Source organism: Telopea speciosissima, chromosome 4 (assembly GCF_018873765.1).
Source record: "Telopea speciosissima isolate NSW1024214 ecotype Mountain lineage chromosome 4, Tspe_v1, whole genome shotgun sequence".
In the NCBI taxonomy this organism is placed as follows: Eukaryota; Viridiplantae; Streptophyta; class Magnoliopsida; order Proteales; family Proteaceae; genus Telopea; species Telopea speciosissima.
Window position 1 is genome coordinate 6,557,459 of NC_057919.1, and position 119,123 is coordinate 6,676,581.

At 38.3% G+C, this 119,123-nt stretch overlaps 10 protein-coding genes across 16 annotated transcripts in view; 6 read left to right on the plus strand and 4 right to left on the minus strand.

Annotated features, from left to right (window-relative positions):
- LOC122658593 (BTB/POZ and TAZ domain-containing protein 4-like) overlaps window positions 1-3,602 on the minus strand; it is a 5,832-nt gene extending 2,230 nt beyond the window's left edge. The window contains exons 1-3 of the mRNA XM_043853616.1: window positions 3,455-3,602; window positions 1,585-1,857; window positions 330-460 (exon numbers count right to left, since the gene is read on the minus strand). Of these exons, the coding sequence (XP_043709551.1) occupies window positions 330-460; window positions 1,585-1,833 (380 nt within the window). The 5' untranslated portion in view covers window positions 1,834-1,857; window positions 3,455-3,602. The remainder of the gene's footprint in view (window positions 1-329; window positions 461-1,584; window positions 1,858-3,454) is intronic.
- A 6,296-nt stretch (window positions 3,603-9,898) lies between these two features.
- LOC122658592 (interferon-related developmental regulator 2-like) lies at window positions 9,899-20,667 on the minus strand. 3 transcript variants are annotated; one of them, XM_043853614.1, is made up of 15 exons: window positions 20,473-20,667; window positions 20,403-20,441; window positions 19,794-19,971; window positions 19,455-19,535; window positions 19,144-19,226; window positions 18,952-19,064; window positions 18,746-18,856; window positions 18,409-18,518; window positions 18,003-18,318; window positions 17,847-17,924; window positions 17,712-17,762; window positions 17,516-17,602; window positions 15,267-15,323; window positions 10,648-10,725; window positions 9,899-10,090 (listed from the first exon to the last, which is right to left on the minus strand). In XM_043853614.1, the coding sequence occupies exons 2-15, from the start codon at window positions 20,410-20,412 to the stop codon at window positions 10,040-10,042; spliced, it is 1,404 nt and encodes a 467-aa protein (XP_043709549.1). In that variant the 5' UTR covers window positions 20,413-20,441; window positions 20,473-20,667; the 3' UTR covers window positions 9,899-10,039. The 3 variants fall into 3 exon arrangements, with proteins under 3 accessions (XP_043709549.1, XP_043709548.1, XP_043709550.1); XM_043853613.1 differs by having other exon boundaries at window positions 20,403-20,666; XM_043853615.1 differs by lacking the exon at window positions 15,267-15,323 and having other exon boundaries at window positions 20,403-20,665.
- A 4,948-nt stretch (window positions 20,668-25,615) lies between these two features.
- On the plus strand, window positions 25,616-33,403 carry LOC122658591 (ruvB-like 2). The gene is made up of 2 exons (XM_043853612.1): window positions 25,616-26,446; window positions 32,438-33,403. Exons 1-2 carry the CDS (start codon window positions 25,698-25,700, stop codon window positions 33,096-33,098), a joined length of 1,410 nt encoding a protein of 469 aa, XP_043709547.1. The 5' UTR covers window positions 25,616-25,697; the 3' UTR covers window positions 33,099-33,403.
- An 8,393-nt stretch (window positions 33,404-41,796) lies between these two features.
- On the plus strand, window positions 41,797-43,838 carry LOC122658594 (cyclin-D5-1-like). 2 transcript variants are annotated; one of them, XM_043853618.1, is made up of 5 exons: window positions 41,797-42,100; window positions 42,194-42,280; window positions 42,364-42,655; window positions 42,760-42,897; window positions 43,030-43,838. In XM_043853618.1, the coding sequence occupies exons 1-5, from the start codon at window positions 41,837-41,839 to the stop codon at window positions 43,260-43,262; spliced, it is 1,014 nt and encodes a 337-aa protein (XP_043709553.1). In that variant the 5' UTR covers window positions 41,797-41,836; the 3' UTR covers window positions 43,263-43,838. The 2 variants fall into 2 exon arrangements, with proteins under 2 accessions (XP_043709553.1, XP_043709554.1); XM_043853619.1 differs by having other exon boundaries at window positions 41,798-42,100; window positions 42,760-42,893; window positions 43,032-43,838.
- Window positions 43,839-47,228: 3,390 nt separating this feature from the next.
- On the plus strand, window positions 47,229-60,286 carry LOC122658588. 2 transcript variants are annotated; one of them, XM_043853610.1, is made up of 6 exons: window positions 47,229-48,379; window positions 50,061-50,525; window positions 50,670-51,607; window positions 51,695-51,746; window positions 58,129-58,285; window positions 59,160-60,286. In XM_043853610.1, exons 1-6 carry the CDS (start codon window positions 47,321-47,323, stop codon window positions 60,125-60,127), a joined length of 3,639 nt encoding a protein of 1,212 aa, XP_043709545.1. In that variant the 5' UTR covers window positions 47,229-47,320; the 3' UTR covers window positions 60,128-60,286. The 2 variants fall into 2 exon arrangements, with proteins under 2 accessions (XP_043709545.1, XP_043709543.1); XM_043853608.1 differs by having other exon boundaries at window positions 50,670-51,746.
- Window positions 60,287-61,783: 1,497 nt separating this feature from the next.
- On the minus strand, window positions 61,784-69,902 carry LOC122658353 (calcium-transporting ATPase 2, plasma membrane-type-like). The gene is made up of 7 exons (XM_043853274.1): window positions 69,691-69,902; window positions 68,182-68,236; window positions 66,144-68,095; window positions 65,880-66,038; window positions 63,418-63,589; window positions 63,023-63,321; window positions 61,784-62,388 (listed from the first exon to the last, which is right to left on the minus strand). The coding sequence occupies exons 1-7, from the start codon at window positions 69,865-69,867 to the stop codon at window positions 62,140-62,142; spliced, it is 3,063 nt and encodes a 1,020-aa protein (XP_043709209.1). The 5' UTR covers window positions 69,868-69,902; the 3' UTR covers window positions 61,784-62,139.
- A 17,337-nt stretch (window positions 69,903-87,239) lies between these two features.
- Window positions 87,240-88,304, plus strand: LOC122657521 (strigolactone esterase D14-like). The gene is made up of 3 exons (XM_043852243.1): window positions 87,240-87,679; window positions 87,771-88,235; window positions 88,286-88,304. Exons 1-2 carry the CDS (start codon window positions 87,309-87,311, stop codon window positions 88,198-88,200), a joined length of 801 nt encoding a protein of 266 aa, XP_043708178.1. The 5' UTR covers window positions 87,240-87,308; the 3' UTR covers window positions 88,201-88,235; window positions 88,286-88,304.
- Window positions 88,305-90,370: 2,066 nt separating this feature from the next.
- Window positions 90,371-99,879, minus strand: LOC122659764 (uncharacterized protein At4g14342-like). Of its 3 annotated transcripts, none has more exons than XM_043854896.1 (4): window positions 99,784-99,879; window positions 93,098-93,183; window positions 92,865-92,988; window positions 90,371-90,629 (listed from the first exon to the last, which is right to left on the minus strand). In XM_043854896.1, exons 1-4 carry the CDS (start codon window positions 99,787-99,789, stop codon window positions 90,582-90,584), a joined length of 264 nt encoding a protein of 87 aa, XP_043710831.1. In that variant the 5' UTR covers window positions 99,790-99,879; the 3' UTR covers window positions 90,371-90,581. The 3 variants fall into 3 exon arrangements, with proteins under 3 accessions (XP_043710831.1, XP_043710832.1, XP_043710833.1); XM_043854898.1 differs by lacking the exon at window positions 90,371-90,629 and adding an exon at window positions 90,868-90,922 and having other exon boundaries at window positions 99,784-99,806; XM_043854897.1 differs by lacking the exon at window positions 99,784-99,879 and having other exon boundaries at window positions 93,098-93,189.
- Window positions 99,880-105,121: 5,242 nt separating this feature from the next.
- LOC122660237 lies at window positions 105,122-105,520 on the plus strand. Its single transcript, XM_043855457.1, has 2 exons — window positions 105,122-105,434; window positions 105,480-105,520. The coding sequence occupies exons 1-2, from the start codon at window positions 105,161-105,163 to the stop codon at window positions 105,518-105,520; spliced, it is 315 nt and encodes a 104-aa protein (XP_043711392.1). The 5' UTR covers window positions 105,122-105,160.
- A 2,340-nt stretch (window positions 105,521-107,860) lies between these two features.
- LOC122660235 (protein LYK5) lies at window positions 107,861-109,931 on the plus strand. Its single transcript, XM_043855455.1, has one exon. The coding sequence runs from the start codon at window positions 107,901-107,903 to the stop codon at window positions 109,890-109,892; it is 1,992 nt and encodes a 663-aa protein (XP_043711390.1). The 5' UTR covers window positions 107,861-107,900; the 3' UTR covers window positions 109,893-109,931.
- The last annotated feature ends 9,192 nt before the right edge of the window (window positions 109,932-119,123 follow it).

Below are 119,123 nucleotides of genomic sequence, written 5' to 3' on the forward strand. Positions count from 1 at the left end.
ATGATCCTAAATATCTGGACCCACTATTTAAACGTATATTTGTCATCTCATCTTCTCAACCTCAATATTTTTTGGGTCATGGGACTCCACCCCCTGAAGATCCTCAACTCTAAAATGTGGTCAAAGAGAATGAACTATACAGTTATATTTTGAAAGCGTTTGGAATCATATAGAAAACTTTTGAAATTAAGGTTGTGTTTGGTATGACTTCTTGGAGCATTATCGACCTAGAATGCATACCAAACGCAGCCTTGAACTATATGAGTCCTATTCACCCAACAGCAAGTTAAAATGAGAAGGAAACTGCAAGAAGAAACAACAAGATTTACCATGAAGAGTACAAAAAGCGAATGAAGACTTGGACTGCCTGATGTGGGACACCCTGGATGGAGATTGATCGCCGTCGACCACGACCTCTTGAGTGCTTCAACATGCACTTCATCACAGGAGAAGCCATGCCCTGTTGGTACACATCCCAATCGGTTAATTTAAGTCTTCTTTTTAACTCCTAAAGAATAATGGAATAGCTTATAGCCCTAGTCCAACACTACTGTTTAACAAGCAAGGGCCAGTGTTAATTATGCTTATCATACTAGACACAAGCAGTCCTTTGGTTGGACACCATGTTGGATAATCCAACCTCAGATGATAGATAGTCTACAGATCCTTCAACGAGGCTGAACTAATAAAATTCCACGATTAATAAGCTTTACTTTGGGGAAGGGACATGTAGAAGTAAAACAACTAAAAGGGGGGCACCCAAAGCCAAGTCTCATCCAAAACTATATAAAGATAACATGAACAATAAAGTCAAAGATTTAAGGCAAACAAGTATGGTAAAATATCTCAGTCAAACAACCCTTTTTTGGGAAGATTGACCTTCATCTCATTAACAGATAGTGAAAGCTAATGGAACGATGAGGGCACTTTGGAGGCAAGATACCTAATATGCCTAACCAGATGCAAGAATCTCAATGGACTGATTACCAGATTATTCATCCAACAAATTTTCTCCTTGCAGATTATAGTATTAAAAAGTGAATTTGCATAAAGCATTAAATACAGGTTCTGTAGTAAATCCAACATCGCTGTTTAAATTCTTCTTTTTTTTTTCATCTCAGTTGTGTCCGGAAATAAAAGGATCATTGAAAATACCTACTGACTCTCTAAAGGCCCTCCTGAACTGAACATAGGGCACTTCATAACTCAACACTCCAAAGCCCTTCAAAAAACCTTTTAGGCAAATCACAAAATAGATTAGAAACAAAATGGATTGTTATGGAAATCTATGGAGAGACAATTCCAAAAGTTTGTTTGCTTCCTGGAAGGGGGTGATCAAGAGGGTTGGCGCTTACTGGCAAATGCTGCAAGTGCAAAAGAAGCCTTTCTTGTAAATTTAGATTGATAGGCTGACAAGTATTCTAGACTACCAAGAAACCCACAATCACTTTTTGTTCTGATTCCATTGAAAAAGGAAACAAAGAGAAGGATCCCAGACTTTAAGGGCTTCAAAATAATTAGTCACTTCTAGTCAGAGAGCATAAAATAGCTCATTATTTTACGATAGAAAGAGGAGGAACTCACAAGAATGCTAGCATGTGCATTAATGACAACACTGTTATCAGTCTGGATAGAAACATCTGCTTTATAACCTTCACTGAAGAGACGTTTCCACAAATCTTGAGTTGCTGCTGGAACGCATGTGTATCCCCTTAATGGTACTCCATTTACCACCAATGTCTTTCGATAATAACCATAAGTCATAAAATTAGGAAATGGAGGTGCCTCGGGGGAATTCTTCTTGTCAGCTTCAGGAGATACTTCACAGTTCATCCCTGCAACCCCTTCTAAGCTCCTGCACATAAAACGATACTGATGATGATGACACTATACCTAATTGTTGAAAAAAACGATTCAGAAAAGAAGGGAAATCACAAACAAACACATAGATTTACGTGGTTCAGCAAGATTGCTTACGTCCACGGTGAGATGAGATCAGTTTCACTATCAACAGAGAATAGGGTTACAACCGCTCGTCCTCACACTTCTCTCAGATTGCGTTACAGAGAAAGAACCCTCACTACATATTTATATCAAAACCCTATAGGCCTATACAGTAATTTTACCAAAATGCCCAGATAGTCCTCAAAAAATCTGATTACAATGGTCAGATCAGCTGTCCACTTAACTCTGATCACATGGTCTCTTTCCTTAGAACTTCTTGGCTTATGTCATCCTGCAGGCAGACCCTGTAATGCAATTGTTTCATACTTGTTTTGGGGACAAAGAAGGAAAACCTTAGGATTCTAAAAACCGCTTTGTTTCTTTCTCTTTTCTTCCTCTACCACCACTGCCCCTCCCTTCCACAACAGTGATAGAGTATCACGGATTGCACACCAGCAGCACAAAAGTAATCCCCAGGCCTCTCTTTCTGAGCAGATGCATGATTAAGGTGAAACTAGAGTTAATTGATTCAATATTTATATCCTTTCTATAGTTGCAATTTCGACAGTTAAAATTAGGAGCATGGTCTTTCTGACGTGCATATATAACTTCCCCAAGGACGAAAACCAAATACGGAGAGTTGCTTACTACCTGCCCTCTAAGACAAACACAGGGTCAGTCAAGAAGAATGATGAAGAGGGGCAAGTACATGAATTTTGTTTACAGATAACATGTTCTGAGTTTGAGTGACAGATAAGCAGCCGATACAATAATTCAATTGTTTTTATAAAATTAGCAATTCTGCTCATTAAAACTTCATTTTTTTTTAAAAAAAAGGGGCTGCTGGAGCCACAAATTTCTCCATCAATTCTCTGTACCTTGTAATTTTTGCTCTATTATTATTTGAGTAGCAAATTTGGTGGTGGGTAATGCAAAATTCGATACATGGAATCTTTGTATCATGCATTCAATTTTATTCCATGAATGCATATGTGGTGCAAGTAATCTGCTTCTGTCGCTCTCCCACAATTAGCTCATAGACAGATACAGATGTCAGCCCAACCCGGTAGAACACCTCGTAAAGCCAAGATTCCATACCATATAATGTGTTGCTACTTTAAAAACCTTTCGCCCAGAAAATTGAAAGTCCAATTTTTCAATGGATAACAAGGATGATCTAATTGAAAATGATTTTTGGCTGAAAAAAGAAAGAAGAATTTGTAAAGGGAGCCAGAGATGGAATGATTGAGAGTCTTCAGACTGGACAACATGCATACCAGTTGTTACTATTATAAATCATTGGGGATCGTCTAAAATTAATTAAACAAGACATGGTTACAAGTCCAAAATATGGAAATGCCAATGGGTATTCAGTCATTGTTCCCCTGGTTCATCCATCATGAAATATAACTACAACTGCATGTGAATTTATTCATAGAAGGCCCAAGCAAGTAATCTAGAATATAAAAAAAAAATTCAAACAGAAAAATCGGAAAGGAGGACGAATACCTATGGAAATCAGAGAAATTCCAAACGAAGCAGTATGGGAATCACTCCCTTCCGAATCCTACAACGATCAAAGAAGCCTCGCCATGGAACGGATCAATTCATTACAGAACCCCTAAAACTGCTAACCGGCCTCGAAACCAGGTAACCCTTCTTTTGCAAAAAGAAAAGAAATGGGATCGGAACGAGGCCGGAAGCAGTTTTAAAGATGCCCATTGGGATCTGCGATCGATTGTGCTTTTATTACAGAATCCCCAGTCCCCGACACTACGGATAACAGCTCTCTCTCTCTCTCTCTTATCCTTCTTCCCGCATCTGAAGCCGAAGAATTGATAAGAACCGCGTCTGGCATTTTGAATAGATTCACGAAGAGATCGATCTGTTCACACGCTTCCCAAACCGCTTAACCGAATTAACCATCGGGGTTGTGAGTTGTTACATCTGTGTTCATGATAATATACGCTTCAATTTTGTTCCATTAATGTACGCCCTTCGTTATATGCCCTTGGATAGTCATCTACCAGATCATGTATAGCTAGCTGTATAGAAACATTCCAATAAAGTGTGACCTTTTGATGAGCTCAAAGGTTTCCATCACCAGGGCACTCATGGTGATTTCACACTGTGATCAGACTCCTGGAATGTCAGAAATACTATGGATTCACAATATTTGTCCGTTAAATTTAGGGTCCCATAGGGCATCATCATATAGGACGGGCAGGGGATCATTTCGAAAGGAGATGAGGTAGACAGGCACAACAAGCGCTAACTTGTGGTATGTGGGCGGTGTGCCCAATTTTTTCTCTTAATTCTATTATCTAAAAATGAAAAAAAAAATAAACTTTACGACAGCATTCCCATGACATCTCTTTTCAATTGTAGAGCAAAAAATCATTTCGTTTTATTTTTAGTCAAATAGTAAAGAAAATTCCATTAGGCTCCGTTTGATTGCAAGGGGAATTCAAGGGAAGGGAAGGAAAAAATTTCAAACTTAAAAAAGAAACTTTTGTAATCATTACCCCATGTAATTGTATAAACTACTTCAATTTCTTATCATATATAGTAAATATACATTGTACATATAATATTTATTTTACATTTTAAACCAAAGGGAAATGAATGCAAAGTAAAATGGAATTTAATAACCAAATATGGAATGATTTGGAATTATTGATATTGTCACATGGTGTCACATGGGATAATGATTATAAAAATTCCTTTTTTAAGTATGAAAATTTTCCTTCCTTTCTCTTTAATTCCCCTTGCAACCAAACGGAGCCTTAGTTATGCCAAAAGGGGTGGAGGGGATTCGTATTTGTTGTTCAGGAATCAGATTTTTCCGCTAAAACTATTGCATGGGCAATCAGGGATATACTTTTTGTTATACTATTTTTTAAAGCGGTCTTCGATGATAGAGTTGTCCCGAAAAAGGGTAGAAGAATGAGACCTATTATGGGACATACAATGCATTACAGGCGTATGATCATTACACTTCAACAGGGATATTCTATTCCACCTCTTAGAAAGAAAAGAACTTAAATCAAAATACTCTTAGTAGGCTTATCTGTTGTTTCATTCGCATTAGATGCATTCTCATCTTTGAGTTTTTGCTTCATAATAAGATAAATACAATTAATCTTCCATGTTGCGCGCTTGAGATATTAGCTCATCGATGTTCAGCAATCGAAAGGACCAGTCAAACTCTTTTAGAGCCTAGTCTCCGATCGATTTCATACCATCATAGTATAGGAAATTTTCTCTTTTCGCTGCTAATTGCAAAGGCACTCGAAGGACTAGGAGAAAAGCACCGATACCTAATAAGATTAAGTGAATACGTGTCATTTTCTTTCTATCTTTCTATGCAGAACCGAAGAATGGAAAGGATTTTTCTTCAGTCTTAAATCCGAGAAGTGCATGACAAATACCGCCAACATCATGGCAAGACAAGCAAATACATGCTAAAAGGCAATAGTCTCTCAAAGAAGTCAGAATCCTCACTAACGGTACTTGGGTCTCATCTCTCTCCTTCCCATATGAAAAGACACATTCGCCCTCTCGTTTTGAGGAGGAGAGAGATAGATACATGGGAGTGCTGGCAAAGGCTACACTCTCGGATAGAAAATTATTTGTCAAACGAAAAATTACGTGTAACTAAGTCATCATCATATGGATATGCTAACATCACATATTGAAATCTTTTTCAATATGCAATGGTATCATACAGTATGTTGTTGATATAGTTATACAATTATTCTTGAGAGTTAATGTAACAACTCCTAATTTTTTTATAAAGGGGGGCAGGCCCCCTTCTCTGCATGAATCGGCTTCAATCTCTTCCTTCAGTCATTGCATCAGTCCTGCGATCGATCAAAACTCTTTCTCTATTGTGAGGCTTGGTTACAATTTTCATTAAAACAGGAGAAAAACATCTCACAAACACAACAAAGTAGGAGCAAGCAACATCAACACAATGTTCTTCCAAGGTTTTGAAACTCGAAATTGGGGATGGGATATCATCAATTCTAATTCGATCTGAGTCGAATCATTAGGAAATTAGACAAGAATCGATCAGAATCAACTAGACTCACCCTTACCTGGTCTAATTCAGCCTAACTCAATACATGCAGAATCGGATTTAATAGGAACCAATCCCAATCGATTCTGAGTCCACTTGGCCGACTCCAACCAAGTTTTAAAACCATGCAGTACCAGGATGAGTACATTGATTAACACAGTGATTTCGAAAGTCTTGAACCAGATTACATTTCGAAAGCACAACATTGCTGCCCGCATCACAGTGAGGTCATGACCCATGATCCCCTCTCGTTTCAGTGGTTTGACATTGCCAGTACATATGATGATCCGTATTTGACATTTATTACTTTCACATCTCTATCGCAATTTGTTCGAAATATGAGCATTACCAAAAATCTATATTTGAACACGTCATTCATTCGAGCCGTGAGCACCTCATTTGATATCACTGTCAAATCTGAAGTTGATATGCAAATTTTGTTTAATTCAATTGGAGACTACAATAATGAATTTGTTTGGTTCCAATTTGACCCCGGTGGACGACAAATATTATTGATCGGGGCAAGAGTTCAAAGACGAACTCTTTTTCAACCTGGAGGGATGATGCAGCCCTGGGCCACGAAGTTGACAAGGTGGAGGTTGCACTCGGTCATCCAAAGGCTCTGCGAAGATCGGCCCGGATCAAAGAGAGGTGTGCTAATCATGGCCAGCCTTCACAAGGATAAATTATCCACATCAACTCTTATCCTATCAGCATTCTAAAGAGATTTGATTGTAACTTAATAAGGGATGATTGGATTTCTAAATAAGCAGTCTTAAATAATCAATAGATTGGAGTAATTAGTGGGGGGATTAGAATCTTTGTCTTCAATCAATTGTCCATGTGATTGAGGGATTTGATTTTCTTTTCCATTTCTGTATGCAATCGTAGCCTATATGTAAGGCTAGGCTATATTTACCCAAAAAAAAGGGTTAGGCTATGAAAGTAAATAGGGGAATTGAAAGATTGGTAAAAGATAGCTCTTTGAGCTTGACTCCATTGGAGTTCTTGTAAGTCATATTCTCTCTTTGTTCGATTGATCAACTCCTGGTCACGTAGGGAACGTGATTAGCACGCCTCTCTTTGATCCGGGCCGACCTTCGCAGAGCCTTTGGATGATCGAGTGCAACCTCCACCTTGTCAACTTCGTGGCCCAGGACTGTATCATTGGCCCTTGCACTAGTGCGGGGGTCAATAAAGGGGCACGCAAGGGCATCCAATAGGAGCGGCACGATGGTCATTTTCCCCCTTGTGTGTGGGCACAAGGGAACATGATTAGACAATGTTTTTTGCCCCATGATTTATTCAAGGGAGAGGGTTCTCCGTGTACCAATATGGGGGGAATCTTTCTTGGCACCCCAATGATAGTGCAAAAAATGATATCATCCACAAAAGCCCACATGATAAGGGTAAAAGAGAAAAAATAAATAAAATTATCTCATTTGAGAACAGAAGGCAATATTGAACGGGAATCTTTTTCCCTTTAATCAATTTTGACTGCTTGTTCATGTGAGAGTAGGTTCTTTTCATTTCATCATCAATCATGAAGTCCTCTAGTAGCCCTAGCAGCCAGTTGCAGCCAGTTGCAGTTGTACTAATAAAGAGAATAACTAGTCCTTCCCAAATTGGGATGACAGCTCATGAATTAGCTCATTTAACTAGAACTAGTCATTTGCATGGAGATGTTATAAATAATATTGTCATCTTTTATCATTCCTAATTTTAATAAATTTCTCTTTCACATTTTATAGAAAAACAAAAAAACTAGTCCTTCTCAAACTGGGTGAGAGTAAGAATGATGCACGGTGATATATTTTTTTTTTGAAAAAAAAATCAATCCTTTAACCTTAACTTTAAGGAAAAGACTTAAATGCAGCTCATATGATGCCTCTTTTATATAAATTGTCTAAATGACACGCTCATAGTTATATTTAGAAGAAGGAAAATTTTCCTCAATCCGTGAAGAAGGGTTCTCTCACCATCTTAGATTATTAATTACTCTCCCTATAATACGGGTCAAAAACACCTTCGGATCACATATGAACATCCTTAATTTATTTAGGCTAGATTTGATATGATTTCTATTTCAATTTTGGATTGATTTCATGAAATAGACAACAAATAGATTTTTGATAAAAAAAAAATTTGAAATTTGTCTGATTGTATTAATATGAAATGTTTCAAGAATAAAAAAATCCATTAACTAGTTCAATTTCTGAAAATAGATTCTCTATATTTCTTTGAGAATGGTGGTGACTGTGGCAATGAGACCATTAGGAGAAGAAGGGTGGTGTTTTATTTTTAAAATAAAATTACTACTTTGCCCATCAAATTAAACATGTGCACATTAAAGAGCAAGAGAATTCTGAAACAGCTCCTCAGCTATTTCAGAATTTCTACTCCACTTGATTTCTATTTCACTGAAATAAGGTGCAAGAAATCAAATCAAACAATTTTCGAAATAGAAATCACCATTGAAATTGAAATGGAAATCATACCAAATCAGGCTCTTAATTTAAGAAAACTTTATCCATTTAATTTAATCCCTTTATTCTCTTTGACAAACCGACAACGTTTTTAGCCTTGAGTCGATATGTAAAATTTGATTATGCCACAAATTCTGCTCAAATAAATGGAAATGCATAATTAAAATTAGAACCATATATTCGACTAAAAAAAATCATTCCAAATCATCTCTTGTCGTCAATTCCAAAGGCAAATTTCTTTTTCAATTGCTTCAAAAACCTTACCAAGCCCCATCGCTTCCTAAAGTAGCAGCAGCACCGCCTCACCACCACCACTGAACACTGCCAATTCTACTGCAACTCCAGCCCTATCTATCTCGTTGCAAAGCCTCTTAAAAGCTGGATTTACAGTGGTTCCAATGAATTTTGGCTCTCCTACAGCTGTGGCGAGAGCTGGAGGATCCAACCCAGCTAAAACAGGGGTGTTTGGGTCATTCCAAAGGCAGACCCTCCCCTATGAAATGACCAAACAACAACACCCCCCCCCCCAACCCACCCCCTGTTTTGGCTGGCCTGGATCCTCGAACTCTTGCCGTGGCTGGAGGAAAACCAGGTCCGTAAGGTTTTAAATTAGGATTCTCGGCTTAAGGTTTAAATCATCCAGTTTCAGATTTCAATGCTTAAGGTTACAGGTTCAAGCAACCTCTTTCATTTCCTTTGTGTTTTCCGGTACCCTCCATTGGATGGAAGGAGAAGAAGGTATTCACCTCTCTTTTTCCAAATCATTGTATGGCCTTGTTCCCGTCCTCCCTCCTTCCCTTTGTTTTTAGGGTTAGGGATACTACTTGTTGCATTTTCTTAGGTGGAAAAATGAGATCTTGCTCCAACTACATGGAATTGTAGCCTCTTCTTCTCTTATCCCTTCATCTCCTCCAACCCATGCTCTAGACTGAAACATAGCACCTCAGAAACCGAAAACAAGATTACAATGTTCATCTCTTGATGGACACTGATCCATCAAGAGAAGACTCATAAACTGCTAAAAATGCACTCTTTGCAATTCCAGTTGACAAGTAGTGTTCGTAAGATGTCTTTGCTTTAAAAATTAAAGCCCACCAAAGATTTGCAGTAGGAATGAATCAAAAAATGGACAAGGAGCCGAGAACATGCTTCAATTGGCAAATAGCCAAAAAGGCTGCAACTATTTCCAAACAACACTGAAAAATAGATCAGTTAACCTTTTGGGATTGGGGTGTGGTTTGTGTGATTACACTTTCATCAAGAAAACATTGAAAAATAGATGTTCTCGTCATCGGTCTTACCACATTGGACACCTTAACCCACATAACTATCAATATAATTGAATAATCTCCTTTTGTTCTCTGAACTAGTCTAATATAATCATCACTATCAATATAATTGAATAATTTCCTTTTGTTCTCTGAACTAGTCTAATACAATCACCAAAAGGGGGAATCATATGACCTATAATAATTCAATTTACAGTCCCTGAAGATAACCATACCCCATGATTTGAGCCAATTGCAATTTAAGCTTCCTCACTCCCAGGACCACATACAAAGTGCCCAGCATTCTTATCCTGCACACAAAATTATCAAAGAATTTAACATGGATTAGTAAGATGGAAATGCCACAATAAATTGAACTCCATAACATATTTACAACTGGCTCTTTGCCACCTGGGTAAGGTCCCTATGACACAATCTATAAATGGAAAAAGTTTCTATCATGCCAGTCACTTCAGTCAAACAGACTGATGATTGTATAGATTTGAGGCCCAATGATAGGCCACCTGTCAAGATTTGACGCCTATATCAACCATGTTTGTGCTTTCCCTCCCCCCCCCCCCGATTTTTCAACGGTTCCTGTTCAGTTCACTTCGTAGCTACAAGACATGTGGTGATGTCGGCTTGGCCAGAACTTTATATCACAGATGGATGACCATGTGGACAATATGTCCACCAACTTTAGATTGGGTACCGTCTGGAACCCTTTTAGCATAATTTTCATACAATCCTCTGCACTAAACCCATCAATTGGATAGTTCAGATCATTGATCTCAACCAAGAATCACAAATCACAATGATTAAGCGTTCTTCATACTACTGGTTCATCATAAGAAATTACCATAATTACCTGAGATAACATACGCTGCTTGTTCAGAAATTGAGTCCTGGCCTTGTTGAGGACAGAATTTGGTGACTTGAACAACCTCTGCAAACAGTGTAAAATATGCAAATATTAGTGTTATCATTTTGAAGGCTCTACTTAAATAAGGGGGAAGAAAGCACATATTTAGTATGATTACCAGAAATATTGATGGTCATAAAAGAAGAGAATCAAGAAAAGAAAACGAAAGAGACAGTGGGCCATGTTTGGGAGCCTTTCAGAGAATACATTCTTAGGGATTTAGGTTTCATTGAAAGGATTCAAGGCTAGAATCCCGTTTGGTAATCTGGTTCAGTTCATTGGTTCCAAAGAATCAGACCAAGTGTAAGAACCTTGTTGATTGAGCATGTGTGCATATTCAGGGGTAAAATAGTATTTTGGTCCAAAAAACAAAATGCTATCAAAATGAAGAGGAGAAGAGCCCACTAGCCCAGCCATTCCTCTCCCCCACCATCATCGCCACGGAGACGAGAGAAAACTGAACAGAGTTTGAGAGCTGTTTGGGAAATTGGGTATTTTCTGGATACAAAGAGAGGAAATTACTTTAGAGAGAGAGAGGGCCAACTGGGGGTATTATATAGGTAAGAATTGGATTGCAAGGAAACACTAGAGATATTTGGGGATTAAGTATTCAGTTAGGTACACCAATTCTAGGAAGGTAGCAACTGCAACTTGCAAGACATCATGTTCTGATTTTGGGTGAGGTAGGGGCTAGGAAGGCACGGTTTTGGAATGTTTGGGGTGTAAGGATTTGATTCAGGTACATAATGTTTTTTGGATTAAGTACATGATGTTTTTCGGATTAAGTACATGATGCTTTGTATTAGGTTGGATGAAGCTCTTATTTAAAATCTTAAGAGTATTTCAATTTGAGATTCAAGGATAGTTGAAAGAGACTAGGTGGCTAAGACAGTTTATATTTAGATTTGTATTTGATAGAGAGGGAAACGGAATGATGGAGATGGTGGTCTTTCTTGCTTTTTCCTATATAATATTTTATATTAACAACAAAGCATGTGCACTCAAATGGGATTCTATTCTAGGGAGGAGGTGTTGCTAGGATATATCACTTCTTTAAATGCAGCTTCTTGAAGGATTGCCATTTGGTTTGCTTCTAATAAAAAAAATCGTCGAAATGAGTAGGAATCCCAAAAATTGAATCTTTTATAGAATCATTCCAATGGAAGAGAATTTTTAGGAAACAAGGCCATAGTCTGTTTTTGTACAACATACTCTGTTAAGGAGACAAATTGTTTCATGGTTCTCCAAAACTTGTGAAAAATAGCATATTTATACATGATACGTTAGAGCTCCCAAGCTAAAGCACCCATGCATGCATGCATGTTTATGGTCATGGATAATTTAATCAGCAGACCACTTCTTTGGTAGGATAGTGCCAACAAATGCACAGGTTGTTCATATCTACTACATGTTGAAGCCAGACCTAAATGGCAGATCAAATATTTTGTCAGCAAGAAGCCAACCTAAATGTAACATTCAAACTTTAATGCAGAATAGTTCAATTAAAGATACCAGAACAGAAACTACACAGAATTACTTTACCATGGAACTATAATGAATAAGAAGTTAAAAAATATAGGTTCCACATGATTTACTTGAGCTATAAGTTTTTACTAGCATGTTCTTAAACTTGGGTCAAATTTTATATGGGCCATCTGAGCCCCCAAATTATAAATTGGGCCGAGCTCAAGCAAGCTACTACCACCTCCCGCAGCACCTATTTAATAGTCAGGAAGGTGGATGCTGACAATATATCCGCTCTCATGGTGTAGTAGTCACTGAATATGCAAAATACAAATCTTATTTCTGCAGTGTTAATCACAAAAAAGAGAAGACGATAGCCAACAACAAACTGGTACAAGAAACCTAAATGCATCAATGTTGTGAGGCCTCTAGGAGTTCTGATGCAGGGGAGTTTATAACATACTCCTGTAAGAAGAATATAGGCAAGGCAAACAAACCTTAGTGGCCTTCATTATATATTTCTGCCGGTTTGGGTCCACAAGCCCATATCGTGGGCTAGTTATTTTAGTTGTTTTTAATTTTGTTTTTACCTATTGTTTTAGAAGTTAAGACACTTTAGTGTTCGAGATTTGACCATTGATGTTGTCATTGTTGTCAACACGGTCAGATAGTCAACACACACACACACAGACGGTGGTTCTGGTGTTGTTGTGCAAGGTCTTTGGTAGATGACAAGTCCTAGGTTGCATGAAGTGACATTTCCAGTGTGAAGGAAAACACAAGCTGCAAGGGAAGTCTGAAAAGCTGGAAACTGCAAGGTTCATGGTGAGGGAAGTGAATTGATTGCATCATATCTTCACACCAGTTCTTTGGATGGTTAAGTAGTAATCATGAGACTTGTAGCATTTTGAGCCAGCCTTAACGTGGCTCAAGTATTCAACAGTTGTTGTACACACCGTTCAGTATACCACTTCTGCACATACAATAACTTCTCAGATTTTTGAGCTGTCCTTTAGTTGGAAACTGTTGGAGCTCAAAACATGGGAAATGAAGATCTCTGAGTTAGCTTTCCATGAAAACTTGAATCAGATCAATCCGATATGGAGTAGAAAGTTATGGCTTGTTCTTCAGGAGGGGTACATATGCTTCAGGAAGCTGTTTCTGCACATGTGTCAGATTGGGGCTCATTTTAGGAATCTGTGCACTGATTTTGGGTTGATAGTTAAAACATGAAAGTTGTAGCTCATTGAGTCAGCTTTCATATGCAACAAGAATCAAGTCAATTGGAGTAAAGATGAATGAGTTATGGCCATTTAAGTGAGCCGAGGTCGGGCTGTCGACCAGATTCAGATCCAGCTATCAGGGTCATACTTCCCAAGAGCACCTTAAGCTCAAGCGGTCAACCGGGAAACACCAAGAAACTTGATTTTGGGGCCTTTAAGTGGCTACTGTGATTGGGGGTTATTAGTATGACCTAAGGCTTCAAGAGAGAATGAATGGGAGATATCCTTGAGCTTGAGAGGAGTGACTTTTTGAGGACAGGAAGCTCCATTGATGTGTAATCCAAGAAATTATGCTCCATTATTGATTCAAGCATTCAAATGAAGATTTGGTGAAGAGCATTCAAGAACATATTCAAGGGTTTGAAGAAAGCTCAAGAATGATTGAGAAAAGAGAGTAGTCTCTCCAAAAAGGAACCCTAGAAGACTACCTTCAAGTTGGCCATCGGTGTTGCACCATTGGAAGGATTCTTCACAAGTATCAAGCATCATCAAAGGTTTAGTTTGAGAGAGGAGATTGAGAATAAGAGAACAAACTTAGGGTTTGTGTGAGGAGAAGGATATGGAAGAAAGAGGAATCACCATTGATTGGAGCCGTCCAGCATCTCTGGAGGTTACCCATCAACTTAAGTTGAACAAATTCCATGTTATTGTATTTCACAGCAGGTTAGATGTTTGGGAAAATGCCTATCACAAACATACCTATGTGAATACCAGTGATGTATTGGGGTGGGATTTGTAGTTGATTGAGATTGTAATTGGGGCAACCAACATTATAAGCCCATTGTTACTTGTGAACACTGGTCAAACCTGACCTTCATCTGTTAAGGTTGACTTTGACCCTACTCCTGAACTAAATTCTGTTTTAGGGTTTGCTCGAGTTCCTGTTATAAGGGGCATCTCCTACCTAACCCCCCCACCCAACCAAGTTCCCACCATGACCTGACAGTATCTTCACCTGCACTAATATGCAGTTTCAAGGATCCAAACCGCCATGGAGTATAGATTCTGCTTTGAATTCAGGATCCAACACAATCCAAATTGGAATCAGGTAGCACTGTTCCAACCATTATCACAATCTGTAGTGTGATAGATAAACTTAGAAATCTTACATAGTGAAGTACCCATTCTTCCATACAAAAATCAAGAAATTAACAGCAAGTGGACAGTGCCAAAAATTTGCTCGAGGGAACCAAAAAATAGCAAAGACAAACAAACTTCTGTATAAAATTACGTATTAGTTGCAAAAAGGGTTATATGGTGTAAAAAGAAAAAATAAAAGGAATTAAATTTCTACTAGAACTACACTGAAATAAGTTTAATATCAAGGAACATATAAAACTTCCCACTCAAAAGAAAAATAAGGGAATCAATGAAACTACATCAACACCTTCAACAAAATAACTGATACAGGCACCATGACTAGGACTACCATTTGTTAAATTTTCAACAGGCCCACCCTTAAGTAATTTAAATCAGTATAACATGGACCTGCCCAAGAACACCTGGCTCCAAAATCACTGAAATATATGCATTAAGTTTAATACTCTGCTGATCTGCTCAAACTGAGATTCATGCATCTTACATCTTTCGTTGCTTTTTGTTTGGGGGGGGGGGGGGGGGGAGGGTACAAACTTTGCAAGAAAAGAGTAAAAACAAAAAGAATACAATCCTCAGTAGGGAACAGAAGATGGGGCAGACCATCCAAGGCTACAAGAAAGAACTAAAATACACCAAAGCCCCAGAAAAAACATGAGATTCATGCACATTAGTTAAAGACACAACTGGCAATGTGACCTTTAAGGAGCTTTGCATATGTACCTGAAAACTAGCTTCATGTTTTACAATGGGTAGATGTATCATGGCTTTTCTGGACAGCTGATAAAAAAATATCAAAGAGAAAGCCAAAAGAGAATGAAATATTCATTAAAAGTGAAAAAAGCACATAAAAATTGTTAAAATGGGAAAGCCCGTGGGTTTTATATACCCTAAGCTGAGGTTGAAAACCTGTCTTCACTATTTCAGAACCAAATCCAGTTTCAGAAAAGTATACATCAAAGAAAAAGAAGCCAGAACGAGACAATACTCTCGATAAAAACAGAAGTTAACAAAATATTCTGTAATGTGCCGTGTGTTCTGATCTGTGACACTGAACTTGCAGTCACATACTCACACACCAAATTATATAAATATATTATACATTATAAATATACCAAGTAAAAGAAGCTACAAGGAAACTAGGGCATCAATCAAATTTCTGATCAAAGACAGTGGTGAGCGGTGATGCAGCATCTAGGCACCAGTAGCAATGCCAGGACAAGAAGAATAGCTCATGGTCTCGGGAATTTCAGAATTCCTGCTTTCTCTAGGTGGGATTCCAGTCGAGGACTAGGAGGAATGCTGAGGTCATATCCTTCTTTTTCTTCTCCTGGCATCGCTTCCAGTGCCTAAAAACTGCATCAAGCAGCCTCACACCAAATAAAAAATATACCAAGTAAAAGAAGCAAGAATATCCCATGAATTGAGGGCTATAAATGAAGAAGTAAGGTTGCCGCTCAACAACCCAAATTTTGAACATTTGAATGGTAGATAATTTTTTTATGAAGCAATTTTAGGACCCGTTCATTGCTTTTTGCCTATTTGCACTCTAAATGAAATCCACAATTATAGAAAATGATCAAGCTTGCAGCTTCATTAGGCATGTAATTCTAAAAGACAATTTGCCACTAGGCAGTTTCAATAAGCAGACAAAAACACCTAGATTAAGGAATTACTGTTTGTTAGATAAGCACTACGCCAAGACAAGAGCTTATCAGTTGAAATAAACAAAACCTAAAACCACCAAAGAAACAATTCCCTCGATAAACACTGGATAAAGGGCTAAGCTCAATTCCCAAGAGAAGCGAGCGTCATACAAAGAATATTTTGAAGGCACGTTTAGATTGTTCAGAAACTATGGAATTTCCTACAAGTAGTTGTGATAAGTAATAAAAGATTACTTATCATTATTCTATCATTCAGTTTATAAGAGAAAAAACACATCTCAGTTGTTATTTTTTGTTTTCTTTGAACATTCTTAGTAAGAATTATGAAACATATCAAAGCCTCACTTCCCCTAAGGTTCATTCATTTTGTTTTATTGTTTCAACATATTACAATCCAAAAAGAAAAATTTACTCGTCATCCATAAATTGTTTAACATGCACCTGAGAAGCTGATACTACTACTTAATAATGACTTTGCCACAAAGTACCGAGTGCCCAGAGCTTTTCATCCCACCAATCACTTATAGATGAATAGAATAATCTATGTCAAGAGAACTCTAAAATATCTATGTGGTTGCTAAAAAAGTTGGACACATATTTTGAATCATCTGTCAAAATTTGCAAATGTTTCTGTTTCCCCAGGGGTCAAAATCACCCACCCAGGCAACATTCCAAATGTCACAGTAGCCAGACATTGTACATAAACCCTGCTAATAATGTTCTACCATTGTCTGGAAACAGCAATAAGCTAGTTTACTATCATCCTTTTTAAGTTTATTAATCAAATCAATCAATTATTTACTTATATGGGTCCATATTAAGTTATGCCATGCAAGTCACTGTTTTAAGTATTGGATTTGATTCACCCACAAGCAGTCATTGAGAAAAATCTGATCGTCATTAACACCTCAAGGAACTATGCATATGCTGGCATGATCAAACACATCATAAAAACGTCAAGCAAAAACATTCAAGATATTAAACACTCAGTATTCCAAGTTCAATCATAGTAATAATCTAAGTAACAATAACAGTGACTTGGGTGTCAGTGTCTGAAGTGGTATCTTCTGAAAATAATTCAAGCATATAAAGGGTCCCATTGTCCAGCACAGACACGGGATTTCTGACACCAAAGAATCTTAAGTAATGAAGCATCTTTATTACATAAGTATCAAAGTCATGAATATCAGCCAAGAAAACCTTAGCCTGGATACTGCAGGAGGTTAAATTAGAGGTTAAATCATGACAGAAAATAACAAAGCCAAATAACAGAAGCAAATAATCATGATATGTAGACAAGCCAACCTTTTGACCGCTAGTCAGAAGTTCACTGCCTAGAGCCTGTCTTTTCTTAGGAGTGAACTCAAAAACATCATGGAGCAGTTCATTTTCCTGTTCAAAACAACGAAACATTTGGAAAGCTACATATCAGATAACAAATGAAAGACTAACAGTTTATATTCAGAAATAAATTGAGACCCAAGGAGTGCTGGATACTCACCTGCATATGCTTGGGAAATCCACCTCCCAGAAAACGCTTCAAAAAGTTCAACTGTCAAAACAGAATCAACAGAAAGCTTAAAAAAGACTCCAGAACTTGCACCCTAGGAGGAATTGCAGACTGCAGAAGCAGTACCTGTATCAATTGTGACCATGTTGATGTGTTTAGTATACCTCCACCGATCTTTATTGAGGTTTGTGGACAATAACCATCCTGGCATTCATTTTGGCTTAAGTTCATTATACTGCCCAAGGTTCATCTTTAATATTTATTTTGAGAATAGAGCAATACCTCCAAAAATTCAACAACATCCCGGAACAAGTTCCTCTGGCTACCAAGATCTTTCTTATTAGTTGAACCTTTACCACCTGCCTCAACAGAAAGGTTTCTCACTTGACTTAGGATTTTCCCCTTCAATCCTTGTATATAAGCATATCTTTCTTGGGAATTATTGCCTTCATGAACTGAGCTATCACTAGAATGCCTGTCTTCACCAGATAACTTATCTAGCTGTCCTATCTCAAAAATAAGAGCTATTGCTTCACCAGCCGCAATGCGGATGGATCGATCATCTTTGTCTAGAAGATTCGAAAAGTAAGAAATTGAGCTGCATCAATAGCAAAACCATGTACATTTCATCTCAAAGGTTCATGTTGAACAAGAAAATAAGGGGAGTCTGTGCTCAAATTCAACTCACTCTTGCCAACTTTTTGAATTTATTTTACATTCATTCACAGTCGTAAGAAGAAACGACCAAGCAGATATTGCAGCGGTTAATACAGCAGGTGCAATTTTACTTGCACTCACCTGTTATGTAAAACAAAATAAAATAAGCATTTCATTGTACGAAGAATGTCAAGGTTTAGGATGCTACTAGTGAAAATCAATACATTAAATAAAATAAGCATTTCATTGTACGAAGAATGTCAAGGTTTAGGATGCTACTAGTGAAAATCAATACATTCAATAACACTAAATAATACTACAGAGGGAATGTTTTATAGCTGTACCAAACATAGGAAATTTATACATACGTTAGGACCCAACTTTGGATGAATAATTTGCCACATAATTTGCATGGATCTTTCAGTTGCATCTGGATCATTTCCACCAACAAAAGAGACAATAGCCAAACATTCCAATACCTACATTAATGCATCGACAATAATCAAAAATCACAAAACTATGCATTGGACTTATTCCCTAGAATCAATCAGTTCACTTCCAATATCATACATACAGATGACATAGTTGATTCTAAACCAGATTTTAGAGCTTGAGAAAGAGGAGGAATTGACTCTTCCAAAATTTCAGCAGCATTGTTCCCGCAACCAACAGTAAGAGCCAGCAATCCTACAAACCCAATACTAAATGAGAATTCTACAATGAACATGATGAAATAAATAGGCTACATTGAAGGGTTAAAACTGACCAATGGCACGTGAAGCTAGAGATTTCTCTTTGCTTGATCCCTTTTTTATGGAATTGAGGCAAGGATGAAGAAGAGTAACACAGCTGCAAGAAACCATCACTACCAGAATTATAAGAGTAAAACAACGTGTGTGGGAGCATGTGCTCACATAAACACATACACATGCATGTGATTATGCGCGATATAGGATATGCTTATGCATGTGTACATGTGAAAGGAGTTATTTGAAGCCCCAAGTGTAAAACTAAGACTAAGTTGAGATGCATATTTAGGAGCAGCCAAAAATTCAACATGAAGTCCAGAGAACTTACTTTTTCTCCACAAATTGATGCTGTAGCTTGTTGGTAAAAGCATCCACAATCGCTGATAAAGCCTTCTCTCTTGTGGATCCCCTTTATCAAAAGTTAAAGCCACATTTGACATTCAAGTTCAGCTCAAGGCGCTAGTTTCACTATTGAGATATAATAAATGCTAAACAATAAAAGCAATTGGGCATGGTCATCCAGCACAGAGACTTGTGCAATGTAGAATATACCAAGCTAATAGCTTGCAGCAAACATGATTCACAAGAAGTATCAAAGCAAAGCTACGTTATATAAAATCAGGAATAAATTATTCGGTTCATGCCCTTCAGAGTAAATATAAAATACCTCTTTTCAAATAAAGCATCCACACATTCATCTAATAATTTGGTGCCAGCACCTTGCAGTTTTACTTGCGAGTCTTCTATCTCCGGAACCGTCCAGTCAGAAATGACCGTTGATGACGAACTAAGAGTATCATCATCATCACTATCCAACATCGATGCATTCTTACGACGACTACTACCTGCATAGAGGAAATTCGTTTTTTTTTTAAAAAAAAAAAACCCATAAATCGAAAATCACCAGAACATAAGGGAAAAACATTCATCATCAACCATTGGAAACCAAACCAACCAAACTGCCAAAAAGGCGGTAATTTGGTTCAAAGTAAACAGCTAAACTGTATTAGGGCTTTCAATGGTTCCCAAAACAACGGGTTGAGAAAGGAAAGTAGGAAATATCAAATCTTCGTACTTTCCTTTGTACTAACGCTTCACCTAAACATCAAATCTACGTACTTTCTACTATAATAACGTTTCACCCTAACTTTAACAAAAGGAACCATGTTTTCACGTAATCCTAACGGATAAAAGCTACCGAAACCCAAAAAAAAATTCAAACAACAATAAAAAACATAATTTGTTGTTAAGAACAGAGGAAAAAAAAAATACTTACGTTTACCCATCTTCGTAAAATCTGTTAGAACCAAGACCGAAAAGATGTAATTGAATTACTGTGAAAAGCGGAAGCTGTGAAGTAGAAATCTCTGGATGACAGAGGAGTTAGATCGGAAACAAATTCATTGAAAATAGCTTGAATAGGCAAATCCATCTGACAGGAAAAAAGGGAAGAAAGAAAAGATTCAAACTTCCACGTTTGAGACTCAGAATTGTGTTTTAAGGGCTTCCTCCGCCTTCCGTCCTCCGTCCTCTGGAACAAATTAGAACATACCAAACCAGCTTCGTGAAAGCTCGCTTTTTCTCATCGTTCGTTTTTTTTCTGTTCTCTTCTTACGTATTTATATTTCTCCAGAGCTTCTATTTTTGTCTCAGGTAAGTCTATGAAGTAAAAACTCGTCAATCTCACAATCCAACCGTCACAAAAAAAAAAAATTGAGTAATCTTTCTAAATTAGAATTTTACCCTAAAAAAAAAAATTCCTAAATTAGAATTAGGGTTAATGTCAAAAAGCAAACCCCGGTAACGACAATTTTAACTGTCTTTTAAGTTGGAAGATTTGTGGGGTATAATTAAACTGACGGTTGAGATCTCGCTGTGACGTCGGTCAAAAATCGATCCATTGATTTGTATGGTTGGTATCATTTCGGTATATTCTTTTTAGCGTTCAACATCTCGTGTCAGCAGACTCAGCATTGCACCATGCAAAAAGCACGGGAAGGGCATACAACTATGAATTTTTTTCCAGTGAGGTTCCTGCTCTATTCGGTTGTTCGGTTCCTCTCATAAGGGACGGAAGTGACAACTGAATCACACTAGGGCAATGTGTTTGGGCGAGGGTTAAGTCATCATTTCTGCTTCCTATGAGAAGAATCGGATAACTTTACCAAGCAAGGAACCTGAGAGGATAATGATCCTAAATCTATAGAATGAAAGATAATTGAGAAGGTTTAGATTTGGAAAAAAAACTTTATCCGGGAGTGTGGCATACGCCAGCACTCTCATGAGTCTATCTCCCTCCCCCACATACTCGTACAGAAAACTGCTTCCCACATTTATATATGGACATGAGTTGAGTTCCTCTACATGTACAGTATGGTGTTAACACTTGCACACTTGTTGCCATTTAGAAAGTATAGAGGAGGGGTATTTATGCACTCAAAAAGACAAGTGTTGGCTACATGCAGGTGCACATAGATAAACATACATTGGATGCCATGTGATTAAATTTAGAGATTGCAATCTAACATGTGGAGAGTGGATATATTTTCTAGAAGGAAAATCTTCTTGTAATCAAAATTGGTGAGAAGGAAATTGTAACCTTATTTTGGTAATTCACTTTCAAATGATCTTGAAAACTATTTTTTTTTTTTTAACCTGACTTGAAGAACTTGTTGGAATATGAATGCAACTGGAGAAGTCTATATCTTCTCAAGTTACCACATTAATTATAGATGCATTATTTTCCAAGGGAGAGGGATGGCTATACTAGCAGTATACTGTAGACTAACACCTGATCTATTTGTCTCTCTCTTTCCACTTGAAATGACTCCCATACCCCTTAAAGGGAGGAAGAGAGGGATAGACACATAGGGTGCTGGTATTCCCAGCCTTTTCCCATTTTCTAAATATTCAATGGTTAAATTTACACATTATCTTTCCACATGTCACAAATAAGTGCATTACGTAAAAAAAAACATTATTCATTCTAACATTCAGATACATGTATTATATATGTATAATATGTGTATTTATTAACTATGTTTTCGGGTGAAGTCAGGGGTTGGAAATGATGACTTTGGCCAATAGGGACAAGCACATTGCTTTGGGTGGGGGTACAATTTTCGATTTTGAACCAGTGTTGTGGGAAGCACATGAGAAACTGGTAAGAAATGAGAATTGAGATGCAAGGGCATCAAAAGTGATTAGGAATTGGAACTGACCGTTACAATCAATTTGAATTAAATCGAAATCAATCGATTTAATTGGCACATCCTAAGGTGACAGATAATTTGTAACTTTATTTTTTTTCTCCTTTTAATATTGTTACCACTATTTTCAATCACGATCCAGATGTTGTATGCGTGAGCATGCCAAAGTCACCAAGACTCGAGATGTGGTTTAATTGAAGATGTTAATCTGACTTTTTTCAAGAATTGTAGATCATCCTCCTGCCTTGGTAGATCCAAGGACTTTTGATAAAGATAAAGAAATGAAAACAAAGATTCTCAAAGGGACAAACAAATGAACCTTTGTCAACTGAAATTGTGATTTAACAAAATCACTTTTTCAAATGATTGAATACATAAAAGTGATCTCTTCAAAAGATTAATAAACTAAAGATCTACAAACTAAGATTACACTAATTTACTCCTACTTCATATATTTACTCCTACTTCATATGATAAAGATAAGTAACTTCTGGTTTTTGATTTGACGAAGAGTTCATTCTTTCATATCCGGCTGGTGTCATATTTTTCAGATAGTGGTTAGAACTTCTCTAATGACTGGAGACAACTGTTTGTTCTTACTTCAGACAAATTGATCATAATTATTTTATCCCTCAACATAATTGATTGTGACCATTGGTTTTAGTTAGGCCTGTAAACGGATCGGATTCGGATCGGATGTAATCGGATTCGAATATTTCCTGGTCGAATATAGATACCTCTAAACGGATTCGGATGTAAATCGAATTCGGATTTTCGACCATCCGTTTACACCTCTACCTTGTGTAACCCAAACCTTCCTCCCCTTAGTAGATACAATTCACTCTCAATCCATAGTTTTAGATCATGATTCTTTTCTCCTCATATTATAGAATCTGTTGAATATTCAAAAACCCTCAAGATCATTATTTACTTAATTTTTTATAATTAAGTATTCGGATTCAGATTTTTATCGGAGTATTCGGATTTTTTTTCGGATATCTCTAATCGAATATGGATGCCCCTAAACGGATATAGATGCGGATCGAATTCAGATTTTCGATTATCCATTTACAGCCCTAGTTTTAATCAACTCCAAGTAAACCGATCTATTTATCCCGGTTCTTTTCTATGCTTGAGTCATCCTATATACAATATGTTGCTATCCATACTTTTAGATAAAAAATAGATACAAACAAGTATAACATATATTTTTTCCCAATGTAGGAAAATCATATCATGTCACAAATGTACTCGAAAAATATGCAAAGGTAGTGCTAACTTTTGATAATGACATTAATAATAAATCAATTTTAAATTATTATGAAAGCCCTATTTTACCCTAGACATAAATAAACTATGAGAGTAAGACATTGTGCAATTAAAAGAAGGGGAAAAGAACGCTACCTAATCCCATGGCTAGCATCACTCATATACCTAGACATAAAACGAAGCGTGCAAAAATACTGCATTACTTCCATTGAAAGGTAGAAATCCTTTCCGGGGCGATACTTGCACGCACTCCCATTGACCAGTCTGCATGTACACTCTAGAGGCCCAGGCAACGTTCTCTCGCCCTTAAGAAACTCGGCACGTTTCAAATACTCCTATAGATAGTGCACAAACAAATATTTCGATTTGGAATGAGAACCAGAAAACCGGCGTTATAGAACGATTGTAAAACTGAATACACAATACACAAACCGTAACTGAGTAAATCAAATTTAAAGCAAACCCTAAACCTTGGTTGGACCAATCCAAAACAGCAAAACCATTACACAATTCTCATTTCGAGCTTTCGGAACATCAGACTTCTCTTCCTTGCTCTTTACACACTTCGGAGTTCCGCTCTGCCGCTCTGCTTTTCCTTCCTCTTCCAGGTTCCAATATTGTGCAACAAGAGAACGTCTTGCTTGGTCCGAAGGATAGCGCAAAAGCATACCAAGTATCAGATAGGTTAATCTGAAACAAAGAGTACACCTTGAAAGCTGCTCGCAGTCGCAGGTTGAGAACACCCTCGCCGTTGCAGTCTACTAAAGTTAAGAGCTGCTTGCAGTTGCAGGTAGATTTATCTATTTTCGTAGCCTAATTTTTTCGATTTTCCCTTGTTGGATATAAGTCTCTCTCCCTTCTTCAATATCTTTCCTAGCCTAAGTTTTTCTACTATTTGAAACCCTCTCCCTTGCTTCTCACCCGAAAGGTGAAAACAAAGTCTTCTTCCAAGCCCCTTCTGTACAAGAAGATCGACCGATCAAGTGCTCTAACTGATCCAAGAGGATCCGAGTTATCCGACAACGAAAAACTATATTCTATGTAATGATTTTTAAGATTACTCCATTTTTTATAAGTGGGTTTTCCCCTGTTTTGTTTAACTCTTTCATCTGTTTTTATTTTTGTGTTTTTTTTTTTTTGGGGGTAGTTTGTCTCTCTCTCTCTCTCTCTCACACACACACACACACATTCATGAGATAGACTTTGGTGAGTTGTTGTGGAGCTGATTTTTAAGCTCTGACTGTTTTTGGTTAAATTTTCTATTTTTACTGGATACCATGTTTGTGAGGATAGCCTTTTCACCTCTGCTGCTCTGTGTTTATTGTATTGGGTTTTTGTATGATCAAGCTTCAAAGATAGCGAGTTTGGAGTTTTCAATTTGTTCTTTTTCCCCTCCTTCTAGGTGGGTTTTACTGAGAATTTTTAGCTGTACGGTTCGCAGGGAAACAGAGTAATTGTTGACAGTAGAAGAATGTAGGGTCATAAGTTGGTGTTTGGAAATTACTACACTTGCCTTGATAATTCCTGTTTCTGGAAAGTGGAGGACACTTGAAATTTGATTCTTCATGTGCATCTCATGGAAATTTGCTTGCTAAGTATCTTAGATTAGCAGTGTAAATAGTGGTTTGAGTTCTTATTGTTCATTCAAAAAATGTTAATTAAATCGAAACTCCTTGTAACATTTCAGATGAATTAGTTGGATGTTCCTTCCTTATTGATGATTGGGTGTTTTATTGAAAGGGCGAGAGGACTGTTGACCGACCTGTTGATTCTATGCAGGTGTCGCAGCACACAGAGGCACTGTCGCAGGGTTCTGAGCAGCTCCAGGAGTCTCTTGCTGACACCAATCCGGATGAAAACCAGCTATTTGAAGCCAAATAAATTTGAATAACCAAAACTGAATACTATTAGGTTTCAATTTCGAAAACTGGAATTCAGTTTGGTTTTGATTTGTGCCTTGTTTATATTGTACTGAACTGAACCTGTTGACACCCTTATGCCGCTGCTCCTGCTCAGTGAACTGTCTCTTCTAGGTTCTAGCTAGTACATACCACCATACTGCATCACAAAAGCAAGTAGCAGAAGCAACATACATGGCGGAGCTAAAGTTGTCAGAGAGCAAAGACCTAACTCGAATAGAGCGGATAGGTGCACATTCTCACATTCGCGGACTTGGGTTGGACTCAGCCCTAGAGCCAAGGGTTGTGTCGGAGGGCATGGTTGGACAAGCCTCAGCACGCAAGGCCGCAGGTGTCATCCTCCAGATGATCAAAGAAGGAAAAATTGCTGGTCGAGCAGTCCTCCTCGCCGGGCAGCCAGGCACCGGAAAGACTGCCATTGCCATGGGCATGGCAAAGTCCCTCGGCCAAGAAACCCCCTTTGCAATGATGGCTGGCAGCGAGCTCTTCTCCCTCGAGATGTCCAAGACTGAAGCCCTAATGCAGGCTTTCCGCAAAGCCATAGGTGTCCGAATTAAGGAGGAGACCGAGATCATCGAAGGAGAGGTTGTCGAGATTCAGATTGATCGCCCTGCTGTTTCTGGTGCTGCTTCGAAGACTGGCAAGTTGACCCTGAAGACGACGGAGATGGAGACCGTCTACGATCTTGGTGCAAAGATGATTGAGGCTCTGAGCAAGGAGAAAGTCCAGAGTGGAGATGTCATTGCCATTGATAAGGCTTCTGGGAAGATCACAAAGCTTGGCAGATCATTTGCTAGGTCCAGGGATTACGATGCCATGGGTCCACAGACTAAGTTCGTGCAGTGCCCTGATGGAGAGTTGCAGAAGAGGAAGGAGGTCGTGCACTCCGTCACGCTTCATGAGATTGATGTTATCAATAGCAGGTAGCATCGCTCTAGTCCTTTAGTCCTATACTACAGTTTCTACTTTCTCGATTACTTTGTCCAAACTATGTTTTATGACGATAACATTGTCAAAACTATCAGTCCATTGACTCCATTTTACTATTTCAACTACTGTATCTATACTAAGTAGTCTTTCTTATGGTTTTATTGATTATCAGTGATGAGTTTATTATCATTGTCTGTAAATATATACCTGTTACCATTTGAAAGAGTAATTTCTCAATGGGCGGTTGGTTCCATTTTCACTCGTTCCAAACACCTACACTTGCTTTGTATCACTGGAATGCTTTGAAGTTGTGGTCCATGTAAGATATCCTCAATAAGAACAATGGCTCTGTCATAACATTGTCTTAGTACATCGAATGCATCAAATGGCAGATAGGTAGATAAAACCAAGTAGGCACAGCTTATCAAGTTCCATCGAGTTCCCATTCTCTCTCCCAAAAAGGTACAAATTTGAATTTAGAATTCCTCACTTATAAAGTGGTCTATAGCATGTGGTGTCCTTTCAAATTTGTTTAGAATTCTTCACTTACAAATTTGAATTTAGAATTCCTCCCTGATAACACAGGCCATTGTACATGGCAATCCTTGCAGGCTGACAGGCTCTAATATGGATATTGCTATCCTCCCAGAAGAATTTAGGATATTGTCATTTTGTGATTAGATCTAAGGGTGGGGGAAGATGGGCGGGATTCAGGGTATACAATTAGAGTCACCCTCGTATGAAATTGGAAAGGTATCTACTGAGTTCCTTCTAAGTTAGTGCAGTGTGTGAGGTATAAGGAGATGAAATGAGGTTCTAGTAGTATTATATCCGGAGTGAGGTTAGTCTGTATTAACCTTAAGGTGTAGTAATGTCTTTGCAGATGAGCTGGCATGAGTTGGGGCTATGAAGGTTCAGCTTTTTGTTGCACCTTTCCTCCATTTTCTAGGTTATAATTGTATCTTTGTTTGATTTTTGTTGCATCTTATTTTTCATTTCATCGTGTTTTCTGTTGTTCTTCTGCTTTCAGGTTTTTGATTGTAAATGTTTGGTGATTTCAGTTGAAATTGGTTAAAATGAAATCTTAGATGATATCAGGGCCAAAATTGTAATTTGATCTTACAGTTCATAAATTAGACTCGCAAATCTCTACTCCTATCACCAACGGTCATGTTTCACTCAGTTCAAATGACGAAGGAAAGAGAAAGTTCCTCTGCTTTCTCGTTCATTCATTTACTTATGAAATGCAAGCATGGCCACCTCCACTGTCAGATTCTGGGATTCCCACACCAGGGCCTCTTTATCATACAGAAATGGTATTGAAACCCATTAAACACAATCTTGTTATTGCTTATATTTCAGAAGCATTTTTTAATATGGAAACCTTGGTTGTTGATAGTGAATATGCAAAAAGCTTCCAGTTACGTTGATGTAGATAAGTCACTTAGGGCTTATTTTGGTGGAAATAAACTTTGGGTTGGGTTATATATGTGTTGGGCTTTTGATCCCATGGGTTTATTTTGTAATTGGCAATTTAATGGGCCTAAAATATGGATAGAAAATAGGAAAACGGGATTTACTTCCTTAAGTCATATTTTGAGTTTGTTTTCTTTATTATTTCACTTTCTTAGTCAATCTAGTACATTATTAGTTAAGGATAGGGTTAGGCCTTTCCTTTTAATGTCTAAGTTTATTTTTGAGTCTTCTATATAAGTTTGTAAGGGAGGCCAGCATTGAACACGAATTTGATTAATGAAAATTGGCTTTAGCCTTTGTTAAAATCCTGAGATAGGTTGGGTGAGAATGTGAGATGCTCATTCCCTTCTCCATCCCCTTCCATCGGTTATTGAATCCAAACCCTAATTTTGTTTAAATCGAGTTCAAGAGTGCTACAAGCTGCTGGGATTTCTTTCAACTGAATGTCACTTTGATTTCTTGAAGATTATTACATCAAGATCATTGTTGCTTCAACAGGTTACAAATTTGTGGTTTTTTTATTTGTTACTTCAACCAAGGATATTTTTCCCTCATTTGAGTTTCCATTGTTCTCTTGTTTCCCTTATTCTTACTTCCCATTGTTCTCTTGGTTCCCTCATATGATTTTTGTTTCCATTACTCTCTTTCTTGTTCTTTGGAGATTTTCTTTTTGATCCTGCCTGGGATTAGACCTATTCAGGTTCTAGTCTTACCTTATGTGTACCCTCTATGCACCCACTTACCTGTAGAAAGAGAGTTGTGGTGAAGAGGTGAAGGTGTGAAAAGGGCTTTTGTCACCAGTTACCTAATATTATACTCAAAAAATGTCCAACTGGGAACATTCCTGCTCAGATTAATTATTCATACCAAAAGGGTTATATCCATTGATAAGTTGTGAAGAGTTTGGCTATAGAAAATCTCTTAACCATTGACTCAGAAGGGTCTGGATCTATGGCAGAAGGCATAGCTAAGGGTTTAGGATTCACCCCCATGTTTTATGAGTAATAGAATTGAGTTTTTTTTCTTCTAGTAAACTGCTTGCTGCTGATTTGGGTGGATACTCAGCATTCTTGGTGGATTTCTTGTTTCCCTATACCCTTCTTCTATTTTCTGTTTTATTTCTTCCAATCCCAGGTCAGTGCCTTACCTTACAGTTATTTTGCGGCTCCTTTTTCTGGTTTGCTTTTCAGCTATTTGAGACCATTGATAACTCTTTCATTTCTGCTCATATTGATCTGAAACGTTGTGGTTAGTTCTCTAATATCCACTTCTACTAGTTTCTGATCTAAATCCTCAGTTCTGTGGCCACATATTTAGTTCTATCATTTCTGTGCTGTTTTTCCACTAGAGCTAGGATTCATGAATCACTCAATCACCCCCTCCTGCTTATCTCTGATTCTTACCAAACTTTAGGAGCTGATAGTCCTCATCCAGAAGACTACTCGACTGGAGTTTCTGGGCCAGTAGATCAATCTCTGTTATTAATTTTTTCTCTCAACTGTCGAGAATCCTGAATGAAAAAGCAGTTGCCTTATCCTGGTTGGACTGACATGATCCACTTTGGAGGCCCAAACCAAGGATTGGTCCTAAACCGGTTTTCTGGTCTGGCAAGGGCTGGTAGTTTACTTGGGATGCAATCTGTTAATTTATTTTATTTGAATGGGTAGATTATGTAGGGATTACTTTGGGTAGTTTCCTTTTTTAGATATTGCTTAGTTTGTTAGATTCTTCTTTGAGTTCTTTTCATTTTTAAATAGGTTTCTACTTCTACTAAATTCTGCCCTGTTAGGTTCCACGTACTATTGTTTGTTTGTTTGAAGATCCATCCAGCAGATCCACCTCTTGAGTTCTTGGTGCAGTTAAGACAAGAACCCTTCTAGAACCTTGAATTGCATTAGTTCTCTACTTAGAGCCTGAGAGTTTAGATTTGCCATTGGAAAGCCTCGTATACATAATGTTGAGTCCACTAAATTTTTTGACAACCTTTAACTACATCCAGAAATTCCCAATTTCAATTAGGATCCTAACCATAAATTGTAACCTTTAAAGTACCTCTCATTAGTTCCTAGGTTAGTTAGGCTAACTTCAAACTTGAAAATAGACAACTGCTTCCTTGATTAGTCCAAGGCCTATTATCTATCATATTTCTTAACGATGGCCACCATATTAAGGCCCGATATCTCTAGTTTAATTAGGACTCATTTATTTAGCATTCTATAAATATATGAGCAGTGGAGTTTGTAAAAGGTGTTTGTTATTGAAATTTTAGTTGATTTTGAGTTTAGAATTTTGGTTCTTCTTCTCCAGGCTTCAGCCTTATGATGTTGCTGCTATCTTCGCTTCCAATTGCTGCTGTTAAATTTTCCTGCTTCTGGGTTCTATTTTTCAATTTTCACTTTATTCCTCAAAAAGTTCTCAGATCTGGTAGTTTGTCCACTTTGATTCGTTCTGGATATAAGTCTCTTATAGGTTCAGTTGTAAAAATTCAGTGAATTGTTGGAACTCAATTTGGCTGGAATTTTAATTGAAGCTTGGAACTTCAAACTTGGAGGTGATTATGTTCAGACTTCATGAACCCTACAAAGTCCAAATGGTTTGAGTTGAGGTTTTTTTATGGTCATAACCCCAGTAAAACCAACTTTAATAGTATGGATTTGGCTTCCAATCTTCAAGCGTTGTAATGAGTTAAAAGTGAAATTCATTACTGTTCTGCTACAGTCTGCTACAGTACTCTGGGAAATTTTATTAATTTTTTTGAAGGTCTTTAAATCTGCTGGTTGTTGTTTTTGGGAGGCCTTTAGGATTAAGAATGAACCCCTAAAATCTCTTCTGGATCTGTACCCTACTGAATTTTATACAAAATTTTGATTGATTTCTGGTTTATGGCAAGTGCTGTCTATCCATGGATTGATTGATAATAAAATGTTATTTTTTTTTGCTTGTTTGGATGGTGTTTAAGTGCTTTTATTTAGGTAATTGGGCTGGCCGATCTCTAGTATAAACTGGGATTTTCAGACCCCATGCCTGTGTCAAGCTAAAGTTGGGCAATTAAACTTCTCAAGGAAAACAAAATGAATTAAAATCTCAATGAATTAGTGATGATGAGGTTTGGTAAAATATGATTTTGGATATCAGATCCTGGAGGATATACTGCAAGGGTGTTGCAGGGGATCTTGATTGAAATTCTAGGATATCTGATTTTTATCATATTGGCTACTCAAAATATATTTCAAAGTGCTACAATCTAGTCTAGGGAGTTTTTTTTTGTGAGAGTTGGGCATTCCTAAGTGCTACTTAACTGGTGAAAGAATGATGATAAACTGCAGGTATTTTGGTTGTTGATAAAATAGTTCTAAAGGAATTATTTTAGACTAGTACGCATAACTGGAATAAGCATGTATGCTTATCTTTTTTTTGATAGATGGTGCATGTGGTTTAGTGGTCCACCAATTCTTTTGGCTTCCTTAGGGAGCATTATGCTTGAATTTGGAAGACTTAGCTAGTGAAGTAGGATTCTTCTCTAACTTGATAGGCGGTTGAGTCCATTTCCTTATATAGTTTATTTTTCAGTTTCAGTTGAGATAACATGCTAGAAACATGGATTCTTGAGACTTAGTGTCGACTGTCATTTTCATGCTTTATGGGGGATTATTCTTGGATCTGGAAGAGTTAGCTAGTTCAGTGCAGCTCTTCTCCAATTTGATTGGCATTTGAGTCCATTTTCTTTTATGATTTAATTTTTATCGTTGGATTTTGATCTAAGGGTTAAGGGCTTGCAATCTGGTGATATCAAGGAAAGGGGAAAATAAGGGAATTTTAGATTGGGTGATTTAAGATAATACAAAACTCTCGACTCTATTGATCAGAATGCCAGAGCATTTTGGTTTTTGGATCAAGACCCAAAGTGCGAGGAGTAAATATACGTTCATGAATCTCATCTCCAAAGACTTAGTTCAGGCACTTAAACTCCCGCGCAGACATTTTTTTCAAGAAAATTTATGTTCTAGATTTTGGGCCTAATGCTAGAGTCTAGAGAAGCGGCTGTTGCAGTTGTATGAGTTAATCTACAGTTTGGGCTACTTCACTACCAGGTGCCTTGTCTAGTCAACCCCCTAACACATTGCAACATTCTAGTAGGACAATTGCACATACATGAGGGGTAAATGGTTGAACTTGAGGCTGAAATTTGATATTGGGCGATCCAGATGCAATGGTCAGAATTATCACATCACCCTTCCACATGGCACAATTAGATGTGTAGACCAGGTAAGTTATATGCTCTCTGCAGCCTAGAGAACCATTCACCCTTAATAATAATTTGTTTTGTGTTAGATCTGACCATTTTAAATCATGAGTTTTTTTATCTTCTTGTGTCCTGCTGCTGCTTACCTTTTAAACTTATATATGATGCCTCTTCTAACAACTTAAATTATTTTAATCATTGCAAAGGGAGTCTTTTATTTGAAGTGAAAATTGATGTCTGATTCTGCTTCATCTCACACTTTCAGGACGCAGGGATTTCTTGCTCTCTTCACTGGAGATACTGGTGAAATCCGTGCAGAGGTGAGGGAGCAGATTGACACAAAGGTGGCAGAGTGGAGGGAGGAAGGGAAAGCAGAGATAGTGCCTGGGGTTCTGTTCATTGATGAGGTTCACATGCTTGACATTGAGTGCTTCTCATTTTTGAACCGTGCATTAGAGAATGAAATGGCACCAATTCTGGTTGTTGCCACCAACAGAGGGATCACAACCATCCGGGGCACAAATTACAAATCCCCTCATGGCATACCTATTGACCTTCTTGATCGATTGCTCATCATCTCCACACAGCCATACACAGAAGATGAGATACGTAAGATCCTTGACATCAGAAGCCAAGAAGAAGATGTTGAGATGTCTGAGGATGCAAAGGTCTTGTTGACAAAGATTGGGGTGGAAGCATCCTTGAGGTATGCAATCCACCTCATCACTGGAGCAGCATTGGCTTGCCAGAAGCGGAAGGGGAAACTTGTTGAAATGGAAGACATCAGTCGGGTGTATCAGCTGTTCCTGGATGTAAAGAGATCGACACAATATTTGATGGAATATCAGAGTCAATACATGTTCAGTGAAGTGCCAACAAGAGAGGGGGATGAAGATGAAGCCATGGTGGGTTTGAAAGAGGGGTAGAAATCATCTTCTAATGATGCAAGCAATTGTTGAGTGTCAACTTTCTTTGGGAAACTGGCGGAAGAATTTCGAAGTAGTTATTATTTAGTTTTAGTCATGAGTAGCCCTCTTGTGCATGGGGAATGTGTATCAGCGTCGATGTATTTTCCATGTATGTAGAAAGGATGGACAGGATGGGGGTGATTTTGGGCTTCTCTTTCTGGTTCAAGTTTTCTTATAGGTGGATAGATGGTAACAGCATGAACCTGGTCCTGTCCATCCAAAACATTGCAAGCTATTATTCAGTCGGAATTTTATTATGTAGGTCTTTCTTAGTTTTTATTTCTTTGATGAGATCTTTGGTAACTCAACTGCTAAACAGAATTTCAGTACTAATAGTAATTATGTGGATCTCTGGTAGTCTTAATCATAGGTAGCAAAAAGGGGAATGGAAAAAAACGTAAAATGGACGGTACGGGTTTTACACGTTTATATTTCAAACAAAACAGAATAAAAAAAACACCACTATTCTCATATAAATTGAGAAATTTTTATTTGAAATACATGCTTCTATTTCCGGTATCCATGCATTGATTTTGAGTTGAATGTTATATCATGAAAACTGTAGCCCTTCGAGTCATCTTTACGTCGGTGAAGGAATCAAGCCGATCAGAGTTCGAGAGAGAGAGAGAGATATGATCAGTTCAGTCCAAGGTCTTAAAAAACGCCAAAAAAATGAAAACATGTTTTAAACGCGTTTGAAACAGGAATGCTTACCATTTGCCCTTTTTTACCGTATGTTTGGGAAGCATACGGCAAAACGTGTTTAAAACAGAGTTTTAAATGCGTTTTTGCTTACAGTGGTCTTAACTGCTAGATAAGAGTATGGTGAGAAGAATCTGATTCTTCCCCTTAACTCACAGGTTCATCAAATGGATTCCCAGGACATATACCCAAATATGCAAGTCTTTTTCTTTTTCTTCTTCCTCCTTCCATGTTTGTCGCAGATTGAATTTCGCGTTGACATCATGAAAACCTAGATATTTATTGGGCAAGAGATCGCTGTCTGATAGTATGGCCCTTGCATCAAGATGGGGACCAATGAGAGTGCGTGAAGGGGAGGGGCATTAGTATGGATGAAATTTTTTATTTCACTGGATGGGACAGTAATTTTGCACTCCTGCGTCCCGGCCGATTTGGATTCAAATTCGGATTCGGATTCAGAACCTCATCCTCATGTGAGGAATGGGAATGAGTTGAGGGAGGGAGGGAGGGAGGGAGGGAGGCCCAACGATATATTCAGTAATCACTGCTTGTCTTGGTTGTTAAACGCCAAAAGGACACAAGGGTATGCCGTAGTTGTCGGCTTCAGAGTCTTCAAACCACACTATCCACAGAGAGGGGCTCGACCTAGCTGGTACTGAACTGGTAGGGTCAGCCGAACAGTCTCTCCTGTGAGGAGCTATGTTTGACTATAGAATTATTGATTTAAGTTTGCGGGGGTTGAGATTTGAGAATTGAGATCGGGAGTGACACTAGGGGCAATAGCAAGTCAAGGAGATGCACCCATGTGAGCACTCTGCCCGGTGAGCTTTGAACTTTGAAGCTAGAAGTTTGAACGGGTCATGGCCTCAGGGGAATTTAGTCAAACATCGGGAATGCAACGTGAACCTTTGGCCCTTGGCTGCCAAACGAATATGACGACAAACCCAACCAATACATTCGAGTGAGTTTGGGGAAACAGAGCTGTGAACTTGTATTTTTTTTTGTGTGTGTGTGTGTGTGTGTGTCGACGACTGGACTCTGTGGGGGTATCCTTACCATAAAAGGGTTCAGGAATTCAAGGCACCAACCACAATCATATGACAGTAACTTTGCTGCTCATGGCTCCTTCCCACCTTCACTATCATCCCAAAACCCTAACTAACTTCATTCAATTTCCATTACTATTACTCCCTTATTTTCTTACAACTACAGGAGTGCAAGGAAGAAAATATTTGACAAGACAGACTTGGGCCTTATATTCCTTGGAAGTTGGAGTTCTTTAGGATATCCACCCTAATTAGTAATTGGTTGTAAAGAACTAAAGATGAGATAAGATGATAAGGTGGTAGTATAAGACTTTCTTAGCAAAGTAACCTCCCAACACCACTAAAGTCCTGCAATCCATCCACCACCACCATCACCAATAACAACAATAGAAAAAAATTAGGAGAGTAGGGAGCAAGTAAAGATGGGTAGAAGTAGGGTAGAAGTATTGTCCCCTAACAAACCCACATGGAACATGTCAGTCTTCCCCCAACCACCCTTTCACAATTCATCCCTTATCTTTGCTACCCATAGTCTTCCTTGTGACCCCTCCCCTTCTTCTGTCTATATAAATTGTATATCAGGCTAGTCACGTTGAAGGGTTTAATCCAAAACCTTAATACATTCAGTCGAGATAGCATCGAAAACCTAAACAATTGACAATTAGAAGGTAAGAAAAAAAAAATGGATTTGGATTTTTTTTCTCCCTTTGGTGTACTCCAGTTGTCTCCTATGAAATTAATGGTGTAATGGATTAGGTCTTAATTTAATTTTGAGGGTTAGTAGAATCATTTTTACACACCGTAATGAGAACGGCATTACACTTGAGAGGCCAAGTCTTCACCAGTAGCAGAGTTAAAACTTCAAACAAACACTGAAAACGGTGATGGTGATTATGAGAAAACATCAAAGATGTTGACTGTCCTGGGTCAAAGCACTGAGCCCCAAGCTTATCATAGCCTGGGGTTGCATCTGTAACATTCGCAGATAGGCTCTGGGTTTGGGTTTGGGTTTGGGTTTGGGTTTGGTTTTGGGACAACAGAACAAAACCTATCCCGCTCCCTCAGAGCTAGGTGTAATGAGTTTTGATGGGAAAAATGAAGAAATGTAGGGCTTATGAAGGGTGACACTTCTCCGCTCCCTTCAATTATGGTTCACGTGTTATACTTAAAAAGTGAATATAAACGATGGGCCGAGGAGCAGCTGGGCATCACAAACAAAGAGTGCCGACCCCTAAAAGCCATGGATGATGGAACACTCTGTGCTGGGGACCGACCGGACGTTAATGCGTGTGCTTGGCTCTCGATCTGTGCTTACAAAGTTCACGAAAACACGGCTTTGATCATCAATACTTTTGTCAAAGTTGTGCTTTCATCAACTTTATACGCAGCGCTTGCAGTTGCGTTGCTGGGGATGGTGAGGAGAGATAGAGAGACCATAGATGAATGGCCATTTGAGTATAACCTCCCAAGTCCCAAGAGGTTTAGGTCAGATTCGGGCAGGAGAGAACTTACAGAGTCCTATTGGTGGGAATCTGGGAGTGGGCGAGTGGGGGAAGGGAAAGCCATTATGAGGGTTTGTTTTTTATTTCCAGGTCTCATTACCCACCCTGGAGGATATTTTGGTAAATATGTTAGGACAATGTTAGAGTTTTGTAAATGGGTATCAGCTTATATATCTAGTTTTAATTTTAAGGGAATTTTTTTTTTTTTTTTTGGGTGGGGTGGGGGGGGGGGGGGGGAGGTTAAGAATTTTAAGGGAATTTGCCAAGTGACAAATATGATGCATTGAAAAATTCATGGTTATCTTAGAAGAGCTCTAAGTGAGGAGAGATGAGTATACATAAACATGGGATGATTGTCGTTTTATGAAAGGGTATATCGATATGATTGAATTTAAGTTTGAAATTTGATGATGTGTGATCAATTCAAAGTATTATTTAAAAATTCATATAGTCGAAATAGTATATCACATTCTAAGTGAATATTGACTAACAATTTGGTGTTAGTATTAATCTCCATGTTACTTTATTTTGATTACAAACAAGAGGGAGTAAAATCCTACAAAGAGTTGTCAATAGATAATAGATAAAAAAAAAAAGATAAATGTCATTATGACGTTGACAATTATATGAAGATTGAATCAATACGATAAAACCTTTAGAACAATTTTATAAAATATTTTATATTGAAATAAATGAAATCCTAAGAAAACATTGGGTCCAACATGTTTTCTATTGTTTTCCTTTTTAATCTCACCTTAACACAATTTGTAATTAATAATTTTGTTTGCGATATCTGCTGGAATGCCATACTTGTTGTCTTTTGATGAAAAAGAAATAAGAGCGAAACTTCCATTTATTATCTCAAAATTGTTTTCTCGCCCACCCCAACTCCAACTCAAAAAATTATGTTTAATCATTATATTACATTTAATATGTTAAGATCATGATATATTTAACAGATCTTTGTGCCAAGTGAAATCTATCGCAATTTGTCACATTGGCGAAAGGGAGTTTCTTTGTGATAGATGATCCACATCCATCTCATAGTTTTAAGTTTCAGCATTGTTTCAAAATATCGCATTCACTTTTTAACTACTTTAGCACTTGTTTGTGGTTAACATTTGACAAGTAAAAACAATAAAAGAAACAGAGGGGAGGGGAGGGCTACTTATCTGTTCTATCATATGAAGTCAGATTGTTCTTTTCCGTTACTATGCCTAGTGAAGTATAATGCTTCACTATTTGCCAAATAGAAGTACATAGGTTAGTCCATGTGATATAGGATTAGATAAGCATCTCATTGGTATAATTTCAGCTTAAAATGAGTAGAGGAAGTAATTAAAATTATAAAAGATGTCATTTTGTATTTGATACTCATCTCCATTTGATGACACTTTGATAATTTTATTTGAATCGAGTTTGAGTAACTTTCCTTGCTTATTTTGGACCCAATTTTGGTCATTGAGATGTAAGTGGGGTCTGGCCTCTACCATATAGACTAACCCATGTAATGCCAAGTGACAAATAATGAAGCGTTATACCTCACCAGGCATAGTGACGCCTAGAAGGACTCTTTTTTTTTTTGTGCAAGAACCCCCAAAGCACCCATAGAGAGGGGGAATGGGGGAATTTATACAAGCCACTAAGGGCCAAAATTGCAGTACAATATTAATAAGGTCCCCTAGAAAGGAAGATAACCAAAACCCCTGCCTAGGGTAAGAAGTGACTCATTTAGCAATAGAATGGGCAACTATATTGGCAGATCTATACTCATACTGAAAACTATAAAAAGCAAAACCAGTCTTCAATATATAAAAGGATATCCTTCACCAGAGTGGCAATCTCCAAGGGGCAAAAAGGATGAAGAGGAGAGGCACCTGATTAGTATCTTACAGTCAAACTTGATTGACACTTGATTTAATTCCACCTTTTTGGCCGAGGACAAAGCCAATCTAATTGCAAGAGCTTCACCAACAAGAGCAGGCAAAACAACAAGACGAACGGTATCAATCAAAAGAAGGCAACCATGTTGATCCAAAATAAGACAACCAATCCCCATAACTTTTGGTCGAGAAGAAACTTTCGCATCTAAGAAAATCATTAAAGTTTTACTGCTCAACATGGAGTCTAATACTATATATTTGTCTCAAGAAGTTTTGCTTGAAAATTTTATCCTCATCATGGATTGAGGTATCGATATCAATACCTGGCCAATCCTAGATCGTGTATTGGTATTGGATCAAGGGTACAATCCTCAAAAACTCAAATAAAAAATAGAGGTAAAATTGACTGAATCTAAATCCTTGATCCTTATCCATAATCTTTTATCCCTGGTTTTTATTTTTGTTTGACCCCTCCTGATCATCTCTTACCCTGCATTGTCAAGATGGATCAGATCCAGTTTAGGATTAGAATTGGAATACCAAAATAACATTTTAAACTCTGCAAGTGCCATGCCTAACCATAATAATAAATAGAAACCTCCATGATACTAGATTTGGATGTTGCATTGCAACTAACCTTCCCCTCTTACGTTAAGCAGCTCAGAGCCTTCGACTATAAATTAAGACTTCACAAGACTTATTATCAGGAGAAAAAAAAAAAGAACTCCAGAAGACTTTTATCGGGAATTGGGTGGAAATATTAAAATAATGGCTTTTGATACGATCTTCCTAGGTTTTAAATTTTTTAAGAACTTATAAATTAGCATCAATTTGATTTAATTTAAGGAAACCAAAATCCATGGTTATTAAAATGGGTGAAAGGCTATAGAGTAAAATAAATTAAGGCAAATATAAACAGATTAAACTAAGTAGTCATTAAAGTTGAGTTAAGTGTCATGTTAAGGGTTTTACCAAAAAAAAAAGTGTCATGTTAAGGGTCATGGTTGTTTTGGATCTTGTGTCCTTTTCTTTCATTTACTGATTTGCTTACTCTTAAATAATATATTGATCCCTGAATCATGCCTTCTCTCAAGATCAAAGTCATCTACTAGAGACACTTCAAGTTTAATTCCCAACATGAAGTACCAAGGGCAATAACAGGAACTAGAAATGCCACATTTTTTTTTCCCGGGTGAAATAAAAAACTTCATTGGAAAACTAACAAAAAAAACCCTTTACATTATTCCTTGGATTGTTCGATCTATTGTTAGCGAATTTAGCTTGTCTTTAGAGAGCCCAGCACGTCCAAGGTGTTGCCAGCCGTTGAGCTATGCCGCACACATTCCTAGGTCTGCACCGAGATGTGTGCGGCACAGCTTAGCCGTTGGATGCCCCTTAGCAGCACCCTGGGCGCTGGGCTCCCTGGAGACGATCCTGATCCGTTGTTAGCAGTTCAGAATTGCCCGAAAGGCCAATATGGCAAAATGGTCCAATTCGGCCTTACTCTAAAACCCTAGATTTTGATGGAACATTATATTTCCTCTATTTGGTTGGAGAAAATTTGGGTTTTTCCAAGGTATTTCCTTTTGTCATTAAAAGAAATTTATTTTCTCTTAATTTCATTTTATTTTGAATCCTTTCAAGCTATAAAAGGACTAGCTTTTATGCCCGGTAGTGCCTTTTAACCATTGGATGGGGGTGGGGCAGAAGTGTAATAACACATCTCCGTCAAACATTGGAAGGTACAACCTTGATGAACAAACATGATCGTACATAAAAAAACTCAAATGAACAATAAATAAAAAGACAAAAGGTCTTTTTAGGCAACACAAAGTTTTGTCATGTGGAAGGGTAGTGTGGCAATTTTAGCTGCATAGATGTCAACGAAACAATATAGATTAGTAATATGCACATGTCAATTTTCATTATATCTTCTTGTGTATTTGCATGTTCCTTGTATCTTTAGCTACTCGTTTCATTTTATACAAATTTCATTCTCTTTTGAATTTTCCAAACTTTTTATTTTACCACAACTAATTCTATTTACCTTGGGGTCTACCTATCTATAAAATTTTTGTCATATTCAATTTGTGATAGATATTTTTGCATGTCTAGAGTTATTATATAGGATTGGAATTGAAGAAAGGAACTAGGGTGATAAACATCAAAATTGTTGGATCAACTGAACCTGATCAAAAAATCCGAGCCAAATTTTTATTGAGGGATTTCGGATTTGGGTTTTTGAAAGTCAGCATAAAAATGAAACAATTAGACAGACAGTAAACTTGACCAAAACTGATCGAACCTAAAAAATTGTCATTCTTACATTCTTTCTATTGTGAGAAAGAACGCTACCTGGTCACGTGTGGTGCACAGCCTCTGCGCCTAGATTCATGGTTGTACCCCATTGGAAAACTAAAAATGCCTAAGAGTACAACGGTCATTTCACATAGCCCTGTGTCTGGACACAATGGCCACACACCACATGCACTCTACCTGGTAGCGTTCTCTTTCCTTTTTCTTTTTTATATATATGTAAAACCTAACCAATACGAGACCACCGAGTGCGGCGCACCTATAAAATCACAAAATCGACAATGATCAAAACAAAACAATTTTTAATGGTCCAACTTCGGTTATACACAGAGAAATCCGATTCAGCCAATCAAAATCGATCCGAACTGGATCGATTTCGGTCCAAACTTGAATCGGTTTCGGTGTGGTAAGGGTGAATCTAAAACCAAACCAATAAGAAAAACTTTGGTTTCGGGTTCTTATCGTTTCTCTAATTGATTTGTTATTGAGTTGGTTTCGGTTTGACATATATATGTATGTAGAAATACAAAGAAAATTTCATTTTTAATGAGCTTTGGGCTGGTGTCGGATTATATTGGTTTGGTTTCGATTTTAGCCTAAATTTTCACCGGATTTTGGTTTCAATTTAGGGTTAAATCCGTTTTGGTTTGGTTTAAACCGGTCCAATATGGATCACTTTCACCGGTTCAGATTTCAGATTTCAGACTTCAGACTAGGTTTTGACAGCCATTGACTAAAAGTAACAGTAGTCACACTCATGGTCCAGTTAAGGCTGTGTGGGTCGAGGCCTCGTGCCCTTGAAATGTGGCGACCCACACGCCTCACCCTCTCCCTCTACAGTCCCAGACTCCCACTCTCTTACTGGAGAGTGGAGACTAGAATATCGCCACCTGTAGAATCAAAGATAGATTTTAGCAACCCAACTGGTGCTACTGTGGAGTGTGGACTACTCAATGACTATGACTATCTCTGTAACCGCTAGAAAACATCTTTAGCTTTGCTCTGCTTTATCACATCCGCTAAATTTGGCGGCACCAAAACCGTTCCTTAACCATCTTTGCCTTGAGACCAAAAGCCCAGATTTGCACTTCTCTTTGGATTCACTTCTCACTCTTCTTCCATGGCGGTCTTCTACATTTCTTCTCCAAATAAGATTCGAGGATTTACCGTTAAAATTTCTGATTCTGTTTTTAGATTTTCCATGTTTATGTAGTAGGGCGAATAGAAAGGGAAAAGAAAAAAAAGTTATGGACTCTGACTCTGCATTTTCCATTTCTAGTCTTCTCTGTCGAGAAAACGAAGCTTGCTTCAATGAGGAGGTAGATGAAGATTCTTGTCTTAATTCAAACAATTACTTGTTCTCAGAAAATTATGAAGAATATATAGAAATGTTAGTTGAAAGAGAGATCAGTTTTGGATGTAAAACCCATGGATCGTCTGACGATTGTTCGATAGCGCTCGAGAACTGGTTGAAATACGCTCGTTTGGATGCCGTTCGATGGATTCTCAATGTCAGCTTCACTCCATTTCTTTGTATGTTAATCTTTTCTTTACAGAGTATTATGGTCTTTGAAACTTGAGAGTTTTCTGTGTTTTTGAATCAGACTCGGGCCTTATTCGGCTTTCGCTTCCAAACAGCTTATTTATCTATCACTTACTTCGATCGTTTTCTTTCAAAACGATCCATTGATGTAAGAAACTCTGTCTCTCTCTGGTGACATTTTCGTTTATTGATGTTTCTTTGTTGGTTATTGATTGTATTTGTCGATGATAGAGTGGGAAACCTTGGGCGATACGATTGCTGTCGGTGGCGTGTTTGACATTGGCTTCAAAGATGGAAGAATGCAGGGTGCCTGCGTTGTCCGAGTTTCGAGTGGAGGATTATAGTTTTGAAAACAATGTTATTCAGAGAATGGAGCTTCTGGTTTTGAATACTTTAGAGTGGAGGATGAGTTCGATTACTCCTTTTACTTATCTCGATTACTTCATTACCAAATTCTGCGATATCTCTCGGCGGAAAGAGTTAGAATCTAAAGCCGTAGAACTCATCGTGACTGTTGCAAAAGGTAATCTTGAACAGTGAAAGTTTTATTTCTTTATGAATTATGTTCGTTGAACTAGTTGGTTTTGTGATTTATTTTTTCTTTTGGTTTTGATTTCTTGGGTACAGAGATGAGCTTAATGGATCATCGACCATCTGTTATAGCTGCTGCGGCAGTCTTGGCGGCGATGGATCAGAGATTGACAAGAAAAACTGTGGAATTTAAGATGAGTGTGATCTCCTCATGTGGTTCTCTTCAAAATGTGAGTCTTTTTCCAAATTTTCCTCTCATAGTTTCATTAGTTTCAGTGTCTAAAAAAGAAAAAGAAGGGGGAAAGAATAAAAAAACAAAGGGAAAAAGTAGAGAACTTTGATGTGTCCTTTTGTTTTTCTTTTGCCAGGAGCATGTGTTTTCCTGCTATAATCTGATGCAGGAATTAGAGATGGGGAAACTTAAGATACCCAAGTTCATAATTTCCCCAGATCTCTCTCCAATCTATTCAAGCTCTACCAAGGTTACTGAGAATTCTTCCTTCACCTCTGCTGATGGAGCTAAGAGGAGAAGGCTTACATTCGATGACTGTAGCCAGAATTGTGGTGGTTCCATGTCCAATGAGAAGCATTTCTGTTAATGAAAAATACAGCCGGTCACACCACCATTTTGGATATTGGGTGCTTTTATGGAGGATTGGTTTTGTGTTTTTCATGAATATGATTTGGACTTGATTGAGGATTCCATTTTCCAGTATCCAACAAAGTTTAATCCAGAGAAAAGAGTACACAGAGAGAAATAATTTGATTAAAGGAAGGAAAAACTTAAACCTATTGTGGAAAGCTGAGTAAAGTCCAAAAGTTAGGAAGAGGAGGAGAATGAGTGAAGGACCAAGAGAGGTCCAGAACGACTTTGGAAGAGTGCCTGTTAATAGTCATCACTGAATACTGTTTTCATTCATGAATGCTGGTACTTAATTTGTTGTATTTTTTTTTCCTTCTTTATTCTAACAAGGAATATTTACATATTTCTTTTAACCCCATTTTTTTTTGTGGAGGGGGGGGGGGTGCTTGGGATGCTTCACATGTCTTTAAAAAGTGTGGAAGTGAGTAAGAAGATGGGTCAGGGGAGTGACCTGTTGGTTTGATTTGATGCATCTGTGTTGCATGTTGACCATCAAAAAGTATGTAAAGGTGAATGTGATCGGATTTGTTTGGATGTTGGGGATGCCTTTTGAGAGAAGGTCCCCTGCTTCTTCTTTTTTGAACTTTTTACCATTTTTAACTATCCTTTGTTGTGGCTATGAATGAAACCCCAAAACATTGTTTTTCAGTAACAAATTGGAATTTGTTTGCTGGTAATATAATGAGGTAAATATTTCTGTATTGAGTTCCATTTGAGTGATCTTAAGATATCTGAGGCAATCTTTGATGTTACTGTGTGAGAGAGAACCGAAAGAGGGCATGAAAGTATGGAGTTTATCAGAACACACAGGTGTTCTCTTATAACTCACAGAGTCTCCTCTAGTATATTTTAAAAAGATTGAAGTATTAAACATGTTATTAACTTATTATTGGCTTCTTAATCACGCATTAGAATTCAGGATTTTATCCTTAATTCTTTTTCCTGGTGTCGTTTCTGCATTTGTTTTTTTTTCTCTCAATGACCCTGGTAAAGCCTGCTCCGAAGGCCAGTGGTTAGATTTTAGGGAGAGGAAAAAAACCACTAGCTCGTGGGTTGAATGTTTGGTAACATTTCGGATTCAGATCTTAAATACACTCTGGACAGATTTTTTTTTCTTCTCCTATGTATATAACCAGATAGAGAGAATGTTTTTTATGTGGGATGCAAGGCCATGCCCTTGCACAACAGGGGCCAGAATGACCGCCATGTCCCTTTGTATGATTGAAATTCTGTCACCTTTTATGCCACCACATGTGCTCCCATTAGCTGGTGCGCATGGCGTGCCCTGCATCCCACCTAGAAAACACCGCCCCAACAAGATATTATTCAAATTTTTGGGACTAAAATATCAATCCATTTTCAGAAATTCGTAAAAAGATTCAGACTTGTGAATGTTGTAAATCGAATAATTCATCCAGACCAATTTTAAAGAACCTTTTTTTTTCTTCTTTCCGGGCCTCGTGGATAAGAGAACACTCTGTATGGACCACATGTCAAATTCAATGGCTAATCTCATGCAAATTTGAACCCACTAAAATAGAGTGTAGAAAAATCAAATTGATCTGAAATTTAAGATGAGTAGATAATATGAAAAAGTGATGGTTATTAATTTTAGTGGTTGTGTGGAATGGGCTACAATAGATGTGTAGGAATTGCCCCCTCACTCCCAAGTATATTAACAGGCTTGTATTTTTTGCCACGTAGAAAGGTGATGTGAAAATTTTGATTATTTGACGGATAAGAAATTGTGTGGATTAACCACATGTCAAATTTAACATCGGCAAATCCACCCTTGTATGTCCAAGCACCTTGCATTGTTTTTGGTTTTTTAAAGGGAAAAAGATCTCTACTTGGTGATGTTTTCAATGTCCTCTCCATTGTAAGATGATGCTTCTGCCCCCTCTGCCCCCTGGGTAGATACTCAGGCGTGCTCACCCATTGGCCTAGACACTTGTGTTGAGACCATGCGACCAAATAGAGATCTCTTGCCCCTTTTTTTAATTCCATTTTTTCCCACTTGACAAGTATGGATCGGCTTGAAACTTAATATGTGAGCAGAAAAAACTTGTCCATTTACACACAAAACTTTAGCCTTACCTACCTAGATTGTCACATAACAGTTATTGAAGAACATGCTGTTATACTTCAAAAAAGGTTTTTACATGTCAATTGTGGACATCCTTTTCCAATGCCATCCATTTTTTGGCATTTTAATTGTTTTTTTTTTTCTTTCAAACGCACATACTAGTTCAAAAGGGTTAACCAACCTTTTATGCCAGGGAATGCAAATAAACACAAACACACAAATCTCACCCATCTAATGTGAAACTAAAACTCCACTGTAGGGGGGCAAGCCATATATTTTTTGGGCATTTAATTGTTGGATATATGTATAATTCCTCAGATATGCTCCAAATTTTATTGCTTACTGGCAGAGGACATTGGGATCCACATCTTGAGCTGTGGATTTGATCTCTGTCCATCGAGTACATATAGCCATGTCGGTGGTCGATCTCAAGACTCCATGCATGCCCCATCTTCACCAATGAGTGCATCAACACGATCAAAAGAATTACGACCCAAATTAAGCTTCCGCAACTAGTAACCCAGAACCTGCAAAGGTCCATTTGGTAACCAAGGGTCGTGCCATTGTAGAGTCTTTGAGCCAGTTCTAATCAGATGTCGTATACAGAGCTCCAAGCAATTTTGAAGTCTCCACTGGTTGCGTTGCCAATTGCTGTGCCATAGAAAATTTGCCATCAGCCGTTCTTGTGTGTGGAGGGTTTGTTGTGGAGTTTTAAACATAATAAGACAAAAATTATGATGATACAGTGATTGATTTATGTGTCTCTCTCTCTCTCTCCTCAGATTCAATTTTTTTCTTGGCTTCCAAACATAGCCTTAAGGAGTAATCTCCACTTCCATAGTATTTGATACATTTCTTTGTCATGTGATGGATTAGGTGAGATTTGAAATCGATGGTTTTCAATCCTTGTTCATGAATCCCAGTGCGTGCGAATGAGATTTTGGTTCTCCTTTCAATTCTTCTCTATGGTGTTCAGCTATGATCTTGGAAGATCAATACCACTAGTATTGAGGACATGAAGGCTGTCAAGAATTAGAAACTTGGATTGGGTTTTTATCGAGAACATTAAAAAATTTTAGAACTGGCACCAAATTAGGTATACCAAACTGTGTTCTTGATTTCATTACACGTTTAAATGCATTCTTGAAACGTATTCATGGTAGATAATGCATTTCAATAAAGAGCACACCAATGAATAAGGACAACATTGTATATCGGAGGGTAAGCAAGAACTTAAGCAAAGAGAAATAGATAGGGGCAAAGGTGTTGAATGAAAAGACATTCAATTTTCTTTTTTTGTAATGGATAAGAAGGGAAAAAGAACTCTGGGAGTGTGGGCTACCCAACACTCCCATGAGTCTATCTCTCACCTCCTCAAGTGAAAAGACATCTGCCTCCTTATTTTGAGGAGGAGAGAGACAGACACATATGAGTGCTAGCGTAACCCATACTTCGTAATAGAAAACTGCTTCCCTTATCTTATTATGTTTTATTCTCTTCAAAAGGATATGTGAAATAACAGTCTCACCCCCATGAAAGGCGAAAATCTAGTACCCTTATTGATGACTTGATGCCTCGGAATGTTAGGGTGGTAGTATTGGCACTGCTGGTGCAGGGACCACGCAGCCTTTCAACGGGATCGGACTCCTCTCCCAAAATTTAAGGAAAAGGGCAATTGTGTGAAAACACTTTCTTCGTATCGAGGATTCGAGGAGGCAGATGTGGTTTAGCGCCAGGAGAGCTAATTTGAAATATCTGTTTCTCTTTGACGACTGAAATCTACCCAAATTGAATTTCTAACAATGCGAGCATCTTTGCAGGAGGTGAAAATGGCTGCTTCTTGTATTCTTTTTTCTTTCAACCTCTGAAGTATCGCAAATTCTCGAAACTGAAATTAGTTCCGTCAGAAGAAAGCAAAGATTGTTCACATGGAGAAGAAGATTAGATCTTCTCTCAAAATATCTGCAGAAGATTTCCTTTTCTCTGCAAAAGAATTCTCTCTACAAGCCCTGAAACCCTCCCTGAAAACCATTATCTGGAACATCAGCGCATCATCTGAACTCTCCCGCTCTCTTCCGCTTGCACTCCATCAATCCATCAGTCGATCCATCGAATCTTTCAAGCGATTACTTGATTCCGACAATGTCGACTGCGCTAAATCTCCACACTCCCCACCGACGAAACGGCTTCGTAGATCTTCGAGACAGGCGAAGAACACAAAGGAACCGAGTGAGGACCCTGAAAGAAAAATTCTCAAGGATATTGAAATCGACAGTCACATTACGGTTCTTTGTATTTCGCACCCGAAGAAGGTCTTTTCTTCCCCAAGTCTCTTACTATCTGCTCGAGCACTGCACGATAACCTTATTCTATTCGAAAAAGATCAAATTCTACAGTCTAGCATTGCTAGTTTGTGCGAGGAATGGTGGAAGGAGCAATTGCCTGATAGGGAAACCCTAATTTGCCAATCTCTTCCAGTTCTGCTGTCGAGGTCATTCGATTTGGGTAAGAAAGTTGATGTGCGCCGGGTTTACGCTCTCCGGGAAGCATTCACTTTGTTAGATTTTGAGGATGAGAGTATCGAGGATCTGAAGCTTCTGCTGGTTCGTTGCATTATCACACCGTTGTATTTGAAGACTGAGGAAGGAAGGCGTTTTGTTGCATTTTCGTTTGGATTGAGTGGCCAACTTGTGAAAGAAGCTTTGGCAGTTATTCGGTCCCAGATTCCTTTTGGGAGGAAGTCCATGCTAGAGGCATATGCGGACATTCTTTTTCGGGCTTGGAAAGCTACGGATGGCTCTTTGCGTAGTGAGATTGAGAATGGTTTTCTGCAGGGTTTAATTGAAGGAGCAATCCATGCAAGTTCGGGATCGTTTGCAGCATCCTTAAGAAGGGTTTTGGGGGGGTTTATCAATCAGCGGACCACTGCTGGTGTTGAAAAACTTCTTTTCCGACTCGCTGAGCCTGTCCTGTTTCGGTCATTACAGGTATTTGTCTTTGTTTCTGTGAATCAAATTATAGGCTGTTACTCCTTAGGTTGCCTTGAGCTCAAATGTGGAAGTTGCAATCCTAGCAAGGATAGTCATGATATTACTTTGTGTTTAAGGCTTATTAATATTTCACAGCAAAAAATTTGTTCCATTAGGTCCTCGTATTGAGTAGAACTATATGTGATCTCTATACGTGCATTGCCCATATATGCCATCTCTAGATCATTGTTATCTTTATTTGAAAGCGTAAAAATGGAGGCGGTGGTGTTCACACCATAAACTTTTTTTCACTTGTTAACATCCATAAAGTAGTCCATTTGCAATTTCTAAAGGAGAAAATGGAGTTGCATTTGCTTATTTGGGGAGCTCAAACCTAATGCGACCAAAACCTGTTGGCATCACATGCTGCAAGAAGCTGCAGGAGCTTCTGTGGTTGTTATGGCATAACCTATTTAAGAGTCCAAATCTAAGTGGCATTTGGAATTGTCCAGATTTCTGTCATGCCACCAGTCATAGAAAACTACCTCATAGTCTAATAGGCAATAAGGTCTCTCTTGAGGATCTAAATTATTTGAGTGAAAGGGGGTTGGTATGGATATGTAGCGGTCTTAAATTTGTGTATGGTGGATTTCCTTTGATTAATGTACTTTAACATCTGGCCATTTGCTTTCTTATGTAAATATTGCATTTTGGATGCTCCTTTCAGTTGGTTAGGCTATGGTGGATTTCCTTCAATCAAGTACTTTAACATCTGGCTATTTGCTTTCTTATGTAAAAATTGCACTTTGGATGCTCCTTGGAGCTAAGGTTAATGTAGTAGAACTTGTTTTTCTTTTTCTCTCTCTCCCCCCCCCCCCCCCAAGATAGATAGCAGAATTTGTTTGAGTGAAAATCCTTTTTTAAATGAAAAGTTCTTCTCCAGGCTTTCTATTACGCTAAATCAATAACCTGAAAATCTTCTTAATGAGTAACTATGACTCAATTCATAAGGTATTGATAATTTAATAGCCTCTTTTGTATTACAGCTAGTGACACCTTCATGTTATCCACAATACTTTTTACAGTGTTTTTGCCCAAAGACCTTCTTTTTGATGTTTTGAACAGATGGTTGGAATTGGAAGTATTTTCCATAACCTCTATCTGCCTGTTCCTTCAAAGAATCTCTAACAATGACCGGAGAATTAGTTACTTGATTTGGGTTTGGCTTCTGGAGGTCTTAATTATCATAAAAAACTTTCTCAGAAGGTGTCTGATCCTGGATTTTATACTGTTGTTATGTGTTCATGGTTGGACTCTATTGTGTGCATGCCCTTTGTAATTAGTTCAGAATATTTTACCATTGATGTACATCCCATTCATTTTTGGACATAACCTACTTTTAGCTAATACAATAAGATTCTTTTGTCATCAAATTGCTGACATCCAGACATTTTCTTTTGAAAATTTCATGCGAAAGATGGTATTATCATAGATAAGACAATTACACTTGCTTACATAATTAAATAAGTTTTAGTTAATTCATTTAATGCCTGTTCAGTTTACTTCTCCAATTTACTAGGATGATCTGATCTGAAGGTTATCAATTTCCAGAAATAAAAAAAAAGGGCTGTTACCATTGCATTTTGTTTTTCTCTTTGAAGAAGAATAATACTTTCTTCTCTTGCTTATATATTTGTAGGTTGCAAACTCAAATGTTCGTCAAAATGCATTGCATCTACTCCTTGACATGTTCCCGCTTGAAGACCCAGATGCTACAAAAGAGGTTAAGGATACCTTGCTTAATAAACAATTTTTCTTGCTGGAAAGATTGCTTATAGATGAGTGCCCTGATGTGAGGGTCGTTGCTGTGGAAGGTTCTTGTCGTGTTCTTCATTTATTTTGGGAAATTATTCCTTCATCAATCATAACGAAAATAATCACTAAAATCATTGATGAAATGTCATGTGATACAAGTTATGAGGTTAGAATCTCCACATTGCATGGGATTATTTATTTGCTAGGAAATCCCCAAGCTCATGAAATTCTTAAAGTGCTTCTACCAAGATTGGGGCATCTGTTCCTGGATTGTTCTCTCTCTGTGCGAGTGGCTGTTATCGATCTCCTCCTTGTTCTGAGGAATCTTCGAAGTTTTCAGTTTAATAAGGTACAGAGCCTTATTTAACCTTCATTTTGCATCAGTTACTGTTAGTTTATGAAGCCTCCACCTTGGTTTGGCTGGTCTTTGCCATATAACAGTTACAAACTTTTGCATGTATTAGTTGTGGTTAACTTATTTTCTTTCATGCAGGTGGTCAGATTTGATGTATTACTGACTTCTCTTGCCAATGATCAGCCACCTGTTGCTCAGAAAATCACAAGGCTGCTTATACCATCATACTGTCCCGCAACAGTAACTTGTGAAGAAGCATGTAATTTATGTGTCGCACTTATTAAAAAATCTCCCAGGGCAGGAGCAAGGTTTTGTGAATTTGCGCTCTCAGAAGGGGCATCTCTGAAAGTACTCATGGAACTTGTCATAGTCTTTATTCATTCAGCCTTGTCCCCTGATGATCTAAATGCTGATCAGGTTGAGGGTTTACTTGTTGCTGCTGCCAACCTTTGCCACAGCCTAATTAGTGAGGATTCTTGTAAGGCTGCCCTTCAGGATTTGTTTTCAGGTGGAAAACTGAAGTGCTTGTTTAGTGTTGCTGCAACTGGACGTGCTCAAACCTCTGTTCTTAGCATTGCTTCGTTTGTCTCTCCAGATGATATAGCTAGTCTTCTTGAAGAATGCGTGGGCCTTATCATCAACTGTAGTGGTTTAGCTGAAAATGTGGAAAGGCAGGCTGAAGTAAGGTCTGCCCACAAGTTAGTGTTACACTGTGGTTGGTTTGATGACATGTTTCTCTCCTTGACAAATATTCTGCAGAAAGTTGCCTCTATGTGCTGTGTCAAATTTGGCATTGAAATGCCTAAACAGTTGTTGACATCCGTGAAGCAGAAAAAGAGTAAGTTTTCAGTGAAAATCTGTCAAAAACGGAAGAATGTCAGAGGGAAAAAACCAGACTGTTCAGGAACATCCAATTTTGAGAAAGATTATGCCATTGCTGCAGCTGTAGCATGGCAGATAAAAGATTTGCTTGCATCTGTGGATACTCGGAATGCTGTGTTAAAGTCTCAGTTATTACAATTGGCATTTTCTGCTTTGAAGGTCATTTTTGAGGTCAGCATTGAGCAATGCGTGAAACATGAGTATGCCGATGCATCACCGCTTTTGGCATACATGTCTCTTGCTTTGCACATGACTCTCAAAGATGCTGGTTTGACTGCTACAGAGAATAATGGCCACAGGAAAAACAGCGGATCAGACACAAGATCATCAAAAGTATGACTCATCATTCTATATTCCCCCTTTCCTCCCCCCCCCCCCAATTGACTTCTTTTCCCTTTTATTTTTTTTAAAATTAAATTTAGTCTTTAAATTAGAACTGCTCTTAGAAGGTATATGGAAGCTTCTATTGCTGTTATTATTATATTTCGATACTTGTTTTGATGCAGAATGATTACCAAATAGGGCTTATTTCTTTAGAAATAGGCCTAGGGTTGGGTTAGATCCATGTTGGGCCTTTGTTCCCAAGGGTTTTTTATGTAATAGGCCACTTTAATGAGCTTAAACTAGGGGTACTTAGGTTGCATACGGGATTAGTCCAATACTTAGTTATTTTTATGTTTTTAGATTGAACCGGTTTAGAGTTGGTTGCATCCAATTGGTTCAATGGGTCTAATTTAAGTGAAGTGTTCCTATTGGTTAATAAGTTCTTTTATCCTATTGGCTAATATGGAATCTTCTTTTAATTAGTTGTTTTTAAGTTAGATTCTTTTATTTTAAGTTAGTAGGGTTAGTTAGGACATTTTAGTATTTTAAATTAGTAATTTGAATTTGATTAGATCCCTTCCACAATTTAAGTGAGGAGGAGATTAGATTGTATTAGGATTTGGCTTAGGCCTTTAATTATAAATAAAGGAATCGTGGGAGGCTCCCCCAGAACAGATTTGAATTTAAAAAAAGAGATTTTCGTGGTTGCTTGCTGCTCCTTGCTCTCCAAGAGTGTGTGTGCATCCTTGTGGGCTTATCAAGGTGGAAGGGTGGGTGGAATCCTGCGACTCCTTACGCCATGACGGCTGGGAGGATCCCTATTTCGAAGGTGGTTTCATCCTTCAACAATCCAAGCTGCTGCCGGAGGAATCCAGTGTAAGTTTGGGTTTTAATTTTCTGTTTTATCCTTTCTAATCCTTTCCCCCAATTGATCCCCTTTATTTTTTGTTTGAATCCCATAAACCCTAACTCCATTAAAGCCCAAAACCTGCAACTCAATTCTATCCAGAATTGCAGAATTTCAAAACTCATCCAAACCCTAACCTTTTTATACCATATTGACCCCCTAGACCTGCCCATTAATACCCTATAAATCCCTTTCCCAATATCCAACCCAAACCCTAGGAATTGACTTAAATCCTAGTGCCGTCCATTCGAACCAGCAGCCCCTTTTGTTATTTGATCCGGTTGTTTGGCTCCTAGTAGGTCTCTTACCTATCTAGCACTACATTAACTTGGTATTAGAGCCATGGTTGAACATGGCAATCCAGTGCTGCCACAACCACTCGACCCTATGGCAGCAATAGTAGAGATGTTTCAGAAATTTACTGCTGACCAGAAGGCATTGTTTGAAGACTTTAGAGCTACACAGAGGACTATCACTGCAAGGTTGCACCTGATTGAGCAACGACAGGTTACTCCTCATAGGGGCGTCAACATTCCCCTAAATGAGCACAGATATCAAGTCCAGTCCCAAGTTCACCAACCTCATAGAAGGCATAGGGAAGACAGGGATAGGTACAAGGATTACAAAGAAGACATGTATAGAGAATACAAATTTACATTGCCAAAGGAAATTGAGAGAGAACAAGTTGAAGATAAAGCTGAAGTGACAGTAAATTGTGATGAAAAGAAAGAGACAGCACCTATAGCTTCAAAGATGGACAATCGACATGTAGAAGACCCTACTGAAGTGGTCAATGACGAAGAAATCAAAGAAGACAAAGTGGAAACAGCAAAAGATGAAGAGGTGGTTGAGAACACTCCACAGGAAGGCAATGACCTTCAAGATGTTGTTCTTGAAGAGGTGAAGCTTGTGTCTCATGCATTAGATGCAAAGGTTGCTAATGCTGAAGGCTCTATGGACGAAACATTGACAGTTGTTGTTGCTTCAGGAAGCGAACACATAGAGTTTGTTCTGCCACCATGGTTCTTTGAAGAGAAAGCTCCACGCCTTGGAGATTTTATCCCCAATGTTCCTGCTTCACCGGAATTCTGTTTGGGGATGGTCAAAGCTGCTGGTCACCTGTTGATTCCCCCTCATCACTACAAATTCGAGGACGAATTTTTTCAAGTTGGGGAGAGTTGATGCAGAATGATCACCAAATAGGGCTTATTTCGTTAGAAATAGGCCTAGGGTTGGGTTATATCCATGTTGGGCCTTTGTTCCCAAGGGTTTTTTATGTAATAGACCACTTTAATGAGCCCAAACTAGGGGTACTTAGGTTGCATACGGGATTAGCCCAATACTTAGTTATTTTTATGTTTTTAGATTGAACTGGTTTAGATTTGGTTGCATGCAATTGGTTCAATGGGTCTAATTTAAGTGAAGTGTTTCTATTGGTTAATAAGTTCTTTTATCCTATTGGCTAATATGGAATCTTCTTTTAATTAGTTGTTTTTAAGTTAAATTCTTTTATTTTAAGTTAGTAGGGGTAGTTAGGATATTTTAGTATTTTAAATTAGTAATTTGAATTTGATTAGATCCCTTCCACGATTTAAGTGAGGAGGAGATTAGATTGTATTAGGATTTGGCTTAGGCCTTTAATTATAAATAAAGGAATCGTGGGAGGCTCCCCCAGAACAGATTTGAATTTAAAAAAAGAGATTTTCGTGGCTGCTTGCTGCTCCTTGCTCTCCAAGAGTGTGTGCATCCTCGTGGGCTTATCAAGGTGGAAGGGTGGGTGGAATCCTGCGACTCCTTACGCCGTGACGGCTGGGAGGATCCCTATTTCGAAGGTGGTTTCATCCTTCAACAATCCAAGCTGCTGCCGGAGGAATCCAGTGTAAGTTTGGGTTTTAATTTTCTGTTTTATCCTTTCTAATCCTTTCCCTCAATTGATCCCCTTTATTTTTGGTTTGAATCCCATAAACCCTAACTCCATTAAAGCCCAAAACCTGCAACTCAATTCTATCCAGAATTGCAGAATTTCAAAACTCATCCAAACCCTAACCTTTTTATACCATATTGACCCCCTAGACCTGCCCATTAATACCCTATAAATCCCTTTCCCAATATCCAACCCAAACCCTAGGAATTGACCTAAATCCTAGTGCTGTCCATTCGAACCAGCAGCCCCTTTTGTTATTTGATCCGGTTGTTTGGCTCCTAGTAGGTCTCCTACCTATCTAGGACTACATTATGTTTACTATGAGATACACAAGGAAAATTTCTTATTACTTGAGTGACTTGGTCTGGGAAGTCTGAGTACACCAACTGAAAAGACTACCTAAGCACTTTCCTGTTTGTTTTATGTACCAACTCATGGTGTTAAGACATTCAGTTTTGGCCAATATGATGCATATATACATGTATTTGTTTTTCCTATCAAAAACAGTATTTCTTTCGGGTATCAAAAACAGTACTTCAGTTACTAATCGGCTTTAAACCCCCTGCCCAAAAAAAAAAGTTGCATGGAACCATAGCTCTTGAAGTGGTCATTTAATCTAATGGAGTAGCGAGTGTGCTGTCAGGATTTCCTTGAAGTACTTTAAACCAGAGAACAACCCTGCACTTCCTTTTTATTTACCTTTTTCCTGGTTTCTCCTTTGCACATATTTATAACTGACCAATCAGCAATGTTACCTGGACACTTCAAATTATAAGCTGTGCCCATGTCCAAAACTTCACATGAATCAATAAAAATAAGACATGGAATGTTTGCTGAACCCTAATTTTGCCGTTTGCTCTGTCTGGGTGACATGGCCTGTAGATTTGATTCTTTTCATATGGAAACTAGTTTCTATTCATGATGCACTGACAATAACGTGTACTATGTTTGGTCACACATTAATGTGTCTTGATCCTTCATTATACATTTAGGCTGTCAAGTTGTTGGTACACTCTATCACAGCACTACAGCATGTCTTAGCAGTCTCGACGAGGAATACATCTAACTTGCATAGCATGGGATGGGATGTATACCTTCCCCCTAGTTCCTGGTATGCTATCATTGATGATTGTCACCTGTTTTTGATATTATCTGATAAGGCTGCATTTGATAGCTTTTGCATGGGCTGTGGGAAAAGAAAGGTGAGAGAAATTTGTTACATGGATGTCTTTGACTCTGCCTATTGAGACTCAAGACTTTAAATTTTTCTGAGCCAAATCTGTAATTATGTATTGGTACCCCACAAAGTGAGAAACTGAGAGGGAAATTGAGGAAGATGGGAAAGTGGGTGGACTAAAACAATGGGAAGATTTCCACCTTTTATTTTCTTTTTCAAGTTGAGAGTTTATTTTTCCTTTCTTGACTCTTCAGGGAAACAAACAACAAAACAGTCTCAGTGCTACCAGTAATATATTCCTGATCTCATTGCCTTCTAGCCTAAGTTTGTCAGCCGTGCATTGTTTAATTAGTATAGCCCTGTTTGGCTTTATTTACATGTCATGAGTATTATCAGACCGAAAATGCCTTCTTGAGTACCCTCCCATCTATTTGTTGACTTGTCCTTACAACGTTCTTATGCCATATGGTTTTAGGATGCATCTGGTGATGAGCCTACATGTTATAGATTGCGAAGTGTCCATGTACAGATGTGGGGGGTGATGTAGGTACTAGGTAGGATGAATCCTACGTTCAGATTGCACACCCCTCTAACAGGATCTCAAGAAAACCCTAAAGCAGAATTTAGGTAAACTACAAGGTCAAAGTCAACCTCATCCAATGGAACTCAGATTCTGGTCAATGATCATAAACTGTTAGAATAACAAAACCCTAGAATACAGCAATGTTCTAACGGTCAGATTTGAGTCTGCAGTCAAAATAGTAAAAATCTGATACCCATAACCCAAATTCAAATGGTTACTTGTATCAACAGATCAGCAGGTCTGATCTGCCTAAAACTCTAGTCGAAGGTCACTTATGGAATGATTTTCAATACCCCCAAGTGAGCAGAATCTAAGGGACAGATCCCTTTATATGGATGATATCGATTTCAGCCAAAATAATCCCAAAACAGGGCTGCCACCAACTTCTAGTTGGTGCTTCAATGCTGTGATTTAAATCTCAGTATGGACAGCATATGAACATATAAAATTAATGATCAACCCTCTCAGACTCAATTTAGATCATACTCAGCAATCATCAATAACAGTAGATGAAATTGTACTTACTCGAGAGAAGAAAACAATGTATAGAGTAGAAGATATGACCTTTGATTTCCCACCAATAGGCCTAGATCAGAATCCCTCCAATCCCAACGGTTTCTGACTCTTCTTTTATTCTCTCAGCAGCACCTGTCGTAGTAGCAAAGAGGCAACATCCAATTCTCCATTCATAAAAATCATTGGTTGGCAATAGCGTTGCAATTCAGTCTATTTAAAAGAAAAACTCCCTATCAACTTAGATAACCTGTTATTCACCAAAAAAAGCTTCGCAGTTGCAAAACAAATCGGAAACTTAAAACAAAAAGGAAACTTAAAATAAAAAAGAAACTTATAAAACAAACCCTCTACTCTAGGTAAAGGTCTTCAACTTAAATAAAGAAATAAAGACACTTACTTAACTAATCTCATAGGCCTAGCTTCGACCCATGTTATAGGGCCCACTAAAATGGCCCATTACAATGAAAACATTTTGGATCAATCGCCCAACACATACATAACCCAACCCAAAGCTTATTTATAATAAAATAAGCCCATTTAGGTGATTTATCTGCATCAAGATGCATAGGTGGTTATTCCCCTAAGTGATATTACATTCACTTTTTCAACCTCACGAATTGAGTAGTACACGAAATGAGAAAAATCATCCTTAAAATCTTCGATTTTTTCTCATGTATAATTTGTTGGGAAATTCTGATACTGCACTAATATCAGCAGATCAGTGGTCATATCACCATTGATTGATTTAGAACACATTTTGAGCTGCATGTTCCCGACCAATATATTAATGAATGGAGTAACTGCTAAATATTGAATGTGTATTCTTATATTAATGTTGTTGATAGATATAATTTCTATTTTAAAAAGTAATATTCACTGATGATACAGGTTGACTTAATGATGCACTCTGGCCTTCTATTTTTTTAAAATAAATTTTACCTTTTAGCTTGTTTGAACTGATTTGGTGGTTTCTTGCCTTCTTGATGTTATTATTTATACTATTTAAAGTCCAAGCAGAAACATTTAACTTTAAAGTTTATGAGAGCTTTTACATCATATTTGTATATTGATGGATTCTGTTAAGAAGATTAGTTTTGGAGACGTTCTGGTTCTGTTCTGATGTCAATAGGGCTATGCTTGTTCCCTTAGGCTGCACCTTATTATGAATTTATGCTTTCTTACTCTTGCTTCTAGTTTTGATTAGTCTTTATGGAACAGTTTGCTGCTTGTTGGATTCATCTTCTATGTCACTTCGTACTTATTCTGTGTATTGTCTCTCTGCAGGTAGAATTAGACCAGTCGTTAGAACATGTAATCGATTGTACAGAGAAGCTATTTGGTAGCAATCTTGCTGAAGAGTCGGGCAAATTGCATTCTGAATCCATGCTGGATGATGAGAAAATCTGGAAGTCAAAATACAAGCATAGGAAATCTCAATCAAGTGACTCTTGCCCAAATGACCATAGTAAGTATAAAATTAATTAATTATCATGATACAATCAGAAGTTCTTCACTATGAAATTCAACACAATGCTCAATTTTCCAATAACATGGAACGGCCATCTACTCTGTCATAAAAGTAGTATTGGATGATTGGATCTAGGTGGGTTCCGCAGAATAGTGGATAATGATTCCCTGAATGTGCAACATGTCTGTGCAACACAGTATTGTTGGAAACTTAGATAACTTTGCCTTGCTGTTTCAAGTTCCTAACTTTACTGAATAACCAAGCCTCTCATCTGCTATGGGTTGGCCATCCTCACGAACCCAGCAGTAGATGTGTTTGGTCTTTACCTTCCCTGTTGTTTGCATTACAACTCTTGAAACATCTTTTCAGCTGAGGAAACCCATGTATTTATTGATTAGTGGGTACAACACAAATGGTCGGCATCTGATATTTACTCATATTTTTATTTAGTATGATTATGTTTACTGGTGGCAGGAGAGTGTCTTGGTGTTGGTGGTGGTGATTTGTTCTTGATTCATCAAACCCCACTGTCCCCACTTGGTTTTTTTTTTTGGTTAAAAAGTCCCCATTTTATTAAACCATTCTTAATGGATATTGTTATGCATCAATTTTCATATTCACTTTAGTAGCTTGTTAGAAATAAATAGAAACTGCAATGGCAGTCAATATTTGTGTGGAATTCCTCTGCTTGTGCACCCCCATCCAATCACACACACATCCATGCACACGTACACACACACACACACACGTACACACAAGCACGTGTTTGTGATGATACTTAAATTTTGTCACTTTATTAAACATTCAAGACAACTTTGCTGACTAGGTTTGTTCTTCGTTTTTGTAGAAACTAATTATTCTACACAGAACAAGATATCCAGAACAGTGAAAATTGTTGCTGCTGTCCTCAAGTTCATTGTTGATGCCATCACTACAAGAGCTGTTTCACACAGCCAACAGAGGTGCTTACAGTTCACATCAGCATATATGCAATTCATTATTTCTACCATAAGGGAACACTTCCATGACAAAATGCAATTAAGGGAAAACGATTTGAAAGAAATATTCATTTGCCTCAAGAGTTGCTTCACCTATGCAACAAAGTTACTTAATCTTGTTCTCAGAAATTCCAGTGACTCTTCTCTGCCAGCGGCAGAGGCCTCCAATCTTGCCAATGTTCTGCTTGATCTGATTGCCTCAACTGAATCATATTTGGGTTCAGGTTATGCGACACAACTTTTCACTGCTGCTAAGCCATGGCTTCCTGATCTGGTTCTGTCATTAGGTTCTGGGCACATTCTGACTAAGTCTCCAAGTGGGAGAGATTATTCTTCTGCATCTGGCCATGCTAAGCACCCATCATGGGTTATGTTACTAGGGAAGGTTGAGAGTTGTGAGCTAAGAAAATTCAATCAAGTTGAGGAAGACGAGGAATCTGAAAACATCTTGCACGTATTTTCTGTGTTCAAGAAACTTTTGGACCTGGTGGTTCTACTGTTGAAAGGGAACCTAAAGGTATTGGATGCTGTTGGGGCCATTTTCTTAGCTGGCTCAGTGGCTGGGCTTGAGCGAGAGGACTATGGGTTGGTATTGGCAATGGTGCATTTTGTTTGTGTAAAATTATTGAGTCATGAGGAAGATGAATTGAAACAACTTGAAGTAATGTTAGGTTATCTACAAGTGCTTTACCCTGAAATAGAGCGAAATGTTAAGGATCCAAGGATCAGTGAAGATGGGAGACAGAAGTTAGAGGATGCAAAGGCATTGCTTGAACCCATTTGGATAACATATGTTAATGATAGTACAGTGAAATAGTCATGAGTCTGTCTCTCATATGCATGCGAAAAATTTGTGTGCGTGAGGATGTATTTGTAACTAAAAGGAATCATAAACTTAAAACTCATGCAATCCTCACACGACCACAAGTATTGGTGCCTCACATCTGATTTTGGGAAATCCAGCAAATTCTCATAATCAGCTCTATCACTATGTATTTCAGAAGCCAGGAACAATTGATTTTTTCTTCCATAAAACCCAATCCTACAAATCTTAAACTCCATCTCTCGATAGGAAAAAGACCTACCATACCCATCTTCAACACATCTACTAATGAAGTAAGACGGTCATCAGTGATTATTCAGAATGACTGTATTACAGAAGCTTTCATAGGTTGTGGTTTGCAAGAAATGCACTGGCTGAAGCCAAGAAAATCAAGCAAGGAATTGAGCAGAGAATGCAGATGGGTGCGCTCGCCATAGAGCTAGGGTGGAAAAGACTTTTGGTACTATCAACATAGGAATCAATGTTTGATTGTTAACTTTTCTTCTTTTTATTTAATAAATTTTTGTTTTCCAAAAGTAAGAAAAACAAAAAAGGAAAATTATTAGTGACACCTCCTCCAATAGCCCGTTAAAGTAATGCCACCCCACTAAGCATCAAAATATCAATTTTTGGCCCAAAAACTAACCTGACTAATCTCTTAGTGATCATGTTCCAACCCCAACATTTCCTGCTATCATGCTTGTGTCAACCCATAGCAACATGTCAATATCGTATTAGCTGGGTACTGGTTTTGATTATTTGTGCTTGGTCGTGTTTGATTTATGTCATTTTACTTTTAGTGGGAAATCGAATTGTTTGGTTTGAAGAAGAGTTGTATTTTTTAACCCCCAAAACAAAGTTTCAAGATCAGGACATTTTCAGCCCTAAACAAGTGCTAGGGGGTCAGGTTTGGGCAAGGGCCAAGGTACAACGTACAACAAGCCCAACCTACTAAAATATAGCTCGGTTGGGTCAAAGGCCCAAGTGGTGAACCCGAAAAAAGCTCATGCAAAGTTCACAGGCGCTGGGCTGGGTTCAGCCATTCAGGGCGAGGGCAAGCTTGAAGTATATACTATAGTGTAACGGCCACAGCATATTTGTATTTGTTATTAGTGAAGGCCAAGTTAGAATATATTGGGCTGGATTTTTTTAGGCCAAATGTCAAGCTGGGCTGGCCAGATCACATCCCCTACTGAGGGTTCGTCTTCCCTGGAAATCATGTGGGTCGAATCGCTTGAGTTGGCACACATCCACCTACAGACATATCAGTATTTCCTATTTCTTGCAGTCAGAAGTGTCCGATGTCTACTTTTTAGTAGGGCTGTAAACAGATCGGATTCTTCGGATAGTGCTATATCCGCATCCACATCCGATTAATTATCGGATAGTGCTAAATGGATACGCACACAGATACAAATCGGATAATTTATCCATTTACATGTAAATATAGCTTTTCAGCTAGCTATAGCCTATCCGTATCCGTATCCGTATCCGCATCCGTTTAGCTTTTCGACAAATTCAGATAGTGCTAAACAGATCCGGACATGGATACGGATTTCTGCTATTCATTTACACCCCTACTTTTTAGTGCAGGAACATTATAAATGGTTGGAATACAAACCCATGCAGGAAAGGGGGGGGGAAAAAAAAAAAAGAAAGAAAAAAAATATAGAAGACAAAATTAATACATCATTGGGTTGATGATACATACCCCTCCTACGAAAAAAATTAAGGTTGATAGTAAGGTGTCCTCTGTTTGGTGTTAGAATAGTTCTGCGAGATTTCAATAAAATCTAGACAATGCTTCCAAAAAATTGATAACATCTTGAAGCAGTAAGTTCTATTTAGCTAAAGATTCACAAAGAAAGAAGCTCAGTATGATTGACGAGATCCATCTTTTCAAATGATGCAGATGGTCACAGAAGAACAACTTGAAACTGGTTTACATGAAAGCCTCCAAAAAAGAACGCCTGAACGCACCTTGTGACATTCAACTTCTATGAATTTCAATTAGATCCAACAGGTATCATTTTAACGGCAGCCGCGACAGGCATTCCAAGGAACCCAATGAAAATACTTAAAAACCACTGCGACAAAGTGAGGGGGGAAGTGTTCGCAAATGTACCAAGAAACTCAATGATTATGATTTGAAAGACTACTGTGCAAGTGAGTACAGCCACAAACACATAGTTCTCTAGTATGCCTTTGAAAACATCTATCCTCTCCATCTCCCTGGAGCTTATCTCATTGAAAACCTGTGAAATAAACCAGAAAACCAGTTTAGACTGATTTATAAATCAGATGAGACTTGGTCTAAATTAAGAAGTTAAGAAAACTGAAAAAATAATTAACTATGACTCCAGCCGGCAGTTATCCTTATTTTTTTTTTTCCCCCATAGAAGAAAGCAGGAGAAATCAGAAACCATCTGCAAGTACAAGGGATAAGAATCTCCAACTTTCTCTCAATTATGGACTGCCTACTTTGGATAAAAATTTAGCTGCAGATTTTATATTGATTATAGTTTGAGCATCAAAATTTACGTTGACAATATTGGCTAGATCTTTGAGGCCTAGCACAACCAAGATGTGCCCTCAGGGAATCAACAATATGGAGGATGCAGAGACTCATGAATCTCGACAGGTTCTGATTGTAGACAAAAAAAAGGGATGATGCAGAGATTGATGCTTGAAGCCTTTATAAACCACTGATAAAAAATTTCTGGGTAAGCATGAACCAGAGATTGGATGATGCATGCTTGTTGCTTCAAGGCATTACCAACCACTTTGTATGAAGGACCAGTATATGAGAAACTACCATCATCATCTAACATCTAATTATGCACAGAAACATTATTTCGACAAGGATAAGAATGTTAAGACTTAACATACCTGACAAAAGACAAACGAATTAAAAATCAGTGTGTTTAGAATCAGATCAGAATCGGGGCCCTCAAGAAGAAATAATGCTTTCCCTTGCGTCTGAAGATACCATATTACAACGAACTGATAGAAAGACTGCCCCAAGATATTCCTCCACATCACATTACTGATAAAATTGCCTTTCTTCCCAACCGGTGATCTTTTCATTAAGTCGTCATTAGGAGGCTCAGTAGCAAGTGCAAGTGCTCCAAGTGTATCCATGATCATGTTGACCCACAGAAGCTGAACAGCAGTGAGGGGGGCACTTCCTGAAACATGCAATGCAAGAAAGACAATGAAAATTCTAAGTTTGAATTAACAACATATTTGAAATCAACATGAAAAGGACATGGGTTTTCTTTTACCAGTCAAACAAGCCGAAGTAAAATTAACAATTAGGGCAACCACATTAACAGTCAGTTGGAACTGTACAAATTTTTGAATGTTTATATAAACAGATCGTCCCCATTTGGCCACAGTGATGATTGTTGAGAAATTGTCGTCCAGAATGATAACATCAGCACTCTCTTTTGCCACCTGAAAATAGAACAAATATTATGACAGTTATGTTTGCAATTTTTTTTCTTCTCAAAAGTTCCTCTTATGAAGAAGATTCTACAAAAAGACAATAACTAAAATATAATCCAAGAACCCTGTTCCTTTAACATAAAGTGAAGCCACTACATGCCAAAAGCGCACCTTTGCATACCCACAAATGTTCGAATATGTATTGAGGTTGAACCATCCCTAATTGGCTAGCTTGGCAACCTACTCACATGACCATAGAGTATCTCATTGGATGAAAGTGTTCAAACCAGAAGCAATGAAACAGATTACCTTAATTAAATGAGAAAATTTTCTGACCCATCTGAAACTCAATTCGGTGCAATAACCTTCCCATGAAGTTGACGGAAATATTTTAGGGAAGCTCTTATTCCTAAACTTAACAGCTATTGAACATCACGAGAACCCATTTGCAGTCTGCAGAATTCTGTTGATTATTGATGTTCAGTTCAAGTTAACCTAGAACTAGACAGATAAAGGGAATTCAGAGTTCCAAATTAGCTTCAGATGAAGTTCTGTTCTAATGATCAGAAATGGACATGATGCCAAATTAATATTCAATTTAGTAAACCCTGCTTTCTACCCAAAAGGAGGTGAGGTAGGGGGGGTTAGTAAGACAGCTATTGAGCTGTGTGAAGCAGCAAAAAGATCAGCAGCCACAACTGAGAATTAAGATATGGAACTCCTAAAGCTCAACCTCCTCGGAATAAAACTGAGATTATTAGCTTTGTTCTTTAGCAGGCAGGCGATCGTTAATATAGGTTTGTAAAATAAGGGTTATGACTCAGAGCCACTGGTGCTGTAAGGCATGTTTTTAACTCTGATTTTCGTCTTGCTTCAACTTATTGTTTCAACAATTTCTATGAGACATCTGGGAACAGTGCTGATGTCTATGGTTGTATGTAAGCACATTTCTGATATACAAGGTTGAGAATGGACTATTCTGGTTCCATCAAAACAACTTGGACAATGGGCATTAGCCTTGCAGTCTACATGTGCTCTTAAATATAGCAAGACAAAATCCACAAGGCTCAGTCTGGGTTGCAGCTCTGATCCCAATGTTTCAACTCCCACGATCATCAGGAATTAAAACATCCACCTTCAGTTGTGGGGTTTGATTTCCATTGAGAGGTGGGAGTTGGTTACCATGATTGGAATGAAATCTGCTAACTGTACTGATCAAGGTCACCAGAGTAAAAGTATCCAACTTCCTGGATGTTTAGACTCCCAGCATCTAAACTGCACCTAAAGGGACTCTGGATGGCTTTCGTTTTGGGATTCATGATTTAACATTAGAGATTTTTTATGAGCTTGAAATTATAAGTACTTGAAGAAACACCAAAGAACCTATACTCTCATAATTTCTACCTTAATTCATCCAGGTTGCGAATAATATAAGGACAATCTTCATATTTAGCGGGTAAGGTAGTAGAGCTATCAATATTGGATCATGAGGCTGGATATTCTCAATTTGATTTCATTATGGAAAATGGATGAGGCATTGATATGGTGATGATCCAGTCCAATAAAGAGTGATCCTGTTAATAATTGGATCAAACTCAGTAACATTACTTACATAATATTTAGTTTCAACACACTTTCCCCCCCCCCCCCTTTTGGTTGATTCTGTGGATTGGAGATACCCATTACTCTTTCCCTCTTGTTTTCGTTTTCTTTGGCTTTTTTTTTTGGGGGGGGGGGGGGGGGTGTGTGCAAGGTGGAGACTGAAAAGGGACTTGATCCCTGGTCTAGCGGATAACATTCCGAAGACTTTACCATCTGAACTAGATGGCACCTTTTTTTTATAAAATGGGTTAGATGGCACTTTTCCTTCTGTTTTTTGCCAGAGAGCGTTTATTATGATCTACAATTAAAAAATATATATATATAACTAGTAATAAGATATTAAATAATCAAATCGGATCAGATTTGAATGGACTCAATGTTGATCTGATACAAATCCAACATGTTGACAGCCCTACCTGGTAGGGGCCACCAACCCCCAGCTTTACTGAACAAAGGAAGTGCTCTAAGAAAATGCCAATAAGTTCTTTGCAATTCATAATATATTTATCAGACAAGAAATATTTTACCCCCATACAGCACAAATAATATAGATAAGCCAGTGGATACAAAGGTTTTAAATCTGAAAAAAGTTAAGTAAATCCAACCTTTTTCAGTTTTTCCATTCGCAGTTATCTTTTAAGTTATAATCAGTAGTAAAATTATAACTCCTGACCACTAAAAGGAAAAAGAAAATCACCTCAGTTCCAGCAATGCCCATAGCAAGTCCAATATCTGCTTCATGAAGTGCTGGAGCATCATTCGTACCATCACCAGTCACAGCAACAACTTCATCAAACGTGGTGCGCAAGTGTTTCACCAAGGTATGCTTATCCATTGGTGAAGATCGAGCCATCACCTGGGCACACAAGAAAAATTCAGTCGGTAAGAGGCAAATTCCTCACACTAGAAAGTAGACTGAATGATGCCTAATGAGAGATCAACAGCAGAACACTGAGACCACCTGAATTTTTGGAATTAGATCACGCAATTCCTCGTCACTCTTTTCACGAAAGTCTGAACCTTCAATGGCTATACCTCCATCAGTTAGAATCCCACATTCCCTAGCAATTGCCTTCGCGGTGTTTATGTTGTCCCCAGTAACCATCCGTACAGTAATACCAGCTGACCTACAAATTGCAACAGAATCCCTTACTCCAGGGCGGACCGGATCTTTGATACCCACAATTGCTATGCATGTATACCCAGTTAATGGAATAGGATCCTTATCAGAATACTCATTTCCCATTTCCATATAACCAAGGCATAGGGTTCGAAGAGCTTCACTGGCAAACTGCTCAATTGTATCCTTGAGATGGTTGATGGATTCTTCTTCAAGGGGAACAACTTCCCCATTTTTATCAATGACCTTGTCACAAGCAGCAAGAATTATTTCAGAAGCACCTTTACAGTGAGCACGGCGACCTCCTTCAGGAAGCTCCAGCACCACCCCCATTCTTTTCTTCACAGAATTGAATGGTTCAACTTTTACAAGTTTGGACTTTTGCCGTTCTGCCTGAAAATCTCCACCAAGGGACAAGCCAAACTCCAACAGAGCAGTTTCAGTCGGTGTTCCCAAAATCTCAAGTTTGCCATCTTGGTTAATAACAATTTCCCCCCCAGTGTTATTAAAAATGGATTGAAGAAGCATCCCAACAGCAGAATCCGGGACTCCGGAGCATAAGCTAGGAGCCTCCCCAGAGCTGCTCACTTCCTTGATGTTCCCACAGATGCATGCTTTTACAACAGTCATGTGGTTGGTAGTTAGTGTGCCAGTCTTGTCACTACAGATGCTTGTGGCAGAACCCATTGTCTCACAGGCCGCAAGATGACGGACAAGTGCCTTGTCATTCATCATCTTCTTCATGGCAAAGGCAAGGCTCAACGTGACAGCCAAAGGCAGCCCCTCAGGTACTGCAACCACAACGATAGTAACTGCAATAGCAAAGTATTCTAACATTTCCAGGGCATCATCTCCAGACCAGCTCCAGTGGGTTCCCTCTCGCAGCTTGTGGCTAAAGAGGCCTTGCACCAAAACTGCAAAAGTCACAACAGCAAAGAACAGGCCTATCTTCCCAATGATGGTTGCCACTCCATTCAGTTTGACCTGCAATGGGGTCTCATCATCTCCACCTTCACTAAGGGTGGCCATCAATTTTCCCCATTGAGTGTTCATTCCTACAGTCGTCACGAGCATCTTGCACGACCCATCTTGAACCTTGGTACCGGACAGCAGAAAAGGATTCGCAGCATTCACAATCACAGGCTCACTCTCTCCTGTTAAACTGGATTCATTTATCAACACAGAGAATCCCGAGACAAAAAGTCCATCTGCTGGGACCTGGTCACCAATCGCCAGATGCACAATATCACCGGGAAGTAGATCATATATTGAAATTTTTTGCCTGTACCCGTTCCTTGTAACCTGCATTGTGATCTTCTTCTTCTCCTTGTCCAAATCCTTGAACTGTAGAGATTGTCGATAGTCACTTGTTGCAGTAACAAATACAACCAACAGAATGCTTGCAACAATTCCAAGTCCATCATGAGCCCCCTTTGGCCATCCTTCCATTGTTATGCCAACAATCAAAGACACAAAAGCACACACAGCAAGGATCATAAGAGTCATGTCCTGAAGGGCTTCCCATACAAAAACCCAGAAACTCCGTAATTGGCTTTCAGTGAATTTGTTGATTCCATAAATCTGTTGCCTGCAGTTGAGTGAATCTTCAGAGGTGGTAAGCCCATGAGTTGTTGATGTGGACAGTTTGTTTGCTATGCCCTCCACCTCACCATGAACTTTAAGCTTCTTTACATCATGGCCTTCGACAATGGACCCCAATTCATCAGCACAAATCTGAAAACCTGCGGCTTTAACTTCCTCAGGGACTGTATATTCGCTGGATAATGCAATGCCTGAACACATTCACGCGGAGGTAGTTAAGATGGAGAAACTAAATCAAACAACAGTTTAAATTTTGACACATTCTGATTAATCTTACCATGAATAAACTGAAGTGCGGCTTTAGATACCAAAACGGCCACTCTCAATTTCTCCTACAATAAGCAAAACAGGAGATCGTCAGTCATAGCTGAATGTAAGAAAGCTCAGTAGATGTGTGCAAACCATTCCGCAGGTATCCCTACCCTACTTAGAAGGATGCCCTCACAAGGAGCCATTTTAATGAATTCTGTTCTCACCTATGTTAGAGGAGTGGGTGTTCCAAAATACAATCTGACACGAACACGAGGTGTTGAACAGGATTGGGGAACTTGGATACATAAATTTCCATTTTTATGTATTTCAAAATTCATCATGTTACATATATCATATGTATTGGTATATATAATTCTATTTGGTGTTAGAGAAAGAACAAATCATCTACATATATGTATCTCTGAAACTACGTTATTGTATTCTCTTTCCGTATTACATATAAGATAGCATGGTGTAAATATTTATAAGTACCAGAAGAACAGATCAAATCAGGGTTTGCTGCACCGTGGTGGTGTCAGAATCATAGTTAAAATACGGTCAAACACGCTGAGAATCATAGTTACAATGCGTTTTAAATTGAACAGAACGATCAAAATACGGTCAAACATGCTGAGAAATTGAACAGAACGATCAAAATCCTTCCTTTCGTGAAAGAGGCCTTACCAATTATAATAATAATAAAAACAAATATACCCTTTTCAAAAATCAAGCTCAATGTGTTTATCTAACCCACGAGATATTAAGCTGAGCGGCAATTTTATTCAGACCCATGGGGCACTCAGTCAATTTTCCTCACTAAAGGAACATGTTGAGCACCTGAATAAGACTTTACAAAAGGGTAATAGGTGTCCACATGTAAGCAAGACATCCGATGTAGTGATAAAGGCACAGAGCAGAAACAAGCATATGTATACAGTTTTATAAATTGCTAAATGTGTTTCTAGGACAATTTGTGGTCCCTGTAAAGGTACAACACCCGATGTTAAGGACTTCATCGTCCAACTTAGGTTTAAGCGTTGAGAATAATGGATTCATTTGCTTTTTTGCAGGGTAGGGGTATGGCCTAGCATTAACCAGCCAAACATGAATCCAGAATGAGTATTGAGTATTAACCAGCCCATTAGTGATCAAGTGCGGAATACCAAAAACGGGCCCACCTGAACACATCTTTACTCTCTTCATCACATTTAGAGGTCAGATTTTCAGTTAAAAATCAATCTCATTTCTCTCGTTTTTTGTAAAATAAGTCCGAACTTGCCTATGCAATGTAATGTATTAATATGATGAACCGTTGATGCTCCATCGAAGTTAGATTAGCTAAGAATGCATCTCTAGAACTCCCTGCTGTTAATCTAAAGAGGTGCAGCAGCAAAATAGACCGGAATCTCACAAAAGGTAGTAACAAACTATCAATGCTTTCAATTTAGGAGGTGATCCATCAGATCGTATTATAAAGTAGAAAGTCACACATAAAATTAAATAAACAGTAAGGAAATGAGGAGCAAGAAGAGACCTGGTTCGTACGTCGCATAGCCTGGGCCTCGTAACGCTTGGAGAGGTTGGCAGTGAATCGGAACCTCCGCTTGGGATTCTTAACGACTCCACAGAGCTTCCTCCATCGCTGGAGCGCCTCCTCCGATGAGTTCTTCGACTTGACATCTCCAAAGTTTTGTTGCAGATAGCTCTCCATGGTTTCCTGTTCTGCTTCTGCTTCTTCTTCTTCTTCCCCTTTATACCTTCTTCAGTAACGCAAATCCAATCGGTCAAAATTGAGAAGTTTCTTTCACCTCATTCAAGTAAACACTGCGAAGAAACTACAATATAAAAGCATTATTCGTTCGCAGTACAATTACGCGTTTACTCTGTCTCTTCCCTGGTTTCTTTATGGCCTTCTTTCGTAGAACTTTGGTGGAAACAAACAATAACCAATTTGATAACCTGAACAACTCTTTCTCCCGAATGTCTCTCTTCTTGTCTCTTCACTTTTGGTCAGAATAAAAAAAAATAATACAAAACAAGAGAAGAAAAAACGAGAAAACAGAAAACCGAAGAAGATGAAGAAATGATAGATCGATTGCCGATCCGCAATTTTTTGAGAAAAAAAAAACTTGAAGCCCTCCAGAGTCCAGAGAGAGAGAGAGAGAGAGAGAGAGAGAGGGAGCAGGAGCTGTTTTTCCTCTTGTCCGATATTTTTTGGAAACTGCCCGGAAACTAAGTAGGGCCAAAAGCAAAAGGATTATCAGAAATCAGACCCCATTATAGCCTTTGGCTTAGGTCCGCGTCTGTTACCGTCACCAGGAGACTGACATGAATTCCGTCCTACTATTGATAAATCGGACGACTCCGACAATATCTTCATTACCATTTACCAGTGTCACTGTCAGATGCGGTGTACAATGAACCTTTTTTCGTTTGAATTTCCCACAATAAACTTTCGAGATTCGCGCCCACCCCCCTGCCCTGAAAATTTAAAAAACCAAAAACTGGTTGCCCTAATCTATTATTTCATATTAAATATTATCTAGACATGAGCACAACTAGGATATCAGGTGGATGTATTGAAAAGTGCCATGTTTTGAACAGAAAAATATCTTAAATATTACGGAAAATTACATCCCTCCCCTATACTTTGCCTTAATTATACATTAGTCTCCTCAACTTTCCTGAATTATATCTAAACCCCCTTGCTGACAGTGTTAACCTAATGTCAGTTTTAGTTTAGAAAATATTATTTTACCCTTATATTAAAACATCAATCAGAAATAAAATTAGAATGCTACCTTTTCTTCATCTTTAACCTAAAACACTCATAATTATCTTTCATCTTCCATCGCCAGCATCACCATCGCCATCACTATCGCTGCCGCCTTTGTTCTGAGTGTTTACAGTGTTGTTCAAACGGCTTATTGAAGCTTTTTTTGAAATTGTTTTGAATGGAGGAGTTGCAAGAAGTAGCTACACGGGAACGTTGGACACCTTAATTTAATCAGTTTTCCAGTTTTCCATCCAATCTGTTTAGTGTAGACATTTGAATAGTTCATCCCAAAGGTTGCAACGCAAAGTATACCAATTATTTTAGGATTATAGTTGCTTGATGATCTATGAAAAAAAGCAATTAGATTGAATCATTCATCTATAAACCCAAAAGAGTTGCAGCCGATTTGGAAATGTTTTGAATTTTCTTCTTCGACATAGTTCATTCGATGAGATTTTTTTTTTCTTGAATCCAATTAATTAAAAAAAAAAGGGCTTATGCCTCTAGATCAGTTTTGGCCTTCTAGAAAATGGGTAACTTTTTCTCAATTTTCGTTTTAAAAAATTGGGTTTTTAGCTTTCTTTTTTCTTATTTAAAAAAATAAAGAGAACTTGTCTAAACTGTGAAGTGTTTTACTGGGGAACATTGAAGCAATCTGTGAAGAGGAAAACAAGGGTTTTGATTTTTAAATTCCAAACTTTTTGAAATTTGTCTGAACTCTAAAGTGATTTACTAGAGAACATTGAAGCTATCTGTTGAAAGGAAAACTAAAAGTTTGTATTTTTAAATCCAAAATTTTCTTTGTGTAATAATTCTCTGAGAGAGAGGTGTTCAAAAAGTTTGATTCAATGCCAAATTAGAGATTGAAGGAGCAGGGTGGGGGCAGAGTTGCATGAAGAAGAAGGGTAAAAGGGTCATGTTATATGAACCCAGGGTTAGTTTGAGGATTAAATTAAAATACTACTTTACCACATCATGACTTAACAGACAAACACTAACAGCATGAGTGTATTAGTAATTCAAGGGAAGTAGTTTTCTGTACGGGAATGTGGCCTACACAAGCACTCTCATGTGTCAATCTCTCTCCTCCTCAAAACAATAGGGTAAATGTGTCTTTTTCTATGGAGAGGAGAGAGATAGACTCATGGGAGTGCTGGCGACTCCCAAACAGAGAACTTCTTCTCTTTATTGTAAACTATAAGGGATACAGGTGTAATTGGGAAAAATCAAAAGAAAAAATGTATATCCACCAAAAAAACAAGAAAAAATATATAATCAGGCACAGTACAGGGGGAGGGATGTAATTTTTCCCCTAAGCCATGGGCACAACTACGACTTCTCTTTTTTTTTTTTTTTTTTTTTTTTTTTTGGGGTGAGGTGATCATGTGATTTGACCCTTTAACAATCGTTATACTCCCACCTGGTTGATAGAGTTAAAATTACTTTACCCTAATGCAAAGTGATGGTATCAATGGGAGTGGATCATGGCCATAGGTATCAACATCGGTGGTCATATTGGTTGATATCGATATGATACAGAATGACTCGTGTCAGACGTAAATCCAACAAAGAGTCATTTTTAGGTGATACTTTTGATCTATATTAAAGTCAGTTTTTGGCTGATACTTTGATCTCTATTAGTATGGGGGATCCACGATGTTGATACATATTGATCGATACATCGAGATACAAATATCAATATTTAGAATCATGGAGTGGTTGTGGAGATTCCTTCCATCAACTAGAGATCTGTTCACCCTTTTGTAATCCTAACATGGGAGAGAGAACACTGCTTGGTCATATGATCGTGCACCAATATAGGACCAATGGGCATCCAATATGGGGTGTGAGATGATTATTTTGCCAACCCCTCGTGTCTGGGTTTAGAGGCTCACAACCAAGCAGCATTCTTTTTTCCCTCATAATATATAATATACAACTAATTTAAAATCTTGTTAAACATAACAAATTTTCTTTTATGAAATTAAACATAATAATTATATACATTTCAAATGAGCAAATTTTTTGTTTTATTTCTTTTAAATAAATTATTATATGAAATATAATAAAATTTTAATTACTCTATTTGAAATATTTTGAAATTAAATATGTAACAAGGACAAAAGTTTATAATTTCATAGACAAAACCATGTGGGTGAGACAAGTGAAAAGAGGAGACACACACTCGATTACTTCTCCTTAATGCAATTTGATGATACCAATGGAAATAAATCATGGTTATTAGGTATCTATATCGGTGATTGTATTAGTCATTGTCGATATTGACATGATATGAATTGACCTGTATCAATATAAATTTAACAAAGAGTTTCTTTTTTGATCCGTATTGGTATAAAAAACCAATAACGCTGAATACTTAAAACCATAGTGGATGTGGAGATTCCTTGCACTAGTAGATCTAGAGTTTTCTCTTCACCATTGGTGCAGAAAAACCCAATCCAATTGATAATGCATGTGACAAAAATTTTATTTTTACCATTTAACCAGGAATACTTCAAGCCAAGTATATGAATCACTCATCTTCTCAGTTTACTCAATGACCTCATGGCTTTAATGTAGTTAACACTTAACAGAACTCAAAAGGGGAGGAATTTACAAGTCGATAATATGATTGTTACTAAAAATAGAAATTATGACTTCTAAAAATCTTGTTAAATATAGAAATTGTCTACATTTCAAATGAGCAAATTTTTTATTTTATTTATGGGAGAATGTTTTCAATGCCGCAACACAAGTTACGTTTATTTTATTTATGGGAGAATGTTTTCAATGTCGCAACACAAGCAAGCGCTTAGGCATATGGGCAATAATTGTCACTTGTACAAGGGGCAAGATGGTCATTGCGCCCATCCCATATGCCTGGGCCCAACCTGCAGGCACAAAGAACAACGCCCCTTTATTTATTTAAAAAAATAATAATAATTAAAAAATCTAATTATAGTATTTATAATATTTTAAAATTAAGTACATAATGTATCAGATAACAAGTACAAAAGTTTCTATTTTCGTATTGATTTGATTTCAATCCTCGTCGTTTAATTTTCCTTTTCCAAGATGAAAAGTTTCTATTTTCGTGTTGATTTGTAGATCCCAAGAGCCGATGATGCTCAATGACAATATTACAATATTGTAAATACGTTTTATTCCTTATTCTAATATATTTTTTCTTTTTTTTCATAAAAAAAAACAACAAAAAGACGAAAAAACCATGTGGGTGAGATCAATAAGAAAAGAAGACGAAGGTGGTATGCAATTGCACACGGACACGCAAACGCAAACGCGTACGGAAATGGTTGGTGTGCAATTCATGTCGATATCGTGTTAACCACGTTAACCTTGATATTTTGGTCCCGTAATTGTGGGCCCCTATCAGGAGTGTGTTTTTTGATAAAAGGCCCCCATCAGTACTCCAAGTCAAAGATGAAGATTGATAGGGGAGAGTAGTTAGTGGGCCTTTAACCAAAAACAATAAAAAGTCAGTGGTACTGTAGTGGGCCTTTAACCGAAAGAATTAAAAAATAGGAAGTGGGCCTGGGGTGGCAGACAGCTTCTTTGGGAAATTAGTTCTTTTTATTTTTTCTCTTTATTTATTTTTTTCGAAAAAGTAACGTTAAGCTGTATCCACTTCCGTCCAGATTCAGTCGAGCGTGAAAAGACCAGCGCACCCCTAGTCCTTTTGACCTTTCCAGGGGTTTGCTGATCTTTCTATTATAAATCCACGTGGACGGCGCGCGGCAGAAGTTTCGGACCGCCCAAAACATTTGATTTTGACGAGATCGCCATCAGCATTTTTTTTCGGTAAGAAGGAAGCTTATTTATTTATAAAACGTGTCCAACGCCATCAGCATTTGATTTAACGAGCAGCGCTAATAGACTCCTGTTGACCACTTGCTCTACGAAAGTTAGATTCAGAATAGGTTTTGAAATAAATCAAAGAGTTGCACCTTCTGTGGGGAATCATGGCGGCTGCCCAGACACAGAGGTGTGAAATGATCTGTTTACTTAAACCTCGGTTTTGCTTTAGACTCATAGCAAAGGGTCTGGTCTTGAATCAATTACTTTCTTTCAACATGAGGAATTTGATATAATACGATTACAAATAGAAAAAACCTCAATCATTTTGATTTATTTGAGTTTATTTTGAAAGGAGAAGTTTTGACCATTCAAGAAAAGGTCACGGCGAAATGAGCCGTTTATCATTACCATAGGTAGGGATGTAAATGGATATTCGTAAATTTGTATTCGATCCGCGTTTCGTATCCGTTTAGGAGAATTCGAATCCGTCCGAAACTAATCGGATACGAATATGATAATCCCCCTATCCGACCGATTATTATCCGATTCGTTTAGCAGTCCAACGGTAATAAAATATCTGAAATATAACTCTGTGTTTGTCTATCCTTTTAAGTTACCTTATTGGATTTTGTTATCTTATTTTTATAAATTTATAAGTTAAGATAATGTGATTCTTTTTCTAGATTTGTTATTGATTTATATATATTATTTTATGCAATGTGCTACATGGAATTATATATCTATTAAAAAATCAAAAGTAAAAAATATAAGAGAATAAAAGACTAAGAAGAATAGAAGAAAGGGTAATAACTGAACTCTCAAGTTTCAACCCTAACCTTCATCATAAAAACGGTAAATATGTCAACGGATAGTCGAAAAATCATATTCGATCTGTATTCATATCTATTTAGGAGAACTTGTATTCAAAAAATCATTATCCAGAAATTATCCGAATCCGTTCGAATATAAACGGATACGAATATGATAATGCCACTATCTGACCGAATTCGATCCGTTTACATCCCTAACCATAGGTGTCAAGTGGAAATGCATTGATGTATGCAGCTGAGGCATTGATAAGAAAAAATAATTTTATGGGGGAGCATGGGACCATGGCGGCTGCCAAAACACGAAGGGGTGAAATGATCATCCCACCCCTCATGTCGTCTTGAAATGGATTTTAATGAGGAAAGAGGATATCGGATACATGATTAGGATGTGAGAGGGCATACATAAGAACCTACACACTAGAACCCTGTGACAATCTTTTTCCCCAAATTTAATGAGTTGTGATCTCTTTTAGGTCTCATTAATTTTCAGAGAAAGCTCTATTGGATGAAGATAATGACATAGATAATGACATATCATTATTAATCCTCCCCCCCCCCTTCCCCCCCCCCCCCTTCCTTTTACGAAACTATTCCAAAACTCTCATCCACCTATCAAAAGTGATGGATGAAGAGACTCACTCTTCCCTAGAGAGAGTTCCTCGTATGGAGAAGAATTTGCATATCACACTAATGGCAATGCAGAGAATGATGTCATCCACATGAGGCTCACACGGGGTTAGAACAAGAGAAAGTGTGTTAGAATGGATACCGCACCTCATTAACTGAGAAGCACACTGAAATCTGTGTTCCGTCTCACTTTTCTCTTTTAATAAAGGAAGAATGTTTTCTATGCTGCAACGCAGGCTGTGACCAAGCATATGGGCCTACCACTCAGGGGAGCAGGGTGGTCATTGCGCCCAACCCCATGTGTCTGGATGCAGCCTGCACTGCGGCATAAGGAACAGTGTCCCTAAACCTGGTAATTTGCATTATTTACCACATCTTGTATGAACTCCGCCAATGTTTATGTTGCCAAGCCCAAACCTAGATAAAAGAGGAGGGTTGTTGCTTCAGGTTGACAATCAGTACAAGAAAAAAAAATTGCCAACTTTTTTTGGATGGATCCTAGAACTTTATACTTTAAACCTTATGCTAAAGCGTCCTCAGGAAGTGACGCGCTATTATTTAACCTTGATGTAGTGAATAGTAAGAAAGGATTAGCTAGGACTTCCCATGTAAGCGGCACGCAGCTTCAACGCCCGATTGCTATGATAAGTAGACTAGGGTTCTAACCGCCGCCGTTGCTGCCACCCCCATCACCTCCACGGCTCCACTTCCTCACCTGAAATCCTCTCTCCTCCACTTTCTCAATCTCGCTTTCTTCCCCCATTCAAACCGATCTGGATCTGATTTCGTGTTTCGAATCCCTGCTCCATTCAAACAACAATATTGTCCAAATCAAAGTTTGACTGCTACCCATTGAGACTTTAGAGGGAATAAGAGAGAAAAGTATTGATACATGTAACCGAGTTAACCTTCACCAAGCATCAGGTTTGGCAATTGGCACCAATGATTGACCACATGGAATCCCCCTATTTCATTGCCTTGAAAGTTTCAGGAACTTTTGATTAAGTCCAATCCAATGAAGGTTCCTCTAGATGATTGATCCTAGGTCCTTGGACTGATGGACATTTCCCATTATACTTAGGCTGCGTTTGGTATGCATTCTTGGAATTCATTTTAGGTTGATTTCATATTCTCGGAAGATAAAACTAAGGCTGTATTTGGTATACATTCTTGAAATGCATTCTAGGTTGATTTCGCATTCTTGAACAATAAAAACAATTATTTTTTATTATCTGAGAATGCAAAATTGACCTAAAATGCATTCTAAGAACTCACACCAACCACTGCCTAATTGTTTTTATCGTCCGAAAATGTGAAATCAATCTAGAATGCAAACCAAACACAACCTTAGTCTTGTTTTCACACAAATAGGAGGATCAACGGGTCAACGTTGTGGACTGGGGGTGGAGGTTTATGTTTGAGCTGGTGTTCATAAGCTCCTGAGGACCTGATGAATTATAGCATTAGATTGGGTAGGAGTGAGCCACAGGAATATGAAATTTCATTTTGCATTTTGATGGTGTGGGCTTGTTGGGTTATCTCTCATCTCTCTCTGGATCCATAAACGAAGGCCCATGTCCATCCAACCCAATACCCAGTTCAGGCCCAGCTTAATTAACGGATGGGTTGTAACGACTAATAAGGATTAGCCTCAAGAAATGGACTCTTAAATGGGATGGATTTGGGCATGGCCCAGATACCATTGGTCAGTGAAAAATGCTTTAGTTCTGACCAAGCCCACCAAACCCACATCACCTTCCCAATTGCACACCAAAATCCGTCCCTATTTTTCTTGGGAAAAAGATCCTCATGCCATCAATTTTTTTGGGGGGCTTTGGGGGGGAGGAGGATTTGGGTCCTCTGTAGCACATCATCTGACGGTCTGCAGCGTACGGGCATGCAGCCCAACACATAGGTGGGTTGTCGGGCTGCATGCCCGTGCGCTGCAGACCATCGGATGTGCGCTACATGATATGTCGCACTATAGAGGAGCCCCACGCGGCTGGGGGTGGGGAAGAAATACTTTCCCATGCTCTTTCACATTCCCGACACTATTTTTTTCCTTGACCATGTAGGCCCCCTATTGATAAAACTGTTTCCCGTACCTCGATTGGTGTGTTATCAAAACTCTTCCTGCACTGGCGGTGTTAGGAACCTCTTCCTTTTGGGGGTAGGGGAGGGAAGGGTATTAAATCTGTCCATTAGTTAGATTCTGTGAGTGAGTAATAGCATAACGACCGTGTTACTAGGCTTGGCAGCATGAGCAATTACTCATAACGACCTTGTTGCTAGGCTTGGCAGCATGGGCCACTTGTATCTGCCACTTGGAAATTTATCTAAAGCTCAGATTTGGAAAATAGGTAGGTCCCACCATTCCCTATTTGTCTAAAAAATTTAAGGGCAATCCAAATTTTATACAAGGAAAATAATTGGGTTCAAAGTTTAGCTAAAACTCAAATATATGAACAAAATAGGTTGGCCATTGAAATATTCAAAGATACAATTTTATATACTTGTAACTCAAATTAGTAAATCGGATTCAAAAGAAATAAATTTTTTTTTTGAAAAATATTGCTACACTGCGTTTGTGCAGGTTCCTTTATATCTTTCTTATATAATATATGGGAAGCAGTTTTCAGTACGGGAGTGTGGCCTACACCAGCACTCCCATGTGTCCTTCTCTCTCCTCCTCAAAACAAGGGGGTAGAGGTGTCTTTTCACATGGGGAGGAGAGAGATAGACTCATGGGAGTGTTGGCGCAGGCCACACTCCCGGACAGAGAACTCTTTCCCATAATATATAATGGGATCCACGCTAACAATGTTCTCTCCTAGTTTGATCATGTCGATCCCATGTAGGCCCTATATGGATGATACCATTTCTCAACCCTTTATTGCTTGTAGTGTGTAGATTCTTTTTTACATCGATTCGACTCGTCTCCAGGGAGCCCAATGCCCAGGGAGTGCCTAGGGGGCCATCCAAGGGCTGGGTTGTGCCACACACATCCCAGTGGGCACCCAATCAACCGTTGGGATGCGTGCGACATAATCCAACGGCTGGATCCCCCTAGGCATTGGTTCCCTGGAGGGGAGCCCAATCCTTCTTACATTGCCCTTTAGGAAATTTTCTCCTCCCCACCCCCCTCTTTTTTCTAGTATTAAAGAAATTTTTTTATTGAGTGAGGGATAATAAGTGCTAGTTTACGGTACACCGATGGTGTGCCAGTCTTTTCCCTTTTTATTTGAACAATAGACGTGTCAAAAGTGTACGATGGAAAACAAAAACCAGATTTTCATCCTATGTTCGCCCCTAAAGACTAATGCCCAACACACACCGTATGTGGAGCTACTACAACCTTGATTGTTACATAGCAGATTTTGTATTTGTGTGGCCAAGATTATTGGCTTTTGGTGCATGTTAGTTGGCATTTTTGGCGAGTGCTTCAGATGTCACAGCAACTCCTCCCCATTGGGTGTGTTTGGTTGGCAAGAAATGGATAAGAAAAAGACTCTATGGTTTAGGTCGGTGCCACGTATGAATCACTGAATCAGATATGGATTCGTACAAGGGGTATTGACAAAAAAAAATAAATTTTGATTCGTATTTTTGAATTTACATTTGATATATTTATATTAATATTGATTGTGACTGATACAACCACCGATATCAATATTCAATACCCATAACCTTTTGCGGGCCTGCCACTATCCCTCTCCTTTTGAGAAAAGAGATTTTTCCTTCAAATTTGGGCCAATTTTATGTACCGTGGCCTGCACTCTAATCAAGCCTGTCAAACAAAAGAAGATACAAACCTATATTTGAATGGATATCATATTATAATTTCAGTAAAGTTAAAGATGGTTAACATATGAATACTAAACTATGCTTTCATTTCTAGTCACGAAGCATATTCACTGTATCATCATATATAGAAAAACAATTCTCTATGAGATGAGCATAGCCCTTCGCATGCGGAAGCCAATTGAAATGTACTGAAGCATCAATATGATGGTTATTTCTACCATTCATGGGCAGGGTGGTCATTTCCATCACGCGGGGTATATCCACTGAATTATTTTTCCGTTTTACATATAATTGAAGGGTGGAATGAAATGGATATTATATTGGACAGAAATCCAAACCCACGAAAGCCTATTCACGCATGCAGGGGCAGCTTGTGGTGTGCTAGAGCCCAGATATAACAAGGCCTCCTGATTTGACGGGGACGTCTAATCTCATATCTTTTCTAGTTGCACGTTTGTACCAGATCTCAGAGCTTCAGTATTCCCCATCACCCATTAGTAACATTTCAACAAACACATAATGGGCCCATCACATGAATCTCATGACTCTCATCCGTACCCGATCCAAAATGCTAGACATTCACACAACATTTAAGCTCAAATTGTGCCTAAATAAAGAAATAAAAAATATTAAATTACTTTACCTAGTATAAGTCTAGTTAGAAAACTTAAATAAAATCTATGATTAATTGGGTTTTTAGTAAATTAAGAATGTATAATGATGATTTCCAATCTGGAGATTTTAAAACACTTAGATTCCATAATTAGATTAACATATAACACCACCAAAGGCACCAATGCCATCACATCATAAGTAATATCAGTAATTATGATCACAGTAACTGGATAGAAGCAGAGTCCCATGCTTAGAAAGTGGAAGGTTTGAAACCTAAAAAGGCCTTCAAATCCTTCCTAACTACTTAGAACCATAATCCTATGAAGTTTGAAAAAGAAGTAATTAGATTGGAGTGGACTAACAAGTAACAAGTGCCACTCCGAATCTCCCATCCAACATTCAAGATTGAAGCACCAGCTATTTGTGATTTAGTGGCTATGAGAAGGAATGACTGGAGCCCAAAAAGCGCACCAACTACCCACACATAAGTCCTCACAAAATGTAAGACAACCAATGATATGGACATCATCATCTTATCCTAAACATATCATGTTAAACTAGACTGGACTAGATAAGTACTACGAACAGGGTTTAAAAACTCGGAAAGCGAGATCCAGATCAGTCCCGGCCGATTGTTCGATTTTGATTCAAAATCCAACAAAGCCGATTGGATACAATTTTTTAAATCCTAACTATGAATTATGAATTATGAATTTATGATATAAAACAATAACATTATCATGTCTTAATGTATGATGTTGGAGTAGACTAAACTAGAATAGAGGAGCACTACCAATGATCGACTTGTTATCCTAAATTATCATCTCAATGGGTGTTGTGTACATTTGGTAATTCATCGTTATATGTGGTTCTCCTAATAACTAAAAAGTGTATTATGCCTGAATCTATCTGGGGTTCATGATGGTTACAGATTTTCATATATGATAGTGTGTGTGTGTGTTCATATTTTTTACTTACCCTCTATTTACTTCCATCTTCATTTTCTTGTTCTTACCATCCATTTACTTTCAATTTTCGGACTTAAAAAAATTCAGATTAAATAGGGGAAAGCTTTTCTACACCAATGTCTGAATCCTAGGGTCATTAAACATTTATGTATTGGATGAAATCCATAATACCACAGGTCTTGTGCGATACCTTTTCTCACCCATCTGAAGGCCGCGATCAAAAGATTCTCCCTTGATTGTAGCTGAAGAAAAACTTTGTCCAATTAAATATGTGGAGATGCTGAGTTACAAAGCAGAAATTAAGGGTGATAACTAATCTAGGTAAAAAGCATGTTCTCTCTTGTTCATTAAAAAACATAAAAAAACATGTTCACTATCTCTTTCTTAGGCGCCTATCTACTTTGAAATTCAACTGTATAAGGTCCCAAACCCTGGATATAAAAGTATAAAAGTCACCCATGTGGTTCGGACCCCAAAAAAAAAGTTAAAAGTAGAGAGAAGAAGAATCAATCAAGGTAGATAGGATAAGACCAATGACTCATCCAACCTAAGGCCCCACAGCCAGAAATCCTAGTTTGAAGTTTGAACTAACTCTCTCTCTCTCTCTCTCTCTCTCTCTCTCTTGATGTCATTGTTTCATGATTCACAATATCCTAGTGTTGAGTGGGGATCCAAGAATTCATAATCGTTATCTCCTCTAATTTGCTGTCTTCTCCAACTCCTTCAATTTCTCACATAAGAATGAAAATAACCATTCTATCTCCTACCCGAAAACACTGCTTAAGATAGGGTTCACTCCTCCCTATTAGAAGAATTGAAAGAATTGAAAGTATCCGTGAATTGGAGGTGATAATTATTCCTCTCATACGGCCTCACAAACTCTTATCATGTCTGTGAACATTATCTTGTATTCTTGTTTAATTTCTCACGTATCCCTGTCACAACTGGTTATTTGAGTGACCATAGGTTAGCTGCCAAATTAAAAACATGATATGCCATGGAAAGTAAAAGCTTAAAAAGTTCAAAACCTTTTCACTTCGAATTTGACTACTATAATTGAACAAATCCTACATAAGATGCCGATAAAACCCAACTTAATTTTCAAACACAGTAAACCCAAATCAAGCATTTTTCATGTTAATATCTAATCATCTTCATAAACAGAAATAAATGTATACATGCAAACCCACCAAGGTGATTTGAGAATAATGATTATCTCTTCTCCATTTCCATTTTCTTTTGGGCAAACCCACCTAGTGATTTGAGATGATTAGTGTTTTGACCTTGAGAAGTGAGAGAATGTTTGGCATGACTTTTAATGAGTTAGCATTAGCCAATTAGGTTCCATCCTCCCTTACATTTATGCAAGAGGCTTGCTCAGTTGGTAAGGTCCCTTGCTAGTTGTATCAATAACCATGGAATGAGTCTTGCCTTTATGTAGGGGGGTTGGGTTGGGTTGGGAGAGTTAACGGAATAGGGTTTTCCCTTCACTCATACAAAAAAAGAAGAATAGGATTTTTTCTTTTAGCTATAAAATAAACAAACAAAAAAGTACCAAGTTTTCCTCCATCCACGGTGAATTATCGTGGAATCCCATTCACCGAAGGGAAAGAGGGTGGGAATGGATATCGGGAGGATATTTTGGAATATACTAAAACCCTAGAAGGGGTTTGTGAATCCTAGAATAATAGGTGAACCATCCTCTATGGATGGAGGAAAACTTTATCCAACAAATAAATATCAAGATAAATTAAAGAGAAATAGAGAAAGAGTGAAAGGGTACAAATCTCTAAATACTTTGCGGAGAGGATTTTTTGAACAAGCAGGGTAGCCTACATCTCTTCATAGACATTTATTTTTTCATATTTTCTCTCTCTTAAAAAAATTAATTAAAAATTTTTTTACGAGAGGACGTAGGTTACTCCAGGTGCTTAGAGAGACTTTTTCCATACTTTTGAATTATTTAAAAAATAAAAAGATCACGTGGCAAGACCTTGTGTGAATCATATTTTTTTTGTTTTTTATTGGGGGGTGGGGTGGGGTGGGGATTTGGGGAGGGACAACATCAAAGAAATTTATTAGAAGATAACAGAGGAGGAAAACCTCCTACAAGGAACAAAATGTACAAGAAATTAGGGAATAAGGATGGGTACTTGTGAGTTGTGAGTGCCCTCAAGTGTTTTAAATACAAATATAACTAATTAGATAAGGTAAGATATTCCTAATTTAAAGTTCTTCGGATGTAAAGAAAAAGCTTCTAATCTAGCAAGCAGGTCAGCCACCTACGAGCTTTCCTTCATGCAATGCCGAGTTGCTGACCATGGTTTTAAAGAATCGGATCGGAATCGACTGGATCAGATTTAAATTCCATTTATTTAATTGGTCGATTCATACCCAATTAATTTCAGCCGATTCCACGTACTTGAACTATGATGCTGACCCACTGCTTACCCAAGAAAAGGAAAATCCTCCTAGATCTGTTGGATGACACTAGAAGCTACAAGCCTACAATGGACAGCATGGTCAGTTCCTATCTATATGGAATAAAAGGTGCTGACCTTTAGCTAGAATGGAAGTGTTTTCTGTCTATGTTTTTTATTTTGTGATTGTCAAATTTAATATTTCTCTTTACCAAAAATAAATAAATAAATAAATTTCTGTGTCCAATTATTTTGAAGCCGCTACAAGATAGGGAGCGGCCATTTCTTAGTTTTTGTTTTGTTTTTTATTAATAAAAAAAATAACATATGAATCAGGTTCTTCGATCCAGATAGAAAAAAACAAAAATAAGATAATTTTCGTCCAAACCATGGCGAATGGAGAATCCCTTGGCCATGAGTTTCGGTGTCTTGGGATAGATATCGAGTGGTGGGAAGGGTATTATCAACTTCATATAATAGGGGAAGAGGAATAATGACCCTCGACAGGGGTGAATCCTACTTCATGGGTGGAGGAAAACTTTCTCCCAAGAAAAAAAACATGGATTCAGCAGAAAAAGACTAGTCCAAGCTTGCAGTATGTACCATTAAATCATTAATTCTGCCATTCCGTTCCATCCCGATCCACATTCAATTGCTAATGTTTCATCCCAAGTAAATGGTATGGGGGAAAATATTTCTATGACGTTGGAGTGGGGATTCCTTCGCATGCCCTCTCACAATAGTGAGTCATGGATCTACATTGACACTCCCAGTCTTCCAACAAAATATGGGTCCTCTACTAAAATAAATCCATCTTTCACCCTTTTACGGTAATGAGTCGTGGGATCTACATTGACACTCTCTGACCTTTTGTTTTGGGTCCACTATTGAATGAAATCTGTCTCCCACCCACTCATGGTGTTGTTTCCCAAGATATTAGAGTGGCAAATCTCTCCCAGTAAATATGTTATCATTTTGTCCATTGAGTCTTGCAACATTTGGGCATTTTGTTCACCATGTTATATAAGTATAATCAATAATTAGCATCACTTTATTCATTCTTGGTTTTACGACACTAGGATAAGAATGACGAGGAGGAGAAACAAGTAAGGAGGTGGAAGTGGGGGAATTGGGAAGAGTGTCTAAATTTTCAATATGAAAAAAGAACACTGCCTGATCTCTCTAGTGCCCACACACAAGGGGGCAAAATGACCGCCACAGCCTTCCTGTTAGATGTCCCTGAGTGTCCCTCATTGACCCCCGCTGATGCAAAGGTAACGCAACCAGACAGCAAAGCCTTCCCCATTTCAATTTATTCAATGAATGGCTCGACGCCCCCACCACCCAGGCCCACCCACACTATGTTGTGGTTGGCGTACGTCCAAGCAAAACAAATCCTTTTCCTTCTTTTCAATACAAGAATGTGACACAAAACAGCTTTTGTATTTAGATTTTCATGTTTCCTACTTCCTTTTAGATTTATTACTACTTACTTTTTTGTTTTGGGGTAAAAACAAATACTTACCGCAACTAACAAAGTAAAGGAAGTACGGAATAAACGTCAATTGATTGCATTTCTTTTAACTCTCTGGATTAGGTTTGATGTGAAGAAGCATAAATTATGGACCCCACTTAAATATTTTTGATACTATTTACCAAAAAAAAATAAAAATATAGATGCTATTTTCATCCTCTATTCCATTGATATTTCTAGTATTCTAGGAGCTTATCTTGATGTCTTTATCTTTTGAGACCAAGAAAGGAGAACAAGGCCAATGAACCATTCCCCACATGTTAGGAAGATAAACCACTAAGGAAAGAAAAAGTATTAAATGTTTCACAAATATTTTTCTAGAAAAAAATGGAGTGGTTTCCTACAAAGGCAGTGTAAGAAGGAATCTATACACAACAACCAATGAGGAGTTGGAGAATGGTACCATTTATATAGGGTAAACATGGTTAGAATAGGAGAGAGAAATATTAGTCTCTTAATGTTTATTATGTGAGAAGGGTATACAGGAATTTGTACAAAGACAGTGTAACAATCTTTTTTTACTATCAATACAATATGAACGAGGTATTTTTTTCTATGAAAAAAGAGTGTGTGAATGACACAACTATAGATGTATTTAAAACTTGAGACACTCTTTTAAGTGTTCTTTGTCTAATTCCCAAAAGTTCTTTAAGTTAAGGGTATAATAGTAATTTCAAAAATAATTTAAAAGTCACATATCATTATATCATTGGCATAAAAATTTTTCGAGTATACATGTGAAATGAAAATAAATATTTTATTGGAAAAAATTATATGTTATACTAAAAGGAATAAAAAATAAACTTACAAATTATTATTATTTTTTGGATAAATAACTTAAAAATTATTTGACATTTTGAGGGGTGTCAATAAGAAAATCTTGTAAAAGCATGATGTTTTTATTTGGAATCAAGACAATACATATCAATATTGGAACCAATATCTATGGATACCGTCACTGATATTGTGAACTAAATCCATGCTTCCCTGCTTGCCTCCCTATAGGCTCTGTTTGGTTGCAAGGGACTAAAGAGTGAGGTGAAATTTTCTAACATTAAAAAAATAAAAAAATAAAAATTCTAAATCCTTCTATATTTAGTTAGGGAAGCAGTTATCTGTCCGGGAGTGTAGCCTACGCCAGCACTCCCATGTGTCTATCTCTCTTCTCTTCAAAATAAGAGGGTAAAAATATCTTTTCACATGGGGAGGAGAGAGATAGAATCATGGGAATGCTGGTGTAGGCCACACTCTTGGACAAAATTCTTTTTCCCGTTTAGTTATTAAATTTCATTTTGCATTGCATCCAAGACAAACTTTCCTCTAAAAATGTCAAAGTATAGATGAGACATTAGATTTGACGTACTGACCTCTCTACAAAGAAATTCTCCATGTATCAAATGGTGAAAACAATCCACAGATCACCCAATGTGACACAAGTCCCCATAGGTTGTTTCGAATGAAAAAGATCATGTCAATCCAGGCAACGTGCAACCATGTGCAGTGGCTGAGATGAGATGGACACATTGACCGCCTTACTCCTGCTTGGGCAAGGGTTTGTAGAGAAGTGCTTTACCATTCAACTTAAATACCCACTTCCCTCACCCTCCTCTCTCATCTCATAGAAGTTGGAATATTGAATTGAAAGGTTGGATTATAACCTAAGAAGAGGGAGAGGAAAAACACATACGAATAAGGAAAATTAAAGAGAGGGTGTTTCAGCCTAACTGCTTAGTACTCTTGCTGCTAACCAAAAACATCAAACATGGCAAACAATCTGTTGGAGGTTCTGAACGTGAGAATGATCGGAAACGGCGACAAGATACTGGTTCTCGCTCACGGCTTCGGCACAGACCAGTCGGTATGGAGGAGCATCGTTCCTTACTTCACCCCTCACTACAAAATCGTACTCTACGACCTCGTCTGTGCAGGGAGTGTCAACCCCGATTACTTTGACTTCAGACGCTACACCTCTCTGGAGCCTTACGTCGAAGACTTACTCAACATCCTTGATGCCCTCCGCATTGAAAGGTGTGCCTACGTTGGCCATTCCATCTCCGCCATGATCGGAATCCTTGCCTCTATCCGCCGCCCCGATCTCTTCACCAAACTCATCCTCATCGGAGCTTCCCCTAGGTGATCAGTACATTAGATAGACTATTACTTCTATATTTCTTTTGGCCTCACGAATTCTGTCTAATTAAAGTTCAAATCGAGAATCTTGCAGGTTCTTGAATGACAGAGATTATCATGGGGGATTCAAAAGGGCAGAGATAGAGAGGGTTTTTACGGCGATGGAAGCCAATTACGAGGCTTGGGCTAGTGGATTCGCACCTTTGGCGGTGGGGGCTGATGTGCCGGCGGCTGTGAGAGAATTCACGAGGACATTGTTCAATATGAGGCCTGATATATCTCTGTTCGTGTCGAGAACGGTGTTCGATAGCGATCTGAGAAGTGTTTTAGGGCAGGTCAGTGTGCCTTGCTGCATAATCCAGAGTGCCAAGGATGTATCGGTGCCGGTATCGGTGGCTATGTACTTGAAGAACCACCTTGGAGGTCGGAACACGGTGAAGATATTGCATACTGAGGGGCATTTGCCGCACTTGAGTGCGCCTAACTTGCTGGTTCAGTATCTCCGGCGAGCTCTCTCGCGGTGACATACAGTGAGATACTGAGATGTCGATACTTTTAAGGCGATATAAAATTGTGGACAATAATAAAGCTCCAACCAACCTCAATACTAAAGGTCGCTCCCATTTTCATTTTGTGTTTGTGTTTGTGTCCATCTTTTTTTAATTTTTGGCTTGCTTGGTTTCAATCAGGCCTAATTTGTTTCCACTAATTTAAGGTCTCGCATTGTTTCCATCCGTTTAGATAATTAGGTCTCATAGTCTTGAGATATAGACACAATTCTATTTGGTCAGTCGATCATTGGTTTAGAATCGAGCTCAAGGTAATTGGGTTAATCAGGCTTTGAATGGGTTAATTAACTAACTGAGTTATAAATCGTCTCTAAACAGACCATAAATGGTCATTTAATAAGCTAATCGGATTACAAACTATATGTATCAATGGTCGGATCGAACAATCATCGGGCCACTACCTTACACCTAGAACGCCGGATTATTAATCTATGGATGTTTGAGTCTGATATTTTTGATAATCGATCAGACCAATCTCACATTTCAACCAATCTATTCGGTTCAAGCTCTACAGGTATGTGCCAACTTTCGACACCCTACTTTAAACCACATTGTACTGCACGTGACAATCATGTCTTTCACCAAAAAAAAAAAATTATGTATTCTCTGAGTCTTGATTAGCTTGTAGTATGTACTTTGTAATATACTAGTACGTATTATGTATTGCATGCATTTTGTATATGATCCTAAGAAAAGAACCATCACATGATTTAAGGAATCAGTATCAGATAGGTAGAATCGGCCTATCTCAATTGAAATCAGCTATGATCAAATCCCAATCTCGTTTCGGCTCGGGATTTGGTTGATCGAGTCTAGTGGGATGATCCGATCCGGCGGATCCATCCAACTGATCCATTCCTTTAAAACCCAGATTTGCAACAGGGGCGGTAATGGGATTGATCATTTAAGAACTTTGCTAAACCCACCTTGTGAAGTATGGGTTGAGCTTATTAATTGTACTAAGGCAACTGAGGTGGGCCTTAGGAGACAGGGTTGAGCGGTTTTGAGAGACTCCGCTTAACGCACCATATTTCCATACTTTCTCCGCGGTGGATGCAATAATATAATGTGATGTTTTTTGAGGGATTCTAAGGGAAATTAAAGGAAAAGGAAGTAAAAATTTTGTAATCGTTACTTGACATGATTATATAAACTACTTAAATTTTTTATCGTATCAAGTAATGATATTTCTTAGATATAATATTTAGAAAGAGGGTTGAACATGCCGTCAGCTTTTAGTAAACTATCACTATCTCAATCACAGGGTTGGACACAGAAGGGCAAAGGGGTCTTTTCCAAAGGAGGAGGTGAGAGGATTACTCATGCTGAACAACCTGGTAGCGTGCCCAGTCTTTTCCCTAATGTCTATTTTACTTTTTAAATCCAAGGGATTATTTTTTTGTTGAAAAAATCCAAGGGATTTAGATGAAAAGTAAAATGAAATTTAATAACTAAATATAGAATAATTTGAAGTTAATACATAACCATGTGGGATAATGATTACAAAAATTTTTATTAGTTTGTCAATTTTCACTTCTCTTCCTTTCAATTTCCCTTGTAACCAATCATTTTTATTCATTACTGTTTCGTATTGGTATTTTTTAAATATTATTTTACGGAAAAAGATCTCTATTTGGTGGTGTTTCCTATGCCCTCTCACAAGGCACTATGAGATGACACCTTTGCCCCTTGGGTAGATAGGCATGCACACCCATTGACCCAAACGCTTGTGTAGAAACCATGTGATCGAGTAGAAATCTCTTGCCCTAATTTTAATTTCACTTTTCAAACCCAAGGTATTTGGATGCAAAGTGAAGTGATATTTAATAACCAAATATAGAATGATGTGAAATTAGTTATACAATCACGTGGGGCAATGATTACAAAAATTCTATTTGTAGGTTAGAAATTTTCATTTCTCTTCCATTTAATTTCCTTCGCAATCAAACGAAGAAGCCACAGAGAGAGAGGAATTCCTTATTTCCTTCCAATGGCTATCATTGTTGTGATTAGATGGATGCTAGGAAGCAATGAAGGGTACTCCGAACCTTCAACATATTGTGTGTGTGGGGGGGCGGGGAGGGGGGATGTTAAGTAACGATAACCTTAGATTCGAGGGTGGATCATAAGTGAATATAGAATCTTACATTAAAATAAAAGCTCTGGTACAAATTTTGAGTGCCTAATCCATTTGAGTCAGTTTTTCAATTCCTTAACATAACAAGGTCTTTTTTCTTCTAGTTTTAGTTTAGGCAAGCTAAATTACAACTGATAGCAAAGCATCAACTTCTCACAAGAGCCCACAATTTGAAATGCTTCGAACACCCGAACAAATCTCAATCTTCTTCTCTGTCAGAAGGCAGACCGCATGGTAATAGCATTTTCTGCACAAAAGAAATAGTAATAATTTAATAAACGAATAGAGTTTAACATGAGAAGTTGTGTATCAGCAAACAAAGTATTTATATCACAAAGCACACCTTTTTAACATACTTTTCACTTGTATACTTTTGAATATGTGTGGCAGTTGAATTTACGAATCCCAACAGACAAGAATCGTATTCCAAAAAACAACAACAACTCAGCCTTTTCCTAACTAAATGGGGTCGGCTAATAAAATTCCAAAATATCACAGCCAACTGAATGCTCCATCACTCATAGAATGACCATGAAGGAACTAGAAAGAGATCAGAAGCCTAATCACTCAATAAGAAACTTAAATATTCAACTCGTAAATTATAGATAACATAATGGAGAAAACAAAGCTTAAGCAATTTGAGCAAGACATAGAGTTGTTAGTAATGTCATTAAGAAATCTCAAACTTGAGGAAAATTAATAAATACATGGATAATGAATCGATCTAAGACCAGAAAACAATCGAAGGAGCAAATAATTTCCTGTACGTACCCAAAATGGTAACCATCTACCTACAAAATCAGAAGTCATAGTACAGGATATTTACAGGTAGTTTTCATTTCCTAACAAAATTTTTGAGGTGAAGATCTTCTCTAAGACACTTCACATTTCTACTTCAGACTCTTGTCAATATTATTTGAAAACAAAATAGAGACATGCTCCTAACCGCAGACCACATGAAAATTTGCAAACAGCTGTTTCCCTGAAACAACATGACACAAGAATAAAAACTGTGACTACTGTGGACATGCTAGGGAAACTGAGCTCCCTGCCTCCTCACAGAAGAAAAGCCACCTAAAGTTCCTTTTTTTTCTGGATAAGTTGGAGTGAGCACCTGTGTTAAACCCAGTGACAACAGAAACTGACATATTTTCTCAAATCCCATGTAACATTTCCTCCAATCATATGGCAAAGCCGGTAAAGAAACTGAAAGGTACAGGTGAATGGTGATTATGAAAGCAGTCGTTGTGTATATCCAATTTATCAAATAAAATTGTAATTCTTGTGTGAACAATTGAATGACTACTCCCCAGTAAACTGACAGTACAAGATTATATTTGGACAACTTAGTAGCCCTAGTAGGAAATCTTACAATGCTAGAGTCAGAACAAAACTCTGGCCCAAGGGAACTGGCTTTAGTCTTGGTGATATTTCACATCTTATGGCTGCTTTTTCACTTTTTTGAAAATATCAATCAAATGCCAATGAACATGGGATCTCCCTGGCAAAAATTGGAATAAATAGACCAGACCTTTACTAGGAAACCCTTCCCTATTCTCTCACCTTTCCTTTTATTGTAAATGACATCAGCAGCAACCAGAACGACAAACTATTTGAATCTTGACCAACATTTATAGGAAAAAGAAACATAACAGCCCAAAATTCACATTAGAACACTTGTAACCCTCTTAAGAAGAAAACCAGTTAAAATCACATCACACCCCCAAAACAAATCCAGTAAGAGTTAGTAACAATAATGTCTTAGCTCAATTACCCATTCAGATACAATTAGTAATCACCTCCCTGCAGGTAACTATCATTTTAACCTACATTTACAACCTCATGAGACAGAAAAGCAAATCCCTAAACTGTGAACACCTGCTCATCTACCCATTTGCACACCATACAAAACCTAAAATGAAAAAGATAGAAGGGCACCAAAACTCTTAACTATGCAGAGCAAGTGTCAGACCAGTGAATTATTAAGTATCATGCATGTGCAGTATCAATCTGACATGATGCCAATGGAAAGATTGTAGAAAAACATGAACCTAAAATGATGCAGAGAAGAATAGAAATCACAAACAAACAATCACGCAATCGAACAAAAGGATTTGCGTGGTTTGGCAAGATTGCATTCATCCACTGTGGGATGAGATCTGCTTCACTATCAATGGAAAATAAGGTTACAGCCGCTCGTCCTCACACCTCTCTCAGAGTGATTACATAGAAAGAACCATCGCTACAAATTTATAGCAAAACCTTATACAGAAATTTTACAGAAATACCTATATAGCTCTTCAGCCACTACGGCCTCTTAACGGCCCTTCAGAATCAGCCCACTTTTTCAAGCGACAGAATACAAGACATCAAACCCCCAACAAAGACAACACTTTAATCTCAACAAAATTGAGGTGCTTCAAGCAAGGATTACAAAAAAAAAAGACATTGCAGAGTGAACGACAAAAAAATGTTACTTTACCTGCATAAAATTGTAACGTTCTCTTCCTATTGATTCATTTTCTGCAATGGCAAAATAAGCAAGTATTGGGTAATGGCCAACATATGAAGCGTAGCTGTCGCGTTGAATGTTCACAGCCCACTCACTGCAAAACCATAATTAACAAAAGAATGAATAAGAAGCCTGCATGTCTAACAAGCGGGGGGGGGGGGGGAAGAGGAGAAATTAAGATGCGTAAGGGATTAAGGACTTGCAATCTATTCAAGTCAGCATGCCCAGTTCCAACATATTTGGCTTGGAGATGTTCAAGCTGGGAATTAATGTTGAACCTGTCACTAGCCTGCATTATGTGGAAAGCAATAAGTAATAACAGGGAAAACAAAGAGAAGTGGCAATAGGGGGACAGGAGGACCCAAGTTACTAAATCAGTAATACTAGAAGAGCAAACTAGTAAAGAGACAAGAAGCATGAAAGAACTTCTTTGGTGGAAAATCTAAGTATTCTAACTTAAATTATGATAATAAAAGAAAAATTAAGCATGATTCTTAGAAGAAAAAAACAGAGGTAAAAAAGAAGCAAAGCGATCACAAATTCGAATGAATTATTTTAAATAATGGAAAGGAAAGTTTGTGCCACCAAAGATGCATTAAGGTAATGTAACGCAATAGTTTCTTTACAAGCAAGTACCTGTATGCTAACATGTTTGTCCTTTACAACCCCCACCCCAACCCCCACCCCAAAAAACAGAAGTAAAAAAATTGTGGGGAAGGGGAGTGGTGAGGTCAGCCCCTTCACTTGTTATTTAACCTTTTTTCTTCCACTCCATACGATGCAATAGTTTCTTTACAAGCAAGTATATGTATGCTAACATGTTCATCCTTTACAACCACCCCTCCACCTCCACCCCAAAAAGCAGAAGTAAAAAACTGTACAAACCAAACTTATGATCCTACGTCCATACAGCTCCTCATGGAGTAGATCCCGCATCCAACCAAGCCTTTGACCAGGGAATGGGAGAATTCCCACTACCGGCTGACCGTGAGCATGGTGGGAACGGGCTTCCCAAAAAGCCAGCCTACGCTGGGGTCAGCATAGAATGAAGGGGACGGCCCTAATGTTGTGTTCGCAAAGCCGGGTTGCGGGCTGAGAAAAGAGGATGTGGGGACTTGGGTCGGGGCGCAACGTAACTAACAATTTCCAAAGATAAACCCAATTGGTAACAAAAGATACTCTATTGTTACCATCAAAACACTTGATTACAGAATCATAAATTAAGAATGTGACGTAGTCCTAGGTAGGAGAAATCCCACTAGGAGCCAGGGGAATAGGATCACCTAACAAGGCTGGCCGATTGGGACAACTTAGGCTAATTAGGGTAGAAATTAGGGTTAGGGTTGAATAATGGTAATGGGGTTTTAAAATGCAGGTCTAGGAGGCTTTAATGGTATAAAAAATATTAGGGTTTGGGAAGGTTAAAAAATTCTGCAATCCTGGGCAGAATCGAATTGCAGGTTTTAGGTTTAATGGAGTGGGGGAATGGAGGAGTAGTAGTGGAGACTAAGGGCTAGGCTTAAGGTCGAGTGTAAGGAGAGGTGTGGGGGATATAGGCTAGAAGTAGGGTTCGAAACTGATGGCTAAATCTGGAGTTATGAGGGAGTCCTAGTTGAGGTAAGAGTCATAGGTTTAATGGAGGTTAGGGTTTGATGGATGGAGGGGAAGGATATTTGCAGGAAACTAAAATTACTTACTGGTTTGATCTCCTTCAAAGGCAGCAGCAGCAGCTTGAAGAAGCCCGATTGAAGAAGAAGAAGAACCTCCCGGTACTGGACAGACGCAAGGAGTCGTGAGAGTCCACTCACCCTAGCACCTTGAGATCCACAAGGCAACACTCACACAAAGGAGCAATATCAGCAACAAAGGTAGCAAGCATAAAGCTGAGTTTTTATTAATCAAAATTCGTATGTAATGCTGGCCTCCCTTACAAACTTCTATAGAAGACTCAAAAATAGACTTAGACACTAAAAAGGAATGGCCTAACCCTATCCCTAGCCTATTAGGTAATTTAAACTGACTAGGAAACTAGAATACTAAAGGAAATAGACTCAAAATATGGCTGGAGTTATAGAGTCCTAATCCAGCCCAACTTACATCACATGACCACTTAAGTTGTCACATAACCACTTAACCAAGTCACATGATCACTTAAATTGAACCAATTGGATGCAATCAATTTGAACCGGTTCAATTAAAAAAACATAAAAATAAACTAAGTATTGGGCTAATCCCGTATGCAATCTATGTACCCCTAGTTTAGGCTCATTAAAGTGGCCCAATACATAGAAAATCCTTAGGAACAAAGGCCCAACATGTATATAACCCAACCCTAGGCCTATTTTTAAAGAAATAAGCCAATTTCTATGATGAATCTGCATAAACTCTCCCCAACTTAAAAAAATTCGTCCTTGAATTTTGCAGTGATGGGGGGAAATCAACATATGATCAGCAGCTTTGACCATCCCCAAACAAAATTCCGATGAAGCAGGAACATTGGGGATAAAGTCTTCAATGCGTAGAGCTTGCTCTTCGAAGAACCATGGTGGCATAACAAACTCTATGTCTTCTTTCTTTGAATCAGCAACAACTGTCAATGTCTCGTCCATAGAGCCTTCAGTGTTAGCAACCTTCTCATCTAGTGCATGAGACACAAGCTCCACCTCTTCAAGAACAGCATCTTGAAGGTCATCGTTTTCCTTTGGAATGCTCTGAATCAACTTTTCATCTTCTACTGTTTCAGCTTTGTCTACTTTGTTCTCTTCAATGTATACCTCTTCAGTAGAATCTTCTACAATTGTGTTTCGGACCTCCACATCAATTTGATGGCCGAGTTTCTCAATTATGATCTCAACTACTGGTGTAGCTTGGTCTACTTGAATTTCTTTAGCTATCGGTTTTTGAATCTCTTCAACACAAACTGCCTCAGTAGAATCTTCTATTGGTACCATAGTTGTCATGGCGTCGCCATGGCGTCCTGGCGCTGGAGAAGGTTGCATGGCGACCTACGCCATGGCGTCCCTCTTTGATTTCTTCTTCCTGTCTCTCTTTCCCTCTTCGATTTCTTCTTCTTGTCTTCGATTTCTTCTTTCCCTCTTCGATTTCTTCTTCGATTTCTGAATTTTCTTCTTAAAACTTGAGAAACAATAGAGAAAAAATAAAACATGGCTTGAGTATACATCTATTAAAACATTAAAAATAGAGAAAATAAAAAATAAAACATGGTCGACATGCTCGTCATGGCAACGTCATGGCGGGCGACATGTCGATATATCGACGTGACACCCCTCCACCGACTTGGATCGCCGTGACGCCGTGACAACTATGGTTGGTACATCCGCCATTTGTGAAACTTCAAACACAGTCAATGCCACTTGCGTTTGAGTTGACATGTTCGGCAGTCCCTGTGGCTGTACAATCGATGTAGTCACCTTTGGTTGTAACCCTTTTAGAGTAAACAAATGGTATAGACGGTGTCGATCAGGTAGGACACACGACTTGTTTTCAAGTTCAATCCAACCTTGTCGCTCATCCAACCAATTACAACCTACTGCAATAACGCTCCTTGGAGATGGTACCTGCTTACACCAAACACCGTCAGAGTATGAGGAACACTCAAATTCAACAAAGACTTTTTTTTTTTTTTTTGATAGTTGAGCCCCAAGGAGAGTTGAACTCATGACCTCTTCTTTGCGAGGTGTTGGTCTTTGCCAACTAAGCAACCCGCTTGGGGTAATTCAACAAAGACTTGACCTGTAGGCATGATGCAAATCTCTCCTTACTGGGACAACATATCCACCACAGATTGTGAAATAATGTTGTTACGTCACCTCTCATCAACAATTAATATGGTTGTACTCCCATTGGGTAGACGAACTCGGGTTTTAAAAACGAATGGAGGTGAGTCTTTTGAGGCTTGGTTGGAGCTTCCCTCCACCATAGCTCTGATACCAATTGATGTAGTCCTAGGTAGGAGAAGTCCCACTAGGAGCCAGGGGAATAGGATCACCTAACAAGGCTGGCCGATTGGGACAGCTTAGGCTAATTAGGGCAGAAATTAGGGTTAGGGTTGAATAATGGTAATGAGGTTTATGGGGTTTTAATATGCAGGTCTAGGAGGCTTTAATGGTATAAAAGTATTAGGGTTTGGGAAGGTTCAAAAATTTTGCAATCCTGGGCAGAATCGAATTGCAGGTTTTAGGTTTAATGGAGTGGGGGAATGGAGGGGTTGTAGTGGAGACCAAGGGCTAGGCTTAAGGTCGAGTGTAGGGAGAGGTGTGGGGGATATAGGCTGGAACTAGGGTTCGAAACTGATGGCTAAATCTGGAGTTATGAGGTAGTCCTAGTTGAGGTAGGAGTCGCAGGTTTAATGGAGGTTAGGGTTTGATGGATGGAGGGGAAGGATATATGCAAGAAGCTAAAATTACTTACTGGTTTGATCTCCTTCAAAGGCAGCAGTAGCAGCAGCTGCTTGAAGAAGCCTGATTGAAGAAGAAGAAGAACCTCCCGGTACTGGACAGACGCAATGAGTCGTGAGAGTCCACTCACCCTAGCACCTTGAGATCCATAAGGCAACACTCACACAAAGGAGCAATATCAGCAACAAAGGCAGCAAACATAAAGCTGAGTTTTTATTAATCAAAATTCGTATGTAATGCTGGCCTCCCTTACAAACTTATATAGAAGACTAAAAAATAGACTTAAACAATAAAAAGAATGGCCTAACCTTATCCCTAACCTATTAGGTAACTTAAACTGACTAGGAAACTAGAATACTAAAGGAAATAGACTCAAAACATGGCAGGACTTATAGAATCCTAATCCAGCCCAACTTACATCACATGACCACTTAACCAAATCACATGATCACTTAAATTGAACCAATTAGATGCAACCATATGCAACCTATGTACCCCTAGTTTAGGCTCATTAAAGTGGCCTAATACATAGAAAACCCTTGGGAACAAAGGCCCAACATGTATATAACCCAACCCTAGGCCTATTTCTAAAGAAATAAGCCAATTTCTATGGTGAACCTGCATCAGAATGTTTTGATACTTTCCCTCTAAAGCACACCTACTTCTCTCCTTACATAGGTGCCAAAGTGATAGGAAAAAAGTAGTTTCAAAGTGCATGCTGACATAAAACGAACAGCACCCTTGTGCCCCTAATACTGGTCGATGAATTCACAATAACTGCAAATAGCAACTCCATACTGTTTTCTTCACAATTGAGGAAGAGGTGAATAGCATTTTCTTCATCATCATCAGAGATTAAATATCTGTTTGCAGGCAGCATCCATATATTTTTTAGATGATGTGACACAATTATTCAATCCAGCGCTAATACACATGTGAAGTCCATAATCTGAAGGCTGCTGAACTCCACAACCTTGAGACATCTGCATTTTCATTCATCCCTCCAGAAAAGAGCTCATAATATGTACTTACCAAGAGCAGTCCCTTGGATCCATCCTTCCATATTTTGCAATCTTTACTTCCAAGATTACAAGTACCGCCATACTTGTGGGTCAGAACCGCTGAGCATTGTTCAAAGTCCTGTCCAGCAGCTTCCTCAAAATACTGGTATTCAGCATGATTAACCTTGAAGCACTATTGAAAATGGATGTTTTTCCATGTGCAACTAAATTACCTACAAGGAACATGACTTCCCCCGTCCAACCAATTATCCTCCCCAAACCCAATCCCATTCACCTAAGAGCAATTTCGGATGAGAAAGATTCTCACGTTTTCATTTCATCCTTCCACATGGACAACCCATAAGATGAAGTTACTTTGTGTCTAAACCTGTAGTGTCAGAGGCACATTTCCAGAGAAGGGTTGGGATAGGAGATCATATTACTCCTCATCAATCTTGATACATTCCTTACAAAATATGCCAAGTTTACATATAGTACGCAAATTTCTAGCTAGATTTTGTAGCAATTAGTTGAATTGTGGTCCTAATGAAGAGGCACAATTTGTTCCCCTTTTCTTTTTCTTTCAAAAAGAGGTTTTATTGATAAAGAGGCTAGACAGCAGCTCCATCAGACCACGTTGCTTAATATACCGTAGATGTTAGTGCTCCAAAATCTTTGAATATTGACAAACAGATGTGATAAACTGAATTCCTGTACAAACAACCCTATATTCCATTTAGAGTAACTTTCAATTGCATTTCTAGCTAGTCAACTACTTAAAAATACAGCAGCTATGGTGAAATACTACAATCTTCATCCATGTCAATTTAATCCTGATAAGCTTCAACGAATAAGGACTAGCTCCACGCCTCCACCTCGTGTGAATTTATTATCCATGACAATGCAACTGATAGAATGACCTCATAGGATATGAGCAAAAGAGAAATGGATGCGCATGTGAGGAAAGAATCACTTAATCTTCTTAAATACTCATGTAATCTCTAATAGAAAAAGCCATACTCGTGAATAGGCTTGTCCAAGTAACACTCTAGCGAGTTCAGCCCAGGACTAAAATTAAGACAATGAGGAAGGGAACGGTAAAGAACCCTGACCGATGATCACCATTATAACAACTATATTAGCAAAATAGAAAGATTACGTTTCTAAATCTTTACATCTCGTCCTTACCAAGAAGTGCAGAAATTGAAGAACAAGTTGGAGAAAATATACTATTCCAATTAATTTTTAATTTTTTTTAATAATGGATAATGATTACTCCAACAGATGAAATGGTTAAGAGGAAAGATTAGATTAGATTTAATCCTCTATGAAGGTTAATTTCTGAGGAGGGGACAAAACATGGTAGGGTTAGACTAGTTGATTTCTATTGCCGGGTTTCCAAACGACGAGAGCACCAAAGTAACAGAAAGGGGTAAAGGGCAGATATGGATATTATCGTCTCAAACTCACCTGCATATTTACCTACGAGGCTACGACTCAGAAAGCACCTCCAAAATCTGTTCTGCTTCAACCTGTCAAATAATTAGTAGTTACGTTAAGAAAGAACAAGTAAATAGTTTGATCGCTACGAAAGTCGAAACCCCTTAGGGCTGTTCGACTGGGGAGCGTGGATGCCTACGTGTGAAGAATGAGAGCGGGAGGGGGGAAAGAAAGATAGATCTTAACCTTTAATCGTGACGGCGGCGATGCAGATGTTAATCTAACCTGGAAACCAGAATGCCAGATTGAGGGCCAAGACGTAGACTGGTGTGTGTGCGTGCGCTTGAGAGAGAGAGAGAGTGTGTGTGAGTAAGAATGTGTGGGGGAGTCAACAGGCCGGGCTGGGCCAGGCTTGCCCTAAACCCAAGCCCACCCAGCCCTGCCAGGGCCAAGCTACCCTCAACCAATCTGAGCTTGGCATGGATTTCCCAAGCCTGGCCTGGCCCTAATTGGCCCTGATTGATCGTGAATATATTATTTTGATCCATTGAGTTGTAGAACTAACAAAGCTCAATCTTTATTATTATTATATATAATACAGGTCTGGCTGGCCCTGCCAAGGCTGAGGCCTAAACCCAAGTCTAGCTCGGCCCTGTTAGGGCCAGGAAAAAACTAAATCCAGCCTGGCCCGGTAAGGGCTCAAGGCAGATTAGGGCCGGCTCGGGCTGGCCGGGTTTTTTACACCCCTGAGAGAGTGAGTGAGGGAGAGGTATCTCTTCATGGCATGCTCATTTGTGCCACTTAAAAGGCATTTCTCATGAGGCCACACATCAGAGTGGAAAATTGCATCAAAGAGTCGAGTGAGATGGTGTGGGAAGGAATCCCAACTACAGAGTGGTGGGGAATTTTGGTATGTAATTTTAGTTACACTAGAACAAATAGAAGAAGATATTCTACAAAATGATTGTTTTAGGTATTTAGATTCAATCATAACTAATGAAGGTGATAATAGAGGATGATATTTCACAGAGAATTAAAATATGATGGATGAACTGGAGAGGTGCATCGGGGATGTTGTGTGATCAATATGTTCTTTTAAAACTTATAGTAAAAATTTTATAGAATAGTCATATGATTTAATTATAATATATGAGCAGAAGATTGGGCGATTAAGAAGCTTCATATGGATAACCTGAGTGCAACTAAGATAACGATGTTAAGATATACGTTTTGCAAAACTAAGAAAGCTAAAATAAGGAATGATCAAATCAGAATTGCCTTGAGAGTAACTCCAACACATGGCAAGCTATGAGAAAGTTGTTTGAAGTAGTATGACCATGTTCAAAAGAGGCATTTAAATGCTGCAGTACGAAGCAGTGATTTGATTCAGATTTAAAGAGCCAAAAAACTTACGAGTACACCTAAAACGACATTGGGAGAAATGATGAGGAAAGACATGTATACTTGGGCATTATATCAAACATGACTTCAAACAGAGCTGATTGGAGGGTAAAGATCCATGTAATCAATCCAATTTAGTTGGGATAAGGTTGACTATACATTTTCGGAGTGAGGTTTCACCATATTCTCGACAAATTTGTCCCCTCCAGTACCCTGCCCGACCCAATTCCCCTAGTGCCTGTAATAAGGGGGGCCGCAATGACCACCCTACGTTTGCCCGAGTGGGGACTACCCCCCTTATTATAGGCATTGGGGGAACTAGGCCGGGCCAGCCAAGGAACCAGAGGAGATAATTTTCCATAGTTAGGGTCAAATCTAGTGTGTATGTTTTCCACATCAGCATGTAATTATGATTAAAATTTCAAAACAATCTAATATATCTAATTGTCAATATAGAACTTTTAATTGAAAACAACTGAAACAGTTAGCTCAAATATGAATGGGGAAAGTTTTCATATATGGTTTACAAGTATGTGAGAGGGTGGGAGTTTCAAGGCATTAATTAATGGGTGGAGATTTATGACTTTTTCAACTCTTTGTGAGAGGGGACACAATCGTGCATGCTTACACGGTCATGTATGAAAACTTTCCCCTGAATGAATCATTGAAAAACAGAATATATAGAAGGTGTCATACTTGGTGGGCCATTGAGTTTGGTAGACATGCAACAAATCCTAACCATTACCAATCTTTCCACAAGTTTAGACAATTATCAATCCATATTGTGGAAATTTTTTTTGCATTCTCCAACTCATGGAATTGTGAGTTTGGTAGACATGCAAGAAATCCTAACCATTACCACTCTTTCGAGAAGTTTAGACAATTATCAATCCAGAGAAAATTTTGCTTTTTCCAACTCATGGAATTGGTCAATTTCCTTTAAAAACAAAAATCATTTAATTGGTAGACCCAAGTCAACAACATTTACCAAAGAGTAGACCAAGGAAAATGACTGCATCACTTTCCATGAATTCGTGTGGCTTACGGCTTACTTGACTGATTCCATGGGGTTACCGATTAGCAGACTCTTTTTTTGTTGGCGTTAGCAGACTACCCTTCCCCAGTTGCTTGCACCACATGAAATTTAGTGGTAATATGGTAATTATAAAGTATGGTAAATGTGAAATCCTTTATACTTGGACCCACATGTTTGTCAAATGAGTGGTTATCATGGTTTCTAATTCCAGATTTTTATTTATTCATTAAAATATTTATCTGGATAATCGAATTTTGAATATGAATTTGTATATGATTTTGGTATCAAAATTCAAAATGATAACCCGATTATAAATTCAAATATCGATGTCTATTTTGATTATAATACCAACTTCTTTGTAGTCTCAGTGGTTTGTTGATTATGTTTGCTACCATGAGGTCGAAGGTTGGTGCACGTTTTCTGTCCGAGGGTGGAGCATAATGTACACTAATGCTTTTTGAGTCTATCTTTTTCCAATAAGATTAGAAGTTATATTTGTATAGATCCTAACCCTCCCATACCCTAGCAACCCAAATTATCTTAGAGAAATCACAACCAAAGAAAATGTGGTAATTAAGCGGATTACACCTCACGCTTATAGAACTAACACTTTTGATTTTTGTAGAAAGCCATTTACTTAAACAAGGATCTTTATCCCCCTCAATTTATCTACCTATTAATTTCCTCAATTCCATCTAATAGGGGAGCGGAAATGATCACCCTACCCCTTGCCCAAACACATTGCCCGAGTGGTCAAGTGGGGTCCATTTCCCCCTATTAGATGGCATTGAGAAAATTAACGGACAGGCAAATTGAAGAGATAATTTTCCCTTAAACAGTCCTTAATTAATTGGGAGTCCAATACGAATAACTATCCGACCAAAATTTTATTTTATTTTTTAAAAAAACTCAATCAGTGACATATTATCCTTGCAATAACTATAAAACCATCAAACTCATCAACCTTAGACAACACAGATGCAACAAACTTTTAGTGACACCTTCAGAATTTGTGGAAGGACAAAATCAAGAATCATTAGTTTCTGTTATGGAGTGCATAAACGACTTGAAATTTGAATTTGGTTTGATCAATTCAAATCGTAATCTTATTACTAAATTATAGCAACTCCTTTTTAAATTTCTTTTTGTGTTTATCACATTGTAATAGTTCATTTTAAATTTCCGAAGGCACCCACAAATGAACATTGGTAGGCGATCAAACGAATCCTTCTTTATCTCAAGGACACCATATCACATGGTTTGCTGCTTACTAGGAATTCAACCAGTCATTTATTGGCCTAGAGTGATGCTGATTGGGTAATTAGCATCACCGATCGCAAATCTATCGAAGGATATGCGATCTTTCTTGGTGATAACCTTATCTCCTGGTCTACTAAAAAGCATCCAACAATTATAGGGTCCAAAAGATTCCTAGGTAGAAAGTATTTAACCTTTAACATCGAAACCCAAACACTACAAGAGTTACTCAAAAAACTCCATGCCAATTTGGTTATCAAAGCCATATTATGACAACCAGTCGATCTCAACCTCAAGTAACCAATTTTTTTTGGGATATTCATTTGTTCTCAAGAAATAAGATGAGTCCTCTTATTAGAATCAGAAAAACTAACCCAAAAGTTTAAAATAATTGAGTCTAACTTGTGCATACAGACGAGAAAAAACCGAAAAACAAGACATCCAATAGGATGGAATGGCCGATGAAATCAACTAGATCAATATATTACGATTCAAAAGATGATTTGATTTCCAAACAGATAACCCCTCATCAATCCTTCCCACGAAACTATTTATTGCAACCCTTTTAGATCTACGAAGAAATAATTGAGTACCAAGTTATAAAGATGAGATATCTATTGAATTATCAAATCATACTCCTGTCTTTATCCTCAACCCCCCAAAAAAAGGTGTGATAGCACATTTGGTTATGAAATTGAATATGGCGAAAGTTCCATGCTTACATGTATATGTAGAGTCATGCATTCAACTATTGAATGGTTAAAGAGAGGAATGAAAAACATTTCATGCTCCACCCCAATGTAATGATGGTAAGGTAGGACCATGTATGCAAACCCTTAGGTCCCATTTATTTGCCCGATAAAAGTGGGATAGACAAAAAAGGGTGGGAAAAGTGTACTAGTTCCCCACAAAATACCAAGGATGTGTGTGTTTAAATACATCGAGTGAAAAACTTCTAGAAAAACTCATTAAATGTATTTATTCTTGTTTGGTGAGGTGGCACACTTCTTTTTCTCACCCCATTCATTTTCAAAGTCCTACAAAATTGATAAGACTTTAACACTATTCATGAAAAAAATACTTTTGAGTCTATATATCTCCTCTTCTTATTTCCTTTTTTCTCATGAAATCCCACCCCATGGTCATTTCTTCTCTCTCCCATTAAATCTCACCCCACTACAAAATATCTATTCCATCTTAGTTCCTTTCCTTTCTTTTCATTTTCTTTCCTTGACAATCAAACCCACAACATGTACGACTCACGCTCACAAATTTCTCACCTGTTTTAATCCATCAAACCAACGGGCCTCACTAATCAAAAGAATTCGTTTTACACCAAAAAAATAAAAAAGAAATACTAATAAAAGAAGGAACTTTCACTTTAGGTTAGTACAATGGTTCACATCTTCTACTTCCATCACTTGTGCAGTTATTATCGTTCCGGAAAAACAGTAAAAACCTAAGTTTAAATTGCAACTCTTCCTTTGGTGCAGTTCTTGTCGTTTTGTTTTGTTTTGTTTTTGTTCTCTGGAAGGGTGGGCGTTTGTTGGGTGGAGTTGTGGAGTTAGTGTGTTACAGCTGTCGTTTCGATAAGCAATAACTGCAGCTATATAATTCTCTAGATTCGTTGTCCACCGTCCGTCCGGAACTAAATGCAGAGAAAGCAAATGTAGGAGAAGGAGAAGAAGAAGAAGAAGAAAGAAAGAAAGAAGCATGGAAGGTTTAATTCCTTACATCGTAAACGCCCTCAAGAAGCAGAAATCCCAAAACAAATATCGTTGTTCCTCCGAGATCAGTTCGAGCCGCAGCTATTACCAGCCGTTAAATAGTAAAGGATCGTCGGAGGGGTCTTCTCACCGGCGAACCAGATCCGATTTTCAACTACCGGTGGCGGCAGACTTACTTGGACAGCGTTCTAGTGGTGTTCAACTCCAATTCTTACCGTCACGAAGCCTCAAGATGGAGTCCTCCACTTTCTCTCCATCAGGTGTAAAGAACCCCAACAAGATGGGTTCTAATTATACCCATCAAGCCTCAACGGAGACTGCTTTTAATTCACATCTAAGAAGGTAACAATGGATCGGATCTCAACAATAAGAGAGTACTTAATGGAACGGATTGGTATCTAAACCAATCCTTTCAGTTCTCAGATCTTCAATTATGCCTTGATTGTAATGAGTTAATGTTTCATGATGATATACTTCTTTTTTACTCTGTATCTATTTTGTTTCTTTTGATTTTCTTCAGATTTGTTGTTGTAATTGTTTCTCAAAGTATTGAAACCCATAAGGTATTAGCTATATTTCATGTAATCGGAGTGAAGTGTTGTTTTAGAAGTGCGTAATTGGGTATAATGTCATTTGTGCGCGAGGGAGGGATGCTTGAAAGGGTACACGACCGATCAGGTTGAGTGTTCAAACTTCAAACTTCAAACTTCAAACTTCAAAGATGAAAAGTCCAAGCGGGATGATAAAATATAAAATGGGGCCTACGTGTGTTTGAAAAGCGGGGTCTGCCATTGATTAACTGGCGTGAATTAGGTGAAGTCTCACGTCACCCGTGATTTATCCAATCAATTACATCGAGGGCTGAGAAAAAAAAAAGACTAATACTGAGCATCTACATAGCCTATAAGCCAACAAAAACAAAAGTTTTTATTGATATTTTAAGAATGATCCATATAAGTTACGTGTTAAGTTTTAATTTCAAATTCTCTGTGTTTTTCATGTATATATATAGGGATAAAGTTTTTCGGGGGGCGTAGGGTATCCCAGGCACATGGGCAGCCCGAAATGACCAACACGCTTTACCGAATGACCCAAACCTCATCCTTTTCCTGCCCCATGTGTCTGGGTGTAGATGCACTCTCAGATAGAAAATGAGAACAAATACGAACGAGTATGGCCTACGCAGCTATTCCACCACTCCCATGAGTCTTCATCTCTCCTCCTTATATGAAAGACACCTCTTACCCCTTAAGATAGACACATGGGAGTACTGACATAGACCACACTCCTGGACAAAAAACTATTTCCATATATGTATATATATATATATCCCATTGTAGTGATGGGAGACTGCATTTTTTTAAGGGAAATTTCACGTATCTCCCTGAGATATGACTTATGTACATTTTCACCCGTGAGATTTGAAAAATTCCACGTACCTCCCCTGCTTTCCAAACCAAGCAATATAAACACCCACTCCATTACCTGTACAATTAATTGGAAACGGTAGGAAGTGCCCAAATATAGGAGCTTGCGAAATTACAACCTTGCCTTGCCCCCTTTGAAATAAAAAATCCCTCCCATGTTAATACCCTTGTGTGTGCTCTCATTGGTCCTTGCACTGGTGCAGGGGCTACACAACCAAGCAACAATCTTGTGCCTTCTAATATATATAGTATAAAGGGTAGGTCTGGGTTGGGCTGGGCTCAGCCTAAGGCCTCAGACCAGGCCCCATCCAACCCGGCTTTGGACTTCAAAATCCCAACCGAATCCCGTCGTACAGACTGAAAAGGTCTGCCAATTATGCCCAGGCCCTGTTCAGGCTGGCTGGGCCATTTTGACACCCCTACCCAATCCACTCAGTATGGGCTTGCGTTGAGTTCAAAACAATTGGCAATGGTACTAGCCTTCACTGATTCCGATTTCAATTCTACTGGAATTGAACTGAACTATAGAAATCTAGTATGAATTGACCGATTCGAATCAATCAGAATTAAAATCCGATCCAACCAATTCCAATTCAATTCAATAGGAATCAGGATTCTGACAACCATGTTGAGATGAATAATAGAGGACCATACAAGTGAATAAGGACCCGGCAATTCCGCTCATTGTTTTAAAACTTGAAAATGTTTCAACATATCGGCTGGACGATACAGTCAAAAAGTGATTTTTTTATCTGAAATCTGACTGATTCAACCGATATGTATCAGTATCCGTATCAGAATAGCAGAGATACGGTACCGTGATTTAAAACCTTGCTAGGCCAGGTTTTGTTGGGAACTTGGAACCTACATCTGGGCCTTGTCCAGCACAATCACGGGATGGGCCTAAGGATAAAGCCAATCCATCAAACGGGTCCTGTAACACTTAAATCGGTCCTCGTCGCCTCGGTGATCAGATTATCCCACAATTATCCCACACGACACGCTACATCTGGACTAGCAGAGTCAACAAGATTGACGCGTTGAAAATCATGGTTGTGGAAGTTGGACAACAATCAACAGATGCCACGAGATGACAAAACAATGTGGAAATTCAATTTCACAGACTCCAACACCTTCTTAAACGTTGTCAGGCAATGGCTATTGCAGGAATTAATGGGAATTACGGCAAAACCACGCTTTCACATTCACACACAGGAACGGGGTTATACTGTCACTGTTCTGTTAAAAAAAAATCATTATAGAAGTCCCTGAAAGACCTAATTTCTTTCCAACAATTCCATGGAGCAAAGGATGTTCAGCTCTGCATCCTCTTTCCTCTCTAACCCTTTCTTCTATTTCTTGATTTTGTTTTTGTTTCTGTTTCATTCGTTTCATCTTTCACAGGCCCAACAGAGTTACGTCAACAACAAACAGCTTAATTGTTACAATTACAACAACGATTCTTCAGTTAATGGGTATCTCTGCAATGGTCCTTCGAAATCTTGCATCTCCTACCTCACCTTCCGATCACTCTCTCCTTACAACACCCCCATCAGCATCGGCTACCTCTTGCGTGCGGAGGCGGCGCAGATTGCCAAAATCAACAACATAGAGGAAGTCGATCAGATCCCTACGGACACCCTCGTCATAGTTCCTGTGAATTGTTCTTGTTCAGGTGAGTTCTACCAGCACAATACCTCCTATATCCTGAAAGACAAACAGGAGACGTATTTTAGTGTTGCAAACAACACCTACCAGGCTCTTACCACTTGTCAAGCCTTGATGAATCAAAACCCTTACGATAGTTACAATCTCTCCGTCGGATTGTCACTGGAAGTCCCACTCAGATGTGCTTGCCCTAGCCGAAACCAGACTGCCAGTGGTGTCAGGTACTTGCTTACGTATCTGATTGCTGCCGGTGATAGTGTTGCTGCGATTGGTGAGACGTTCGGTGTGGACGAGCAGAGCATAAACGATGCAAACGAGTTGCAGACGGGCGAGACTGTCTTCTTCTTTACACCCATTTTGATTCCGCTTAAGAACCAGCCCACAATCATCACAAAATCAAGTCCCCCACCGCCGTCGCAGTCCCCTGACTCACCTCCCGTCGTTCCCGGAGGTAACTCTTCATCGAAGAAATGGGTCTTTGTCGGCGTTGGAATTGCAGCTGGTTTAGCTCTTTTGGCCCTCTCCGGGTGTCTGGTTTGGTTCCTGCGTCGCCGGACTCCGCGACCCAAGCCAATTCCAGAAGAGGGTAATAAGCTTGGTGGATCTGCTGATTACTCTGCCATACCTGAAAATAGATCTGGGTCCGTCACCCTCCAAGGGGCTCGTTTTGTAATCGAATCCTTGACCTTGTACAACTTCGAAGAGTTGCAGAGAGCTACCGGGTCCTTCAGTGAAGGTCATAGGATCAAGGGCTCTGTTTATCGCGGCAAGATTAATAGCGATGATGCTGCTATAAAGAGGATGAAAGGGGATGTCTCAAACGAGATGAATATTCTAAAACAAATCAACCATTCCAATGTGATCAGACTATCTGGTTTCTGTGTACACCAAGGGAGCACCTATCTCGTTTATGAGTTTGCAGAGAAAGGTTCTCTAAGCGATTGGCTTCACGAGAAGGAGTATCTGAGTACTTGCCCTCTTGGGTGGACGCAGAGAGTTCAGATTGCTTACGATGTGGCAGATGGGCTTAATTACCTTCATAACTACACGAATCCTCCCTACATTCACAAGGATTTGAAGAGCAGTAACATTCTCTTGGATGGGAATTTCAGGGCCAAGATAACAAATTTCGGGTTAGCCAGAACCTTGGAGGAGGAGAATCAAGAAGAAGGTTTCCAGTTGACAAGGCACGTAGTGGGTACACAGGGTTATCTGGCCCCTGAATATATAGAAAATGGCGTAGTTACTCCTAAACTAGATATTTTTGCATTTGGAGTGGTGATGTTGGAGCTCTTGTCTGGAAGGGAAGCTGCAACTGCCTTTGATGATGAAAAGAAAACAGACAGCTTATTGTGTGAAACAATACAGCTGGTCTTGACAGGAGAGAACGTGAGAGAGAAGCTAAGGGGATTCATGGATCCTTCTTTGAGGAATGAGTACCCCCTGGATTTGGCCTTCTCCATGGCCCAGCTTGCAGAGAATTGTGTGGCATACGATCTGAATTCTCGTCCAGCCATCCCTGATGTCTTTTTGTCTCTGTCCAAGATTCTCTCATCTTCCTTAGATTGGGATCCTTCAGATAACAACCTTCAGAACTCTGGGTCTTTTAGCCATGGTAGATAGATAAGGAAGCTCTCTCTCTTTACTGTCAAATGAGAGCTAGATATGGGAGTTCAGTTATGTAATAATTATTTATTTGAAGTTTATGGGATGCTCTCCTCCAGAAGAGCTTGAAATCTCCAAGTTTCTTACTCCATACATTTTAAAATATCTGAATCTATATAATGTTCTAAATAGGCAGTAAGTACCAGTGTGCTCTATCAGAACCACAATTCTAATTCCTCACTCCTCAACTCATCTGGCTGGATTGTAATTTGTAATATATGTCTTCTTCTATAATTTATTGAACCATTCTATTATGCTCATCAATAACACATTTGATCATATAGTAGGGAGATTGAGGGGATCGATGACAGTGTTTTATATCAATGGACAATCAATTCCTCATTATTGGAGCCCTCCTTGTATCTTTACATATTCTAACAGAAGCAAACAAACATAAGGTGACTCTTCCACATGAGGAGACTACTCAGTATGAAATTATGAATAGAAGAGTGAACTAATCAGCCATTACACCTGTGATGGAATATCTTCCATTGTCGTTAGCTACACAGCCAAGTCAGTCCACCACAGAGGCCACAAGGGGAAGCTGGGTCTTTTTGTTTTTGGTTGAAAATGATAATTTATTCAATATAATGCATAGTATAAGATACAGATCAACAATACACCAAGTAGAGTAACCACACTCGCAGGGGTTAGTTTTGGAGTCGCCAGACTCTGATAAATTTCTTTTTTGTGTCTTTTAAGAACAGGTGGGGAGTGGGGAAGTGTTAAAAGCACACCAAATCCAGACTTAAATTTCCAGTAAATTATAACCAAGGTGAGTATTCCTTCATCTACATTTGCTGGTGATCTTATCAGAAAACTAATTCATTGATGATTTTATAACAACTTAAGCAATATGCAGCCTTGCGACAACATTTCCTCAGTTTTTTCAATGAGATTGAGAGAGGGTCCCAAATCCCAACTCTAAATGAACCAGATAAAATTCAACATGATCAGATTACAACAACCAGATGATTTCCATTGCGATCATGTGGATGTTTGGAAATATTTGAGCTCATGAGCTGTAAAATCCAATAAAAATTTTGGGGGTCAATCATTCTAAAACATTATGATTGACAGTAGACAATCAATTGATTTTTTTAGAGTGTGATTCATTGATTGTCATCCTGGCCAGAACAAAACCAAAATTACAGATCTGGGTACCATAATATGAATGCGAGTCTTGTGGAAAATCCCTAGTTTCAGCGAGCGTGAGATCCACAAATTTGTCTCTGTGAGAAGGAAAACATACAAAGGGCAGACCTAGGCACAACGGTAAGGTTGCTTCATTGCTACCAAGTGGTCACAAGTTCGAGTCGAGAAACAGCCTCTATGCAAAGCAAGGATAAGGCTGCTACATTATTGTTAGATTTAAAATATATTTTATTTTATTTTAAGTTTCAAAATTTTTTGATTGCTTTGTTATGGTGTGGGACCCATGTGATCAAAGAAGTAATTCCAAAGGTTGTAACATTCTATGGGTACCCTAAAGTCTGTTCATGGTCACTATCATGAGTGGGAAGGTGGGTCAAGGATATTGAATGAGATTGATTTCTCAATTCATGGCCATAGGTGATGTCTCTCCCTTTATGGGTATTAAGACCTTTATGGTCCTTAGTGGAGAATGACCATTTTATGGGATTTTAAGGCCTTTATGGTCTTAGTGGAGAATGAATGAATTTTAAGGTCATTCATGACCCTTAGTGGGGAATGACCATGAATTTGGAATTAACCTTCAATTCATGTCCATATTCATGCCCATAAATCTTATTCTTCAATTTGGTCATAAGTGGATGGTTATTCTTGAGAATTCCAAGGGAATGCAAGGATTGGTCTTGGGCCTATATAAACCCAACCAATTGCTTTGTAAGAGACATCTTTGGATACATGTTCATGCCCATACTTAGCAATCACTAGGAGTATTATTCTCTCTCTCTCTCTCTCTTTTCTTCTAAGTGTGTTAGAGGGTTGCTGTGTTGAAGCTCTTGGCTCCTTCAAGGGACTAGAAGGACTGCTTCATCTTCTAGTTGGAAGTTGTTTTATCTTGGGGTAGTGGTGCAGAACACTCCTTGGCAGTAGGAGGCATCAATTACCTTAAAAGCAGCACCACAAGTGTGACTCAACCTCAATCTTGTTCAAGTTATTGCTGGTGTGGTTCTACATCAAATTCAAGCTTTGGTCTTCTCATTTCAGCCAAAGGGCAAGCCTAGTTTCTACTGCTTAATCTATTGTATTGCAATTCGTGTTGTTTCAATTATTTGTAAGGAATTGTAATACAATTACCCAACAATTATGACCTTCCCAAGACCCCACAGTGGTGGAAACATATCGTGCACTTAGAACACCCTTTTAGAAGGAAACATGCAAATGCAGAACAAACAAACAGATAGAAAAACCAGTTCTTCCCTTCACACGGTTAGTATTCCTTCACCAGTGGCCATCATTGGCATTGGATGGATGCCAAGAAACAGTGGAGCGCGCACATTACAGATCTCCAACAAATAGGAAAAAGTAATGACAGACCCTAGATTTGTGGGTGTTTCCTTCGTCACAGGAAAGGAAAACTTTCTCCAAAACTAAAATGCCTTTACTAGGAGAATTTGGTCATTCAATTCCAGTCATAAATTTAGGTAACGAGATTCGATCCCCCGTATTGATATCTCGGGCAAAACCCGATACCGTGAACTAAATCCTTGATTCAAGTATCCAACATCTACAAGGCTGCTCTCTCACCACAGGTATCACTACTCAAGTTTTTCTTCAATCCTCTAAGTATCTAACTTAGCTCAGTCCTTCTGGAAGTATGGAGCCCAATCCCATCTGCATCCACTAATAAAACTGTAGGACAAATTTGACCCAGACAAGTCAAAAAAGTCCTGCTCCTAGGGAGGCCCAACTCCAGCTGCATCTGTTGATACCCTATGTATAGCATTTTTTCGGATCAGCTGCATTTGTCGACACTCTTTTTTTGTTTTTTTTTTTTTTGAGCTTGGCACCGTTGGATGTAGCATCATCTACATGTCGAGCTCGTAAGATTGCACTGTGCATTACAGAGAATTTTGTTCAAAGTTTGTTCATTCTGTAGTTTAAATCTTTTTTTATTTCTGTTTTTCGGCAAAACAAACCTTGGGCTCCATTTGGTTGCAAAGGGAATTAAAAAGAAGGAACGGGAAGGGAAAATTTTCAAATTTAAAAAAGAAACTTTTGTAATCATTATACCATGTGATTGAATAAATTAGTTAAATTTCTTACCATATTTAGTAATAATACATTTTACATGTAATATTTGTTTTACATTTTAAACCAAAGGGAATTGGATGCAAAGTAAAATAGAATTTAATGATCAAATATGGAATGATATTTTTTGGTAAGAACTAAATATGGAATGATTTGAAGTTAGTGATATTGTCACATGGGATAATGATTATAAAAATTCTTTTTTAAATATAAAAATTTTACTTCTCTTCTCTTTAATTTCCCTTGTAGCAAAAAAGAGCCTTCTTAAATTAATTTTTTTTGAAAATTTACTATGAATACTTCTTAGTTTTCTTTCATTTCTCTTTTTCAGTAAAACAAACTTTTCTTCGATTTAGTTTTTTGTCGCAGTAGTTGAAGTGATTTTCTCTGGTTCACCACCCAAAAAAAAAAAGATTCTCTATTCATCAATGGTGTTTTAATGTTATGGTGGACCGACTCTAGGAAGAGTGAATATCTTCATTAAATTCCATCCACTATTGTTGAAAGGTTCAAAATACTTTTCTTCAATTCAATTAAAGGAAAAGATCCCGTGGTTGAAGACTCTCCTCACCATGAATTAAGAGAAACTGGGTGAGTGGGTCCTTTTAAAGTTTCATCTGAATGTTTCACCCAATATAGCAGCACTATTAAATCATTCCTTTTTGAAGAAAACCAGGTCAGGACCAATTGTTTGACTTATTCTGTTTCAGTTGTCACTTCAATAATTTACTCTTAAACATATCTTGACCAAACAAACACACAGACACCTAATTTGAACTCTTTCCTTTTCAATTTCATTATCCAATAAGGTTTCAACATTCCCAATCAAGGTTGCAAAAAATCTAGAAAGTTAATTAAGGTTGCAAAAAAATCTACAAGTCACTATATGGGTTACCAAACTTTCCACATCAACACGTAGATGGAATTTAACTCGCATAGAGGAAACAAGACAAAAAAGATTGTTTTTATTGTGTTGAGATGATGTAGAGAAGATATCTGAAGGATTTTTGAATCGATTGGATTGGCAAAAGTTCACCTGATCAAGTCGGAAGTACTAATTTGATAATGCAATTTTTGAAAACTTAAATTTTTTATTTGGGTGGAATTATGGGAATCATAATATCCTATTGGAAACGCAAATGCTATTGGACCTCTAAAACTTTATGTGCCATTTAGGAATCATAGTTTTCTATTTTATTTTTATTATATTAGTTTGTTTCTTGTTTTATTTAGGTTGTCTTTTCTTTTGTAATCCATTTTCTTATATAAGGATTGTTTGGATGAAATAAAGCATCTTGAAGTTTACGAATGAAATTTCTTTATTTGCTCTTCTTTTCTGTTAGAATTAGGGTTTTCTTTACCTTGAGGATTCAAAGATCGTGAGCATTACAACGAGATCTAGCCCCCAAACTTTGTACTGTGTCATGAAATGTTCAAGTTATAGATATACATTGGTTTGTTCATGTCCTTGATGTTTTCATATACTCGGAGAACTATTTCACTTAATGCCTTGAGGTTTTGGATAGAAGCCTCCAACATAGTAGCGAAGCACCCGTGAGGGAGGAGTGTTTAGGTATTGAGAATTAAGTTAGATTCACATCAGTTTGTTAAGCCCTTGATGTCTCCAAGAATCCCTCAAACTTTACCCACATATGTAAGAGATAGAAGGAACTGAAATTTTGTGGACAAATAAACCAAAGACTCTGCACACAATTCACATGTTAAGTTTAAGTTAACCTGTTTTTTGATAAGGTTTTTAATCTAACCAACCGAGACAATATTGTCTATACATCCATAGAATGATTAAATTACTTTTCCACGTGGAGAAAAATAGAAAACTATTTTTTGTGAAAAACAAGATCAACTGTAAAAGGACCTTAGGGCTCGAATAGATCTTAAGGGATCTTTAAAAGGTTATCCTCAAATTCAATGTGAATGATCCAAAGCCAAGTTTGAATGTATCTCCCTGGGTTTCACCAATAAAGCCTTAAGCTTTCACATAATCCCCAAAAGGGGGGAAGTCATTTTGAGCAACTCAGATAATTCATAATCTTCTTCTTCAAAAGAGAGCTCAAGATCGGAACTATAGTTTTTGTAGATCAAAAGAGGGTATTACCCTTTCACTTATTTAATTTTCCAAATCTCCATGTGCTCTTCTTGTCCTCTCCCATTTTAGAGAAAAGTCTTGAAAAGCTTCTTAGTGAAGCATTTGTTTAATGGATGTGTGACACCTATGCAACTATGTTTTGGGGTTCCCACCAGCGCATGAAAAATCCTAAACAAAACATAGCCTGACTAGACTTTTAATTTTGATTTAGTGAGCGACAACCATGCACCAATGCATCGTTTCCCATTTCCCACCGAATGTTTTGGTCTCTCCAGAATCAATTTTTTAATCCGTTCACCTTTCTGACGGAATTTTCCTTTTTTCAAACATCTTCCTTGCAGGAAAATTAATGGCGAGATTGGTAGCTATAGAGATAAGAAGTAACGTGGGCTTCCTGAAACCGCAATTCCTGTGAAACGGCACATTAAATTTGCAGAATCCACCGTTACCAAAATCTGATATTTTGGAACTCAAATTTGCAGAGAGTGGGAGGAGGAATCAAACCCATCAGCCATCTTTGATGTTACACACAAATTTCTATCAATTTTTCATAAAACGAGCATAAACACATCAAATGTGTAGAAAGCTTAAGTAAAAGGAAAATTAGATTTCACTTATAAGAGCTTCACAATATTCAAAGTTGGAAACAGTCGTCAATACTAAAACTGATAAAAGGGGAAAGGAATAAAAGTAGTTGTTGTTTAAGTGAAGAATCACATTAGGATTAGGGTTTTACACTGAAAGCAGAGGAGATGAAGTCTTCAACCCAAAAGGGTGACAAGTAACGAGGTAAAACGAAACCTTGTTCTTGAACTTCTTGAGGACCAAAACCTTCCCTTCACTCCAGCCAAGAACAAACAAGACTCTCCGTTTAAGAGCAGTTATCTTTCCTCTTTTTGAAACGTCGAGCATCCCTTGCGTAGCGTCGGCCTCGTCATCTTCGTCATCGTCGACTTGGTTTTCTGCCCAGTGAAGAGGGTAACTCCTCAAGAACACTCTTCTGTTGTTATAGTCTTCATACCTAAAGCTTCTTGCCCTCTTCTCATCTTCTTCCTCAAAGATTATCTCTCTCTTCTCTTTCCTATCTTCCTCCATGGCTGAAAAATCCATCACAGACCCAAAGAAGCCAAAGAGACAACACCTATCAAAATGCTCCCCTTCTGGCCTTCTTGAGATATATCGACATTTCGATTCCGAAAACTTAAATAGAGGTTCGATGAGACTAAAAGAGTAAAACTGAAGGTGATTATAGACAAAATAAAGGTGGCTTTTGTAATTTTGAAGTTATGAGAGTACGAAACCCCTCGTTCCAATCCAAAATTAAATGTATTTGGTTCATTGCACCGACCGGGAAAGGGGGCTCGACCATTAAAAAAACCATAAACAGAAAGACCAGAAAAGGAGGCGGCTCGGATCAGGGGCTTACGTTAGAACAACATATTGTAACAAGCAATCATTATCCATTGATAAGACACGCAATACCCCTAGCCATCATCGTTCCTTAGACGAATAGAGAAGTCAAATTTATTTTGTTTTTGGAGGAAAGGGTTTTACACAAGGAATCGGTATCAGAATCGGGTCTAATTTTTATCAGACTCCATTTCGGATGGGCTGGTATCAGTTGGGAATCGACAAAAATCGGGAAAACCTAATTTAGGTCGGCCACTCCGGAGGGGCAAGAATTGAGATTGACTCTGTCGACTCCAATTCGAATCAACCAATTTGCCAAATCTCATGGGTCATTTGTATCCCAAAATTCTAAATTATAGTAAGAATAGACTCCCAAATTCATGATGTGTGCATTATTTTGTCGATTTTAACCAAGATTTTAGTGCATGGTATCGGCATTGAATCAGTTGTTATTGATACCAATACAATATCGATACAAATCAGACTATATCAAGTTTAAATCAGGCAAAAAATTCAGAAAAATAGTTCATTTTCTGACCGATTTCACCAATATGTATTAGTGAGGTATCGATATCAATCACAATCGATGCCGATACTAATTAGCAGCCGATTCAACACCAATAACTAAAACCGTGGCTTTAACTTAACTCTTCATAGAATCATAAATAAGAAATATTGTGATTAACAATCCAAGTGTAAGTACTCCTTTAGTTTTTCCTGTGTGCTCTCAGTACAATGGCATGAATATGAATTCAGTGCCGTAGAAGTAGAGGAGAACTGTCAATCAATACCATCAATGGTTTCAGACACTGGTTCAAATCTTGTCCAACCTGGTTGGGTTATATTGATGGTCAACCCAAAATGCCAAACCAACCCCATTACCACAGATGATTTTCTCGTGATTGAGATTTTTCTTCCTAGGGTTTCACGAAATGACGAAACAAAAGAAGAGGGGAGTAAGAAAGAGGCTACAAGGGCAGTAATTGAATTTACTTTCTGTGTAGTTTTCTGTAAAAGTAAATATTCAACGATTTTAGTCTCCCAGGTTCATCGAGGGGGGAAGAGCTGCAAAAAGACACAAGAGAAGGTCTAGAACGAACACAAAACAAGAAGTTAAAGCGTGCCAAGGTTACCCACCCTATGAGCCGAGGGGTTATGTAATGTACCTAATAAATAAAAGACTCAGAGGGAATGGAAGCTGAAGCCCACACTGTTGAAGATTTCCAAAGTGAAGAGTAGAAAGACAAATATTGTAACTGTTCTATCTTTCAAAAAAAATATATAATAATAGTAATAACTTGGCACGCCGTGGTAGAATAAACCGCGGTCCACAGTCCACATCCACCCATTGGTCGTGCACCCTACCTAGAAAACCGTGATCTTAAAATATATAAAAGTAGGAAATAATGTTGAAAATAATAGTTTGGGTAGGGGATCCTCACCCGGAAAATAATCTCTTTTTCAATTTCTTAAAGTGTGGTAGTGCGGCAATGCTAGGTGAAGATGTCAGCACCTGACAGCTGTCGCATCTAATGATCCATATCAACGAGTTCTGACCGTTGGATGCAGCAACTATCAGGTGTTGACATCTCCATCTAGCACTGCCACACTCTAGGAATTGGAGAGAATTAAAATCCCACCACCACACCCCAGTGTGGAATGAAATACTCAACGGATTTACATGGTAAAATTAGGAAAGAATATCAAGAAAAGAGAGAATGTGTAACTGACGGATGTGAAATATAGAATCTGATTTTTTACTTATGAAATTGATCTAATAATTCACCTCAAGGGGCCAATTGCCAATGATTAACCATTGGGTTCATTCTTCATATAATACGATGATCCAATAAGACCATAATAACAAAAAGGAAAGTAATAATCTCAAGGTTTCTTGATTAACCCTCCGTGTGCTTATGCTAAGGATGTCCTTTATTTACTAAGTTGAAATTTACCCTCCCTAATGCAATCCTTCTTGGTTCATGGGAACTCGATGCTTAATAATTTGAGAAAGTAACCCTCCAAACGTGGTTGCAACATGCATGCAACGCATGACGAATCACATTTACTAATTTACTCAAACCAAGACACACATTCCACTTATATAGAGGGCGAACACACCAGATGCCATGTCACTACTCACTAGCACCTGGCCACATAGGCCACCCTTTCGTTTGAACCTTGTAGCCAACCCAAGTAGCAAGGCTCAAACGATTGAATTTCCTGCACTCATGGGTATTTGCAATATATTATAATGACGTATGCAATAGATATTCAGGCAAGAGGTTCATGAGCTAAATGTGTGTCCAAGTCCTCCCTATCATTAGATGGATATTTAAAAAAGAAATAGAATTAGAGAGGATATTTTTCCAATGAGCTGAGAGCACCATGATGCGATAGCATTATCAAGAAAAGTCGGGACTAAGGATGTCACT

What these genes read in the sequence shown, in the direction of transcription:
- LOC122658592 (XM_043853614.1), bottom strand. An exon ending in TAGAATCAACTATGTCATCT is followed by an intron (nt 18,857 to 18,951) that starts GTATGTATGATA and finishes GCATTAATGTAG; the next exon opens with GTATTGGAATGTTTGGCTAT. An exon ending in AACATGAAGCTAGTTTTCAG is followed by an intron (nt 10,726 to 15,266) that starts GTACATATGCAA and finishes CACTGTTTGCAG; the next exon opens with AGGTTGTTCAAGTCACCAAA.
- LOC122658591 (XM_043853612.1), top strand. Translation starts at nt 25,698, where the DNA reads ATGGCGGAGCTAAAGTTGTCAGAGAGCAAAGACCTAACTCGAATAGAG. An exon ending in ATTGATGTTATCAATAGCAG is followed by an intron (nt 26,447 to 32,437) that starts GTAGCATCGCTC and finishes TCACACTTTCAG; the next exon opens with GACGCAGGGATTTCTTGCTC.
- LOC122658594 (XM_043853618.1), top strand. Translation starts at nt 41,837, where the DNA reads ATGGACTCTGACTCTGCATTTTCCATTTCTAGTCTTCTCTGTCGAGAA. An exon ending in CCGTTCGATGGATTCTCAAT is followed by an intron (nt 42,101 to 42,193) that starts GTCAGCTTCACT and finishes TTTTTGAATCAG; the next exon opens with ACTCGGGCCTTATTCGGCTT. An exon ending in TTTCAAAACGATCCATTGAT is followed by an intron (nt 42,281 to 42,363) that starts GTAAGAAACTCT and finishes TGTCGATGATAG; the next exon opens with AGTGGGAAACCTTGGGCGAT.
- LOC122658588 (XM_043853608.1), top strand. Translation starts at nt 47,321, where the DNA reads ATGGAGAAGAAGATTAGATCTTCTCTCAAAATATCTGCAGAAGATTTC. An exon ending in TCCTGTTTCGGTCATTACAG is followed by an intron (nt 48,380 to 50,060) that starts GTATTTGTCTTT and finishes ATATATTTGTAG; the next exon opens with GTTGCAAACTCAAATGTTCG. An exon ending in CAGACACAAGATCATCAAAA is followed by an intron (nt 51,747 to 58,128) that starts GTATGACTCATC and finishes GTCTCTCTGCAG; the next exon opens with GTAGAATTAGACCAGTCGTT.
- LOC122658353 (XM_043853274.1), bottom strand. Translation starts at nt 69,867, where the DNA reads ATGGAGAGCTATCTGCAACAAAACTTTGGAGATGTCAAGTCGAAGAAC. An exon ending in CTATGCGACGTACGAACCAG is followed by an intron (nt 68,237 to 69,690) that starts GTCTCTTCTTGC and finishes TGCTTATTGTAG; the next exon opens with GAGAAATTGAGAGTGGCCGT. An exon ending in CGCACTTCAGTTTATTCATG is followed by an intron (nt 68,096 to 68,181) that starts GTAAGATTAATC and finishes GAATGTGTTCAG; the next exon opens with GCATTGCATTATCCAGCGAA.
- LOC122657521 (XM_043852243.1), top strand. Translation starts at nt 87,309, where the DNA reads ATGGCAAACAATCTGTTGGAGGTTCTGAACGTGAGAATGATCGGAAAC. An exon ending in CTCATCGGAGCTTCCCCTAG is followed by an intron (nt 87,680 to 87,770) that starts GTGATCAGTACA and finishes AGAATCTTGCAG; the next exon opens with GTTCTTGAATGACAGAGATT.
- LOC122659764 (XM_043854896.1), bottom strand. An exon ending in CATGCTGACTTGAATAGATT is followed by an intron (nt 92,989 to 93,097) that starts GCAAGTCCTTAA and finishes ATGGTTTTGCAG; the next exon opens with TGAGTGGGCTGTGAACATTC. An exon ending in AACGTTACAATTTTATGCAG is followed by an intron (nt 90,630 to 92,864) that starts GTAAAGTAACAT and finishes TCTTTTGTGCAG; the next exon opens with AAAATGCTATTACCATGCGG.
- LOC122660237 (XM_043855457.1), top strand. Translation starts at nt 105,161, where the DNA reads ATGGAAGGTTTAATTCCTTACATCGTAAACGCCCTCAAGAAGCAGAAA. An exon ending in CTCCACTTTCTCTCCATCAG is followed by an intron (nt 105,435 to 105,479) that starts GTGTAAAGAACC and finishes ATACCCATCAAG; the next exon opens with CCTCAACGGAGACTGCTTTT.
- LOC122660235 (XM_043855455.1), top strand. Translation starts at nt 107,901, where the DNA reads ATGGAGCAAAGGATGTTCAGCTCTGCATCCTCTTTCCTCTCTAACCCT.